At 37.9% G+C, this 144,179-nt stretch overlaps 7 protein-coding genes, 2 long non-coding RNA genes and 1 pseudogene across 9 annotated transcripts; 1 reads left to right on the forward strand and 9 right to left on the reverse strand.

Annotated features, from left to right (window-relative positions):
* Nucleotides 1-22,730: 22,730 nt before the first annotated feature.
* On the reverse strand, nt 22,731-46,001 carry LOC113663136 (butyrophilin subfamily 2 member A2-like). Its single transcript, XM_047812436.1, has 13 exons — nt 45,210-46,001; nt 42,245-42,595; nt 41,769-42,047; nt 41,415-41,516; nt 40,017-40,049; nt 35,558-35,584; nt 32,544-32,570; nt 32,084-32,110; nt 26,410-26,436; nt 25,957-25,983; nt 25,328-25,390; nt 24,519-24,545; nt 22,731-23,518 (listed from the first exon to the last, which is right to left on the reverse strand). Exons 1-13 carry the CDS (start codon nt 45,259-45,261, stop codon nt 22,977-22,979), a joined length of 1,584 nt encoding a protein of 527 aa, XP_047668392.1. The 5' UTR covers nt 45,262-46,001; the 3' UTR covers nt 22,731-22,976.
* A 3,877-nt stretch (nt 46,002-49,878) lies between these two features.
* On the reverse strand, nt 49,879-51,304 carry LOC125145218. The gene is made up of 3 exons (XR_007143551.1): nt 50,940-51,304; nt 50,783-50,854; nt 49,879-49,932 (listed from the first exon to the last, which is right to left on the reverse strand). It is a non-coding gene; the product is annotated as an uncharacterized LOC125145218 (long non-coding RNA).
* A 2,188-nt stretch (nt 51,305-53,492) lies between these two features.
* Nucleotides 53,493-55,068, forward strand: LOC113663135. The gene is made up of 5 exons (XR_007143546.1): nt 53,493-54,084; nt 54,189-54,296; nt 54,447-54,575; nt 54,671-54,798; nt 54,888-55,068. It is a non-coding gene; the product is annotated as an uncharacterized LOC113663135 (long non-coding RNA).
* Nucleotides 55,069-55,187: 119 nt separating this feature from the next.
* On the reverse strand, nt 55,188-61,079 carry LOC113640614 (E3 ubiquitin-protein ligase TRIM39-like). Its single transcript, XM_047816019.1, has 7 exons — nt 60,960-61,079; nt 58,985-59,541; nt 58,653-58,748; nt 58,315-58,482; nt 58,068-58,218; nt 57,579-57,671; nt 55,188-57,445 (listed from the first exon to the last, which is right to left on the reverse strand). The coding sequence occupies exons 2-7, from the start codon at nt 59,537-59,539 to the stop codon at nt 56,775-56,777; spliced, it is 1,734 nt and encodes a 577-aa protein (XP_047671975.1). The 5' UTR covers nt 59,540-59,541; nt 60,960-61,079; the 3' UTR covers nt 55,188-56,774.
* A 2,125-nt stretch (nt 61,080-63,204) lies between these two features.
* On the reverse strand, nt 63,205-67,764 carry LOC113663183 (E3 ubiquitin-protein ligase TRIM39-like). The gene is made up of 6 exons (XM_027178383.2): nt 67,715-67,764; nt 67,576-67,602; nt 67,217-67,243; nt 66,913-66,939; nt 64,906-64,932; nt 63,205-64,666 (listed from the first exon to the last, which is right to left on the reverse strand). Exons 5-6 carry the CDS (start codon nt 64,916-64,918, stop codon nt 64,188-64,190), a joined length of 492 nt encoding a protein of 163 aa, XP_027034184.2. The 5' UTR covers nt 64,919-64,932; nt 66,913-66,939; nt 67,217-67,243; nt 67,576-67,602; nt 67,715-67,764; the 3' UTR covers nt 63,205-64,187.
* A 35-nt stretch (nt 67,765-67,799) lies between these two features.
* Nucleotides 67,800-102,166, reverse strand: LOC113663133 (butyrophilin subfamily 1 member A1-like). Its single transcript, XM_047812475.1, has 11 exons — nt 101,928-102,166; nt 76,204-76,554; nt 74,382-74,660; nt 73,990-74,091; nt 72,697-72,720; nt 72,512-72,538; nt 71,703-72,231; nt 70,073-70,146; nt 69,446-69,796; nt 68,184-68,462; nt 67,800-68,067 (listed from the first exon to the last, which is right to left on the reverse strand). The coding sequence occupies exons 1-11, from the start codon at nt 102,001-102,003 to the stop codon at nt 67,949-67,951; spliced, it is 2,211 nt and encodes a 736-aa protein (XP_047668431.1). The 5' UTR covers nt 102,004-102,166; the 3' UTR covers nt 67,800-67,948.
* Nucleotides 80,093-89,218, reverse strand: LOC125145724 (butyrophilin subfamily 1 member A1-like). The gene is made up of 7 exons (XM_047819844.1): nt 89,054-89,218; nt 84,242-84,592; nt 83,411-83,683; nt 83,116-83,217; nt 82,395-82,427; nt 82,048-82,074; nt 80,093-81,814 (listed from the first exon to the last, which is right to left on the reverse strand). Exons 1-7 carry the CDS (start codon nt 89,127-89,129, stop codon nt 81,273-81,275), a joined length of 1,404 nt encoding a protein of 467 aa, XP_047675800.1. The 5' UTR covers nt 89,130-89,218; the 3' UTR covers nt 80,093-81,272.
* Nucleotides 102,167-104,125: 1,959 nt separating the features above from the next.
* On the reverse strand, nt 104,126-114,953 carry LOC113663129 (butyrophilin subfamily 1 member A1-like). Its single transcript, XM_047819914.1, has 7 exons — nt 114,417-114,953; nt 112,639-112,989; nt 111,940-112,218; nt 111,607-111,708; nt 110,872-110,904; nt 109,915-109,941; nt 104,126-105,904 (listed from the first exon to the last, which is right to left on the reverse strand). Exons 1-7 carry the CDS (start codon nt 114,466-114,468, stop codon nt 105,351-105,353), a joined length of 1,398 nt encoding a protein of 465 aa, XP_047675870.1. The 5' UTR covers nt 114,469-114,953; the 3' UTR covers nt 104,126-105,350.
* A 9,761-nt stretch (nt 114,954-124,714) lies between these two features.
* LOC113663132 (butyrophilin subfamily 2 member A2-like) lies at nt 124,715-133,188 on the reverse strand. Its single transcript, XM_047819859.1, has 6 exons — nt 132,830-133,188; nt 132,565-132,649; nt 126,541-126,891; nt 126,043-126,321; nt 125,728-125,829; nt 124,715-125,147 (listed from the first exon to the last, which is right to left on the reverse strand). Exons 2-6 carry the CDS (start codon nt 132,614-132,616, stop codon nt 125,080-125,082), a joined length of 852 nt encoding a protein of 283 aa, XP_047675815.1. The 5' UTR covers nt 132,617-132,649; nt 132,830-133,188; the 3' UTR covers nt 124,715-125,079.
* A 786-nt stretch (nt 133,189-133,974) lies between these two features.
* Nucleotides 133,975-135,160, reverse strand: LOC125145741 (annotated as a pseudogene).
* Nucleotides 135,161-144,179: the final 9,019 nt, after the last annotated feature.

Below are 144,179 nucleotides of genomic sequence, written 5' to 3' on the forward strand. Positions count from 1 at the left end.
AAGAGATTAGCCAAGAAGAAGTGGGACATGGACAGGACTGAAGAGAATAGACAGGAATACAAGGAGTTACAGCACAGAGTGTAGAGGGCGGTGTCTAAGGCCAAGCAGAAGGCATATGACGAGTTGTACACTAGGTTAGACACTAGAGAAGGAGAGAAGGACTTGTACAGGTTAGCTAGGCAGAGGGATCGAGATGGGAAGGATGTGCAGCAAGAATTATTAAGGATAGAGATTTAAGGGTGCTCACAAATGAGGAGAGTTTACAGAGGAGATGGAAGGAATACTTTGAGGAGCTGATGAATGAGGAAAATGAGAAGGAAAAAAGAGTAGAAGGGGTGAACTCTGTGGAACAGAAAGTAGATAAGATTAGAAAGGATGAAGTCAGAAAGGCTTTGAAGAGGATGAAAAGTGGAAAGGCAGTTGGTCCTGATGACATCCCGGTAGAGGTCTGGAAGTGTCTAGGAGAGGCAGCAGTGGAATTTTTAACTAGTTTGTTCAACAGGGTTTTAGAGAGTGAGAGAATGCCTGAGGAATGGAGAAGGAGTGTGTTAGTGCCGATCTTTAAGAATAAGGGCGACGTGCAGAGTTGCAGCAACTATAGAGGGATAAAGTTGATGAGCCATACAATGAAGCTGTGGGAAAGAGTAGTGGAAGCTAGGTTAAGGAAGGTGGTGGAAATTTGTGAGCAGCAGTATGGCTTCATGCCCAGAAAGAGCACAACGGATGCAATTTTTGCTCTGAGAATGTTGATGGAGAAGTATAGGGATGGTCAGAGGGTGTTGCACTGTGTGTTTGTAGACTTGGAGAAATTGCATGACAGGGTGCTAAGAGAAGAGCTGTGGTACTGTACAGTATGAGGAAGTCAGGAGTAGCAGAGAAGTATGTCAGAGTGGTGCAGGACATGTATGGGAGGAGCAGGACAGTGGTGAGGTGTGCTCAAAGTGGAGGTGGGACTGCATCAGGGATCGGCTCTGAGCCCCTTCCTGTTTGCCATAGTGATAGGAAAATATCAGCGAGAATCAAGGGGAAGGTGTACAGGACAGTTGTGAGACCGGCCATGCTATATGGTTTAGAGACATTGTGGCTGAAGAAGAGACAGGAGTCAGAGCTAGAGATAGTCGAGCTGAAGATGTTGAGGTTCTCTATGGGAGTGACAAGATTGGACAGGATTAGGAACGAGTACATCAGAGGGACAGCTCATGTTGGACGTTTGGGGGACAAAGTTAGGGAGGCCAGATTAAGGCCAGATTAAGATGGTTTGGACATGTTCAGAGGAGGGAAAGTGAGTATATTAGTAGGAGAATGTTGGACATGGAGCTGTTGGACATGCCAGTCAGGAGGCAAAGAGGAAGGACAAAGAAGAGGTATATGGATGTAATTAATGAGGATTTTAAGCTAGTGGGTGCAAGTGTTGAGGATGCAGAAGATAGGGATAGGTGGAGAGAGATGATTCGCTGTGGCGACCCCTGAAGGGAAAAGCCGAAAGAAGAAGAAGAAGAACTCGTGAAATGGACATTGTAAGTGTTCTTGAATGATTGACATGGATGATGTATTATTATTATTATAGGCCAGCTGCTGGGAGCAAATCAAACACTGGACCTAAAAACAGACTAAGGATAGACATTGTCTCAATAGTATAAAGTGCAAAACATTTAAAAAAGAAAGATCATGGTATTAAGCGGTGCACAAAAGGCTCTTTTCTTGCATTCCTATATTTTTCAACGTATTACTATTATCCTATATGACAAAATATACGACATGAAATGTTACATTGAATCATATAATTGCCAAATGATGCGTGAGATTTAAGATATAAATATAGGCTTCACAACAAAACCATATGTATCCACCTTATTGGGCGAAATCAAATGAAAGTGTTCCTACATGACAGAACGCGATCTTTTTGTAACAGGCTCCATTGACAACTCGCAACAATAAGCTCTCCTAAACTCGCTACACAGTAATAGATTCCATGTAATACTCCAAAACAACACACGAGGGTGCGCCGCGTGTCACGCATGATTTTAAACCTTTGAATCAGATAATGAAGCAGTCACGTGGGTGTGTGTGAAACGAAGCTTCGGACCTCATTGGTCACGTGATTTTGCCAGAACGAATCAAGCTTCGATACAAAGCTTCAATGAACATCTGTTCATTTTTTTGACACACGCCTCGGAGCTTCGGTGTCACTGGTAACATCACTACTGAATCTTGTGCACGAAGATCATTTAGGAATCAAAAAATGTAAGAGAAAGGCACGAGAAGTACTATACTGGAAAGGCATGCACAGAGACATAATGACACTAGTGCAGAATTGTGAAGGATGCCAGCTGCAGTATTTGGTTTTGCATTGTCCTGCACAAGTCCTACACAAGGCCTTCCCTGAAATTGACGTCATCTGGAGGGGGGCATATGTTGCTTTATATACCTTTCAGCATATATACTGTATATATATATACCCTATATATACTGTCTGACCATCTTTGAAAGAGTCCATTTTAAACGAGTCTTGGCCCACAGGACACGATGGCGCTTCTGGACCATGTTCACATATGACTTCCTTTTGCGTGATAGAGCTTTAGTTACCAAGGTGGATTGTGTTTACTGACAGTGGTTTCTGGAAGTATTCCTGGGTCCATTTAGTAATGTCATTGAAACAATCATGCCGATGAGTGATGTCGTCTGAGGGCCCGAAGCCCACAATGAAGGCCTTTGGCCTGGTCCCTTAGCACAGAAATTTCTCCAGTTTCTCTGAATCTTTTGATGTTAATCACTGTAGATGATGAGATTTGCAAAGCCTTAGCAATCTGACGATGGGGGAACATTGTTTTTAAAGTATTTCACACTCTTTCACAGGTTAGAGAATCTCTAACTATTTTTAATTCTGAGAGACTCTGCCTCTCTAAGACATCCCTTTTATAGCTAATCATGTTGCAGGCCTAATATCAATTAACTATAAAATGTATAAAATTTCTTGCTTTTCAGCCATTAAAGCCTTCATCCTCCACACTAAAAAATGGTTGAAAGTCATGTACAATCATCTTGACCACAGCCTCATATAGTTTGCTTTGTCTTAGAAGATCCAATGGTCTTGTCACAAAACTGCTTATAGAAATGGTGCTGGGTGCTGCTGGCATACTGGATCCTGTAAATGTGGTTAGCCTGCTGGTCGAAGCGGTTGAAGCTATAGAAGCAGAAGAGCCACCATCTTCACCCTCTGTTTTAACTTGTTCTAACAGCATGGTTGGATGTGAGGATTTAAGGTGTCTTCTTATATTTGAAGTGATTCTTCCTTTCGTAGAAAAGTTTTTCACTTCAGTGTTTAAAAATGCAACAAAATGAGTCAAAACATCACTCGTTTTTCTGGTGCTCATACGCCTGATGTGTTAAAATCCTTCTGAAGTCTCTTCTCTGCTCCTCAAATAGTGAAAAACAATGGGAGTTGGGTGTGGAAGGGTCACTGTTCCCTTAGTGACAGCATTGAGTGACAGTTGCACTTCAACTGAACCACTGGCTAAGCCCTTGATGACCCGAGCACATTACATTATTTGAATATTGACCATTTTAACTCCAGGTTAAACTCAACCTTTTTACCTGTTTCATTTAAAATTGGGTAACAATTTATATGCCAAATCTGACCTACTGTAAGCATAACCTTAAAATTTTAAACTAATATTAATCATTCACATTCAGTGTTATTTGCTTTTCTGTTATGTCATTTTGTCATTCATGACCAATCAGTTATTATACCAGTAAATGCACAATTGTTGGCAAAATAAACAATAGGTACTTTGTGTTTGCAGGTTTAATGTATTTTAATATTGATATTGATTTCCTAGTGAATTATCAGAAAAGCTAAAATATAGACAGATAAACAAAGTTGTATTTTTTGTCTCTGTCTCTGTGCTCATTCAATTCTCCCTCCTGCAGATGTGCAGCTACAATGAAATGATTCCTCCTCTTTATGTCCCACTTCCTCATTAAACTGACTAATCCACGTTTGATGCTCTGAATTACAACATGCAGAAAAAATAGATTTCATGATGAACAAAGAAGAGAGACTTTGTTGTACAGCAGTTGTAAATATTGTAATAATTTAACCAGCAGTGAGGCTGAACCCTTTGACAGTTAACAACAAATTTAATTCTGTTGAACATCCGGATTATTTCACTCTATATCATACATACTCTATATTCTTCTGCTAGTAGAAATGCAGTGTATGAATGAGATGCATTCCTACTCAATAATGACACAAACAAAATAAAATTAACTTGCATTAAGAAATAAAGCTCATTGAGCTACGTTCATTCAAATGTGTATCAGTTCCGGTCAGAAAACAGAGGGGTACAAAATCCAGTCCAAAATGCAGAAATAAACTGACAAAATGGATTCATTAACAAAAATAACAAAACTACAGCCACATGGAAACATTAAGCAACTGAAATCCAAAACAACAATCACAAAACAGAAAACACGCACCAGAAACAAACAAACAAACAAAAAAAAGCCATGAAGACAAGAACAAGAACACACAAGAAAACAGGCCTGTGTCTAGTCTGTGTCCCGGTTTCATGGTGTTTAAGTTATTAAACCCTGTTTTATTTTTATGCTATCCTGCATTTGGGTCTGTTTTATCCCTGCGCCGCTGACAGAAGGATTCCGCCACTTTAAGACCCAGCAGGACAGCGCCAGCCTGGACCGGCTATGTGGGAGCATTTTTTCTTTTTTCCCTGAACTGTTTTTCTGGACTTTTGTTATTTTATTGACATCGGTCCGCATTGGATTTGTTAATTTGTTTTCGGATTTGTTAATGTGTTTTGCACTTCTTGGCCACCATAAAAACCAGATCAGACAATCATATTAAATTCTGCACTACACACACAAAATCTCTCTCACCTTTGGACTTCTTCTGTATCTCTGTGGATAAAAAAAAAATTGATGAAACAAATTTGGTGTGAAATATTTTGTGGAAATTATATATAAATGAATTGAAATGATTACGCAATGCAACACTGACAACATAAAATATTGCCTTATTATACAAATGATTGACAGATTAGTGGCTGTGATGTGGTTAAGCTATAAAATGTATGGAGAGTGACACACAGTAAATTATTAAATGTTAGTAAAATTATCAAGATATTAATGATAGTTATCATTAAAGTTGTTAAACATTAATTTAAAAATATTAATTTAATGTTCTTAATTCAAAGTTTATTTCCTGAAATATTGTTCTGCTATTCCAGATGTCATACATTCATGTTTGTTTGTTTGTTTATTTATTTATTTATTTATTTATTTATTTATTTATTTATTTATTTAATAAATAAGAATTTGTGATCTGTTTCTCTGCTCAGGTTAGACGTGATAGATTTTTAGCAGCATTTGCTTTAACATTTTTGGAGGAAAATTCTGTTCTTAGTGATGAGAAAAAAAACCCAGCTGATCTTGATTTCAAATGAATCAGAATAATTTAATTGATGACAACTTTATGATAATTACTTTTAAAATGAGATTGAAGTTGATTGGTTTATTATGAAAACTGGTTCTTGAATTTTTTTGTATTTATGTATTTTCCATAAAATATTTTTTTTGGTTTAATTTTTAAACTTTTACAATTTTACAATGAGGATGGAAGTCTTTTTATATCCATTGTATATTTATGTACAGTGTAAAAAGTTCTATTGTAAATGGTGTTCATGAAGCTCATGTGTCATTATTAATTACCTTAATCTGTAATGATTACAGTAGAATGTAACAATCAAACATAAGTAAATTTAGTTTTAAAAAAAGTTTTATAGTTTTAAAAAAGTTTTATATTCAAAGACGCTTACTACTGACGATAATTTCTGTCTACATCATGTGATGTTGTTGCTGAAGTTTGCAGTAAAACCTGTTAGAGTCTCTATACAGTAATCATAAACAGTGATGCGACTTTTCACACTGAAGCCCTCAGTGTCTAGTGTATCTGTGTATCTTCAGCTGTCAGAGTGACTCCTTCTCTGTCCAGCCACAGAACCTCAGGTTCAGGTTTCCAGCCTCTGGACTCGCACACTAGATTAATCCCTCCTGAGTTATCATAACTCTCCATCATTCTCACTGGATGGCTTCCCTGAGCTACAGTCAATAAACAACAACAAAAAGCTTTTAATGATAAAAACAGTAATAAACATCAATAATAATAATAAAACATCAGTAATGTAACCCTGAACCATTACAGGTGCATCAACAGCAAATATTAAAAACAAGAAAAGGCAAATTTATTTTTTGTGAAATTTCAGTTTGTCAAAAGAAGCATCTGAACTGGTGGTTTGTCCTAGGGTCTATTGCTGTACACAGTTATGTTTCTACACCTTTTTTATATTGATCAACTTCCTTTAGCATTATGTTAAAAATATTATAGTAGTACAGTAAAAATAATAGTTTTATATTATATTATGAATCTATTTTTGCTATAATGGTCAACTGTAGCATTTACTTTAGGCAAGTAATTTTTAGGTAAACAAATAACTGCTTTACAAACAATTATTAACATTTATTGACAGTTTCTAGATTCTTCTTTGTGAAAAATCATTATGCATAAACATGCTCTTGAAATATCTCCAGGAACTGTGTGATTAAAAGTCTCAAGGGAATGTTTTCAACATCATGTGATACAAAGAAATGAGACGGTTTTGAGAGCAACATGACAGCTTTAGCTAGTATTTGTATGATGATAAAGTCCTCAGGGACTGTATGTCTGAGTGACTCCTGTGTTGTGGATCATTTAGTCAGAAAATGGACTCCTGCTCTAACGTCTGGATGCTACAGGTTTAAACAGGTTTATGTATGCACAAACACATTAATAATGTTAAGAGATATAAAGACATTTTCATGTAATATAAAAATTGATCATAAATTGATCGCCTGAGATAGGCACATGCTCCCTGTGACCCGAGAAGTTCGGATAAGTGGTAGAAAATGAATGAATGAATGAAAATCCATTTACTCCTCTTCCTCTGTAGGCTAAGAAAGTTAACTTCAAAATTTTAAATGAGATTTATCTCAGAAAAAAATTTTTTAAGACTAAAATTCACTCTTGAGGTGAATAATTGTGTATTTTGTGAAACTAATATTAAATGTTTAGACCTTTCTTTCTTTCTGTGTGCATTGGTACAACAATTTTGGAGAGATGTACAGAACTAGTTACAATCCAGAGAGATTATACTTCCACCCCTTAAAGTGCAGCTAATCAAGTTTTTATTGGAGAACAAACATTTAGATTTTGTTATTAACTTTTAATAACACTTATTAAGTTTTTCCTTCATAAATGTAGGTGATTTAAATCAAATCCCAGCTTCAGTCAGTGGTTAAAAAGAATAAAACAGATGTATAAAACATTAAAATGGGTTAATGATACAAAAGCCCTTAGTCTGATTTCACTTTTTGATGAAGTTAATTTAAATAAGTCTCTCTTTGTTACTTTTTTTTTATGTCGATTTGTCTTTCTGATTGTTAATTACTGGTATAATTCATGTGTTCTGTCCTGTTCACTGACCAAAAGGAGCTTGACTGTGGATGACATCACTTCCATATACAAACACACCCCATAGTAAAATACCACCCCAACAATGATTGACAGGTTTACATTGGAGTACATTTAAGTTTTGTCAGGCTCTGTACATGATACCAGATGAAGTGAAATAACAAATGGTGAATTTTTATTGACATTAAAATATGTCAGGGTCGCAACTCGAATGGCAGTAAATTCAGTTGCAGATAAACTTTGTTTTTCTAATTAAAATTGAACATAAATTGTGACTTCAAGTAAACGGAAATGCAAATGTTTTGATTTGCGTTTGAATGATGTCACAATTTTTACAACAAGTAAGAAACACAATTTCAAATAGAATTTGCCTTTTTAATATTGTCCACAAAATTGCTCCACACACCCACACACACCCACACCCACCCACTCACACATACACACACAGTTTTCATACTTGATTGAGATGTGATAAAGCTGACAAGAATAAGAGTCACATACCAAACAGAAACATAAACAGCAGGTGTATATAAGAGGGAAGGAATTAAGGGTAGGGCGGGGCAACACACACACACACACACACACACACACACACACACACACACACACACACACACGCACAGCTGGATCGGCCCGTATTGTTCCTGATAACATGCGTTTGCTCTGAATTAGTGACAAGTGAACGTGACGTGACATACAGCTAAATACAGTATGGTGACCCATACTCAGAATTCATTCTCTGGATTTAACCCATCCAAAGTGCACATACAAAGCAGTGAACACACCCAACATGAACACACACCCGGAGCAGTAGGCAGCCATTTATGCTGCAGCACCCGGGGAGCAGCCATTTATGCTGCAGCACCTCAGAAAGCCGGCCACCTCAAATGGGGGCATCCAGCAGCCTCTCCAGGACCACAGAGAGGTCCCAGGTAGAAAGGTGTGGTCTGCAGGAAGGCCTCAGTCGCATGACACCATGCAGAAAGCGAGAGACCAGAGGGTGCCTACCCAAGGAGGCCCAGAGGACAGGTTTGTGGTTTGCAGTGATGGCGGCCACGTACACCTTTAGAGTAGATGGGGACAGGTCCCAAGAAAAGCAAGATTACAGGAACCTTAGCACTGTACTGACCAGGCAGTGAAATGGATCCTGACAGTGTTCATCGCCCTTAGGCAAAAAAGCCTCCACTTCAGAGCATATAGCTTCCTAGTCGAGGAAGCCCTAGCATTCAGTAGAGTCTCGGTCACCTTAGATGAGAGGCCTGCCTCTAGGAACTGGTCCCCCTCCGGGGCCAGAACCGAAGCTTCCACATCTTGGGGCGGGGCGCAAGATTGTCCCCTGCACGTGAGAGAGGAGATCCTCCCTGACGGGAACCTCCCTGGAGTGTCGTTTAGGAGGGAGACTAGGACTGTGAATCAACTCAAGAGGGCCAATGAGGGGCAACTAGGTGTAGGTTGACCCGGTCGTGGTGCACTCTGGTTATGGCTTGCGGGAGCATGCAACCTGGGGGAAGGCGCACAGGCGTAGCCTCGGCCACGTCCATACCAAATCCGCTCCCCCATAATAAAGATAAATATATCTTTATTATTTACATGAAAATGCAGATTGAATTTAATATATATTATATAATAAATGTAGGAAAAGGAAATCGCTAAAGTTGAATAGTGAGGTGAAAGGTTACCCCCTGCAAAAAAGTTAGCGCACTAGTAGGAGAACGAGAGTGAACTTGAACGAGAGAAGACATAAGTGCGAGTGAGAAACGAAATAAGATTCATTTGAGTAATCAAAAATAGATGATTAACAAGTTTGAAATATAAATCCTTGATATATAATTTCTAGAAGCTTACAGTTTGAAAATAGCAGTTTGAACTGAAGTTAGAACGCGATGTGACTAGGCGGACGCAAGAGATTAAATCAGCGTTTTTTCTGGGGAGATAAAACATTATTTTTTCCTCTCTTGGATTACATTTTCCACTTTAAGGAACATTGCTTTATATTTTTGAACTTGAAATAAAGACACTGAGCTTAAACTGAAACTCCACTGGACGTTAAAACTGAGTTTGAATGGAAAAACTGAAGCCTATTGTGAAACTGATTTAAACTTTTAAAATATGAATGTCTTTGAGTAACTACTGTAAATTCAAAACCGAGACATTGATTTTGAAATGTAGTGTAGGGAAATTATTATTAATTTCTGTACTCTGAATCTGAACTTTTATTTGGGTTTTTGATTTTTCATACCCTTTTGTTAATTTAAAGTCTTTATTGTTCAATTTACTCATTGTTATTGTTGTGTTTTGGTTCTGTTATTTCATTGCCAAATTAAAAGTGACTGAAGTTAAAGAATAACCAATCAGAACATTACACCATATTCTTTTCACTATTGGCTGTTGGATTTTAGTTTATTTATTCTGCAATTTATTGATTAATCACTGTTTCTAGATTATGCTATTATGCTTATTACTTACCTTTGCTCCAGTGAGATGATCTTCATCTTCTGATTCTGGTCCAAAAGCATCCCCAGTGATTTCACAAGTGTTTTATACAGTGACAATTTATAGAGTTTTACACATTAGTAGGACCCTGTTAAATTTACATGCCCTGGGATGAAAATCTCTCTCAGCGAAAGGAACCTGGTCTCTGCCCAGAGCAGAATCTGCTGTGCCAACCTGAAATGGGGGCGCAAATGCAAACTGCTCTGATGATTGATATAGGGAACCACCGCAGGCAGTTTATACCCCATAGACCCTTTTCAGGACGGCCATCCTAGGCTGCTCCGCAGCCCGAAAGCGAGGCGTCCGTCAAAGGAGTCCTGTGATGGTGACATGCCCCTAGAGTGGGACCCAAGCCCAGAAACCGGGGTCTTACCACATAAGAAGGGTATGAAGCCCACAGCATGTAACCCTTATAACTCTGAGGGGATGTCTGTGAGTATGAAAGCCCACACCCCTGAGCCAGAGCTGGAATGGCCTCATGTGAAGCAGACCCAAAGGGATAACATTGGCTGCTTCCGACATGAGGCCGAGCACCCTCTGTGCCTCGGTGACAGAGAGGCCTCAGCCTAGCCGAATAGCTTTCACCGCTGACAAGATGAGAGCCACCCGAGCGGGAGACAGATGTGCCCGTATCATGGGGGAGTCCCAAACTAGCCCCAGAAAGGTAGTTCTCTGAAAAGGAGAAAGCACACACTTATCTCGGTCCAACCTGAGGCATAGAGACCTCATATATATCCAAGCACAGCATCTCAATGACTGGCCACCATAGCCATCGACTGGGCCAGAATGAGTCAGTCGTCCAGGTAATTCAGTACACGGATGCCTCAGAGACACAATGGTCCCAGGCAGCGTCCATGTACCTTGTTAACATGTGTGGTGAAAAGGGCTAGGCCAAAAGTAAGAACACAATACTGGTTCACTTTGCCCCCAAAAGTGAACCTGAGGAACTTCCGGTGTTCTGGCAGAATGCCTATGTAAAAATAAGTGTCCTCAAGGTCAATCGTCACAAATCAGTCTTTGGCCCTTATCTGGGACACGATAACCTTGATCGTGAGCATATTGAACTTGTAAGTCTTCAGAGTACAGTTCAGAATCCGCAGGTCCAAAATTGGACTCAGCCCCCGTCCTTCTTGTGGACAACAAAATATCTGCTGTAAAAGCCGATGTCCTGCTCCGGGAGGGGAACATGCTCCTTGCTGATGGCCCCTTTCCTCAGGAGTGAGAGAACTTCCTCTTGGAGGAACACTGCCTAGTGTCTGCTAACAATTGTAGGCAGCACACACTGCAAGCGCAGAGGACGGGAGGAGAACCGGATCCTGTAGGCTTTTACTATGCTATCCAGGACCCACTGAGACACACCTGACAGATGTATCCACACTGCCTGGCTGTCTGATAGTGGTGTCAACCTCGCACAGACCTCCCAGGTGCCCTGAAACTGGCAGGTGCCAAACTCCATGCAAAGAAGAGGAGCAGGCACAGACCCTACTGCTCCCCGAAATGCTGGAGGTGGCAGGGCAGGCAGTAGAGATAGCCTTCCTGAATAGCTCATAGGAACCCCATCCCTCAATCATCAGGGCTCCTTTGTAGCCTGCCTGGCCGAGATGAAGGACCTAAGGTCCCCTCTCACCTGGCCCGGGTCTGGCCTGGGTATGCCGACCGGCCTCCCTAGCACTAGATTTACTGACTTTTTTATTTTCTGGTGCGGGTCCCGAGGTGTGAGATTTTGTGTCCCCCCTGTTGAGATTTTCACAGTTTTCAGCCCTGCTTTTGTTGTGCAAACACCCCCATCACATGTGAGGCCTGGCTCATTTGCATTTGTTCACTCAGAGTAGCTCAGATCCAAGGCAGGCCAAACCTCTGTGTGTGACATGGAAACCTTCACGCATGGGCAGAGCCAGGGGGTGGCCAATGGTGGCCGTGGCCACCATGCACGTATTCACGGCCACCCCATTGGAAAGCAAGAACAACTGCATTTTTAATAGAAGAAAATGATCTCGCAGAACAGAACCTCGATCACATGTCTACAATCATTGGACCGCGAAACTCTCGCAACACTTACAGGCATCTTTTTACACTTTGCTGTTATTCCATACTTTTACACGCGTGTGTTGTCTTTCAAAAGTGCGTCTTCAGCTGTCTGCTTTATTTGAACGGAAAAGCACAGGTACGCGCAGCGTGCACGCGCAGTCAGAGCTGGAGGCGTTTATCTATAACGTTAATCGGCGGAAAGACGCAAAGACGGCAACCAAAAGCAGTGAAATGTCAATATTCTTATTACCAGAGTTGTCATATAATATATAATATAGAACTCTTCTTGTTTTAAATTCTCACTCCGCCCCTGGTGTCAACCCAAAAAACACGAAGTGCTTAATTTAATTAACATTTAACAATTAACAAGGACAGAGCTGGAATCTCCCTACAGTTTGGTATATGGCCTTGGTGATACACTTCATATACATTATATTTCCAAAAGTATTGGGTCACCTGACCTTTCCTGCTATATGTGGTTGTTTTCTGATCTCATCCCTACTGAACACCTTTGGGACGAATGTGAACGCTGACTCCACCCTACCTCACTGATAGATAGATAGATAGATATATTTATAAAAAAAATAGATATATATATATATTTGACATCCAGTTACCAGCATGACACTAAACAGGTAGTAGTAATGTCAGAGCCCATACTTCTTTACATTAACTTGAGTAAAAGAGTGTCACTACTTCTAATTTTACTGGAGTCTTTTAAAAAAATGAGTATCTGTACTTCTACTTGAGTAAAGGATGTGTGTACTTTTGCCACCTCTGGTGAGCACAACACATCCTATCAGGTGGGTTATAAAATCAAAAAGATGGTTATTTGATTTGTTTAATGATTTGAGGAGATATGAATTCTGGTTTCAAAATTAATTTCATAAGTTTTATTTGTTCAAATAGTTTTAAAAAACATGTGGTTGAATTATGACTATATATTTAATGTGAATTTAAATAATTTTTATTTAAATTAATTTAATTAAAATTAAAGTATTGCACGTCATACATCATTGTAATTTTGGCACCTATACTTTTAAAAAAGTATTTTAAGGTTAGATGAGTGTTGTTTGTTTGCATAATGATATTTTCTGTGCCACCCCAGAGTAAGTGCTGGCCCCTGCCTGGCCACCCCTATGAAATATCCCATCTATACAAAATAGTCTGTTTCATTTATATAAAAAAATTGTGTGCTAAGGTTTGTCATTGCCATAGTACATATCATATTTATATAACCCTTCTACAGACCTGGGGTCTATTTGACTCTTCTGGAAAGTTTAATGTGTCATAACTGAAATTTACCTGGATTGTTCCAAATTATGAACTTTGCAAGTAAAATTAATTTTGTCTATTTTCGTTGAACTATGTGTTCGTAAAATAAATATTTTCTTCTCAAGTCCTCCCGAGTCAATTTGACCCAGCCACATTTAGTGTGGCAATAGGTCACACTTTTGCCCTTTTCAGAGCAATGAACATACATACAGACACAAAAATGCACACATAAAATGTCCACTAACACACGCACCCAAAACACACACACACACACACACACACACACACACACACACACACACACACACACACACACACACACACAAATTGGGCATTGCATTTCATTAGGCCTCCAGAAAAAAAGGCCACACATTTGTAAATATTTCACACTTTTGATATGCCTTTGCCTAGTAAATGAGTGTGTATGAGACATGAGGAGTGTGTATGGTACAGTAAGAGTGTTTATGAGACATGAGGAGTGTGTATGAGACATGAAGAGTGTGTATGAGACATGAGGAGTGTGTATGGAATAGTAAGAGTGTGTATGAGACTTGAGGAGTGTGTTTTTAACAGTGAAAGTGTGTATGAGACATGAGGAGTGTGTATGACATATGAGGAGTGTGTATGAGACATGAGTAGTGTGTATGGAAAAGTAAGAGAGTGTATGAGACATGAAGAGGAGTGTGTATGAGACATCCCTTACTTGGGAAAGAATGAAAAGTTGCTAATACATGAATAAAATAAAAACTTTCTAACACTTCAGTCTCCAGTGTATGTTTGTAGACAAATGTCATAAGCTGAGAAGTTATGGTCCATGGATTTTGACATGTTCGTACACATACAGAATAAAAGTATGTCATTTCATTTTCATTGTCCATCAATGAATTATAACACCAAAAGTGAATTTTGAGACGGAACAAGAACCCAACATGCCTCCACAAAAGATGCACTGTGGTACTGGGAAGCCCTGTCTGAGCCAGACGGCAAAAGACGGCACTGTGTGGGTAGAGGAGGACATTGGAATGCCCAGTGCAGTAGCAAATCGCTCGTGCTTCACTGCGCAAGCTGGACCCCGGGTGACTGGGGTACTTTCCCAAGTAAGGAGATGCATTGCAGACATATTTGGTCTGCAAATCCGTGGCCATCCAGAACTTGATCACAAATTTGTCTGGCTTGGTTGCGATATACTGTGTGAATGGACAAAAAACCATGGTAGGGAACAGCTGTTCATCTATGGTCATGTGTTCTCCTGGAGTGAAACTCTCAGTGCAGTTCTTGTTGAAGCGTGTCCAGATGTCAGAGACCGCAGCAAATTTGTCTGTTAGAAGGTCTTGCATAATTGAAATGAATCTATCTCTTGGCATTGTCTCTGGGAAAGCCAGGAGATTGTTTTTAAACCATTTTGACCATTTTTAATGTCAGTAAATAATAAAACCTGTTTTTTTCCAGGTCAAATTGACTTGAATGCTTATAAATCAAAAATTCTACAATGATCACCATTCTGTGTGATCAGCTTACATTTGTGAACATTTTACACTTGTTATGTCTATTTTGCCTACCAGATGCCATCTGATCACCCAAAAACAGGCTACACACACCACTCAAACACATGGCATAATTTATTGTGAATAAAACTTCCTTTACACCTCTTATGCTTTTTTATTATATTTAATTGATATACAATAAACTTCATGAAATTATCCATGTTTTTAAGTAAAATAAGCAGAAATTATTAAATATTATTTTGGATAACCACTGGCTGGTGTATGTCAAACATCCCCATGTCAAAGCTGACTGAAGCAACTAAATTCATAAATAAAAGAGAGAAAACAAATATGATTTGAATATGAAAACACAACATCTGTGTGTCTGCTAGTACATTTCAGTTAATGCAAGTCTGTTGTATCATGATATGCTAAATAAATAAATAGATTTCTAGATAGTACTTTATTTTGAGAAATTTTGTAGAAAACAGATCAAAAGATATCATTTTTTCCTTTCATCATGTAAAAAGCAATCTAATGTTTTTTATTACTCTGCAGATTCAACTTCAAAGCAAGGCTAATCAAGATGATCTGGAATTGTAAGTATTGCATATTTGCTTGTGACAAAAGGGGATACTTATTAAAACATTACAGACTTAAACATGGGAGCTATGTGTAACCCTTCTTCTAATTCCTACAGACACAATGGGTCTGAACTATGGACCATCTCTTTCAGAAGATTTGATTCGACTACTGAGCCCAGGAGCTTCCAACAACAATGAATCACACACACTTAAGTTCAACTGAAAATAGATAAATGTATTGAATTGCCAAATAACATGACCTGAAAAGGAAATTAAGAAAATAAACAAAAATAATTGTTCTGTTGCTATATTGTAAACAGTATCAAAATTTCCCTTCTATAAATATATAATTTACACTGTGAAAGTAAATCACCTGAATCACAGTAATACAGGAAAAAATAAGATAAAGCACTGGTAAGTCAATTCACATTAACACTTCTCAATGTGCATATAACGCTTATTTCAAAAGGTTAGACTTGAACCTTAGAATTGAACATATAACCCAAAACAAAAACAACAAATTCACTGTAAGCTCTCACATGCACATTTAAAATGTACATCACATTCATCAAATCAGTAAACCAGTCTTTTACTAAACAGTTAATCAGTCTTTTACAAAACAGTATTGTATCTCAGTCTTTCCTTTAAGGTGAATTTCCTCCACAAGAAAAATAGGAAAAATGTAACTGTGTGTGTTTCACTTGCCTACAGTCCGTTTGGCAATGAAAGGGTTAAATCTCACGCATTTATGACTCGATGAAAACTCCTCGTGGCTCGTCAGTCCCAACTCCATCCATTAAAGGGAGAATTGAGACGATTCCAGAAAGCGCTATCGTTACCGTAGCACGTTAGCCTTGTGTACAAATCAGCACCCCAACACGCAGCATTCACAGCGCAGGAGCAATGGAGACGAAGGATCATGCAATTTCAAAACAATCGCAACAACAACAAGAAAAACAAACAACAAACAAACAAACAAAAAAACCTGACCTTGAATACACAAGGCCATAAAAGCATCATTAGTTTTCAAAGTCTTTTACATATAAAGCAGATAAGCTTCACATTTCACTCTCAAACCGTAAAAAAAATTAAATAAACTTCTTCACATTGCACATTTAACTTATATACATTTAAACACATTAAATGTAATGAATTTACAAACTTTCAGTCACCAAAACCGATGATAAATTCCATTTTAACTCGTTCAACGGTTACTCTGAAGAAGTTTTAATCTCTACTTCGATCAAAATTGAGTAAAAGCTAAATATTAAAGTAATTTATACCCCAAATTTCTCCGGAGTTCTCTAATTACGTCTGCTCTCTATCTGTCGCACGTGCACACTATTCGATGCTCTCTCACATGGGCAAAAGAAACCAGAAAGTAAGCAATGCACTAACCAGCATTCAGACACATCATTGGTCGAATGCGACACTAAACTTAAACTTAAACTTTTTACAGAACACTTACAGATGTGAACATTTACAGATGTGACTTCTGCCAAGACTTCCTTCTACAAGGAAAAGCTTGAAGCTTCCTCACATGACCCTCGGAAATTCCACAACATCATCTCTTCTCTGCTCAACCCCCCGGCTCCACCTTCATCATCCTCCCTGACTGCAGAAGACTTTGCTTCTTTCTACCAGGAGAAGATTGAGGAAATCTGCCGGACGTTCACTTCAGCCCCGACTGCACTTACATCTCAGAGTATGCATTCCCCTACACCTCCGTTGTCACATTTCTCAACTGTGGCAGCAGAAGAGATTTTACAACTCATCCAGTCCTGCAATCCTACCACCTGCCCATTGGATCCTCTCCCTACCACTATGCTCCAGAACATCTCACAAGACCTCTTGCCCTTCATTTCCACTATCGTCAATAGATCCATAGCATCTGGTCAACTACCAACTACTTTCAAGAGAGCAAGGGTTATTCCCATCCTAAAGAAACCTGCTCTGGATCCATCATACAGACCGGTATCACTTCTCTCATTTCTTTCAAAAATTCTTGAACGCATTGTCTATAATCAACTGTCTGTCTATCTCTCACAGAACAACCTCCAAGATCCCAACCAGTCTGGCTTTAAAGCAGCTCACTCTACAGAGACAGCACTTTAGGATGTCTCTGAGAAGCTACATACTGCTAGATCAGCCAAACTGTCATCCATCCTTATCCTCCTTGACCTTTCAGCAGCGTTTGATATGGTCAACCACAAGACTCTCTTATCCACCCTCAAGAGTCTTGGGATTTGCGGATCAGCTTGGGAATGGTTTGCCTCCTACCTGGAAGGACGCTCATATCAGGTAACATGGAGGGGAGTGACATCTGCTCCATGCAGACTCTCCACTGGCGTCCCACAGGGCTCAGTACTTGGTCCTCTTCTTTTCTCCCTGTATACTCACTCTCTTGGGGAAGTTATTTCATCACATGGGTTCTCTTCCCACTGCTATGCTGATGATACACAACTTATCTTCTCTTTCCCTTATTCCCACAACTTATCTTCTCACCCTCAGATGCCACAGCTTCTGACCGGATCTCAGCATGTCTGGCAGAAATTTCATCATGGATGACTGTTCATCAGTTAAAGCCCAATCCTAGCAAAACTGAACTGCTGTTCATCCCAGGTGATTCATCCCCAGGTCATGATCTTGCTATATCCTTGCACAACGATCTGATCTCCCCTTCAGCCACAGCTCGCAACCTTGGGGTAACCATGGACAATCAACTGTCCTTTTCCTCTCATGTTGCTAATGTGACTTGCTCATGTTGGTTTCTTCTCTACAACATTTGAAGGATTTGGCCATTTTTGTCCACACAGACTGCTCAGGTACTTGTTCAGTCTCTTGTCATTTCCAGACTGGATTACTGCAATGCACTGCTGGCAGGTCTACCTATGAATGCAATCCGTCCGCTGCAAATGATCCAAAATGCAGCTGCCCGGCTTGTTTTCAACCTGCCAAAGTTCTCGCATACCACCCCGCTGCTGTGATCCCTCCACTGGCTTCCTGTAGCTGCACGCATCCTATTCAAAACACTGATGCTGGCCTACAAAGCCAAAAATGGACCAGCTCCCTCTTACCTCAAAGCCCTCATCATTCCTCGCACTGCACCCCGCAACCTCCAATCTACCAGCACTGCTCGACTGGTTCCACCATCTCTCAGGGTAAGAGGCAAGTATACTACAAGACTCTTCTCTGTTCTGGCACCAAGGTGGTGGAATGAACTTCCCCTAGAGGTCCGGACAGCTGAGTCACTGGCTATTTTCAAGCGGTGGTTGAAGACCTACTTATTCAGGAAACACTTCAACTAGCACTTCTTTCCTTATCTTTTGCATTAAAAAAAACAAAAACAAAAAAAACAAACCTTTGACACTTTTTCGTTGTAACTTTGAACAAATGTTTTAAACTCATGGTATCTTAAGTATGTAACCTAGTGAGCCAGCATTAATGTATTCAATGTTAGAGATTTAAGCACTTATGTATGTCGCTCTGGATAAGGGCGTCTGCCAAATGCTGTAAATGTAAATGTAAATGTAAATGTAAACGTAAACTGATAAACAACATTCGGAGAGAAAATTTGAAGCTAGGTTTCGCTGTCAACTTTGTGATTTTCTTGAACCCTGTCAGATTACTGAATATTTTGCCCACCTTTGGTGTAGACATCTCAAAAAAAAAAGTTCAGGCTGTAGCTTTGAAAATAGTGCATATTCAACGTTCAGTGCACACAAATGCATCACCAAGATCAAAATGAGAGAATGTTTAAACCAGAGTTAATAGTAAGAATAGAGTAATGAGAATGAAACTGATGATAGTGTAATTGACACTCAGGATTATGCTGTGCAGGAGATACTTCCAGGTGAATTTGGCCAAGATGATTTCAATGCAGAAACACAATCTCAAGATTTAGGAGAACAATTGGAACATAATTTAGCAGCTCTTTTTTTTAAAAAAAAAAAAAAATGCAAACCATCCTTCACATGCCAGATAACTCTGTTCAGGAAGTAATTCAACAGCTTTGCCAAATAGTTCAGTTGTCCCTGCCACTTTTGCACAAGAATGTGAAGGCTGTTCTTCAGAAACACTTTGGAGATGTAGATGAGTCAGTTTTGAAAGAGTACCTAGTAAACTAGTACCAACTAGTAAAAGGAGAGCATCATATGTAATGCACAACCTTCCTCTGGTAATACCTATAGAGTTTGTTGTTGAGAAAGGAAGATAAACTGTTAAACAAGAAAGACATTTTGGATAAAGCTATGTGAAAACAAGAACATAAAACACATGAAAATAGGACATGTAGTGATGGCTCAAACTTTAGAGAGAATGCACTTCTTAGTTGTGATGAATTCACAATCGCTCTGGGTCTGTACATTGATGATTTCGAAGTGGCTAACCCTTTAGGAACATCTAAAAGAAAACATAAGATGTGTGCACTTTATTGGGTTGTTGCATACTTGGATGGAAAATACAGATCCACACTAAACTCAATTCAGTTAGCTCTTCTGTGCAACACTGAAACAGTTAAAGAGTGTGGTTACCCACACATGAAAGAGTTCTGTACCCACTTCTTTGTGATTTAGCCACTCTCGAACAGCATGGGGTCTACATTGAACATCTTGGTAGAAGTGTTAAAGGGACAGTACTCTTTGTGTCAGCAGATAACCTCAGTGCCCATTCTCTTGCAGGATTTTATAAAGCTTCATTGTGGACAAGTTTTGCAGATTTTGCATGGCATCCAGGATTGACACACAACACCAAGAGGTAAGATCTGGCGCATTTCAACTCAGACAGAGAGATAAACACAACAGGCATGTGCAAGAAACATTGCAGGATCCAAATTCAGGTCGAAACACAGGTGTGAGAAGACAATTCCCACTCACAGCAAATTTGGAGCATTTTCATGTCATTAATGGTTATCCCCCTGACATACTACATGATGTCTTTGAGGGAATAGTCCCAATGGAGTTGTCTCTTTGCCTCAAAGACCTGATGGCAAAGAAATACATCACCTTAGATGTGTTGAATGATGCTATCAGATCATTTCCTTATACATTTGCTGACAAATCCGATCAGCTTCAGCTGATTTCAAAGGCCTTCTCAACCAAGGGCACAATTGGGGGAAATGGCCATGAGAATTGGTGTCTAATAAGGCTTCTTCCTCTGCTTATTGGCCATAACATTCCTGAGGGTGACAACACATGGGAAATACTCATGCTCCTCTCATGCTACAGGAAGCATCGCCACCCTCGCAAGTCACTCAGGTTTGCAGACTGTGGGGTGGTGGGACGCTTTACATCCCAGGAAGCCTCATGTCTGTCACGCCTTCTGGCTCTAGCCTTTAAGTTATGCTGTCATAGCTAGTCTTACCAGAGTCCCTGTTTGCACTTTGCACATGATTTACATTGTCCTTAACCTGATCGCAGTCATACCTAACAATTATTCTCTCTCTCTGTCGAGCTATATCAGGTACACCATTCCAGAGCTTCGAGTGTTCCGAGTTCCTAGCCCGATCGTCTCTTCTTACAGAGCTACTTCTTCAATCCTGATGGATTCTTGCCATCTTGTCAGGGATTGATCTGCATGGTCAGTCAGTGTCTCATGGGATTGTTGTGAATGAACCTGCCCGGAGACTCTCATGACTTCCTTTGAACCAATGTTGTGTCAGTCAGCTGTATGGTCTGGACTTAATCAATAATCAGGTATGCACTGAACTCAGAGTTTACGATGACCCATTAGTTCCTCAGGAGCTCTCGGTTGCAATTTATAAACTGTTGGAGAAATGACATTATTTAAATTTACACTATTTACTGTAGAGTGTCACCCAAATGAGGATGGGTTACCTTCTGAGCCTGGTTCCTCTAAAGGTTTCTTCCTCTTATCATCTCAGGGAGTTTTTCCTCCGGCTTGCTCATTAGGGATAGAGATAGATATATAGTATTTTAAATTTTAAGTTATTTTTTTTTTATTCATTTTAATTGTATATATTCATTTATTTATTTTTATTCTTATTTTTTCTTCTTCTTCTTATATATTTATTTAACAAATACATTTAATTGAGTTGACACCAAAATGTTTTATTACATAAAGAATCACAAGCTGCAATTATTATTGGATATTTACATTTGAAGTATAAAATGTCCTCATGCTATTATTCATCAAAATATTTGCAAGATGAATAGAAAATATACTCAAGAAACTGACAAAACTATAAATAATCATTTCTATTGAAAATTAAAAGTTTCTTCTTTTTATACTTTGCAATCATCCCTCAGTTATAGTAATTACAATCTTATAGACCTTCAGTATTTATCTACAGAAATTCACCCCATGCTTCCTGAAGCACCTCACAAAAGTTGCATTATGATTTTTTTAATCATCCTCCAGTTAAACTGTTACCACAACGACTCAGTAGAGTCAAGACCTGGTGACTGTGCTCATGTGAGTTATAATAAATATTGTCAATATTATAATAATTACACAATATATTCTGTTTGATAAAGCATGTCTAATGTACTGCTGCAGTTTTATTAGTTTAATTTGACACCTGTTCTCTGGCCTCTCACCTGACAATCACCTGTAATGTCACTTACTCTATCTGCTTATGTGTCTTTTAACCACACATTAATCTAACTATTTTACAGATGACAACAGGATGCATTATGGGAAAAACACAAGCTAGCAGAGGTGGTGTAATGCTCTGGACAATGTTCTGTTGTGAAAGATTGTGTCTTGTCATTCACGTGGATGTTACTTTGACACACACCATCTTCATAAACATTGTTGTAGACCAAATTCACAACTTCATGTCAACAGTATTCCCTAAAGTGCAGTGGGCTCCTTCAGCAAGATAATGCTCCCTCACACTGCAAACATTGCTAAGGAATGATGTTGCACACAATAAAATAAATCATAATGACTAAAAAGTAGAACTCACACATGTAAAAACATATACATGTGCTTTAATAATGTCTCACTGAGCTCAATATCACTTAGCATTGCTATCTGTCTTTACAAACAGAAAAATAAAATAAATGTATAAACTGTATATTTCATGTTGGGTAATCCTGTTTCTTGCTCAGGTCAGTTTGATCTCGTCAAGATGATTTTTCACAGCAGTCATAAAACGTTCACATGCATCAACATGAAACGTCAGAACATTTCACTGACCAATCAGGTAGCACTTACACTATAAATATTAGTGAAGCTCCCTCTGCTGTCCATCCTTTTAGACATTTGCTTATTAGTGCTGATAAAGAGATTTTAACCTGAGATTTTTATTTCTAAATAAAATATAAATCTGTTTGTGTTTGTGTGTATTTTATCTACACAGACATCAGCAGCTGAACTTTATACATTTTATTGATCAAATTAAATTCTGCAGTAAAAATCAGAGTAAACTGTAAATGATCTTTATTTATATGTGATTTGTAATGACAAAGTTCCACAATCATAATGTCAAATAATTAACAGGTATTAAAATAGTCTGTACAGCATTTTAAAAGGAAAATGAGTTTCTAAAATTTAACTAAAAATATAAAATGTTTCTTTTTATTTTCAACATTTAATAGATGATTAAATTTGTGAGGAGAAAATTCATTCAGTCTTAAATACAGGAGAGATGATCAGTGGTGCTGAATTTTCACCTTCTTTATTTAAACCTGCATTGAAGTATGGATAGAGTTTCTCAGTGAAAGACTGACCAGTGAAAGAGTAGATATGAGAGCTAAACTTTACATCATAAAAGGAGACCAGACCCTCCTCATAATCCACAAACACCCCCACAACCTCCAGCTTCTCTCTCTGTGATAGGGGGACATCAGGACCAGCACAAGCCTTATACTGATTCTCATTCCTCAGCCACACAGTCCAAAATCCATTCTGAGGACTTGGTGTAATCTTCACCTCCCTGTTAATGTTCTCTCTCACGACTCCTAATGTCCACTCGGTTTTCCCTCTGACCTGCACCTCATAATAAAATCTCCCTGAGGAGAAACTCTGCTTTCCCAGAACACAGGGCCATGTATAAAATGTCTGTAATATATAAAGGAGATCCAGGTCTCCACGTCTCACTTGTTTTCCATCATCAGACAGGATGAGTTTAGGATGAGCTGTATCAGGATCCAGAGTCACATCCACTGAGAGAAACGCACAGTGTGTGATATGAGTAAACAGGTAAAAATATTAAATCATCATCCAGTGAATTCAGTGAAGCTGAGTTCAATCCAATCATAAAGCTAAACAGTGAAGAGGAAAGAACAGTGATTTACTCCAACCTTTGTGTGTTAATGTCAGGACACAAAACTGTACAACAAGCTCCAGGCTCGATTGTCTTTGCCTAACACTGAGTAACACGGACGATAAACTTGACTTTTCTATGTTGAAACACTGGAATATATAATGTGAATTAGTGAACACTGTAAAAATAGATGTGAATATTGACTTGATGTAAGCGGATTTTTCCGGAGTTCCAGTTTGCGGCGGTCATTGGTGACGTCACTTACCGGTCAGCAGCCTCTGAATCCCGGCAGCGCTATTTAAGTGTTTCTGCGTGATTTTCACCAGATGATCTCTCTACAGTTACGTCGTGATCTGTGAGTTTTCTCACCGTCCTCCTGTTCTAGTTATTTCTCAGGGACTCGTTGCTGTTTGCCCGAGTGGACTTTTGCCAGGTTGGAGTTACTTTTAATTTTTGTTTCACCTGTTTTTGCGGACTTCAGTCGTGCTCTTTTTGCTGCTACACTTTGTTTTGGTTTTCGGTTCTGGCGCTTTTTTTTTGTGCTATTTTTGCTCTCCCATTTTCCCCGTGGATTATTTCCCGTGTGTGGATTATTTCCTGTATATGGATAGTGACCATGGTGGATTAAAGACCAGCGCTGGTGGACTATTATTGTACTTTGGCTACCTGTTGCTACCTGCTTGTGTTATGAGGTTTGTGCTGTGACTTTGACCTGCTTATGTCTCTGTCTCTATGTTTGTTTTGCATCCCGTGTGAATTCGCACCTGAAAGCAGAGGAGCATGTGGAAGCAATGTGGGGCAACAAAAGCCCTAAACGTGGGTAGTTCTGTGCTGTATTAATACGGTTACAGTAGGATGGTTTTAATCTGGGGCCTTTAACTGTAAATAATTATTCTTACCTGCATACTTCTTCTTCTTTAATAACTCTGTGAAAACATGTAGTTTAATGACATTATACTCCAAATAAAGTAACATTAAACAAACACAACATCATAATATATACACTAATGTACAAAAATTACTGAAATTTTCATTTTTTATTAATTCTTTTGTGATGCTTTCAATACTTTATTTACTATTTCAGCTTCTTTCAGTTATTGTTAGTTTTGGGTGTGAAATGGAGGTGAAATGTTGCTCAGTTTGATTAAGGTTTGGTTTTTGACTTGGCCAATATAAAACCTTCCACTTTTCCCCCTGATTAAGTCCAGTATTTTGCTGGCAGTGTGTTTTTGGTTTATTTTGGAGGTTGTTTTGATGTTACTGAATGCTTTTTTGGGTTTTTCTTCACAGCTCTCACGAATGTTTGTCATCAACTACCGTCGTCACATTTCTTTCTTTTTTCAGATCCTCCCAAATTGTTAAACTGGCTAAAGCAATGCTTCAGAGGAGAAACACAAAGCTCAGTACAAGAGAAAACATTCAGTACTGTGTGATTAATAGGTCACTTTTGGGCAACAAGGAACACATATCAGTCACATTTCTATCACTTGAAGAGACACAGGTTCAGACAAAAGGTGCAATTTTCTGAGTTATTTAACATATCTAAATGTCAGGTGGCTGAAAATCTGATCTATTGTTGCATGTTCACAGGTTGATCTCAAACCAGTGTTTAATTACAATTGACTTTACAACCCAACACATTTGGAGGGAACTGTAAATATTACATTCACAGAAAATCCTAAATTTTTACAAAATCAGGTGTAATTACCGTATTCCACACTCAGTCTCTGCAGTTCTGAAAAGAGAAAAATATTTTGTTTCTTCAGATCAGCTCTGAATTATTAGCAATTTAAATCAAAATCAGAGTCAGAAAGATCTTTATTGCCAAATATGTTTTCACATACGAAAATAGTTCCATGACCTTGTAAGAGGTAGATATCAATAATAAACCTCACAGGACACATTTTTTGCCCTATACTGTGGTATACAGTATATATATTATAGGGCATTCTTACTGATTTTATGAAGCCCATATTCCTGCCAGACAAATCATATTAATGATCTAGAACTAAGGTGTTAATCAAATTTATATTCATTACATTCTATATTCTTCAAGTGTCAGCGTTTTTCAGTGTGTAAATACTCATATCTCAGATCAGTCAACTTATAATAATTTCAGTTTTAAATCCAACATCACTACATCAGCCTAAACAACCTAACAAATTTCCCAGATACCTTTGTGATTACATTTATTCCGTGTGAACACATAACTGAAGTATTTAACAAATTTTAATTGTCTGTCTGTTGGAGGTTGGGGTCTGTTGATTGCTTCATAGATGTTCTATCTATAATTTGTCCAATCCATATGTTCTTAAAAGCACAAAAAATCTTTCTCACCTGCGTACTCCTTCTCCTTATTTATATCTGAAGATAAAACAGATTTGATTAAACACAGTAATTAAACGAATTTGTTTGAAATAATTTAAACCACATAAACAAATGTATAACATGCTAGCTCACATAGTTCATCATTTTAATCAAAGTAATTAAAAATAGCAAATGTAAGGTATAAGCTAAAATTATACTAGTAAACTATAGTCAATGTTTACACTCAACAAAACCTATTTTAAGGAGGAAAAATATTGCTGCTGCCTATGATGTACATGTAGCTCAGCAGTAAAGGTGTAGCTCATTCACTATCAGATTTCTTATAACCACAGTCACTCCTGGTGAAGTCTCAGCATTACAACCAGCAGTATAACATACAGTGCTGATGACAGAAACTCATGATCTCAACACACAGTGCTTCAGACACTGTATAATATAGTTAAGAAGTTCAGGTATAATTACCAGCTTCCAGCATCTGTCTCTGCCTCTCTGAAAACAGACAATATTAAAATGTTAATATTACACTTATTAGTCAGCTATAGTTAAAAATGTGGTGTCTAAGACATTGTGCTCATCTACATGCAATATTATTCTACAAAATTTACATTTACAGCATTTGGCAGACGCCCTTATCCAGAGCGACGTACATAAGTTCTTAAATCTCTAACATTGAATACATTAATGCTGGTTCACTAGGTTACATACTTAAGATACCATGAGTTTAAAACATATGTTCAAAGTTACAATGAAAAAGTGTCAAAGGTTTTTTTTTTTTTTTTTTTTTAATGCAAAAGATAAGGAAAGAAGTGCTAGTTGAAGTGTTTCCTGAATAAGTAGGTCTTTAACCACCGCTTGAAAATAGCCAGTGACTCAGCTGTTCAGACCTCTAGGGGAAGTTCATTCCACCACCTTGGTGCCAGAACAGAGAAGAGTCTTGTAGTATACTTGCCTCTTACCCTGAGAGATGGTGGAACCAATCGAGCAGTGCTGGTAGATCGGAGGTTGCGTGGAATGATGAGGGCTTTGAGGTAAGAGGGAGCTGGTCCATTTTTGGCTTTGTAGGCCAGCATCAGTGTTTTGAATCCGATGCGTGCAGCTATTCCAGGTGGCGACACACATCTCTGCAAAAGGCTGACATCATTGAGCGAAACGGCGTGGTGACCCTGCAGACTCTCCAGTGCCACCTGTTCGGACATCTGCCACGGTGCAAACGGTGCACGAGGAATCCGTTGGGGACAGAAAGACAACCTCTACTGGAATCAGGAAACATAGCCAGTGACCAGTATGGCTATACTACTTCTACTACTGCTCGTCGCGCTTGGGACAGGGATTCCCGTCCAAGCTCATCCGCATGATAATAGGGAACTTCAGGAACCCCATTGTGCACGCTTACCCCCAAACAATAAGAAATAGTGTTTGCATTTGTAATTATACTTCATTATTATTCAGTATAAAAGAAGGGATTGCTGAAATGAATGTTCTTTACTTTAATTAATTTTTGTGCTTAATTCATTTTCTTTCCACATCTCTCTTTGTCGAAAGGAATGTTCTCCCCTCTCTGGTCATGCTGACCTGTGATAAGTGGGTTCTTGTTTTCTTGTTTTTGTACTCTGTGTTTCTGCAAACATAAGCATAATATCGGGAACATAGGATGGTAAGGCTTGCTGATAACGTAACCTTAATCTTAAGGCAATAGAAACGAGGAAACCTATGTCATGTAAAATGTATTTCTGTGTTATGTCATTTTACCCTCTTCTGATTTAATGTTCATGGTTTGAGTCTATCCTGTTCTTTTAGCGCTCTATCTTGACAGTATGAAGAAGACAAGATAGGCTGACCTGAGATTACTTGCAGGACATTCAGTTTCTCTTTGCTCATGTACAGGCTTATTGACCTTCAATGCCTGGATAAGAGTTGTGAGGAAGCAGCATTCTTGCATACCCCTATCTATGTTGAAAAAACTTCTCCCCCCGCCTTATTTCATACACCATGGCTTACTGTATTTCATTGCATATATATTCTGTTCTGTAGCTCAGTTCTTTGAGCAGCTGTTTGGAATAAACCAGCGCTCCTATTGTTTTGCAGAGATAAAGGGATGCGGACGAGTGCGAGGAGGAATCTTTCTTACAGGAAGCCAGTGGAGGGATCACAACAGTGGGGTGGTATGCGAGAACTTTGGCAGGTTGAAAACAAGCCGGGCAGCTGCATTTTGGATCATTTGCAGAGGACAGATTGCGTTCATAGGTGGACCTGCCAGCAGTGCATTGCAGTAATCCAGTCTAGAAATGACAAGAGACTGAACAAGTACAGTACCTGAGCAGTCTGTGTGGACAAAAATGTCCGAATCCTTCTAATGTTGTAGAGAAGAAACCGACATGAGCGAGTCACATTAGCAACATGAGAGAAAAAGGACAGTTGATTATCCATGGTTACGCCAAGGTTGCGAACTGTGGCTGAAGGGGAGATCAGATCGTTGTGCAAGGATATAGCAAGATCATGACCTGGGGATGAATCACCTAGGATGAACAGCGGTTCAGTTTTGCTAGGATTGAGCTTTAACTGATGAACAGTCATCCATGATGAAATTTCTGCCAGACATGCTGTGATCCGGTCAGAAGCTGTGGAATCTGAGGGTGGGAAAGAGAAGATAAGTTGTGTATCATCAGCATAGCAGTGGTAAGAGAACCCATGTGATGAAATAACTTCACCAAGAGAGTGAGTATACAGGGAGAAAAGAAGAGGACCAAGTACTGAGCCCTGTGGGATGCCAGTGGAGAGTCTGCATGGAGCAAATGTCACTCCCCTCCATGTTACCTGATATGAGCGTCCTTCCAGGTAGGAGGCAAACCATTCCCAAGCTGATCCGCAAATCCCAAGACTCTTGAGGGTGGATAAGAGAGTCTTGTGGTTGACCATATCAAACGCTGCTGAAAGGTCAAGGAGGATAAGGATGGATGACAGTTTGGCTGATCTAGCAGTATGTAGCTTCTCAGAGACATCCTAAAGTGCTGTCTCTGTAGAGTGAGCTGCTTTAAAGCCAGACTGGTTGGGATCTTGGAGGTTGTTCTGTGAGAGATAGACAGACAGTTGATTATAGACAATGCGTTCAAGAATTTTTGAAAGAAATGAGAGAAGTGATACCGGTCTGTAGTTACTGATGTCTGATGGATCCAGAGCAGGTTTCTTTAGGATGGGAATAACCCTTGCTCTCTTGAAAGTAGTTGGTAGTTGACCAGATGCTATGGATCTATTGACGATAGTGGAAATGAAGGGCAAGAGGTCTTGTGAGATGTTCTGGAGCATAGTGGTAGGGAGAGGATCCAATGGGCAGGTGGTAGGATTGCAGGACTGGATGAGTTGTAAAATCTCTTCTGCTGCCACAGTTGAGAAATGTGACAACGGAGGTGTAGGGGAATGCATACTCTGAGATGTAAGTGCAGTCGGGGCTGAAGTGAACGTCCGGCAGATTTCCTCAATCTTCTCCTGGTAGAAAGAAGCAAAGTCTTCTGCAGTCAGGGAGGATGATGAAGGTGGAGCCGGGGGGTTGAGCAGAGAAGAGATGATGTTGTGGAATTTCCGAGGGTCATGTGAGGAAGCTTCAAGCTTTTCCTTGTAGAAGGAAGTCTTGGCAGAAGTCACATCTGAGGAGAACTTGACAAGAAGTGTTCGGTAAAAATCAAGATCTGCATCAAGTTGTGATTTCTTCCACTTTCTCTCTGATGATCTTAGCTCTCTTCAATTGTTGCGGAGCACATCTGAAAGCCAAGGAGCAGAACAAGAAGTTTTCTTGGGTTTAGTGAACATAGGGCAGAGGAAGTCCATAGTTTAGGAAAGAGATGAGAGGAAAGTATCTGTGGCTGAGTCCAAGGGTAGTGAGGAAAAAGACTCAGTATCAGGAAGGGAAGAAAGAGTGCCAGAAGCTACAGATGAAGGGGAGATAGAGTGAAGGTTGCGGCGGGTAAGAGCGAGGGGGTGAGAGGTAGTTTTAGGTAGGATAGGTAGAGTGATGGAGTGATGATACCAGGTGATGATCAGAGACATGTAGTGGGGTAGCAGTCACGTCTGTAGCTGGAGAAGGACGGGTGAAAACCAGGTCCAGGACATTGCCTCCTTTGTGTGTGGGGATGTAGCTGTTGAGTGTGAGGGTGAATGAGTCGAGAAGAGACAGGAGGGAAGAAGAATGTAGTTTGTCAGAGGCCAGGTTGAAGTCACCAAGCACTGTCAGGGGGGAGCTATCGGAAGGGAAAGCACTAAGCAGTGAGTCCATTTCTTCCAGGAAGTCTCCTAGGGGACCAGGAGGGCGGTAGACAACAATGATAACAAGGTTGATTGGAGAGGTAACTGAAATGGCATGGAATTCAAAAGAAGAGATGGTTAAATAAGAGAAGAGGAGAGGTGTAAAGCACCATTACAAAATAATGTAATCTACTAACTTGCATAAAAGGGAAGTATTTGCCCCATTACTGAGTCCTCTGTTTTTGAATGTCACATATACTGTAACAGTTTCATATCTTCAAACAAAATTTAATTTGACATTGAAAATAATAAATAAGTAAATAAATTAACATTTGAAAAGATAATTTCATTCACTGTCAGAAAAAGTTATCCAACACCAGCTGGTCCTATAGGTACAATCTCATAAAAGTGAATATATGTATTATTCTCACTTAATGACATTAAAATCATTCATTAGTCTGGCATGTGTGCTTCATAGATAAAAATCTGTATTAGACTAGAGCTCCATTAAAATGTGTACAAATGTTTTGACCATTCAGTTTTGACCATTCAGTAAGAAGCAGATATCATTCATAAACCTCACAGAAGGCAGGTGAACACATTTTTGCCCTATACTATGGTATATATCTATTATAAGGCATTCTTATTAATCTTATGAATCCCATATGACAGCCAGACAAATCATGTTAGTGATCTAAAACAGGGGTGTCAAACTCATTCACAGTGGGCCAAAATATAAAACAGATACAGTCACGGGCCAAACTGAATATTTATTGTAAAATTAACTGCAACTGATATGTAATGTTCAACCTTTTTCATATGGAAACAAACTTTAATTTTGCTTAAATACATGATTTGGAACAAACAGAGCTTGATATTACAAACACAGTAAATTTGTGTAAATTTGAAATAAAAGACACATCAGTGGTGTTCATTTTGCAAACTTTGACCATACACTTTTTGACAAACTCTCCCTCATTATGGTTCCAGGCAGATTTTGCAATCTCTGCTGCCACAATAATGCTAGACTTTACAGCAGCTGCACTTTTTGATTTTGCTTTCATGAACATAGTCTGCCGGGAAACTAGACTGTTTTTCATCTCCTCCGCCTTCTGGAGCTTCTGCTTTATGTCCAGGTCCTTATACTTCTCATAATGTTTTGTTTCATAGTGTCTTCTTATGTTCTATTCTTTTGTTACAGACACGTTAGCACACAAGACAAAAGGTCTGTTCTTTATATTCGTGAACAGATAATCTGCCTCCCACCTGTCTTGAAAGCTCCTATTGTACATCGTTCATTTGGCCATTTTTGTGGAGGGTGGAATTAACTTGCCCGATGTGACTGTAGCATGTTTGTTAATGACTGTCAACAGAGAATGAGGGGCGCTTGCTGTTTGTGACTACGCGTCAATACAGTGGCAAGGCATTCTGGGATTTTTAGTATTAGCGGATCATGCGGCTAGCCAGCTGTAATGCACATTTGATATGATCTCGCGGGCCAAATATAATTACACCATGGGCCAAAGAGTTTGACACCCCTGATCTAAAACGAAAGTGTTTATAAAATGTATATTCATTACATTCTATATTCTTCAAGTGTCAAAATTTTGTAAAAACTTTCATCTCAGATCAGTCAACTTATTATAATAATTTCAGTAAACAGTTTTCATTGTCTTAAACACGTTTTGTGTGAAATCTACATCACTACATCAGCCTAAACAATCTAACAAACTTCCCAGATACCTTTGTGATTACATTTATTCAGTGTGAACACATAACTGAAGACAACCTCTCACTAACACATTTTAATTGTCTGTCTGTTGGAGGTTGGAGTCTGTTGATTGCTTCATAGAAGTTCTATCTATAATATATGTTCTTAAAAGCACAAAAAATCTCTCACCTGCGTTCTCCTTCTCCTTCTTTATATCTGAAAATAAGACAGATTTGATTAAACACAGTAATTTAAACAAATTTGTTTTAAATAATTTAAACCACATAAACAAATGTATAAAATGCTAGCTCACATAGTTCATCATTTTAATCAAAGTAATTAAAAATAGCAAATGTAAGGTATAAACTAAAATTATACTAGTAAACTGTAGTCAATGTTTACACTCAACAAAACCTATTTTAAGGAGGAAAAATATTGCTGCTGCCTATGATGTACATGTAGCTCAGCAGTAAAGGTAAAGGTGTAGCTCATTCACTATCAGATTTCTTATAATTACGGTCACTCCTGGTGAAGTCTCAGCATTACAACCAGCAGTATAATATGCAGTGCTGATGACAGAAACTCATGATCTCAACACACAGTGCTTCAGACACTGTATAATATAGTTAAGAAGTTCAGGTATAATTACCAGCTTCCAGCATCTGTCTCTGCCTCTCTGAAAACAGACAATATTAAAATGTTAATATTACTGTAATGAGTCTGCCTGTGTTTTGCCCTTTTTCTGTCTGCTGTCTTGCCCTGCTGTTAATTGTTTGCTATGCCCACTCATTTGTTACCATGGACACTAATAGAACTCTATCTTTCCCCCAGGTGTGTAGTCTTAGTATTTGATTGTCTCTGTGTTGTGATTGGATCCTGTTTGGTATATCTACTCTGTTTGTTCACTTCCCTGGTATTAGTCGTTGTTATAGGTTTATGTCTATGTTCCTGCTTCCTGTTTTGCTCAGTGTTCTGCCCTGTCTTGCCTGCCTGTCTGTTTGCTTGTTTCTTGTTTTGGATCAATAAAAGTTTGAACTGCATTTGGATCCTCAATCGCCTTTGCCGCATCGCGACAGAACGACTAACCGTCTATGGATCCAGCAGAAATCTTGTTTTGCCTACGTCAGGAGGATTCCCCAATCGAGGAATATGCTGAGGTGTTTGTGGACCTGTCTAACCAGGTGGACTTCGGGGAAAAGGCTCTTAAGGACCTGTTTAGGCATGGAATAGAGAACAAGGTACGCTATTTGATGCCTTTGGGCCGAGAGATGGGGTCTTTCACAGACTTCGTCAATTTAGCGTTGCTCCTGGGCGGGTCCTCTCTAACCGTGAGCAGGAGAGAGACGGATGCCGGCCTTAAATATTTTTTGGGGGGGCAGTAGGCATCGGGGTCCGTGTACTACGGAGCCAAACCATCCACGGACGCCCGAATGCTCTACAGTAACTCTGTCCAGCCCAGTCCTGTGTACGCCTGTGACTGAGCCTGTTCACATGGCTGCTATACCGGCAAACTCCGTTGAGGCCTGTGTGAACCGGCTGATCTCCAACCTGGCGGATACCCCGATGATGTCGATTTGGGCAGCCGGCATCCCTAAGCCATCTGCTTCACCAGCCGGGCCGACCGGGTCGATGGAACCAGCCGGGCCAACCGGGTCGACAGAACCAGCCGGGCCGATGGCGTCGACCGGGTCTTTGGAGCTCTGAATTCCGAACAAGCTCGCCGAACCTGAACCTTCTGAATCTGTTGTCCTGAATCTTGAGCCTGTCTTGGAACTTCCGGAATGTTCTGGGTCGTGTAGCCCAGCTAATATGGTTACGCCTAAGCTCAATAGACCCTCTGCCCAGTCCAAGAGGGATAGCCATGAACTCTCTGCCTGGCCACCAACTCCGCCATGGTCCCTGGCTCGACCTGTGGCACCACCCTGGCTTCCAGCTCTGCTCGGGTCTCTGTCTCCGCCTCCAGTACCACCCTGTCCGCCAACTCTGCCATGGTCCCTGGCTCGACCTGTGGCACCACTCTGGCTCCCAGCTCTGCTCTTGTCTCTATCTCCACCTGCAGCACCACCCTGGCCACTAACTCTGCTATGGTCCCTGGTCTCACCTACAGCATCTCCCTGGCCTCCTGCTCTGCTGGCGCCGCCCTGACCTCCTGCTCTGCTGGCGCCGCCCTGGTCTCCTGCTCTGCCGGCATTGCCCTGGCCACCCGCTCGGCCAGTTCCGCCACAACACAAGCTCGACCCGCCCTCCCACTCTTGTTGTGCCTTCGCTCCACCCTCCTGGACTGGTTTCTGCGGCCTTGGGAGCGTTTGGAAGCTGCTGGGTGTGTGTGTGTGTGTGTGTGTGTGTGTGTGTGTGTGTGTTCTGTAATGGGTCTGTCTGTGTTTTGCCCTTTTTCTGTTTGCTGTCTTGCCTTGCTGTTAATTGTTTGCTCTGCCCACTCATTTGTTACCATGGACACTAATTGAACTCGATCTTTCCCCCAAGTGTGTTTTCTTAGTCTCTGATTGTCTCTGCATTGTGATTGGTTCCTGTTTGGTATATCTACTGTTTTTTCACTTCCCTGGTGTTAGTCGTTGTTGTAGGTTTATGTCTATGTTCCTGTTTCCTGTTTTGCTCAGTGTTCTGCCCTGTTTTGCCTGCCTGTCTGTTTGCTTGTTTCTTGTTTTGGATCAATAATAATTTGAACTGCATTTGGATCCTCACTCGCCTTTTCCGCATCGCGACAATTACACTTATTAGTCATCTATAGTTGAAAATGTGGTGTCTAAGACATTGTGCTCACCTACATGCAATATTATTCTACAAATAATGTAATCCACTAACTTGCATACAGGGGAAGTATTTGCCCCATTACTGAGTCCTCTGTTTTTGCATGTCACATATAACAGTTTCATATCTTCAAACAAAATTTAATTTGACATAAATGAAAATAGTAAATAAGTAAGTAAATTAACATTTTTCGTTCACTGTCAGAAAAAGTTATCCAACACCACTTGGTCCCGTAGGAACAACCTCATAAAAGTGAATATATGTATTATTCTCACTTAATGACATTAAAATCATTCATTAGTATGGCATGTGTGCTTCATAGATAAAAATCTGTATTAGACTAGAGCTCAATTAAAATGTGTACAAATGTTTTGACCATTCAGTTCCATTATCTTGTAAGAAGTAGATATCATTAATAAACCTCACAGAAGGCAGGTGAACACATTTTTGCCCTATACTATCGTATATATATCTATTATAGGGCATTCTTATTGATGTTATGTATCCCATATGACAGCCAGACAAATCATGTTAATGATCTAAAACTAAAGTGTTACATTCTATATTGTCCAAGTGTCAAAATTTTTTAGTTTGTAAAAACTCTCATCTCAGATCAGTTAACTTATTATAATAATTTCAGTAAACAGTTTTCATTGTCTTAAACCTGTTTTAAACACATTTTGTGTGAAATCACTACAGCGGCCTAACAAACTTCCCAGATATCTTTGTGATTACATTTATTCAGTGTGAACACATAACTGAAGACACCTCTTACTATTTAACTATTTAATTCTCTGTCTGTTGGAGGTTGGAGTCTGTTGATTGCTTCATAGATGTTCTATCTATAATTAGTCCAATCCATATGTTCGTAAAAGCACAAATAATCTTTCTCACCTGCGTTATCCTTTTCCTTCTTTATATCTGAAGATAAAACAGATTTGATTAAACACAGTAATTTAAACATTTTTTTTTAAATAATTTAAACCACATAAAAAATGTATACAATGCTAGCTCACATAGTTCATCATTTTAATCAAAGTAATTAAAAATAGCAAATGTAAGGTATAAACTAAAATTATACTAGTAAACTGTAGTCAATGTTTACACTCATCAAAACCTATTTTTAAGGAGGAAAAATATTGCTGCTGCCTATTATGTACACATACAATAGCTCAGCAGTAAAGGTAAAGGTGTTGTAATGAGGTGTCGTGAGACGGATGATCCATTTGCACGCATTATTATGATACTCGTGGTACAACAGGCTTAGGTCAGAGTCTGCAAACACAACAACGTAGATGAGGCAGAGATCAGAATCAGAAACACAGGCAGAAGGTCAGGGCAGGCGGCATACAAACGTAATTCAGAGCAAAACAGTACAAAGTCAGTAACCAGGAAGACAGAGGGAATAAACGCTCAGACCGATAGCAGAGGCAAATCGAGACTTCGCACTGGCGTCAAGTTCAAGTTCATGTTTTATAGGAAACGGGTAATTGGCAGCAGGTGGCGGTGTAATTAGCCCCGGTGCGGAGATGCAGTCCGGAATCACCTAGTACTCAGGTGAAGGATCCCTCTGGATGCGCTTGGTGGAACTCAGCGGTGAGCGAGGGGTCCAGGATGTCCCTTGCCTTCACCCACGAGCGTTCCTCCGGGCTGTACCCCTAACAGTCGACCAGATACTCGAGTTGGCCACCCCGTCGTCTGGAATCCAATAGGCTGTGGACCTGATACGCTTCTTCTTCGCCTATCAACAGAGGCGGTGGCACCGGTGGATCGGCAGTCTCCTCTTGCCCTCCTCCTGTCCTGAAAGGTCAGAGAGATACAGTAAGTGTTTGGTAGCGTCAGGCGGTATGACACAGGGTTTATTTGCTTGATGATCTTGAATGGACCCACGAACCTAGGGCTGAGCTTTTTGCAGGGGATGGGGAGCCGAATGTCACGGGTGGAGATCCACACCCACTGTCCACGTCGATAATCTGGGTGCGTTCTGCGGTGTCTATTGGCTTGAATTTTCTGTTGTTTTAGTCTCCTCACTCCTTCGGAACCAGTCATCCACGGCAGGCAGATCGGAGGGTTCACCGGCACAAGGGAATAAGAGCGGATGATATCCGAGGATACACTGGAAGGGCGTGAGGCTGGTCGCTGGTTTGGTTAGTGAATTTTGTACATACTCCACCCACATGAGGTACCTGCTGACCAGGGTCGCTGTGGAATGGGTAGTGGTTGTAGCAATACGACTGAGAATTGATGTGTAGCTTTATATTTACATTTACATTTACAGCATTTGGCAGACACCCTTATCCAGAGCGACATACATAAGTGCTTAAATCTCTAACATTGAATACATTAATGCTGGTTCACTAGGTTACATACTTAAGATACCATTTAAAACATTTAAACAGTTTAAAACATTTGTTCAAAGTTACAATGAATAAGTGTCAAAGTTTTTTTTTTTTTTTTAAATGCAAAAGATAAGGAAAGAAGTGCTAGTTGAAGTGTTTCCTGAATAAGTAGGTCTTCAACCGCCGCTTGAAAATAGCCAGTGACTCAGCTTGCCTCTTAGTATACTTGCCTGAGAGATGGTGGAACCAGTCGAGCAGTGCTGGTAGATCGGAGGTTGCGGGGTGCAGTGCGAGGAATGATGAGGGCTTTGAGGTAAGAGGGAGCTGGTCCATTTTTGGCTTTGTAGGCCAGCATCAGTGTTTTGAATCGGATGCGTGCAGCTACCGGAAGCCAGTGGAGGGATCAAAGCAGCGGGGTGGTATGCGAGAACTTTAGCAGGCTGAAAACAAGCCAGGCAGCTGCATTTTGGATCATTTGCAGAGGTCGGATTGCGTTCATAGGTAGACCTGCCAGCAGTGCATTGCAGTAATCCAGTCTAGAAATGACAAGAGACTGAACAAGTACCTGAGCAGTCTGTGTGGACAAAAATGGCCGAATCCTTCTAATGTTGTAGAGAAGAAACCGACATGAGCAAGTCACATTAGCAACATGAGAGGAAAAAGACAGTTGATTGTCCATGGTTACCCCAAGGTTGCGAGCTGTGGCTGAAGGAGAGATCAGATCGTTGTGCAAGGATATAGCAAGATCATGACCTGGGGATGAATCACCTGGGATGAACAGCAGTTCAGTTTTGCTAGGATTGAGCTTTAACTGATGAGCAGTCATCCATGATGAAATTTCTGCCAGACATGCTGAGATCCTGTCAGAAGCTGTGGCATCTGAGGGTGGGAAAGAGAAGATAAGTTGTGTATCATCAGCATAGCAGTGGGAAGAGAACCCATGTGATGAACTTCACCAAGAGAGTGAGTATACAGGGAGAAAAGAAGAGGACCAAGTACTGAGCCCTATGGGATGCCAGTGGAGAGTCTGCATGGAGCAAATGTCACTCCCCTCCATGTTACCTGATATGAGCGTCCTTCCAGGTAGGAGGCAAACCATTCCCAGGCTGATCCGCAAATCCCAAGACTCTTGAGGGTGGATAAGAGAGTCTTGTGGTTGATCGTATCAAACGCTGCTGAAATGTCAAGGAGGATAAGGACGGATGACAGTTTGGCTGATCTAGCAGCATGTAGCTTCTCAGAGACATCCAAAAGGGCTGTCTCTATAGAGTGAGCTGCTTTAAAGCCAGACTGGTTGGGGTCTTGGAGGTTGTTTTGTGAGAGATAGACAGACAGTTGATTATAGACAATGCGTTCAAGAATTTTTGAAAGAAATGAGAGAAGTGATACCGGTCTGTAGTTAATGATGTCTGATGGATCCAGAGCAGGTTTCTTTAGGATGGGAATAACCCTTGCTCTCTTGAAAGTAGTTGGTACCTGACCAGATGCTATGGATCTATTGACAATAGTGGAAATGAAGGGCAAAAGATGTGTTGCACATGGTACAACTTCTAATGAAATCACGGGTGTCTCCGCACAGAGAGGGCCATCAGAATTTATTTTGAGCCAGTCGGGTTTTGGCCGAGATGACTGGGTGACCGGAGCTGGGCAAGGCATGTAGTAGTTTCAGAAGGGTCGACCGTAAATTTTCTGGCATGTAGGTTTTTGTGGTGGGACAGTCGTCAGGAGGCGGAGAGAGCACATTAGCCTGAGAAATCTTTGTCATGATGTCCCATTGAATGGGAGCGACAATCTGAGCCTCGGGGATTATGGGCTCTCGGGGAGTTCTTGTCAGGTTCATTGTCAAGGCGGGAGAGTGCATCGGCTTTGATATTCTTCAATCCTGGTCTGTAAGTTACTGTAAAGTGGAAGCGTGTGAAAAACATAGCCCATCGTGCTTGGCGAGGATTCATTTGTTTGGCCGAGCGTAGGTATTCAAGGTTTTTATGATCCGTTAGAACAGTAAACAGATGCTGAGTGCCCTCTAGCCAGTGTCGCCACTTCTCGAAGGCCGCCTTCATGGCCAGCAGCTCACGGGAGATAATTTTTTGGAAAAGTAGGCACAAGGAAACATCTTAATAGCCGGACCTTGTTGCTGAGAAAGGACCGCTCCGATGCCACTACTGGAGGCGTCTACTTCGACCACAAACGGCTTAGCCGGGTCAGGGTGGTGCAGGATGGGAGCGGTGGTAAAGCACTTCTTCAGCAGGTTAAATGGCTCTGACCGCTTCAGGGGACCACGTAAGACGGGACGGTGCCTTCTTCATCATAGAAGTGAGGGGCGCTGCGATCGTGCTGAATCCATGGATGAAGCGGCGGTAGAAATTAGCAAACTCTAGGAAGCGTTGTAGCTCTTTGATGGTTTGGGGTCGGGGCCCCTTCAACACTGCCTCCACTTTAGGGTCATGCACGCACTTTTCAGCTGTCACGTAGAGCTGATGTTGAATCAGGTGCTTCAGCACCGCTCTCACGTGCTGGACGTGTTCTTGCAAGACCCAGGATCAGGGTGTGATGAGGAGAGGTAATGACATGGAATCGAATAGTTTCGTTGTTACAGGAACCTCGTTGTGTGGTCTATGAGGGCAGGAAGACAGCAGGTGTCCGGAGTTACCACAGTATAAGCAGAGTCGATGATGGATGTGACGTGCTCTCTCCTCAGGGGTGAGGTGAGTGTATGGGTCCGGCATTCTCGAATAGCGGGATGCATGTGGATGAACGACAGGCTCTGATCAGGTTATCGATTCGGATAGACAGCTCCATGAATTCCGATAGGTCTCTCCCCTCATCACAGCAAGCGAGTTCGGCTTGAAGCTCGTGGCTCAGACCTTTGTGGTAGAGGAGTTTGAGGGGACACTCCTCCCAGCCCGAGGAGAGTTTTGGAGGTTTTAGTCTGTTGATTTTTTCATAGATGTTCAATAATTTGCTCAGTTACATCATAGGTATGATCTTAAAAGCACAAAAATATTCTCTCTCACCTTTTTGAGAGATAATCGTCTGCTTCTGCATCTCTGTGGATAAAAAAATTATAAAACAGATTTGGTTTGAAATATTTTGTGGAAATTCTATATATAAACAAATCAAAAATGATTAGTTAAGCTATAAAATGTATAGAGAGTGACAATAGATTAGCAAATGTTAGAAAAATTAGCAAAACATTAATAAAATATTTATTAAATGAATTCTTTAATGTGTTTTATTTTTTTTCTATTTATGTATTTTTTACGAGTATATTTGATCTGTTCCTCTGCTCTGTTTAGAAGTGATTGATTTTTAGCAGCATTTACTTGTGCATAAAATATCATCATTTTATGTCCTCTTATATCCTCTACTGGACATCTGGCATTACAATCTACTGACATTGTAATGCCAGATGTCCTCTACTGGACATCTGGCATTACAATGTCTGTAGATTGTGGATTGTAATTTTCTGCTAATATGATGGGAATAGAACGTTTATACACCCCAGTAAAAATGACAGATTTGTGATGTGATGTAAAAAGATAAACTAAAATAAACCATTAAGAGAGTAATCAGTACTTGACATATATTCCTGCAGCTCCTTTAATGTTGCTGCATGTCTCTTAGTGTAATGTGTCTGTCTGTGTTTTCCCCTTGTTTCTGTCTGCCGTCTTTCCCTGATGTTAATTGTTGACCCCGCCCACCTATCTGTTACCATGGACACTAATTACATTCATTCTCTTCCCCAGGTGTTTTGTCTTAGTCCTTGTCTGTCTCTGTTTTGTGATTGGTTCTCGTTCACCATATATACTCTGTCTGCTCACTTCAATGTTGTTGGTCGTTGTTGGTGTGTGCATGTCCATGGTAACAGATAGGTGGGCGGGGTCAACAATTAACATCAGGGAAAGACGGCAGACAGAAACAAGGGGAAAACACAGACAGACACATTACACTTAGCAGCTTCCTTGGTAAGTTTTTTGTCTTGACAATTTACACATTTTTGGAAGGAAATCCTGTTCTTAGTGATGTGAAAAAAATCCAGCTGATCTTTATTTTGAATTAATAAGAATAATTGAATTGATGACAGCTTCATGATAATTACTTTTTAAAATGAGATTTATTTGAAGGTGATTGTTTTATTCTGAAGACAGCCACAACACCAAATATAAAACATTTGCAAATTGGTTATTGTAACTTTATTATGTATTTAAGCTTTTCTATTTGTTTTTACTTAATTTTTAATCTTTTACAATTTCACAATGAGGATGAAAGTCTTTTTATATCCATTGTATGTTTATGTACAGTGTTTAAAAGTTCTCTCTCACTTAATTATGTTAAGTCTAAAATAGCTGTTTTATAATCTGCAGTATACCTTAATGTTGTGGTGTTATTAAATGAAGTTAATTAAATCTTACCTTTCTTGTGATAAACAACTGCAGTTACGATCAATCCAACAGCAATAAGACATGCTGAAACTGAAATCCCGACAATCCACTTCCAAGCATCAAATACTTTACCTAAAATTAACCACGTTTAACACATCACATATTTTAAACCATTCAATTAATTTATAGGTAACAAGGTGTATTATTACACACAACAGTGTTGCAGTATTGTTAATAGATAAAATAAAAATAACTTGTAAGTTTAGATGCATAAATGATGTTCATCAATCTCGTGTCATTATTAATTACCTTAATCTGTAATGATTACAGTAGAATGTAACAATCTAACTTAAGTATAAAAGTTTTATATTCACAAACACTTACTATTGATGATAATCTCTGTCTCCATCATGTGATGTTGTTGCTGAAGTCTGCAGTAAAACCTGTTAGAGTCGCTATAATCATAAACAGTGATGCGGCTTTTCACACTAAAGCCCTCAGTGTCTCTGTGTATCTGTGTATCTTCAGCAGTCAGAGTGACTCCTTCTCTGTCCAGCCACAGAACATCGGGTTCAGGTTTCCAGCCTCTGGACTCACACACTAGATTAATCCCTCCTGAGTTATCTAAACTCTCCATCATTATCACTGGTATGCTTCCCTGAGCTACAGTCAATAAAGAAAAAAAATAATAAAATTAACATTTAATGATACAAACAGACAATAATATACATCAATTAGAAAAGAAAACATCAATAATAATTAACCATCAGTAATTAAATCTCCCCAACAGAAACCAAGTCAAAGCTAAATTTAGTTTTTCTGAAATTTTGTGAAACCTTCATCACAGAAATTGATCTTACCCTCTACAATGACCTTCACAGTGATGTCATCGTACCATGATTTGTCCTCAACAAGACACTTATATTCTCCTTCATCAGAGACTCTGAGATCTGACAATTTGAGTGAAGCGTTGCCTTTCTGTAGCTCCTCTTTAAACAGTGAAGTTCTTCCTCTATAGGACTGAGCCTGACCTTCATTTTTGTCTTCATGATTCCTATAGAGATGCACTAATGAGTACTTTACATCGAGTTTGAACCACTGCACTGTCATGTCCACAGCACTGGTGTTGGGTTTGATAAAACAGGGCAGAACCAGATCTTCACCAGCTACAGCAACAAGAGGAGCTTTTGGACCAATAACCTGTAAACTCTCTGTATTGTGGTGAAAAAAAAGAGCAAATACAATACATCACTATATTCTGTGCATGTAACATGACTGACTTTATTTAATTGTATACATTTTTTAAATATAGAAGCAAGTTTTTACATATTTTTACAGAAAAGCACTTGTTTTTGTCAGAGAAATATATATATATATTTATGTATTACAAGAAACATTTAAGGGTGCATTAAAGAAATACAGGTAATTTATGGCAAACATTAAAGTTAAATTCATGTTAGTAGTTTACAACAGGCACTTATCAGAGTCACACTGTTCTGGTGGATGAATGATGTTCTGATATAAAATAGATATAAATCAACAAATGAATTTAGTAAAATACATATTTTGTTTACAAAAGTTAATATAAAAATAGAATTCAAATTAAACATCTGAATGGGTAAAATGAAAGCTGTAATTTGAACTGTTATATGGTTGATGGTGCCAAATGGGATTTAAAAAAAGAACATAGGAAGAGGAAATAGAGGTTGTAGGGGAACCTGTATTTATATTACTTTAACATTATGAATTTGCATTAAGAACAACTTACATAAATGCAGTAAGACTAAGACTGATAATATTAAAACAGGCGGTTAGAACTGAAGTAAAATAAATTAAATGCTCTGCCAAGTAGTTATGCTGTTTTCATGTGCTATAGTAATTATTGTAAATAATAATTTCCCCACTAGAAGGTGTATTGTATTGTCTGTTTGCACTGTTTCATTTCGTGCACTGTTTTTGTCTTGCACTGTTTAAACAAGGTTGCACACATGAAATTTATGTGAACATGTTAATCTTACTTAAACTATTTTATTGTTAGTGCTTGATATTTTAGTCATATTTAGCAAGATACCTAAATAATTTGTGCTTTGTTGTTAATATAAATGAGAGTGTGTGTGCCCTGCGATGGGTTGGCACTCCGTCCAGGGAGCATACAGTACTATGGGGTCAGAATTGTTTCGTTATTCTGAATAAATACACTATGATCCACAAATAAATATAAAGAGTTTCACAAATGTTTTTACAAATTTCACAAAAAGAAATGAAATTCACAAATAAATAAAATGGGATTTGCAAATAAAAAAAATATTTATAAATTGTTTTTATATATTTATAAATATTTATAGTTTTAAATATTTATAAATCATAAATCCACAATCCACAAATGCGTGCGTGATTCATAAATGCACAGAACGCGATTCACAAATGAGCAGGAAGCAATTCGCAAATAAATACAATTTATAAATATTTTTTTTATTTGCAAATCCCATTTTATTTATTTGTGAATTTCATTTCTTTTTGTGAAATTTGTAAAAACATTTGTGAAACTCTTTATTTATTTGTGGATCATAGTGTATTTATTCAGAATAACGAAACAATTCTGATCTCATAGTTTAATGCCTAAGTTTTAGCATGTTGCCAAGTGGTGGCCTTTTTAATTTTTCACAAGAAGAATTTCTATTTAAAGATTTTTAGGTTGCCATGTGTCACTCCAGAAATCAGTTTTCTCAAAAACAAATGTTCTAACTAAATGTACGTATGACTCAGAGTTTGGTAGTTGAGCCTGGAGTCATATCAATGTATCTACTGGACTTCTTTCTAACTACCTGCCAACTTCCCTCAGCCTAAAGGAGTTACTCAGATGAGCAGTGAAACGTTGTGTTCTAATTAGAAAGAAGTCCACTTGACATGACTCCACTTCCCACATGGATGACTGAGAATCTTCACATATGACTCAATAAAAATATAAGCACATAAATCATCTTTAATACAACAAGCTTAAAATTTTAATTAAACAGCCACACACATGCAGCGATTTTGTGGACAATATTAAAACGGAAAGGCAAATAATATTTGCAATTGTCTGTTGTAAAAACAGCCACGTTTGCTTTTCTGTTTACGTGAAGGTACAATGTACAATTTCGAGTTACAACCCTGCTATATTTCAATCTCAATTACAATTCCCCATTTGCTATTTCACTTCCGCCTGCCAAAACTTAAATATAATCACAATTCCCTTTACATTTGCGTTTCCATTATCTGCACGTAAACTTGTCAATCATCATTGGGGGTGTGAGATTATATTATGGGGCGTTTTTGTATCTGCAGTGACGTCATTCAGTCAACCTTTGTCCCGAACAGAATGTGTGCAGTTTTTATTTACTCTTTATTAATTTCATAAAGAAGTTATATTATGATATCAATAGCTCTGTAGGTCTGTGTCATTGAATCTGTCCAAGATTTCTAATTACAAGAGGAATTTGTAAAGGTTGCGGTAACTCATCACTTTTATTTATAATGGTTGCAGAACTGCTATCCATAGTGATAAAAAAATGGTATTAAAGGGCAAAACGTGTTAGACAGATAAATAATAATGCAGTTTGCAGATCCCCCCCCCCCCGTGAATTTCTTTTGTGGGTTGTAACTTGAAAGACAGGAAATTCATTTGCAGATGAACTTTACTTTTCCATTTGAAATGTGACATACATTGTGCCTTCAATTAAACAGTATCAGTTTTAATATTGTCACTCCATACACACACATACACACAGACACGCAGACACACACACACACACACACACACACACACACACAGAGTTTTCATACCTGATCGAGATTTGATAAAAGTGACAAGAATAAGAGTCACACACCAAAGCATTTTCCCTGATAGAAAGTGTATCGTAAGACGATGCTAGAAGCTTCTTCGTCTAAGTCAACACTTTTATTTTCATTTTGTATCACATGATACCCTTTGTGTCCCACTTCCCCATTAAACTGACTAATCCAAGTTTGATGCTCTGAATTACAGCATGCAGAAAAAAAGATTTCATGATGAACAAAGACACAGACACACACATTAAAGTTATTACATTAAAGTCATTAATTGTCACATAGTTGTTTGACTCCTTTTTAAAACCTAATGATAACTGAAGTGACCTTAACAACCCTGGTCAAAAGTTTACATATCCTTGAATGTTTTGCCACATTAAAAACACACTGGTTGACACACATAGGTTTAAATGGCTATTAAAGTTAAGTTTCCAAATCTGTGACTCATTTTTATTATTTATAATTGTTATTAGTGTCTGTGTATAAATAGTTAGTGAGTCAGCTCTCAGCTACAGTATAAGCCCATTACTGTCTCCACCACTTTAGGGAGATCTCAATTGTGTAGTTTGTGCAAGGCAGCCCACAAAAAAATTACAGGAACTGGAGACATTTTGCCAAGAAGAATGGGCAGCTATACCAACTGAGAGAATTGAAGACTTAATGCACAATTATTCCAAAAGACTGCATTCCATCATTGATGCTGAAGGGGGCAAAACACCATATTTAGTACTAAAGGTATGCAAGCTGTTGAACAGCTATTATTTACTTATTTTCTTTTTTTTTGTTATGTTTTGTTTGATGATTGTGCCATTCTGTCATGCCTTACATATTATGAGTCCTATAAGCAATAAAATAAATTTGTCAAAAATGGAGATTTGAACTGATTACAACATGAGCAATTTCTACAATAGATATATAAATGTGAAATATTTTTGTTTGCCCTTTTAAAATTTGGATATAAATTTATTTCACTCACACTGAATGGCAGAAAATTTTTCATTCATTCATTCATTCATTCATTCATTCATTCATTCATTCATACATTCATTCATTTTCTACCGCTTATCCGAAATTCTCGGGTCACGGGGAGCCTGTGCCTGTCTCAGGTGTCATCGGGCATCAAGGCAGGATAGACCTCATAATAATATCTCCCTGAGGAGAAACTCTGGGACTTGTTTTCCATCAGCAGACAGGATGAGATATGGATAAGCTGTATCAAGATCCAGAGTCACATCCACTGAGAGAAACACACAGTGTGTGATCTGAGTAAACAGATAAAAATATTAACTTATACCACAGCTCTTCTCTTGGCACCCTGTCATATGCTTTCTCCAAGTCTACAAACACACAGTGCAACACCCTCTGACCATCCCTATACTCCATCAAAATTCTCAGAGCAAAAATTGCATCCGTTGTGCTCTTTCTGGGCATGAAGCCATACTGCTGCTCACAAATTTCCACTACCTTCCTTAACCTAACCTCCACTAATCTTTCCCACAGCTTCATTGTATGGCTCATGAACTTTATCCCCCATAGTTGCTGCAACTCTGCACGTCGCCCTTATTCTTAAAGATCGGCACTAACACACTTCTCCATTCCTCAGGCATCCTCTCACTCTCTAAAACCCTGTTGAACAAACTACTTAAAAATTCCACTGCTGCCTCTCCTAGACATTTCCAGACCTCTACCGGGATGTCATCAGGACCAACTGCCTTTCCACTTTTCATCCTCTTCAAAGCCTTTCTGACTTCATCCTTTCTAATCTTATCTACTTTCTGTTCCACAGAGTTCACCCCTTCTACTCTTTTTTCCTTCTCATTTTCCTCATTCATCAGCTCCTCAAAGTATTCCTTCCATCTCCTCTGTACACTCTCCTCACCTGTGAGCACCCTTAAATCTCTATCCTTAATAATTCTTGCTGCACATCCTTCCCATCTCGATCCCTCTGCCTAGCTAACCTGTACAAGTCCTTCTCTCCTTCTCTAGTGTCTAACCTAGTGTACAACTCGTCATATGCCTTCTGCTTGGCCTTAGACACCTCCCTCTACACTCTGCGCTGTAACTCCTTGTATTCCTGTCTATTCTCTTCAGTCCTGTCCATATCCCACTTCTTCTTGGCTAATCTCTTCCTCTGGATACTATCCTGGACTTCCTCATTTCACCACCAAGTCTCCTTATCTTCTTTCCTCCTTCCAGATAACACACCCAGCACCTTTCTCCCTGTCTCCCTGATCACTTCTGCTGTAGTTTCCCAGTCATCTGGCAGCACTGCCTGACCACCCAGAGCCTACCTCAACGTCTGTCTAAATTCCTCAAAACATTCCTCCTTTTTCAGCTTCCACCACTTGGTTTTCTTACAGACCTTCAGAGTCATCCTACAGACCACTATCCTATGCTGTTTGGCTACACTCTCTCCCACTAAGAAAGTTAACTTAAATGAGATTTATCCCAGAAGTTTTTTAAGTTTTTTAAGTTTTTAAGACTAAAATTCAATCTTGAGGTGAATAATTCTTTATTAATATATTATAAATTGTGTAAAATTGTGAAACTAATATTGAAAGTTTAGACCTTTCTTTCTGCGTGCATTTCTACAACCCTTTTGAAGAAATGTAGAGAACTGGTTACAATCCAGAAAGGTTATACTTCCACCCCTTACAGTGCAGCTAATCAAGTTTTTTTAGAGAACAAACATTTAGATTTTGTTGTTAACTTTTTTGTTATTGTCCAGTTCACTGACCACGAGGCGCTTGAACGTGAATGACGCCACATAATATAAACACACACACACCCCCACCCCCCGTGCAGATGTTGGAAACTCAAATGCAAAGGGAATTGCGATCACATTTAAGTTTTGTCAGGCTCTGAATGTGATGCCCAAGGAAGTTAAATAGCAAATAGTAAATTTCTACTGAGATTAAAATATGTCAGGGTTGTAACTTGAAAGACAGGAAATTCAACTGCAAATTGACTGTTTTTTCACTTGAAATGTGACATACATTGTGCCTTCAAGCAAACAGTATCATTTTTAATATTGTCACTCCATACACACACACACACACACACACACGCACACACACAGAATTTTCGTACCTGATCGAGATTTGATAAAGCTGACAATAAGAGTCACACACCAAAGCATTTTCCCTGATAGACAGAGTATCGAAAGATGACGTTGGAAGCTTCTATGTCTAAGTCAACACTTTAATTTTCATTTTGTATGAAATTTTGTTTAATAACAAAAAGACACAAAACATAACATGGACTAGAGACAGGACAACGGGACAAAACAACAGTAGATTCCGTGCTGCACAAGGCAACGTGGCACAGTTAAATAGTGCCACGAGGAGCAGACAAAGGCGGGGCAGACAGGTGACAAAGGAACACAAACAAAACGCACCTGGCCAAAGTCTACAATGCTACAATGAAATGATTAATCCCCTTTATGTCCCACTTCCTCATTAAACTGACTAATCCAAGTTTGATACTCTGAATTACAGCATGCAGAAAAAAGAAATTTCATGATGAACAAAGAAGAGAGACTTTGTTGTACAGCAGTTGTAAATGTAATAATTTAACCAGCAGTGAGGCTGAACCTTATGACAGTTAACAACAAATTTAGTCCTATTGAACATCTGGCTTATGTCATGCTACATCATACATACTCTATATTCTTCTGCTAGTAGAAATACAGTGTATGAATTACTATATACTATCAGATATGTATGAATATGTATATGTATGAATCAGAATCAGAAATCAGAAAGAGCTTTATTGCCAGGCATGTTTTCACATGCGAGGAATTTGTTTTAGTGACAGAAGCTCCACAGTGTAACAGAATGACGTATACTATATAGGCAAAATTGTATGTACACATTTACAGGTTTGAAATGTGCAATTAAAATATACATATACAAATATAGGCAATTTGTATGTACAAATGTGCAATTGTGAAATGTGCAACTGAAGTAAACGGTATAGACAAATTGAATGTACAGATGTGCAATGTGCAATTGAAGTATACATAGTCCAAATTTGCAAGTTGTGCCAATGATTCGCTCAGCAGTCTGGACTACCCCCTGTAGTCTCCTGAGGTCACATTTGGTAGCTGAGCTGAACAAACAGTAATTGAGGTGCAGTGGATGGATTCAATGATTGCAGTTTAGAACTGTTTTAGCGGATCCTGTGGCAGGTTGAACTTTCTCAGCTGGCAAAGGAAGTACAGCCTCTGCTGGTGACAATGCGATGGTAAGTGGGGGGAGAGCAGGGGGGTTTCTCCTGAAGTCCACTATCATCTCCACTGTTTCGACCTCCAGTCTGTAGGCAGACTCGTCACCGTCCTGGATGAGGCAGATCAGTGTAGTGTTATCTGCAAACTTCAGGAGCTTGACAGAGGGGTCATTTGAGGTGCAGTCATTTGTGTACAGGGAGAAGAGCAGTGGGGAGAGAACACAGCCCTGGGGGGGACCAGTGCTCATAATAAGGGTGCTGGATTTGAGTTTCCCCAGTCACACTAGCTGCTGCCTGTCTGTCAGAAAGCTGGTGATCACTGACAGACAGAGGAGGCACGGAGAGCTGGGTTAATTTGGGCTGGAGGAGTGATGGGATGATGGTGTTGAAAGCAGAGCTGAAGTCCACAAACAGGATCCTCACATAAGTCCCTGGTCTGTCCAGATGCTGCAGAACATAATGCAGTCCCATATTGACTGCATCATTCACAGACCTGTGTAAATAATGTATGTGTGAAATTAAACCAAACATTTTGAGACGCTTTACCACTCAATAATGACACAAGCAAAATAATATTAACTTGCACTGAAATAAAAAAGCTCATTAAATTCACTCAAATGTCTATCAGTCCCTGTCAGAAAACAGAGGGGTACAAAATCCAGACCCAATGAAGAAATAAAATGACAAAAGGGTGACTTTGAAAGTAATTGGATTCAACTGAGTTTATTTTAACAGAGAGATATTCAGAATGGCCCCCTGCTTCATCAAATCCTAAAGCCTAAAGTGTATCTAAGATCAGTGACATTATTGACACCGAATTGACACTGCATCAATGACAATGCTGATCTCATGGGACCGTTCGAGACTGCTGTGCATGACACATAGTCATGATACATGGTCGTTATGCCATTACACTACTTTACTTCTACAGTAAATGGCCATGAGGTGGCTTTCACCTCATCTGTCATCAGTGATACGTTACTGACATTTATAACCACAGTGTTTGCTAATCAAGGCAACACTGAATACATTGTCATTGACAACAGCAGGCAATTTTGCTCTTCAATGTTCCCATATTTCTTGAAGGACAATGAGATGTCGAACCTTCCAACAGATTCCTCAAGAACTGCATACATATATTTGTGCAGCTGCACAAGACATAGAAATAGGAATTTACTGCATTTCTACATATATACAGAACAATACATGTTACTATTAACAAAAACTCCTTTTGAAATGATGAGATGGAAACAAGTGCACACAAAACACCTTCCTGCACAGATCTCACAAGATTCTGCATTAGGGAGTAGGTTAAAGCCAAGCAAGAGAGAATTAAGGCATACCAGGCTGCCCAAAAGAGTGCAAAAATTCCCTCTTTTCGACCAGGAGATGAAGTGAGAGTGGGAAAACCATTTCTATAAAAAAAAAAAGAAAAAGAAAAGACTCAGAATTCTCACAAATTCTCACAGTGTGCACAAACAATTTGGAAAAAGTACTTACTGTATCTTCTCAGTGATGGGAGACGATGGAATACAGTACAGTCAGTTTATCAGAGTGTCCTGAGAAGATGAAGGGGGATTCATTTGAGAAATCTCTTACACATCAAAATGAATGCCCAAAGAGGAAAAAGGTGGTGACTTCAGACAGCTGAGTCACTAGCTATTTTCAAACGGCAGTTGAAGACCTACTTATTCAGGAAACACTTCATCTAATTATTTTAGTGTGGGCTGGTACAAATAATACATCACATAAACCTACTGTAACTACACCATGGATGCTCTTGACATAAAAGCATAGATTTATTGTTTTATTTTTCAAGCTGTATTTTAGCCACCAGCATACAGTTGAAGGTTTCCCTTGTTGTTTCTGCACATAACTGTAGCTGAATGCATGCTTCTGTAACTTCCCCCTTTCACGTCCACTTTCCAGTTGTTAAAACCACACGGATACAACATCCTTCTCGTCACTAGTGGCATATGACCAACATGTGAAACAGAAGCATGCATTCTTCAGAACAGAGCACTGCAGAATTGGTTGTGTGTGTTACTTGGAATGATTAAATGAGCTGATGAGAATTGAGAATATATTACCTGCAGCACACTTTGGGTAATTAGCTAATATTAGTTGGAATGGGTCATAATTCAAATTACTAAGAAAGAACTTTATTAGCCTTTGACTGAAATAAAAAAAAAAAGAAATTTCATTAGGTACGCAAGACCCATATTTAGGTGTTCTAAGCCCACTCCTCCCCACTGCTGCTGCCAGCCCGGGGTTTGTGACCAGTCTAATCTTTCTTTGTGTAATGTTGAAGGTGTATTTTAATAGAATAAAAGTGTCGATATAATGTGCTTAGGGATGTACTCTATCCCTTAGCACCCTGTAAAAGATGATCTATTGTTAATCCTAATGACTACTGGTGGTTTAACAGCTGGTCATTTTGGTCCTAAAATCTGTATTGTTTATAATGAGAATATTAGGAGCTCAGGTCAGTGGGCTGAAAGTAGGGGTGAGCACAGGTATAGACAAGAACCCTGTGTCTTGAAGTGTATTTATCTCTGGGGGATCAGGATTTTTTTCTTTTACTTTAGATGTTTTTCCCGAGGCAACCTTCCCATTTTATCCAGGATTGGGTTAACCCCTGCAGTGAGACTGTGGGATCCTGCCACTGTGCCACTGGACCGCCAGGGAATTAGGGATAACAAATGATAAAAAACTACAAAATATGGTACTCTATGTCAAATTTTGTAAACTGTGAGTTGTGATTACATCAACATGTTATATGTCTTTAGTCTAGCCTGCTGGCCTATTCAGCAAATTGTCAGAGCGACTCAGTGGGGCGACCGGTGGCTGGTGTTTTGGTCATCTGCAGGGAGCCACTCAGCATGGAGCGATTCAGTCATGAACACATGGTGCAGGTAGCTGTGTATGTGAATCTGTGTGATATAAATGACACAGAAAAAATGAGGAATATGTGTAATGTTTGGCTTATCATTGTTTAACAGACCGTGATCCATGAGTTGTTCCATGTGCTGGGTTTCAGTAAAGAACTCTTCAGCAAGTGGAAAGGCCGCTCCCTCTCATCCCAGAGCAAGTGTTAAAATATTGATTATTAAGCCAGTGAATATTATTTAGTAAATGTATTTTAGTAGTTACTGTTACTACTGTGCAGTAGTGAATGCTGTGGTGTAACAGTATTAGTGTTTTGGTGTTGTGTAGTGGGCATGGACTCCTCTCATGGTCAGGTGATTTACACTGATGAGTCAGGACAGATGAGGCTCTACACTCCTAATGTGAATAAAGCTCTACAAACACACCTCAACAGCACACACACCGAACTAGGAGCTCCATTAGAAAATCAGGTAGACATACTAACATATCATTTAAGCTAAAATATTGACTAAGACAGTATATTGAAAAAGGCAACTTAAAACTTCTCATTGTTGTGAAATCTCTCTCTCTCTCTCTCTCTCTCTCTCTCTCTCTCTCTCTCTCTCTCTCTCTCTCTCTTTCTCTCTCAGGATGCTGATTCTCATGGTTTTTCCTCACACTGGGAGGCTCGGGTTCTACAGGGCTCCATTATGACAGCCATGTTAGCAGAACCGACTTTGGTCTGGATCGATGTGATCACTCTCTCTGTTTTCCAGGACACGGGCTGGTACTCGGTCAATCTTAGCCAAGCCCAGACCTTGCTTTGGTGGAGAGAGTAAGACTGGCTGAGTATTTCCTATGGGCATTAAACAGAATAAATGATAAGGCATTAAATCTATAAGCACCTGGACATTAGCAGAATTTTATATTTTATTTTTAGATATTTTATTTTATACTTTTGTCACTGGGCTCATTCACTATGAGGACAATGTGATTCTGTCAGATTTATTTTGTGGGTATTTACATTTGGGAGTTATACAGCAACCACAAGCCAAATATGAGGTCTTTTTATGTCCAATGTTTAATATATGGGTAAGAATAAAGAACATGCTTTTGAGTTTAGTAATAGTTGCCCATCTGGCATATCACAGAAGACTGTGTCTGTCTCTGACTGAACAATACTTTCCAGTGATGAATATCTTTAGTCATTGTTCTATTTTGTACACCATGTGCTGGAATAGTGTTTACAGTGTCTCCCATAACTACATTTAACTTCCCTGTGATGTTTTATGAGCAGCAGATAGGGTGGCTTTATGTGTATTAAAAGAAACATATGTAACCCTCTCTCAAGCCTCTCCTAGATCTAGCAATTAGCTAACATTGTGAACATTTAATAGCACTTTATATATGTAAGTAAAAAAGATGACTTCAAAATCTTGCTTGGTTTGTAGATGAAGGAACTTTCTTTGGGTCTGTTTCCACCTGTAAGCGTTCCTCATCCTTCTTCTGTACTGGCAGGTACTTTTACTATTCTAACTTACTGTATCTGTTTATATAGAAATTCCTGCTGGGACTTTCCTATAGCTGGGCTGAGTTTAAGTTATTTAATCACACTGTAATCGCATATACATATACATGTATATAATTGATGGATATGTAACAACTTTCTTGTGCTGCCAGTGGATTTGGTTGTCATTATCTTCACCTCCACAAGGGGGTGTGCCAGAGTGATGATTATCTGGAAGGCTGTAGAATTTATAAGCCTTTAGCCAATGGTGTAAGTCTTCTAACCCTCTTTGTCCTTGATACCATTTTCAAAGCACTATTTTATTTTACTCTTGACTCTTGCCCTGTTTTCCTTTTTGTCATTTAATCCTCTAGAGTGAATGCTGGAAAGAAGAGAATGAGACAGGAAGTGGACCAGAGGTGTGGACTGGAGAGATTTTTCACTCAGACAGCCGTTGTTTTCTCTCAAACATTATCAGAGAGGTAGAAAGGCATAGGTTCCTTTGTGCAAATTTATCGGTGTTATTTTAGGAAGCAAAGCAGACATGGTTGTTTTTTCGTCTTTTTAAAGTGACTTCAACATTTAAGACTAGTATCTTACATTAAATTGAATTTATTTAATTCATTTTATAGGATAATTTCTCCTTCAACGCCTCTTTATCAGGCCGTTGTTACAGGCACAGGTGCACTGAAAGGAACAGGTACTAGATTCAGGTGATGGGTTCTGATTGGCTGGACTGTCCACCTGGGAAGAGCATCCAGGTATATTCATGGAATCTTTATCAGAAGTGGAAGCCTCTTTTTTTCAAGCTCAATGTTTCCTTTCATTCTTATGCTCTTGTATGTTTTGTCTTAAGGTGTTTGGATATCGGGGTGAAGTTTTCTGCCCTGACAAACGATTATGTCATTACTATGATATAGTTCCTCCCACTTTACTACACAAGCCCTTGCCCTCACTTCTGCTAGTCACTGCAGCCCCAACCAGGTCAGTAGTGTTCACACGAAAACAGGCCTAAATTTATTTTCTCTACATACCTATAGTTCTATCTATATAAATGATCATTTTATCTGCAGGGATCAGTCTCTCACTGGCCTGAGGTTTGACACCGCTTTTCCCTTTTCAGAGATGAGAGTAAAGACAGTGGTGGGTGTCAGTGCTGTGCTCTTTTTCATGGGCTTGCTCAAGACAGTCTATAGGAAATGTGGCCCATCCAGGCTCCGAGTGCATGCCCTCGTACATTCACCACTGCAGGTGTAGCTCAATGCTTCTCAGAGATCTGCTCCTTACACAGCTGTAAATTTTCTATTTTATTCTGAAAATATCCAAGATATTTAAGTCCAAGATTTAGTTAATTAAGTGATATACAGTAGACATTTTTGGACAATCTCTTTATGCATTGCCTTTTATTGATATGATTTAAATACATTCAAGCTAATAACTCAAACTAATTTACAGAAAAAATAAAGTTGACATGAGCAGGACAGTACACATCATTTCCAAACTTTGCACAGATGCAAAAGATCTGTTTACTGACTGCAAATGTATATTAAAATGTGATTTAAAAATTGAGTAAATGATTTCTTCCCCCAAATTAACAGAACTAACTACAACTACAACTACCGAAAAAGTAAATAAATAGAAATCACAAAAATAGTAATTTAATAAAGAATGGAAATAAAGAAAAGAAGTAAGTAAAAGGATGAAAAGAAGTAAATCAACAATTTTTTGTCTTACAGGAATGCTGACTACTCTATGACCTTAAACATGTAATTTATGTAACCAGGACACCTTTAAAGCATTACCAGTTTATATCAGTAGTCTCCTATATACTTCTGCAATTGTGGAATTAGAGAGGAAAATGCTCTTGTGTCCTCTTTTTTTTTGCTACTAGTCAGACTTACAGGACACCATCAGAGTTTGAGGTGTGAAACAGACCTTTGGAGTAAAGGAGTTTTAGCTTTTAGTAGTAATATATATGCACACACATATTTATCTGTGGTGCCCCTAGAAACTTTTAATAGGGGAGGCCAGAGGAGGCCACAGCAAATATTCAGTTGGCACCAAAAAAAAAAAAAAAAAAAAAAAATCACTGTAGTGTGTGTTATACGTCTTTAGTTTTGTTTCTGGTTGATGTAACAATATGACATTTTGGTGGCTGCAGTGTGTGCTTCATTTTATTTATTTATTTGTTTTTCGCTTCATGAACTATTGTGAACTATTTTCATTATGCATTCAAATTCAAATTCATACTTGGGGTGGCCCCTTGGGGGCGCCCCTGAGATCCATCACTACAGGTATGAAAACATCTTATCAAGGGTTGGGCCTGAATACACAAAATGCAGCAAGTCAGTCCAGTTTAAAGTTTATGTAGTTGGCAGGTAAATGGAATAAGCAGGTAGAATATATTATCAGTTACAGAGGATTGTGATGTATTTTATAATTGGGATAATTGGGCCTGAAACATGAGTTGATGGTATAAAGTAACTGCAACATTCTGTGTTTGATTATCCTGCTCTGAGCTCTTGTTTCTTTCAAAACATTAGTTTGTAGTTTTATTAAACTACACATTTTTGAAAATATCTGGCTATTGACATGAAGGACTGACAGAAACTGTTCTTTTTCACATATGTATAATAAACTCTCTCTCTCTCATGGTTATGAATTCATAAATGGACTAACATTATTGTGATCCTGCTGCATATCAAAGACACATATATCTGTTTACTAACTGGTACAAAACTAATTGGCTGCTTTCTGTAAAAATAAAAGGCCCAAATAATAAGTAAATTCTTTCCAAAAGCACTATACTGCTAGTTATCTGTAGAAAATCCTTTAACACACTGTTTGTAAAAATGAGTTTTTCCCCCAAATACACTTCTCTGGTACTAGCAGATTCCAGCACAGGCACTGCAATCAATTTTTCAATGCAGCGAGAGAGAGAAACTGTTAACCTTTGTTATCTACAGCTTCCACATGCTTCTGAACAGGCGGAAAAAAAGAGTTATTAACACAAATCCAAACAAACACGTGCTTTGAAGCCATTGCCATTTTGTTGCATTGGAGAAAATTTGTCTCAGTAAAATCAAGTACTCATTTACTTCAGAGATGATCATTGGTGCTGAGTTTTCATAGTGGAAATTTAAACCTGGACTGAAGAATGGATAGAGTTTCTCAGTGAAAGACTGACCAGTTATAGAGTAGATAAGAGACCTGGCCTTAGCATCATAAAAGGAGACCAAACCCTCCTCATAATCCACAAACACACCCACCACCTCCACTTCCTCTTCCCGAGGCAGGCCGACACATGAGCCAGCACAAGCCTGGTAATCCTTGCCATTCCTTTTAATCATAGCCCAGGTCCTATCATTGTGCTTCGGAAAAAACTCCCAGTGCCTGCTAATAGACATTCTGGCTACTCCTAAATCCCACTCAGTTTTCCCCCTGACCTGCACCTCATAATAAAATCTCCCAGAGTTAAAACCCTGTTTTGCTAAAACATGTGGATCGTAAATAAATCTTTTTTGGCTGTATGGGACAATTTTCCATGAGTGTTGTCCGATCCTCACTTGTTTTCCGTCTTCAGACAAGATGAGATACGGATATGCTGTATCAGGATCCAGTGTTACATCCACTGTAAATTATAAACACAGATACTGATACAAATATGTTACAGACTTATATAAGGCATGAAAATGATCCACAGTGTACTTCTAATAGTTTAGCTAATACAGTATGTACATAAATCTCTCCATGTAATTAAATACCTGCATAAACCCGAATCCAGAATGCTTTAGTCGCTGATATGAGGAAAGGCACTAGTAGCAGTAGGCAAAGAAACAGCAGTATCCTGTGTAAATCTGCAATTATCACAAAAGTCTCAGTTAACATCTGAACATTTCTGGATCTAATCAGCCAATTATGTGACAGCAGTGCAATCCATCATGTAAATACAGATCATGAGTGTAGGTTAATGTTTAAATTAAACATCAGAATAAAGAGAAAAGGTAAACTCTGTGACTTTGTGAGTTAGCTGTTTGGTACCAGATGCTGCTGATCTCCTGAGATATTCACTCACCACAGTTCTTGTTTACCCAGAATGTTTACCCAAAAAACAAAATAGACAGAATGAGTTACAGTTCTGTTGGTGGAAATGATCTGATGAAAAGAGAGATTAGAGGAAAAGGGCCAGATTGGCTCAAATTGACAGGAATTATTATTACTTTAAAAAACTTACATCAACAGTATTAACTTACTTAATTTTTGCTTTTCTTTATCCATTTCATTGTTGAGCTCTTTGCGAAGATCAGTCAGAGATTTTCTCAGAGTCTTCCTACTCAGATAAGTTTTAATACTGATCCCAGTCCAGTTCTTGGTGTGTGGAGGGCTGCACATGGAGGAGTAAACCTACAGTAGAGCAGGAGAGAGGAGAAATCCCTCAGCATGGTGAGTGTTGTTCTGTGATGTTCTGCATTGTCAGTGAGCAGAGAGAGGAACACTGACCTGTTGGAGGTGGAGATGCTCCTCAGTGTGTGAGAGCTGCTCCAGCTCAGTGGCTCTCCTCTTTAGCACACTGATTTCCTGCTTCAGCTCTTTAATGAGTCCTTCAGCCTGCCTATCTGCTGCTTTCTGCTTCTCCTCCATCATCTCCAGCATCTCAGCCTGACTTCTCTAAATGGAGTGAATCAGAGCAGTGAAGACTTCAGTACCTTGTGAAATCTCTTCCTTTGTGCTTTTCTACTGAAAGAGATCATGTTGAATAACTATTTTCTCTAGCAGCAGATTTCTCAATATAATAAGTTAGGCATAAACACAAACAAAAAAAGGTTTTGAAGACCCACTTTGCTGAGCATCAGCGAACGCTCAATCTCTTCAGTCTTCTCTAACCTATTCTGGATCATTTGTTGTACTTCTGTTTGTGTTTTCATCAAGCAAGCCTGTAAATAGAAATAATTGTATAGACATTTTAGTGTTCAGCCCAAATGAATAGTCCTATATTTTTCTTGTTTATCAGGGACTAAATAACAAGTGTGTAGTCCTTTCCAAACAAAAACCCTCAGGTGACAACAAAGAAACATATCAGGTTCCATTATATAGCCAGGAAAGAAGGGTGTCCCCCCCCCATGACAATATCTTAAATAGTAATACAGTAACTGAGCATTAAAAATATCACCTTCAATTCATCATTTGCCTCCTCTATAGGAACAGTGTTGTGATTCTTGTGGTCTCCTTCAGTACAGAACTGACACACACACGTCTGATCATCTCTACAGAACAGCTCCAGAGCTCTCTCATGTTTCTGGCATATGTAGTCCTCCAGGTTCTCCACAGGGTTTATTAGTTTGTGATTCTTATGTTTGGGCATATTATTATGAAACTCTAAATGAGTTTTACACAGACTAGCACAACAATCCAGACAGGATTTCAGGGCCTTCAGATTCTCTCCACTGCAGGCATCACAAAGAACCTCAGGTTTGTCAGAACCACTTTTCTTCTTGAAGTGATCTGCAACATCTCTCAGTGTTGTATTAATCTTCAGTTCAGGTCTCTTGGTGAATTTCTCTTTACATACTGCACAGTGACAATTTTGACTCTTGTCCCAGTACTGTGTAAGGCAGCTGTTACAGAAGTTGTGTCCACATGGAGTGGTGACTGGATCAGTGAACACATCCAGACAGATCGAACACAGCAGCTGATCTTCAGACAGGAGACTGCTGTAGGAAGCCATGACTGGAAAGATAGAAAAACAGAAAGAACATTAGACAGTATATTTGTGTAATCCTTATCATGTGTTATGAGCGCCAAGAGGGCTCCCTCTGCTGGCCTGCAGAGGATTTGCTGCACTTTATCATCAGGACTCTATTTCCCACAATTCATTGCACAACCGAGTCAGCACACCTGTTTCCTGTTTGTAATCACCTGGTCTATTTAAGCTCACTCGGAACTCTCTGATGGGGCGAAGTATTGTTAGCACTGTCTGCATTCTGAGCCTATTATTCTGTTCTGTCTATTGCCTAATAAACCAGCATTTGGATCTAACCTGTTTCACGTGCATGACATCATGTATGAAGCTTTGCCAATTAGTTTTTCTTTACTTCTACCTCAATTATTGTTATTATTATTATTATTATTATTATTATTATTATTATTATTATTATTATTATATAATATATATTATTACTATTTATTTTTATTATCAAAAGGACTGCATTTGTTAAAAAAGCCAATTTAGTACCAAATTAGTGCCACATTTAGTACCAATCTCACTTAACATGTTCTATTAGAGTAGCTTAAATTTCATAAAATAAAATGTCAAGAGCTGCAATAAATATCCAAAGTATTAAATCACAGGTAAAACATTTGAATAGTTGCAATACACATTTTTGGAGGGGTTCGTGAACTTTATTTAACATTTAAAGAGTACTTTGGCTATGAAAAAAGCCTGCTCAAAAGAAAAACAATTCTTCTGTTCCTTCACCATTAACCTGACAAATGATACACAATCAAACATACTGTAACCGAGACTAAACACGTAATTATAGGAAAATAAGAAATTGATAGTTTTATTGTGTCAAACATCATCAGCCACAACACTCAAGTACACAATGTGCACTCAAACAATTATGGCAAGCACTGAAGGGAAAAATGCATTCATACAGTACACCTGCATACAGGAAGGAGGCCCAGTATACCTAGAGTTACCATAACTTATACAAATTATTGAAATATGTAGAATTACTCCACATGACTAAATTTCTCTATGTAATTATTATGCAGTTAACTGTCTCCAAATTTTCCAGAATAAACCTGACCTTGAATCCGGGCAGGTGACAACAGAGGGCAATTTAAGTCTTGCTGTCCCACACAAAGTTAGAATTTTTTTATTTTAGCAAAATATAACAGAAAATACCTGTATGATTGCTATCTTTAGTGGGTGGGCAGCTTACAGCCAATGTACAATGATCAGTTCACACAAACAGCCCTGTCACACAAACAGCCCTTTTAATGAAATTTTACCTACTTTTCTCAATTTGTGATTTATGTCCTTATAACCTAGCTTACTTGACATATGTGTTGAAATATTTCATCCATCAAACAGTACAAAAGAGTAGCATACTTTTGTAATTCTCCCCTTTTCCATCACTTACCTCAGTGTATTTGTTTGCTTGCGATCCTAAAATTTCTGCACTGAAACAAACGTTTAGGTGAAGAAACCAAACAGAGTTGTTTACAAATCAGACCAGTTTCACATTTGTTTCTTTAAAAACAGAACAACATATCTTTATGTTTCCCTATTCTGGGAATAGGGAACCATATTTGTAATCAATAAAGCTACACATACAGTATATGTATCTAAATGCTGATAAACTCTTGAAACGGATTGTTCAGAGGCTGTTAATCAATTTTCTGTGAAGGCAGTCCTGAATATAGTTCAGGCTGCAAATCAGATCACAGGATGAAATGAACAAAATACTATAAACATTATCATATTAATGATTTAGTAGGGACTTGTACAGTGGAATGGCCATATGTTTGAAGAATAATATTTAACAAAGAAAATTAATAATCTTTTAAAAGTTTTGTGTAATTTGATTTTTCTTTAGGTTTAATCTTTAGGAAAGTACTCTTACTATATATTTTTATTTTCTTTCTTTCTTTCTTTCTTTCTTTCTTTCTTTCTTTTTTTTTAGCAATTTTTATGCCACATGAAATATCTATCTATCTATCTATCTATCTATCTATCTATCTATCTATCTATCTATCTATCTATCTATCTATCTATCTATCTATCTGTCTGTCTTTCTGTCTGTCTGTCTGTCTAATAGAATTTCTCAGGTTAGAATCAGGAAGAAAAGTACTGGAGAAATAATCAATCAAACACAAAGTGCAGAAAAATGTTTCTTGACTTTAATCCTAGATCTGCATAAGCGCATATGCTGGCTAAAGGGTGCTGTGAAACAAAAGGCAGAGGCAAGCCAGGATAAAATAAGAAAATGTTTCTAATCGTGTACACAGCTAGAGAAAAGCTATACATGTGTTTGATACGTGATGGAAATTCATTGATCAAGTTTTCCTACAAATCAACTAAATTAGCTAGAAGACTTTGCACCAACCACATCCTCAGACTAGGGTTACCACCCGTCCCGTGAAATACGGAATCGTCCCGTATTTACAGGCAAAATGACGCGTCCCGTATCAAATCAATACGGGACGCGATTTGTCACGTATTTTACGTAGGTCTACATTATACAGCATCCCATGCAAATCACCCCACTCGCATTGTGTGGAGACGCGTCCTATTCTGCCCCTGATACTCGTTTGCCATCGTTGGTTTGATTGGTTTGTTTTACTGTTACGGGCCGAGAATCACGGCCAATCAGAGTCAGAGGAGGGCGGGACGCCGCCTCGCCGGTTCTTTTGACAGAGTCAGAGTGACAGAAAATCCATATGAAACGATGGCATCTCCAGATACCTGACATGCTCCAATACTGCACACTACTACTTCTGGTCCGCTGATATTCACTGATACACTGATATACATCCACTGATGTTATTATGATCATGATGTTCATGGAAGATATTTTGCAAGTTTGCAAGTTATGGATCTGTTAATTTAATAATAAGTTAATAAAATATAGTTCACATCTCACAAGTTCCTCCAAAAGCTTATTTTTGTGTTCTCAGTCACACTTTTTTGGCGTATATTTTTATTATTGTCATAGCTGTGTATTCAATATGACCACTTAAGTTGTGATAGTGAGAGACTGAGTGCATCTGTTCACAATGATTTCAATAGCAGATATCTTATTATAATGTCCATTGGTATCAATCTTAATATTTTTATGAATACATGTCTTAAGTTATGATATACCACCACTGGCACGCCATCGGGACTGTGGTCATCGTGGCCCCGAGGGGTGTGGCCCCCGCTGGCGTCCCTTATTTTTCTGTATTGAAGGTGGCAACCCTAACTCAGACACTATCAATATTTATTTCAATAACAGGACATAATACAATTTTACATTGTCATAACTTCTTTTCAGGTTCTTATTTTTATTTAGTCGAGTTTACACCCTTAAAACGTCATGTAAAATTTAAGTCTTTGTTCTGGGGTCCTCACAGTGTTATGAATGAAGCACCTGCCTCGTCTCCCAACCGCCACCAGAGGGAACCTTCGCCCGAGTTCTAGCAGCTTCCGCACTACATCTCCCACAAACCACCGCTCCTGTCATGATTATCACCACCACCTGCTTTCAATCACCTGCTTCCTATAAAGGATGAACTTGAGCTCCCTTTCTCTGCGAAGTCTCGATTGGCCTCTGTCTGTCTGTCTGTCTGTCTGTCTGTCTGTCTGTCTGTCTGTCTGTCTGTCTGTCTGTCTGTCTGTCTGTCTGTCTGTCTGTCTGTCTGTCTGTCTGTCTGTCTGTCTGTCTGTCGCTCCGTTCTATGATTGTCTGCCTCCTGCCTGTATTACCGTTTCTGATTTTTGCCTCACCTTCGATACTGTATTTGCTGATTCTGACCTAAGCCTGTTGCACCTCGAGCTTGAATTAAAAAGCGTGCAAATGGATTCTCCGTCTCACGACCTGTCATTACACACAGCTTCATTGTGATTGGTTGGATTGCTGTTCAATCAACCAATTTTGACCAATGCACTGACCAATTGTTGTTCATCTAAAAATGTACCCCCACTCCTTCCATATGACAAGTTCCCAGGAAAAATCATTATAGTGTTCATTACAACAAATTAAGTTTATTTAATAAAACCATGAGCAGTATAACTGTCACATACAGCTGATGTAATAAAATAATTAAAATGTAAAGCATCAAGCTACATATTCTATACATTTCCTTAATGCTATTACATATTACACAGTATTTAAAACATTAATGTGAATCCAGTTGTATGTTTTCTTATTTTGATTTTTCAGAAATGTTCGCTGTTGGTCAACACCTGTTGCTAGTGTTCTGAACAATGAATTCTCCACCCCATTGGTCATAGGTTTTGTTCATTAAGTTAATAAAAATATTAAAAAGACTGGAAATACAGTCAAGTGGTAGTGAAAATCACACACATAGATCACACACAGAGAAGTATTCACAGATTAATAAAAACAAAAAGATGAATTTAATAAAGATTAAAACAAAGACAACAAAATCTAAACTTCTGTTCTTTTTCCTGTGTCAAAGAGAGCGATCAGGGCAAAAAAAAAAAAAACCTCACTGGATATAGGCTACTTTAAAATCTCTGCAGCACCAAGCTAGCACAATTTGCCTCATGAGCAACTCCCTTTACGCCTAAATTGCTCAGTTCAAGTGCAGGTCACATGATAATCAGTGGAGATGAATTTAGGCCTTTTTTGTTATTACATGGGCTAAAAAAATGGATAAAGTTTCTCAGTGAAAGTCTGACCAGTGAAAGAGTAGATATGAGAGCTGGACTTCACATCGTAAAAGGAAACCAGACCCTCCTCATAATCCACAAACACCCCCACAACCTCCACCTTCTCTCTCAGTGTGAGGGGAACAGCAGGACCAGCACAAGCCTGATACTGATTCTCATTCCTCAGTACTACAGCCCAGAATCCATTCTGAGGATTCAATGTAATCTTCCCCTTCCTGTTAATGGACTGTGTGGCTACTCCAAGATCCCACCTAGTTTTTCCGCTGACCTGCACCTTATAATAAAATCTCCCTGAGGAGAAACTCTGATGGCCCAGAACACAGGGGCTGTAATCAAATCTCTCTGGTGTATCATTAAGATCCTGACACTTGTCTTCATGTGTCACTTGTTTTCCATCTTCAGACAGGATAAGTTTGGGATGAGCTGTGTCAGGATCCAGGGTCACATCCACTGAAAGATAGGGAATGTGATGTAGATCATATAAATCAACATGCTTTTCTATGCTAAAATATATGACTAGTGACAATTGTTCTTTAAAAAATGGTGGGGGGTATTAATTTGTTCATATATTTTATACATTACAGCACTATTTTTGGGTCACTCTATATATGCACACAAATAGTTTTATTTCTTTCCTTACTTCTCCTTGATTTCCTGGTCCCTTTGATATAAAGTTCAAAAAGGCTTACCTGTATACTTCATTTTCTTTTCAAACTCTTAAAACAGAAACAGAAGTTTTAGTCAAGTTTAATACTTTAGTGGTAAAAGTTTCAAGTGAAATTAGACTAAGATGACTAACTTAACATATCTAAATGTATTAAATGTAACCTTACCATATTGCAGAGAATAAGCATTCCAACTTCCTTTTCAACCAATCAATAGAATATACACGTTTACAGATGCACACAAACACGCACACGCACACGTACACACACATACACATACACATGCATGCATGCACACACATGCACACACCAAAGTACCTGAACTTCACCAAACATTGTCCCACTTTCTCCAATTTTTTTTATTGTCCAGATAACAATAAATACTTTCTAGTTCTATTCTTAAAATTCAGCATCATGTGTTTTGGACAAATCACACTATAAATATTTGGTAACAAATTGGATTTGTATATAAAAAAACAATTGCCTAATACGATCCTGTGATGGTATTGTGGCTGGTGATTTAGGGCTTTTTTGAGGACTGATGGGATCAAGAATCCCAAGAAAACCTCATTCTAAACCTGGCTGGGTTTCATACTTTCTCCATAGATAAAGATTTTAAAAAGACGATGAGCCAAACCTATCTCCAAATGAACTAATGAGTTATTTAAAATATGTGTTTTGCATTGGACAACTCAACACTGTGGCCTTAATAGAAGACATAAGTCAAACCTCTGCAAACCTAAACAGAAATTCTGCAAAACATGTGCAAACCTAATAATATGAGGAAGCTTAAAATGTTCAACATGGTGGAGTAGATCAAGTGTCTCCAGAAAGTGGTGAGAGAAAATGAAACATTTTTAGAACTGCATTACACACAAAAAAAGAACATTGCAGAACTATATGTTGCTGCATATGACCCTGTATACAGTGACATAGATTCAAATAATCTGTTATTGCATTTGTCAATCTCAATGTAGGTGAACAGTCCATAACTGGCACTATACAGTGCTGTGCCATACTGACATAAAGCAATTAAAAGCTTAAAACACAAACATAACACAGGACTCAGAACAGAACACATCTCAAACAAATGACATTTAAGATTTATTATAGTATTTTTATATATGGCTCTACACAAAGATATTATTATAAGCAAATATCAGTTATCACACTTTCAGTTTTACTTGTATTAATATGCATGATATTGAGAGGTTTTATTTTTGCCCAAACATGCACAGCTTGTTGAATCAATATTGCTAGTTATGATTAACAGTCATGGGAAATTCTCCTAAATGTGAGGCAAGAAATTGAGTTATGGAAATCTAAGCATGCATACAGAAGCCTGGACTCTGTACTCTGGCCCAGTAACTGTGACTGTACTTGATTGACAATCTAACTGAAAATGATAAAAAGAAATTTAGGCCAAATATAAAGAATTACAAATATCAAGAATCCTTTTATTAAAGGATGATTAAATCGTTGATTTTTTTTTCACTTTTTTTTTTATAGAATTTTTACTTTTTAACATGAAATTGTTTCAGGTTTGCAATATTTAAATGGTTATTAAAAACATTTCACAAACTTTCAAGCTATCTCAAGCTATCTGCATTATCCAGCCACTATCATGACCAAATTAATTAGCTCATTTCTAATAACCAGTGGATCCTAGTCAGGGCTGTTGCTGGATCTGAATCCTACCCTCCGAACATCAGGTGTGATGCTTGAATACAAACAGAACAGAACATACACAAATGTCCACATTCACAGAGTCATGCACACCTGGGGCAATTTACTGTAGCCAATATTCCTAGCAGCATGCTCTTGAAAGTTTGGAGAAAACTGGAGAAGCCAAATGAAACTTACACATACAGAGAAAAACTATAAGCTGAGCTCAGGCTCCAACTAGGAACCCTGTAGCTGTGAGGTGGTAACGTTACATACTGGGCCATCACTCTATTATACCTGAAAATGTATACAATTATAGAATTCTACAAATTTATAAGCACAAACTTTGTGCTTAGAAAAACTCACCATATGCTAGCAGTTTCGTCTGAATCTCTGAAGAAAGAAACAATACAATATGAGAATCAGATATTAAACAAATCAAAATATAGATATTTTTATTAAAATGTTTAAATTTTTTTCAAAAAGTAAAAAATCAAAAGGTTTTGATTTTTGTTTTCAGTGCATTAGAGTAATGCCTGATGATAATAATATGTGGTTTCTGCAAATTAATTTAACCATATTCTTTATTAAAACTATTAATCTATAAATATTATTAGTTAGAAGTTTTATGTCCTGAATAATGTAAAAAAAAAAAAAAAGCCACCCTCACCTGAACATTGTTTTAGTATTTCCAAATCTGGAAACAGAAATGATAATAAAATATTTCATCATTTTAAAATCAGAAGAAAATTTGTAAATAATTGATATAAATTTGAGAATCACATACAGTATGTGTTCTGACTGTAGAAGGCACAATGCTGTGAAAGCTAATTGCTCATAATTAATTGTGAATAATACATTTATCAGTAATTTACCATTTTCTTTCTCAAAACTGAAAATGAAATTTATGATTATTTAATATTTCTAGACATGATTTATATTTATGGAGAGTTCATTTTATATTTAGACTCTCACTTTTATAATGATTTGGAATGTCAGTTCAAAAAATTAGGCAGATTCCATAGTTACCAGTCTCTATTTTTTTCCTTTGTATTTCTGAAACAAATAAAACAAAACTGTTAATATAAAAACACAATATTATCCTTTCAGAGTGTTAAACAATGTACCTGGGGTCTTTTTGTGTTTTGTTAGGTTCATGAAATTTTACCTTGCTTTTCCAGTGTTCTCTGAATTGCTAAAAACAGAAAAATAATAATTATTTTTTTAAAATCTGTATGATCTCATACAAAATGCAAAATATCTAAAAAACAACTTTCACCACATTTCACTGCTTTATGATGAAACATAGAATTTAAATCTAAAATAATATATTTTCCCAAATCTCAGTCAGATGGTTTAAAATTAATGGAAGTTTAAAAACATTTTTGGCATGTGACTGATTTCAGACATTACCTTTCTTTTGATAGGCACATGCAACTGTTAAAACGAATCCAGCTGTAGTTAACAACACTAAAAGGAAAATACTTATCACAGATATTTTCCAAGCTCCAAATATGTCACCTGAAATACAGTTTAAAAGATATGAAGTCTTAAATCATCATGATGTTAATAGAAATGTTTATGGTTAAGGATTATTAATAATGACTTAAAAGCAAAGTTTAAAAATGGACACTGACTATTGATGATAATTTCTGTCTCCATCATGTGATGTTGTTGCTGAAGTCTACAGTAAAACCTGTTAGAGTCGCTATAATCATAAACAGTGATGCGGCTTTTCACACTGAAGCCATCAGTGTCTCTGTGTATCTGTGTATCTTCAGCAGTCAGAGTGACTCCTTCTCTGTCCAGCCACAGAACATCAGGTTCAGGTTTCCAGCCTCTGGACTCACACACTAGATTAATCCCTCCTGAGTTATCATAACTCTCCATCATTATTACTGGGTGGCTTCCTAGAACTGTAGTCATTAAACAAAAAGGTATTGGTAAGTAAAATGTTAACATCAAAATACAAAGTAAGTGTGACATTCCCAGTGGAAGTGACATTTTTTGCATTTTGATTATTTTGAATATAACCGTTTTGCATATATTAATATTTTTACTTCATTATCATTAACACTGGGTGGCTTCCTAGAACTGTAGTAAACATCTTGTAGAAAATTAATAAACACATTTTCAATTCTTTTTTTAATTAAAGAACACCTATTAAATAAAAACATATATTTTGTAGCTATAAACATTTATTCCTTCATTAGTCTCTCTTTTTTGCATTCTTTCTCGAAGCAAAATCGCAACCTACAGTACACAGACAAATTCTAAAGTCATCTATCCTGAAATCTGACAGTTACACAGCACATGTATGACTAACTCTTTCCATAAATGTTAAGTATAGCTAAAATGTTAAGTATCTAGCTTGCCTATAATAATGCACTCATTAGATTCCCAGTAGAAATTGAGAGTGGATAGAGTCTTTGAATAAAAAGGATTGAATCTAATTGAGAATAGACATTTTAATTATTAACCTTATTTCATTACAAACAGTGAAAAATCTGAGAAACACAAAATAACTCCACATGCTCAAAAACCTTTGGCTGGCAATGAATCAATACACCGTGTATCCTCAGACCCAACTGTGTCTGAGGTCATTATGTATACTTTGATTCAATGTCACCTAAACTCTGTATATCAGTATGTCTGTTCTTGTTAATTTAAAATCAGTAAAGGCAGCAGAATGTACAGGGCAGGATACGTGAGGATCAGGGATGGGAACCTGTGGTCTAGTGCTGTATGACACTTCATCCACAAATGGTTAGTTATAATGAAAAGCTTAGATTATGCATTTTCATGCATTTAAACTTTTATATGAAGAAAAGCACACTTGCTTCCAGATTTCTCCCTGAGTTCTCAAGGAGTAAACTTTAAATAGAGAAATAGTTCTTACTTTTGACAGTGACGTTCACAATGATGTCATCGTACCAGGATTTATCCTCAACAAAACACTTATATTCGCCTTCATCAGAGAGTCGGACAGCTGAAAGTTTGAGTGAAGTGTTGCCGTTCTGTAGCTCCTCTTTAAATAGTGATGCTCTTCCTTTGTAGGACTGAGCCTGCTTCTCATTGTAGTCTTTCTGATCTTTATAGAGATGCACTAATGAGTGCTCTGCATCAAGTCTGAACCACTCCACTCTCATGTCCACTGCACTGGCACTGGGTTTGATAAAACAGGGCAGAACCAGATCTTCACCAGCTACAGCAACAACAGGATCCTTTGGACCAGCCACCTTTAATCGCTCTGCATTGTGGAACAAGATCACGGATATCTCGCACAATAATTATACATGTATCTGTAGTATGTAAAAAAAAATGTGGCTAAGAATGTGTTATGCTTTATTTATACAAGAGGAACATGTCTCAGTCCTGTGGAGTAGCTTAAATACATAAAAAACTAATAAAGCTGAATATTAATACACACACACACACACACACACTCACACTCACACTCACACACACACACACACACACACACACACACACACACACACACACACACAGTTGATTTATACTGTACCTGCTTGAGTGGCCATAAAGATGACGACAAACAGCAGAGACATACATTGGAACATCATCCCTGTGTTGTAATTGCTACAGTCCGTTTCACAAACTAAATTTCATTCTTTAATTTGTCTCATTAAATTAAATTTAATTAATTTTACTTGTATATACTTAATTTTACTTGTATATCATACAACGTGAAGCAATATATCTTAAATAATGACACTCGAGTTTTAAATCTCACCAGTCCTTTCATTTTGTCCAGAGGTAGGGAAACCAGCCAAACTGGTTGATCTCACTCACTCACTCTCTCTCTCTCTCTCTCTCTCTCTCTCTCTCTCTCTCTCTCTCTCTCTCTCACACACTCTTGCTCTCTCTCTAACACACATGCACACACACACATACACACACACACACACACACACACACACACACACACACACACACACACACACACACACACACTGCACGTATAATAAAATAAGCACAATTATGTACAGAATTCCATAAGATGGTAAACAATGTGCTAGTATAGAGGACAAACTATGACTGTAGGCCTATGTGTGTCACACTTCCCTTGGTCAGAACGTGGAGATGAACTCAAAGAACTCTTTATTTTTCTATTATTTTATTCTTTGTGTTTTTGAACTTCTCTTTTCAGCGATTTTACTTAAACTTGTGTAAACGACGCACAGCTACTGTAAGTTCTGCTCAGGTGCCTCGTCTCTTCGGGGCTCTTTTACCTCACTGCAACACTAAAAACACTCAAAACAGACCAGAATTTCAGTTGCTATACTTTCGTTTGTGTAACCTGTGTAACCTGTTAATAACTTTAAAACACAGACAAAACAAAGGAAGTATGCTGAAAATGATGCTTTGTGTCAATGTAGGCAGTAGCCAAGCTAGTGACAACCACTACACTAATGCTGGAAAGCTGTCAGCTTTTGTCAGCTAATGCTAACATGAAGGACTTCACACAATAAAATATTTTTCCTCCCTTTTATCTGTGGAAAGATGGAGGTATAACCTGATCAAATTAACTGGATCTTGTTTTGTATTACTGATTTTTAAGAATACTCCGTGCTGAAATCGTCATTAGGTTCTTCAAATCACAGGTGATGTAAGGACAGACACATGCACTGTTAATATTTTGATAAAATTTAATCATTGAGATTGATTGTTCAGATTAACAATTTATTAACTGAGAATATACCACATTTAAAACATCTAGCACAAGCCAGACAAAATAAGTTATTATTGTTATATTAATCACAAACCTACACAGGCAGTCAGTAATGTATTTTATTCACCTTTATACATCTGTTTTGTGTTGTTTCAGAAATCAGATGAACAGCACACAAACACTGAATAAGTGCTTATTTTATATTAAGTGTAGGTCAGTAACTGGACTAAGAGCCAGGTGTTTTTAAAGAATTTCTAGAAATGAAAAATTAAATCTGAATTTAACTACTCAGATGATGATATTATTAATATTCATTTAAACACTTTAAAATGTATAGGATTTATTTGAGTTGCATAGTCTGAAATCATATTGTACACAATTCTTTAAATGTAATTGATCACTTATCTGTTGAAAAAGTAAATATAGCATTTTCTTAAATATTATAGAATACAAAACTGATATTTATTCATTAACAGCAATGATGATCAGTGGTGCTGAATTTTTGCCTCCATTATTATTACAAGGACTAAAGTATGGATAGAGTTTCTCTGAGCAGAAAGACTGATCAGTGAAAGAATAGATACGAGAGCTGGACTTCACATCATAAAAGGAGACCAGACCCTCCTCATAATCCACAAACACCCCCACAACCTCCACCTTCTTTCTCAGTGTGAGGTGGACAGCAGGACCAGCAAAAGCCCGGTACTTATTCTCATTCCTCATTTCCAAAAGCCATAATCCATCTTTTATCTTCTTCTTCCTGTCAATGTTCCCTCTGATCACCCCTAATGTCCAGGCAGTTTTCCCTGTCACCTGCACCTCATAATAAAATCTCCCTGAAGAGAAACTCTGCTGTCCCACAACACAGGGAAATTTAAACCTCTGTGGTGAATCAGGGAGATCCTGTGGTGTGTCTACATGCCTCACTTGTTTTCCATCTTCAGACAGGTTGAGTTGAGGATGAGCTGAATCAGGATCCAGAGTCACATCCACTGAGAACCACACAGAGACAACAAAACCAATTCACATTTGTGTGTGTGTGCATGTGTGTGTGTGTGTGTGTGTGTGCTTGTGTGTGTGTGTGTGTGTGTGTGTGTGTGTGTGTGTGTGTGTGTGTGTGTGTGTGTGTGTGTGTGTGTGTGTGTGTGTGTGCGTTTGTGAGTTAACTGCTGCTTTTTAGCTGAGATAATTAGAGTTCATGCACAACAAGCGAAAGAGAGAGAGAGAGAGAGAGATTAATTCTACTGAACATAAAGGTGAAAATGTTCTTACCTTCAAACTTCTTCTTCTCTGTAATCTCTGCAAAACATGCAACAATATTTAGCATTATTTTATGCAAATTCAGTTAGATTTAACTAACAAATAAACATTCATATATTTAATTGTGAAATAATATGTACAGTACAGTATAATAAATATAAAATATAGATCCTGATTCAAACGTTTTTTTTACTTACCTGCATAGTTCTTCTTCTTTTGTTCTGAGGATTAAAATTAGTTTGCAGTTATGAAATGTAACTGTCCTCTTATGTTATATATTTGTTAAATGATTACGTTCCCTTCATATAGTGGAACAGGAGGTTACAGGTCAGTTATGTGTCATATGGAAAACAAGTCATTTAATGTACAGCTACTGATGTGTTTGTATCTCTACTCTTCTTACAGAACACTCTATGGAGTGAACTCAGAGTCTGCAGAACCTGAACCTGAATGTGTAATGCTTAGGAAAAAATAAATGTGGTTAATTGAATTTTCACTGTGAATATTTGACAATTTAATCTAAAAGTTCTAAATTATGAAATCCAGGTCTTAAAAATTTAGGTTAGCAAATTCCATGTTAACAAATCAAGCTCTTAAAAAAATCAAGCAGCTGAAACTGAATTTTGAGTTTGCATAGAAACAAGGGGAGTATCAACCCAGTATAGTCTTCTTTTTTTAAGATTAAGCTACTTGTGCTACTTTTTTTAAATGTACATAATCCAGTCTTATTTAATTAGATGTCTAGTTCTTACATTTCTTTATCTGTTTCTGATTTCACAGTCTGGACTCATGACCAGGGGTGACAATAATTTGCTAGCATTCATTTGAGCAATCGTAAGTCGGGGTTAGTGTCATGCCAGTGATGGATTCATATTCAATATGGCCATTTTGGACTGCAACACCCATCATACCATTCAGCCTACTATATTTCACATGACCATTTGTCACATGTACTCATGATACTTTTTAGTAGCTAGTGCTAACATACTGCTGTCACAGAAGCCAAGCAACATACTACCTGACCTGTCATAATCACTCACTAGAGTATTAGCAGACCTACACCTACAATCCACTCAGCCACATCACCACAGAGCAACAATACAATGACTGCTGTGTTGAGAAGCATCAGAGCCTCAAACTGTGGCAAATGAATGGCTATGTGGGAAATTGACAGCAGTGTAGCATGCTGACAGACAGAACAACATGCTCTCCCCTCACAGCTCTTCCTGATCCTGATAAATGCTGAACATATGATCAGCTACAGGTATGCAAGTACGCTAGTATATCAGCTCATGGAAAACATAGTTTATTTTAGTTTAATAATAGTTTAATAAGTAACTGATTAACAGCCCTCCCCTTTCCTCTTTAAGATAGCTTGTTAAAGCAGAAAAACACTATAATGTCCAGCTGGGAATCTGTGGACTAAAGCTATAGTATACACATTAGTATAATGATTTGGATGATACAAAGTAAAATGATATAATAATTACCTTTCTTGTGGCGGATAACAGCAGTTAATATCAATCCAACAACAAGTAGAAATGCTGAAACAGAAATACCGACAATCCACTTCCAAGCATGAAAGACTTTACCTACAAAGAAACCCAAGGTTACATGAAACACCAACAGGATCCAATTTTCATTGTAAGCAGAGCTATTCAAATATTTCATTCTATTCTATTCTAGTTTAGTGATCATCAGTCAATTTATGTGTTACAGATATGTGTATGAAACGGCAATAATTCTTGGTAACTGCAAAACGCACTCACAAAATAGCATGTTCATTATGTTCATGTTTCATTAAGGACTTTATCTGTAATGATTACAGAAGAATGTTACACTATAAATATCTGGAAAACTTTTATTTAAATAAAACACTTACTATCAATGATAATGTCTGTCTCCATCATATGATGTTTTTGTTGAAGTCTGCAGTAAAACCTGTCAATGTCGCTATAATCATAAACAGTGATGCGGCTTTTCACATTGAAGAGCTCAGTGTCTCTGTGTATCTGTGTATCTTCAGCAGTCAGAGTGACTCCTTCTCTGTCCAGCCACAGAACCTCAGGTTCAGGGTTCCAGCCTCTGGACTCACACACTAGATTAATCCCTCCTGAGTTATCAAAACTCTCCATCGTGATCACCGGGTGGCTTCCCTGAACTAAAATTAATAACCAAAAAATATTGCCTTAATATAATATATAGGCTTGGTTTAACATCAAAATAAAAAGCGTAAGCAAAGTAGAGAGAAAAAAAAGTAAAAAAATAATGATACTATTGAGTGTGTGTATATTGTAAGGACTGCAGTGTGCTAAACACGAGTCTTTATTGTAGGGTGAGTTGAAAAGAGGCGAGATGCAGAAGAGGAGTGCTGTCTTTGTTGATGTGTGCATCAAACATTCTAGGCCCAAATTGTAAGGGCATCTTCTGTGCACTGCTTTTTCAGCTACTCCATCAGACTCTGGCTAAGTCTTTCAAAAAAAAAAGTCTTCTTCTAAGACCTACACCCTGGTAAAAAAAACTGTAGCAAAGTTAGAAGAAAAAATATGCTCAAGCATAAAGATTTCAAAAGTAAATTTACGGCATTTGGCAGACACCCTTATCCAGAGCGACTTACATTTGTACTGCTGAGCAACTGAGGGTTAAGGGCCTTGCTCAAGAGCAAAAGAAGTGGCAGCTTGATGGTCCTGGGATTCAAACTCACAACTACAGTAACTATTTACAATATCTATCTATCTAGCACATAGATAGCAACTGAGGGTGGGCCTGAAAAAGCAGCTCTGTTTCCCAGAACATATTAAAAAGAACACCCTGAGACCAGACATAGTGCTTCTTTCAAAAACATCAAAGCATCATGTTGAAATGCTACAGTAGCATGATAGGAGAGAATGGAGGAGGCCAATGAAGAAAATGAGCCAAGTAGCTAGATTTGCTAGAAGAGTGCTACAGACAGGCATGGAGTCAGTCCCATAGATGTTGGTTGCAGACGCTTTGCATTTCAGTTTTATTTGCTAGTCCTACCAGCTCATGGGCATCGAAGACATACAGGAAGGTCCTTAGAACCAACAAAGAGGCAGCAGAGAAGGCCTTTATGGTTATTGGCCCTCTGATTATTTTAGGTAGACATATTACTATACATGCTAAACCAAGCATCATTGAGCATGCATTAATGGTGCCACTGTGGCTTGTCACAGAATTAATCACAAAGTAGGCCATTATGGCCCTAGTTACGTTTGGTGTCTGAGGGGTTTAGATATAATGTGACACATTTACTGTATATGCAACAGTGGCACTGAGCATGCATTAACAGGGCCAGTGAGACTGGGGAAGTCTGTAAGGATATAGATGCCTTAAAATTGTTTTCATGGCTGAATTATAAGTGTGTAATTTATAGTATAAATCCTACTTAGACACATGCCAGGGCCTGATCACACTAGCCTGGGACAACTGGCAGATGGTGTCTGATACTGAAAGAGCCAAACACCTACTGATCCTAGGTTACATCAGAGATAATAAAGTGCATATAATATAAATATATAGAAATATATGAATAATCTTATAAAACCAAAGATCCCATATTGCCTTTTGGAGTTGGATATGCTAGAAAAAAAAATCTGTGATTAATCAGTGTTTATCCCTAAATAAATAATAAACAAATAAACAAACAAATACAGTAGTTCACTGTATAGAGAAATAGACCTTACCCTCAACAGTTACATGAACAGTGACATCATCGAACCAGGATTTGTCCTCAAAAAGACACTTATATTCTCCTTCATCAGAGACTCTGAGAGCTGAGAGTTTGAGTGAAGCGTTGCCTTTCTGTAGCTCCTCTTTAAACAGTGATGTTCTTCCTCTATAGGACTGAGCCTGACCTTCATTTTTGTCTTCATGATCCTTATAACTATGCACTAATAAAACCCCTCTCTCCACTCTCAACCACTCCACTGTCATGTCCACAGCACTGGTGTTGGGTTTGATAAAACAGGGCAGAACCAGATCTTCACCAACTACAGCAACAAGAGGATATTTTGGACCCACCACTTGTAATTGCTCTGTGTTTTCAGAAAAGAAACAACTTTTATTATAACTTTTATTCAGTACATTTGTATCAGTAAAATGTGATTATGTTTTTTATGTTTTATCAATATTTTATGTAATTATATTATGTAATATATTTTATGTAGTATCTCTTTGGAAGAAAATGTAAATGTTTTAACCTTGAAAACATTTAATGGTTCTCTTGTCACTTTGTAAAAATCCATCACTCAGCCCATCTAATCTGTCAGCTTATAAGAATTACAAAATCTAAATATGTAGATTTTTGAAAAATTCATGATACAGTGGAGAAAATCTGTACAGCTCTGGGGGTCTTGCTTAGTCTACCAGTTCCTTTATGGCTATGTTTTTGTTAAATTAATAATGCTTTTACCCTGCAAATGTTACTGTCTCTCCTGCCTGACAGCTCTGTTTTCCTGTGCACAATATTTAGTTGATATATTAGTTGATATATTTTGGAGGATACAAGATTTTAGGGACACAAATAAACTTTTTTTGATGATTGTTTGAAGTGAAGATTACCCAGATATATGAATCTGAGACTGAGCTACCTTTTCTCATGTGCAAATTAGGTTTTAAATATAGTTGTTTAAACTGGTATATACAGGTTGTCCATCATCTTTATATTTCCTTAGAGAAAAGTCTGTTTTACACAGTTGGTTGATCAGAAACATTTAGTTCAGAGCGTAAGCACTGCTACAATGTAAAGGATCAATTTCAGTATCCAGGTTTGTAGCTAGGTACAGTAATTAGCACAGAGCTGCTCAGGTCATGCATTTTTTCAGTTATACCACATAACAGCTAATGAGCTAATGAATCACATAATTTTTATGGTGGCCGGGGATTTTTTTTTATTGCCTTTATGTCAGTACAAATCAGTGAATTCTTCACTTCATATACTGTACAGAGAATGATTTCTGCCTCTCAGTCTCCCTAATTATTACAACATTTTCCCCATGTGTTAATCCAATAATGTTACTCAGCTCTGAAAGAGGAGATCTTCTACACATCTTAATTTACAATCAGATCAGAGATTGTTTCTCTCTAGAGCAACTATATTCGATTAAACTTACAGAATTGTCTGGGCACAAAAACATCTCAACTTTAGAATTCAGTATACACACACACACACATAAAGAGTAGAGGGTTTTCATACCTGATTTAGATTCTGTGAAGCTGTACAGAATCAGGAAAGTCACAGAGAAAAACATAGTTCCTGAAAAAGAGATGATAATAATAATAATAATAATAATAATAATAATAATAATAATAATAATAATAATAATAATAATAATAATAATAATTTTTAGTCAAATATTTAAACACACTCACAACTTTGTAAGAGTATTTTCTTGATAAGCGGACGCAGAAAAAAATAAAGATTGGCTAAAAGTCCACAATCTCTGATCTACTTTCTTTTTGTAACCCGTGTAACCTGTTTACCCAAGGAATAAACACACTCACAACTTTGTAGGAGTATTTTCTTGATAAGAGGACACAGAAAAAATAAAGATTGGCTAAAAGTCCACAATCTCTGATCTACTTTCTTTTTGTAACCTGTGTAACCTGTTTACCCAAGCGACCAAACCCCCCTTTTTTATTTCTTAGGACAGCATGCATAGAATGTAGGTAGTGTCTATGTAGATAGTAGCCATGCAAGCCACAACATTACAGTGCTGCAGGAAAGCTGTTAAGTTTGTCACTATATTTTTGTGAATGCCAGATCAATACTACAGAATGAGCAATAGTGATGTATTAGTTGTTTTTCCCAAACACAGTGTTGAGTCACTATAATGAAGGTGACTGTATATGGTGAGTCAGTTTCTTCAGCTTAGTAGCTCCCACATTGGTCAAGGTGGAGTGAACTTCTCACAATACATTCTTTACAGTGACATCCACTGGGCCTTTATAGAGCACCTCTACTATTTACACATTGTTGTGAGCCAGCGGCATGCAAGAGATGTTATCAGACACTGGCATGTACGGGATGGAGTTACAGGCCTCTACATACCTGATACTGGTTTTCTTAATACTGGTTCTCAGCTACGCTACGACCAATTATTTACTTATCCGTCAATAGACAGACGGACATAGATAATACAAAGAGATTCAGAAATAGGGAAAGAAATGCTAAACGCAAGGGGAATAAACTTTAGATTGATGTTTACATAAACTAAAGATTGATGTAAAAATCCAAAAGGTTGAAGAATTGGTTGAAGAGTTGAAATATTTGAATATGAGTGTTTAAAAGAAGACACCGTGGGATCAGACGCTGTACCTAGACAGCTAGAAGAAGGTTCCAAAAGAAAAAGAAGGCTATAATGCATTATGTGTTATGTTTTATTTTCAGAATGTTCAAGAAAAATTCTGAAATGCTTTTCTTTTACTTATAATCATGTATCCTCATGTAATAGAGATATTAGATTAATATTGTTTATTTTACTGTAAACTTTCTAGTAGTAAACACTTATAAAGCCTACTGTGTATTACTGAGCGTATCTGCACACGTGTTTCAAGGCCTGCTGTTAAAAGTTAAGCCTTCTGTGTATTCGCGGGGAGTAATCTGCACGCACAGTGTTTTATAGCTCGCTGTCAAATTCCACGACGAGAGAAAGCTTCAGTTCTATATACAGTAATCACAGCCTGAGAAGTTGCAGGAAGTATGACCATATATAGAAGTGTTAACCGTGAGGTTAGAAAAAAAAAATTAGCAGCGGACAGAGTCGGCTGGCGAGATATGTTTGGGAAACCGAGAAGTATTTATGAAATAAGATGGTAGCCATCTAAAAGGCACAAAGCCAACCAAACCTGACAGCCAAATCTAACTGGCCACAGTAAAAAAAGTATAAAAGCCTCCCTTGAATCACATTGAGTGTGCATTCTATTGTAGACAGCCATAGTGCATGTTATACTTTAGGTGCATCATAGAACAAACGCAAGTTGGAGAGTGTTTCTTGGTTTGTTATAATCTTTGCATCTTAATACCTTTTCCTTTACTGTTTGATTATTTGTAGGAAGATTTTATTTGTAATTTTTTCTTTTTATTTTACATATATTACACACACCTATTTGTATTACACTACTTTTAATAAAAACAAGGCCTCCCATTGTGAGGATCCTGAAAAGACAAAAAGGTCTAAGTCTGCCTCCTTCATTTAAAGATTCAAACAACAGATTAAGTAGAAGACCTTGGAGAGGAGCCTTTGTTAGAAGACCGAGGGGACTTCGAAGAACACCTGCGTTCAAGGTAAGACCAACTATTAATAGTTGATCTTGTGTTTCCAACACGACCCCGTGCCAATTAAGACACACTCCTTAGCGGGGGCGCGGAAGGTTTCCTGCGCAATCCGAAAACATGTGTCGCTAAGGAGCAAGTACGTCAGTATAATTACTTCAGAATGTGAATCATTTCATCCCTTTATTCATCTTCAGTAAGTATATTTTTCCTGTCAGGTTCATGACAATAAATGACACTCTTTGCTGAAGTCCCCATATTATTGTCTATATTCATATTTACAAATGGTACAACAAAAAGAAAGAGAATAAACCTTTAATTTAAAAAATAAACAAACAAAAAAAGAAACATGTATATTCTTCATACAAAACATTCAGCAATATAACAAATCTTTAAATGACACATTAGTCCCAGTTACTGACTAGTGAATCCTCCAAATCCTCCAGGTTAAAACTGCAGGTCTGTGAGGAGCAGTGTTGGGCAGTAACGCCGTTAATTTTGACAGTAACTAATACTGTAACGCGTTACTTTTTTTTAAATAAAGTAACTCCGTTACTATATGGTGCATTTGTTAAATTAATTATTTTTTTTAATTAATTCATTTTGACTGAAGTGTAGCCTACAGCCTAACCTGTTTACTACAGCGACGCATTGTAGGATTGGTGGATGCCAACCATTGTAAACACGAAGACGACGCACTGTGGGCATGTTTCCTTTTATTCAAGTATGTGCGGCAGTAATGGGAGTTATTCCGAAACACATGGGGTATAGCCCGTCAGACTGACAATTGATTGGTTGACTTAGCAAAACAGGCCAATCAGGATTGGCCCCCTCTCTCTCTGCCACTACAAGGTTTGGTCTCTGTCGTGCATGCGCGCTCATGCTCGCTCGCTCGCTTGCTTGCTATAGATTTCTAATTTGCGGGCATCAGGGAGCCACTATCAACATCCGGAACATCCGGGACACTTGGGATGTCTGGTTTTGTGTTTTTATAGACCATAACACATAAAAGGGCATTAATGGGAACATTAAAGAACTAAAAAGTTACTTTTAACAGTAACTTGTTACTTTTTGGTGTAAGTAATCAATAAAGTAATTGAATTACTTTTTGAATGAAGTAACTAGTAACGGTTGCTAGTTCTTAGTAACTAGCACAACACTGGTGAGGAGATGCAGCTCGAATTCAAATACATCCACACAAAAAAACAAAAACAAAAAACAACTTTACATCAAACAAACTGACAATGTTTCTAAAAGGAATCAAACTAGCATATCAACTCTAAATAAACCACTAACATCCTTGTGTCTTCATAGAATTTCTAGAAATCTAATAATGGCTTTAATCTTGCTGAAATCACAAGTATATTAGTGTTCATAGAAACAGAATTCCTAATAAACGTTTAAAATTAAAATAAATAAATGGATGATTATATCGAGATGAAATTTTTTTTTTAAAGTTATAGAATTTAAAGCAGATATTTATTCAGTAACATCAGAGATGATCAGTGGTGCTGAATTTCTACCATCTTCTTTGTATCGAGGACAGAAGTATGGATAGAGTTTCTCTGAGCAGAAAGACTGATCAGTGAAAGAGTAGATATGAGATCTGGACTTCACATCATAAAAGGAGACCAGACCCTCCTCATAATCCACAAACACCCCCACAACCTCCACCTTCTCTCTCAGTGTGAGGGGAACAGAGGGACTATCATAAGTACTGTACTGATTCTCATTGAACAGTCCCACAATCCAGAAGCCATTCTGAGGACACCATACAATCTCTCCCTTCCTGTTAATGTTCTCTTTCACAACTCCTAATGTCCAGTCAGTTTTCCCTCTGACCTGCACCTCATAGTAAAATCTTCCTGAGCAGAAACTCTGATTTCCCAGAACAGAGGGATAATTAAACCTTTGTGGTGAATCAGGGAGATCCTGTGGTGTGTCTACATGAGTCACTTGTTTTCCATCATCAGACAGGATGAGTTGAGGATGAGCTGAATCAGGATCCAGAGTCACATCCACTGAGAGAAACACACCATTTTCACACAACAAAACTAATTATTCATTCAGAGAAACAACATGCCTGTAATTCTGCTGATATGTGAAAAGCTGTTAGAGTGAAAGATTATATTACTGTATATGTGTGGGGGTGTGTGTTGATAGGGAAGCATTGGGGGTAAGTAAATAATGCTTTTTGATCACACACACAGGAAAGACTCTGATTTTACAACATTGAAGTTAAAATAGTTCTTACCTCTAAACATCTTCTTCTTTAGAAGTTCTTATGAACACAAAAATAAAATAATGAATATTTAAAATGTCTACTGCAGACCAAAAATACAAACCAATAAAGTAGAACTAGTTTCTTCAGTAGAGATTTTCTATATAATTTATTTTCAGAAACTGTTTGCTTTAACTAAAATATACATGAGAATGTTTCAGCCTTCTGCTCCAAACTGCATTTTCCTGTGAACCTTCACCATGTTAAACTGCGTCTCTGTTAAAAAGGCCCATACAGTGTAACAGTCTCCCAGTTACCTTTATGATTTAATCCAATTATGTAATCATTACATAATTTAAAAGCACAGAGTTCATTCTTACCTGCATGTTGCTTCACCCGTTGAAGTTCTGAGGCTAAAACAGATAAAAAAAAGTTTAATATTTTGTGTACATTTTACACAAATAAAACTAAAAAATAGATTCAGCAGTGTAATGTAGTAAAAAGGTGAATAGACAACACAATCAGATTGCAGTTATAAAATTTAACTGTCCTCTGATGTTATATTTATTAAATAATTACGTTCACCTCACAAAGATGAATGTCACATGTCAGTTATAAGTCAATATAGAAAACAAGTCGTATAAATGTACAGTGACTGTGTTTGTATCTTTACTCTTCTAACAGAACTCTCCTGGAGTGAACTCAGAGTCAACAGAACCTGAAACTGAAACTGAACCTGTAATGTGCAAAAAGTAATGTGTAAATGTACGTATTGAAAGTAATAATGTTAAATCATGTTATAAAAGTCTTGGTAATTCTGGTTTAAAAAAAATCAGGTAGTTTTGTTTACTTATTTTATTATTTATTTGAGTTATTTAGTATACTATTAGGTTTTGGTGACTCTGATTACACTCCATAAGCTTCCTTAGTGTTTACTTCCTGTAGGACAAATCTGGACAGATGACCTGAGCTGCTTAGAAATTGTCAGCATTCGGTGTGAAAATGTAAAGTCACTGATGTGTTTCAATCTCTAATCTTGTAAGGTATTTCATTTCTGTTCTAATAGAGTCTGTGGACTTAGAAAAAAGATATAAATATTACCTTTCTTGTAGCCAAAACACAGAGTTAGTATCAATCCAACAAGAAAAAGACATGCTACAACTGAAATGCTGAAGGCCCACTTCCAAACAACAAAGACTCTACCTGAAATGACAATAATGTCTCTAAGTTATGTTTAAGAAACTGTACAATAGTTATTTAATAACTTGAAAACACACTAACAGAAAGAACTGCAGCCAAATCACCAACAGATGTCATAAAAAGCAAAAAAACTGCAGTAAAGATTACAGTAGAATGTTACAATCTAAATATTTTTTTTTAATTTGTGGACACTTACTATTGATGATAATCTCTGCCTCTTTCATGTGATGTTGTTGCTGAAGTCTGCAGTAAAACTGGTTAGAGTCACTATAAACAGTGATGTGGCTTTTCACACTGAAGCCCTCAGTGTCTCTGTGTATCTGTGTATCTTCAGCAGTCAGAGAGACTCCTTCTCTGTCCAGCCACAGAACATCAGGTTCAGGTTTCCAGCCTCTGGACTCACACACTAGATTAATCCCTCCGAAGTTATCAAAACTCTCCATCATCATCAATGGATGGCTTCCTAGAACTGCAGGCAATAAACAAAAATAATTGTTTTAAGTAGAGTGTAAACAAACTGTTAAATAGAAAATACCATAAATAAAATTTTAATTAATATAAATTTATACAAATGTATTAAATAACCATACCCCAGACTGTGCTACCATGTGGTATTAGTACAGAATATTTTATTCTCCAAATATGATTTTTAATGACAATAATGCTATATGAAAAAGCATTTGGAAATCTGCATGAAAAACAATGTGTTTTCTGTCCAAAGTGAAAAAAAATAAATGCTGATCCTAATACTGTATCTTGCTATCAGATAATAAAAAAGAAAGAATAAAGAAGTTGAGAAAGTTAGCTGCATTTCTAAAGATTATTTCTATCCTGATCTTTCCTGCATGTTTCCTCTTATCGAGACACATCTAAATCAGCTAACCTTTTATTTAGATGGTCAGTGAGGTAACTATTATATAACCCTCTCAAATACACATTGTGAAATTGGTTTATGAATGCACAAATCATTAATATTGTTAAGTACATCATTCACTCTTTAAAGCTTATTTGCAGAAATGGACCTTACCTTCGATAATAACATGAACAGTTATGTCATTATACCATGTTTTATCTTCAACATGACACTTATATTTTCCTTCATCAGAAACTCTGAGATCTGAGAGTTTGAGTGAAGCGTTGCCTTTCTGTAGCTCCTCTTTGAACAGTGATGTTCTTCCTCTGTAGGACTGCACCTGATCTTTATTTTTGTCTCCACGATCCTTATAGCTATGCACTAATAAAAACCCTGTATCTACTCTCAACCACTCCACTGTCATGTCCATAGCATTGGTGTTGGGTTTGATAAAACAGGGTAGAACCAGATCTTCACCAGCTACAGCAACAAGAGGTTCTTCTGGACCAATAACCTGTAAACGCTCTGTGGCGTTAGAAATAAAAATGTATATAAATAATATATCCAACTGTATTTTCTCAGTGCAACTTATACCTTTAAAGTGAAAGATATAATAGCAACAAGTGAACAAACATACATACAGTACATACAGTACATAAATAACAGAATCACTGCGTTGGATAAAGGGTCACCCTACCTCCTAAAAATGACTGGTAAATTCAATCAGGTGTTGCTAATCATTGTTAGCAGCCATTTGGCTTCCACCTGTGAGCAATTGTTGTCATTTTGATTAGCTCAGCAAAAAAGCTATTCCTGGAGCATGTCAGTCCACGGTAGTGCAAATGAAGCAAACACTCAGCCTCAGCTTCAGGAATTTATGACAAAGAGTGGTCATTGTGTGCATATGTATATATATATATATATATGTGTGTGTGTGTGTGTGTATATATATATATATATATATTCCTCCACATCACTGTAACACTCCCAAGCAGTTATTAGGTTTAGAGGGGAAACACTTCTTCACACAGGGTCATGTAGGTTTGGATTTTGTTTTCCCTTAATAATAAAAACCTTCATTTAAAAATTGCTTGTTGTGTTTACGTGTGATCTTTGACTTGTGTTTAAATTTGTTTGATGGTCTAAAACATTAGTGTGACAAATGTGCAAAAAAATTAATCAGGAAGGGGGCAAACACTTTTACACACCACTGTGTATATATGTGAATGTGAGAGTGTCTATAAATTTTATTCATTCCATGTACTACTTCTGTTCAATACATTTGTGTCCATCATATTGTGTGTGGAGTTGTTTTTTTTTGTTGTTTGTTTGTTTAATGGGCCTCTTGTAATTTTACTAACCCGATAATACTCCTTCATTCAGTCCAATCTTAGTCTGTTTGCCAAAAAGACAAGAACTAAAAAGGATACAGCTGAGAAAATGTGTAGAGCACAATAGTTGAAGCCTTTATATTATCGCCACATATACATTACAACACAGTGGAATCTTTTCCTTGCATATCCCAACTGATGAGGTTGGGGAGCGCAGCAAGTTTTGTATTTTATTTGGACACCAAGGTCCTAGAGTCTGGAGGAAGGGTAGAGAAGCTCATAGCCCAAGTTGCTTGAAGTCCAGTGTTAATTTTCTACAGTCTGTGATGATTTGGGGTGCAATGTCATCTGCTGATTTTGGTCCACTGTGTTTTTTGAAAACCAGTCACTGCACCTGTTTACCAAGAAATTTTAGAGCACTTCAAGCTTCCTTCTGCTGACCAGCTCTTTAAAGATGCTGATTTCATTTCCCAGCAGGATCCGGTACCTACCCACACTGCCAAAAGCACCAAAAGTTGGTTAAATGACCATGGTGTGCTTGACTGGCCAGCAAACTAATCAGACCTGAACCCCACAGAGAATCTATGGTTTATTGTCCAGAGGAAAATGATAAACAAGAGACCAAAAAATGCAGATGAGCAGAAGGCCACTGTCAAAGAAACCTGGGCTTCCATACCACCTCAGCAGTGCCACAGACTGATCACCTCCATGCCACGCCGAACTGAGCCAGTAATTAAAGCCAAAGGAGCCCCTACTAAGTATTAACTATGTATAGCATAAATCAACATACTTTCCAGAAGGCCAACAATTCAATAAAAATGTTTTTTTAATTGGTCTTATGAAGAATTTTAATTTTTTGAGATAGTAAATTGGTGGGTGTTTATTAAATGTTGGTCAAAATAATCACAATTAAAAGAACCAAAGATATATACTGTATATAATAAATGCTGTATAAAATATATGCAGATTCACATTCCTTGGTTCCCGACTTTACAGATGTGTTTTAAAACAGAGGGCCAGACAGTATTCATTGACAAATCCATTGACAATCTCCTGAACCCAAAGAATGTTTCTGATTTGTTAGACATGTACTGTATATATGGATTTTTCTTCATTACAATGATAATTAAATAGCTGTAGATTTATTCCTTGTGTTTCTGGTTCATTTATGGTCGCTAAGCACACCAGTTCCCTTTTTTCTTAATAATGTTCCAAATGGTTCATTATGGTAAGTCTAAAGTTCAACCAGTGTCTCTTACAGTTTTATTCTTGTTACTTATCCGTTTTTTTTTTGTTTTGTTTTTTTTTTGTTTTTTTTTTACAATAAAGCCTTCATCCTGCAATTGGCACTGTCTCCTGCCTGGCAGCTCTGTTTTCTTATGTCTAATATGTCTAATAGTGTGTATATTGTGCACATTTTGAAGGATACAAGATTTTAGGGGTGATGTTTTGAAGTGAAAAGCTTTCTTTTAATTTCCCAGCTATATACATTTGAGACTCTAAGCTGCCTTTAATCATCATAGATATATATACACTAGATGTCGCCTTGTATAGGGCAGTACATTGGAACGAATGCGTCAACTGAGCCGCCATCTTGGTACGGGGGACACCCTCCTCTTAATGCATTAGTGTCAATGTAGGCAAATAAATAAAATCACCATAAATCGTCATGAATGCGATTTCTAGGTTTTTTTGGTTTATTCCAAAGGTCAGACATGTATTTATCATTAAGTCCAGAGAAAATTTAAGGTTTTAAATTTTTGACTTGCATTATAATGCATAGTGCTAGTAGGTGGAAGTTCATTACTTACATTCTTCCACTTGAGTAAACTTCATATGAACAATCACTACTTAATTCATAGCCTACTGCATGCAACACTGCTACAATGGTGTGACTATACATGTTCATTTAAACATTTCAATTGTATTGGTTTATTAAATATGATACACAAAGCAATTTGCAGGTGGAAGCAAATCACAAATTCAAGATGAACATAATGTGAAAGTTAGATAGCTGAGGTGCCAAAGACTGTTGAATCTTTTACTTATTACTTTTCCGCAATACTTTTTCCACATTAAATAAGTATGTAATAAAGTCACATAAACAAAAAACAAAAAAACAACAAACAAACAAACAAACAAAAAAAAGTTTGACTTTGAGTCTGAACTTGTGTGTTACACTGCCAAGCTAACTGGTGACATCCTTCCGGGACTGTCAGCTGAATTAACTATTTAAAAAAGTGTTTAGTGTCCCTGCAACTTGTCCATAACTGACGTCTCTGTTCATCACTTGGGAATCTACAAACAGATTCAGATTCTGATTATTTTATTTAATACCATGTCAGCAATCAAAAGCTATTTTCATGGCAAAATTCAATTACAAAAACACAAATATCATATAAATGCAATAAAAATAAAACAAATATAAACAGCAAGTCATATTATACAATTTTTTTTATTTTAATTAACATACGATAAAAAAAATCCAAACCCTTTTCAAACATAATGTCATTAAATATGTCCTTAAGTGAAGTAACGAGAAAAGAGCATTCTGCTTGTGTCAAGTACCAGGACCAGAAATATAATTTCCTAACATTCAATACCATAAAACACATTCTCACTTGTTTAATGTAATCCCTTGCTGTCTGGTTTTTAGATTTATTTCGTTTGAACAACTAAACGCAGCACAGAAGTCCGGCATCGTCCATGCATTTGAGGTAAAGGAGCACCGAACAAAGATGGCGGCGGTTTTGACGCATTTTTAGGACCCCAAGGCGGCATCTATGTATAGATATCTATGTTGAATCATGAGCAGATTTGGTTTCAAATATAGTTGTTACCAAATACTCCAGGCTGTCTGTCATCTCTATATTTCCTTTATGGGTTCCTGGTTACCTGTCAGTCTGAAGATCATTTACAGTATATTGAACTTTGGAAACTTAGCAATGGCCTCAGTGGTAATCCTAGTTACAAAGTTTAATTAAATAAATGGAGGTTATGTACTTCAGGATGGATAATTCTGTGTTATTGGAATGTTTTGTCTGACCATGTTTACTTTCTAAATCATGTACAATTGACTGAATTTGCCACATGATTATTCAAGCTACACGCTCTGTTTTCTAGACTGGAAGCCAATATGTGAATCAGGATATAAACTTTCTGGTTGATCAAACTAACTTCCATTCTAATTATATACTCTCTCACTTGCACAGTTATTCTGTGTGAGGGCATGATAGTGTGTGAGATTATAGTTGTGTGCATGTGAGGGTATAATTGTGTGTGTGAGAGCACAGTTGTAGGTGTGCAAGGGTATGATAGTGTGTGTGAGAGAGTATAGTGGTAAAGTAGTGTGTGAGGAAGTATGTCTTATGGCCTAAACCCCTCTCATACACTTCCTTAAACATCTAAATCTTTATCTAAAGTTCCCTGTACTACATTTAAACTACAGATTTTTCTGCAACAAAATGTATTTGTGTCTGGACACACACCATGTTTTCATCAGGATTTTTTAATCTAGCCCACACATACACATATACACATACACACACACACACGTGCGCGCCACACACACACACACACACACACACACACACACACACACACACACACACACACACACACACACACACACACACACACACAGTAGGTCTGTTACCGGATTGAGATTCCATAAAGTTGTAGACAGTCAGGAGAGTCACATAAATACACGTCGCTGAATGAATGTTGATCATTATTCCTTGAGAATACGACGAGAAAGCTGACAGGTCTGTACGTTGCTGTCGCTTTCGTTTTCTTGCGCCTTTTTGCCCTACACGTGTTTTCCTGTTTCGACCAGACGCTGTAATATTTAAAGTAAACCGCTCACTCAGTTTTTACCGCTATAATCCACCCTGAAGGATTTATAGAACACTTAATATTACATAAAGTGTATAGAATCATGTCGATCATTTATTTGGTTTAATTTTATTTGGTTTACCCACAATGCTATTCAATGTGAGTGAGATTTAGATTTTATTTGATCTTTTCCTAAAGAGAGAGAGAGAGAGAGAGAGAGAGAGAGAGAGAGAGAGAGAGAGAGAGAGAGAGCGCAAGAGAGAGAGAGAGAGAGCGCAGAGTTAGTCCATCGGTCTGTCCAGCTCTCTGACACCCTACACAAGACAATCTGCAACACTGTGCTCAATGCACTCTTATTTTAATTCTCTCGAACTTTATTTAATCTTGTATTTTTTTTTCTATATTAATATTACATATTTTTATTTTATCTTTATAGAACAACAACCAATAAAGGAAGTGATTTTAAATAAACTTTTCATTGTGAGATCATAGTTCTGACCTGACAACCCTTCAGCCAATCAGGGACTAGCAATGGATTTAGCATTCAGAAGATTTTAAATCTCTTATATGCACTGTTGATACAGACCTGTCAACTTTCACTAATTAAAAGCCTAGATAAGCCAAAGTGTATTTAAAAGGCAGAGCCAGAAGGTAACACAGACTTTAGGGTTTCCTGGGAATTTAAGTGGCCAACAAACGTAACAGTGAATGTGTCTAACATCTAAACACCCCAGTTCACCAAAACACTCTTATTCCCATTAACACCTTAGATCTGTTCCTTTACCTAGAAAAAAATTCAGAAGAGCTTCACTAAACAAATGTGTTATAATGAATTAAAAGTGTGTCTGGGAGCTGGTAGATAAGATTCTATAGATAAGATTCTGGACTAACTGAAGCTTTCTTCTTTTAAAAAATTATTTAGACATTATATTTATTAATCCAGTGCAATAAGAGTAGACAAATGAGTGCTTCATGACCTGATGCATGTGGTGGAGAGTCTGCCCCAGGTGGAAGAGGTTAAGTATCTCTGGGTGAGATTGACCATTGGCTGGGTTCAGCATCTGCAGTGATTTGGACACTGTACCAGACTGTGGTAGTGGTAAAAGGTCATAAGTCATAAGACAAAGATATTAATTGATCAGTCAGTCTATGTTCCCACCCTGACCTAGTGTCATGAAATTTGGGTAATCAACAAATTTTGGGAAAGAACAAGATTGAAAACACAAGGCACATGGTGTCAAGTGCAATAATAGAAAATAGCACACACAATTCAGTTAAACAATAAAATAATCAAACACACACACACACACACACACACCTATTTTACGTTTGCATCAATGTGACAATACTATTTGCTGACTTTTAGGCCATGAATGATCTTCATGCTATTTTTATTTCTTCAGTACTCAGCATCAGTCCTGAGATACATAGAGATTTGGGTGTATAAAGTCTTTTACTTAACAAACACAAACTGAATTATCAGCTGTATTTATTTATACTGTGTTAAATGGACACAACATGGAACAAAATCAAGGGCTAGAATTACAGTGTTCAGGTGTGTAGCTAGGTAATTAGCACAGAACAGCTCTGGTCATAGAAAAACTTAGATATTCATTTACTCAGTGCTGCAGGAAAGCTTTTGTCACTATGTGTAATTTTTGTTAGTCTATTACTTAAAAAATGATCAATAGCGATTTCTTAGTCGTTGTTCCCAAACACAGTGTTAAGTCACTCTAATGAAGGTTGTACAGTGACTCAGATGCAAGTGCAGTGAACTACAGCAAGTATGCCAGTAACAGTGACCTCCACTGGCCTGTTATAGGTCATGATCTAGAGACAATCCTCCATATGATTGTTTATGTTCACTGGTGCAACAAAAAATAAAGAGAATAAACCTTTAATTAAAAAAAAACAAAAACAAAAAAACAATAAAAAAAAAAACTCCTGTATCCTCTTCATACAAAACATTCAGCAATATAACAAATCTTTAAATGACACATTAGTCACAGTTACTGACTACAGGTATGTTAGTGAATCCTCCAACTCCTCCAGGTTAAAACTGCAGGTCTGTGGAGAGATGCAGCTCTAATTCAAATACATCCACACATCCAATAACAAAACAAACTTTACTAAACATTTATCAAATGCTAAGAACATTCACTAAAAACTGACATCATCTTCAGGAGAAAATAAACACTGAACAGTATCTTAACCTGATGGAAGCTTCACTCACGTGTCTGATTCAGCTTCAAGATGTATCTAAATCCTTTCATTATTTCTGAGTTTCTAAAAGGAATCAGACTAACAACATATAAACTCTACACTGTAAAAAAAATTGCTTTTAAAAAACAGGCAATTTCCAACAGTAAAATACTGTTATTTCAGTAGACAGTTTAATCCTGTAAATTAACAGCCAAAGGCACATAGATTAATCATTTTCTGTAAATTTACAGCCTTTGACTGTATACTGTACCAGTTGGTGCCTGAAAAAAACAGTCTCGTTCTGTGAAAAGCAGCATGAGATTTGGTCACACTGAACTTAATGAAACTCTGAATAGAATTTGAAAGGGGAAAATGTTAACATTGTAATCAGGTGGAAAATTTGGAACACGTTATAATAAAGTGCCCTAAATATGTTAATGAGAGAAAAAGTTTGATGTGTAGCCTTATCGAAGAGAAAGAAAAAAATGTACATGATAAGCATTTTGTGGACGGGTTTAAATGTCTTAATTTATTGTTGCAGTATTTTAAGGATACAGCATTATATAAAATAATATAGATAGGTTCTGACCCACCATCCTAATGAGTAAATAGCAGTAATGCACCTAAAAGTTGTTTGCCAACCGCCATTAAAACTCAAGAAGAAGGAAAGCAACAGGTGGAGGCTCATAGATATATATACACTAGATGTCGCCTTGTATAGGGCATTACATTGGAACGAATGCGTCAATTGAGCCGCCATCTTGGTACGGGGGACCCCCTCCTCTTAATGCATTAGCGTCAATGTAGGCAGAGAAATAAAATCACCATAAATCCTCATGAATGCGATTTCTAGTTTTTTTTTTTTTGGTTCATTCCAACGGTCAGACATGTATTTATCATTAAGTCCAGAGAAAATTTAAGGTTTCATATGAAGATAATCTACTTTTTCACAATATAATGCATAGTGCTAGTAGGTCTAAGTTTATTACTTACATTCTTCCACGTGAGTAAACTTCATATGAACAATCACAACTTACCTTATAGCCTACTGCATGCAACACTGCTACAATGATCTGACTATACATGTTCATTTAATCATTTAAATTGTATTGGTTTATTAAATATGATACACAAAGCAATTTGCAGGTGGAAACAAATCACAAATTTGAGAGGAACATAATGTGAAAGTTAGATAGTTGAGGTGCCAAAGACTGTTCAATCTTTTATTTATTTTTTTTCTGCAATACATTTGCCACATTAAATAAGTATGTAATAAAGTTACATAAACCAAAAAACAAACAAACAAAATAAAAAACCAACAACAAAGTTTGACATTGAGGCTGAACTTGTGTGTTACACTGCCAAGCTAACTGGAGACATCCTTCCAGGACAGTCAAATTAAATTAACCATTTAAAAAAAAAAGTGTTTAGTGTCCCTGCAACTTGTCCATGACTGACGTCTCTGTTTATCACTTGGGAATACCATGTAAGCAGTGAAAAGCAGGATCTGTTTTTGATGGCAAAATTCAATTACAAAAATACAAATATCATATGAATGCAATAAAAACAAAACAAATATAAACAGCAAGTCATATTATACATTAAATTTTAATTAACATACGATAAAAAAAAATCCAAAACCTCTTCAGACATAATGTCATTAAATATGTCCTTAAGTGAAGTAAGTCCAGGACAATCTAATAAAATGTTTCACAGATAAGGGAATCTTACAGAGCATACATAAGTTGGGTCTTTTCACCTTTAAGCAAAAAAGCATGGGTGAATTTTAACTTATTAAGAGCTTCGGAATCTACAAACATTGTCGGTTTTCCTAAAAACTAATGGGTAACTAAAACAAGACTCAAACAAACCAACGGAACAAGAAATATAATTTCCTAACATTCAATATCATAAAACACATTCTCACTTGTTTAATGTAATCCCTTGCTGTCTTGTTCTTAGATTTCTTTCGTTTTAACAACCAAACGCAGCACAGAAGTCCGACATCGTCCATGCATATGAGGTAAAGGAGCACCGTACAAAGATGGCGGCGGTTTTGACGCATTTTAGGACCCCAAGCGACATCTAGTGTTTTGATATCTATGGTGGAGACTGGGGATTTTTTTTTTAACTCATCCCGTTTTTTTTTAAAAACAGCGCGGTAAAAAATATCACCTCACAGCTCGTCTCTTGCCTCACCTCCGTTGTTAGGACGCGATTGAATGGAAGTTTGTATTTTTTCTGTTATTTCATGTTGCTTTCCCCAACTTGTAAAATCACGTCTTTCAATAACTTAAGTTATTTGTGACTCTGCTAAGTGCTAACTTACTTGACGCGAATCGCGTTTTAAAGGCAGTTCTTAAGATTCGTTAGTCTGTTTTTTCCGACCTTTGATAAGTACAGCTTGGTTAAAAAGGTTCGATATAAAGTTCATTTTTTAGTAGTAGCGTTAACCCTTTAATGTACATCTTTTTCTGATTTTTAATATCCGATGCACATGTAAATGTGCAATATAGTATAGGCGGATTTGTAGAAAATCTCTCAAAGAGTTTGAAATTTTGCAGATACTGCAACATTGATAGAGAAACATTTCGAGAAGATCCTCTATCTGACAAAATTAAAAGTGCGATATGTCTAGGAACTATACTCTCATTCTGGTGTAATAATCAAGGACTTTGCTGCCGTAACATGGTTGCAGGAGGCGCAGTGATATTACGCACTGCCCGAAAATAGTACCCAGCTATTGAAAGTTACCAAGGGGACTACTTTAATATCATTGTGCCTCCTGCAGCCATGGTACGGCAGCAAAGTCCTTGATTATTACGCCAGAATGAGAGTATAGTACTTTCAGTTCGGACTAGAAAATCACAGCTGTTATTTTTTCCGTCGGTCTTAGTACACGATGTAACTACAGAAGAGTCAAATTTTAAAGAGGAAAAATATCGTTATTTTTGACCGCGAAGCTAATGGTTTAATCAGATTCAATGGATTGTGCTAAGCTATGCTAAAAGTGGTACCGCCAGACCGGGAGATTCATAAACGGTAAAAATCAAATGTTTAACTCTATGGGAGCTGGAAAATGAGCATATTTTCAAAAAAGGTGGAGTGTCCCTTTAAACAAACAAACAAAAAAGGTAGCGTGTGTAAGTTTGGTACATTTAAAAAGAGAGTTCACCCCAAAATTACAATTTTATCAGAAATCACTTAACCGCTGTGTTGTTCTAAACCACAAAGTTCTTCATTTTCAGATATTTTTTATGATAACTGGGAGGCTTGTGACTGTCCCATAGACTGCAGTTTGATTTTCACAATTCTTTCCCCAGAAAAGAATAAAAGACATCGCCAAAAAGGTCAATGTTCCATCAGTAGTTCAATAATATTATTATCAAGCAACGAGAACACTTTTGTGCACAAACAATTTCATTAATTATTAAACAATAGTTGTTCTTCGTCGTTCAGTGTGCGTTTACTAGCAGACTACGGTGCATGCTGCTGACGTGACCTGCTGATGTAGTGTCAAGTAATTTGTGCATTTATCTGGGCTGTTTAAGTATTTTTTACAATGTTTGCATAATGGTTAAAATATAAAAAGGAAAAACCAAAACCATAAAATAACGAACAAATTGTTGAATAAAATCGATTGTTTTGTCCGCACAAGTGTTCTCGTCACTTCATAATATTGAACTACTGATGGCACATACCGAGCCCCTAAGGGGACATGGAGCAAAAAAATCTAAAGTTTAGTTTCATGTGCTCACGCAGAATAAAAAAAAAAGTTTAGTTTAATGTGCTCACGCAAAAGTTTCACTTGAGCACATGAAACTAAACTAGATTTTTTTGCTCCAGGTCCCCTTAGGGCCTCGGTACACATGGACCTTTTGCCGATGATTTTTAAGTGTTTTTCCGGGAAAAGAATTGTGAAAATCAAACTTCAGTCTATGGGACAGCGACACAAGCCTCCCGTTTTTGTTTTTTTTTAATCAAAAATATCTAAAAATGTGTTCTGAAGACAGTCGAAGGACTTGGTGGTTTAGAACGACACAGTAGTAATTGATCAAATTGTCATTTTGCGGTGAACTAACTTTTTGAGTATTGTTTTAATTATGTATATTTTATATGTAAATATATGTCAGGATAAACCCTGAAAAAGGCTCAAAGACCAGCAAAGGCAAGGTTGTTTCGAAGAAGAGTGGAAAGATTGTCAACAAGAAGTCAAATACTGTCAACGCAAAAGTTGCTTCCCTCCTAAAAAATCTCATCGATTTTGAATGGGATTTTGTCAAGGTAAGTAAACTCAATTGCCTCCTACCAATTACATGTTGTAGCTTGCTGAGAGAGTTACCACCTCTAATCTACATTTAAATTCAGTGGTGAGAGTGTATGTTAGCTCTTAATTATTCACATAATTATTCACTCCTTTCTGGCTAACTAGAAAACCCAATCACTTTTACACACCGCTGAACTGTCTGGTCTTGACTTCTGTTAAGATTGTGTTTTGTCTGACGTATTAAAGTGTTTGAGCACTAGCTTTTACCTTGTGCTATATTTTGTCACTAACATTTTTAAAATAGTTTCTCTCTTCAGACCTGGATGTCCTCTCAGGCCAGAGAAATCAGAAGCTGTAGTAAGACTTTTTTACCTATTAATAGGTTTTTTCTAATAATTAGTTTGGTTAATGTGTTCCTCATCTCATGCCAGATTTTTTTAAAAATTTTGTGCCATGTTGGCAGCTTTTTCTTGTAAGGGTTTTTTTTTTTAAAAAACTCTGTGGTTCCTTGAATTGCACATTTTTCTGTGAGTTTTTTAATATACTGTTAAACATACAGTTTCTGTTACTATTTAGCTCTTTGAATTGCACTTTTTTTCAGTGAGACAGTCTTTACTCTGTGTTTATTTAATTGCTTTAATTTATTTTTCTTTGTGACAGTGCAATTATTGTTAAAAAATAATTATACATGTTTACAGTGCTAAAAGAATGTTAAGAGCAAATTTAACAATGCTTTAGTTGTTTAAATAAATTGCAAATGAATTGCACTATGTCAGTCTATTTCTCTTTTATTTTTTATTTTAACTTGTATGTTTCACATTTATAGCTTTAGCCATTTCTGTGAAATTACAGCACAATCTTAATGTAAAACCGTAATGAAAGTGTAGAAGTATGAGAAATTGCTGGAACCATTGCTGCTAGTACTTTACTGTAAAATTACAGCAAATCTGTAAAATGGATAACGGGAAAACTGTAAAATAACAGTATATGGCTGGAACCATTGCTGCCAGTACTTTACTGTAAAATTACAGCAAAAATGGAAAACGGTGGAAAACTGTAAATTTACAGTATATGGCTGGAACCACTGCTGCCAGTACTTTACTGTACATTTACGAGAATTTCTTACAGTGTAAATAAGCCACTAACATCCTTGTGTCTTCATAGAATTTCTATAAATCTAATAATGGCTTTAATCTGATTTTAATTGCTGAAATCACACAAGTATATTATTAGTGTTCCTAAATTCCTAGAAAAAAATCAATATGTTTAAGCTGTTTACAGATGATTATATGAAAAAAGTTTCAAATGTTATAGAATATAAAGCAGATATTTATTCAGTAACATCAGAAATTATCAGTGGTGCTGAATTTCTACCATCTTCTTTGTATCGAGGACTGAAGTAGGTATAAAGTTTCTCAGTGAATGTCTGACCAGTGAAAGAGTAGATATGAGATCTGGACTTCACATTATAAAAGGAGACCAGACCCTCCTTATAATCCACAAACACCCCCACAACCTCCATCTTCTCTTTCAGTGTGAAGGGAACAGGGGGAATATCATAAGCACTGCACTGATACTCATTCCTCAGTCCCACAGTCCAGAATCCATTCTGAGGACTCCATGTAATCCACCTCTCCCTGTTAATGTTCTCTTTCACGATTCCTAATGTCCACTCAGTTTTCCCTCTGACCTGCACCTCATAATAAAATCTCCCGGAGGAGAAACTCTGCTTTCCCAGAACACCAAGAAATTTAAGCCTCTGTGGTGAATCAGGGAGATTCTGTCGTGTGTCCCCACGTGTCACTTTTTTTCGATCATCAGACAGGATGAGTTGAGGATGAGCTGAATCAGGATCCAGAGTCACATCCACTGAGAGGTACACACACGATTTTCACACAAGAAAACTAATTATTAATTAAGAGAAACAACATGCCTGTAATTCTGCTGATATGTGTAAAGCTGTTAAAGAGAGAGATTATATTATGTGTGTGTGGCTGTGTTGGTAGGGGAGTGTTGGGGGTAAGTAAATAATGCTTTTTGATCACATTTATGATAAATCACACACAGGAAAGATTTGATGACATTGAAGATAAAATAGTTCTTACCTCTAAACATCTTCTTCTTTAGAAGTTCTTATGAACACAACAATAAAATAATTAATATTTAAATGTGTCTACTGCAGACCAAAAATACAAACCAATAAAATAGAACTATATTTAAATGACCGCAAACATGTTCCTTCAGTAGATATTTTCTACAGAATTATTCTCAGAAAATATTTACTTTAATTAAAATATAAATGAGAATGTTTCTGCCTTCTGCCCTAAACTTCATCTTCCTGTGAACCTTCACCATTTTAAACTGTGTCTCTGTCAAAGAGGTCCATACAGTGTAACAGCCTCCCAGTTACCTTTATGATTTACATTTACAGCATTTGGCAGATGCCCTTATCCAGAGCGACATACATAATTTAATTCAATTATATAATCATTACATAATTTAAAAGCACAGAGTCCATTCTTACCCGCATATTGCTTCTCCTGTTGAAGTTCTGAGGCTAAAACAGATAAAAACGTTGAATATTTTGTGTAAATTTTACACAAATAAAACAGTTATAAAATGTAACTGTCCTCTGATGTTATTCATTTATTAAATAATTACATTCACCTCACAAAGATGAATATGATGTCACAGGTCTGTTATAAGTCATATGGAAAACAAGTTATATAATGTACAGTAACTCTGTTTGTATCTTTACTCTTCTTACAGAACTCTCTATGGAGTGAACTCAGAGTCAGCAGAACCTGAACCTGAATGTGCAAAAAGTAATGTGTAAATGTGTGTATCGAAAGTAAAATGTAACATGTTAAATCATGTTGGGAATTCTGGTTTTAAAAAAATCAGGTAGTTTTGTTTACTTAATTTATTATTTATTTGAGTTATTTAGTATACTATTAGGTTTTGGTGACTCTGATTTCACTCCATAAGCTTCCTTAGTGTTTACTTCCTGTAGGACAAATCTGGACACATGACCTGAGCTGCTTAGAAATTGTCAGCATTCAGTGTGAAAATGTAAACTCACTGATGGGTTTCAATCTCTAATCTTGTAAGGTGCAATGACAATGAATGCATTTGTTTTCTGTTCTAATAGAATCTGTGGACTTAGGAAAATAATAGAAATATTACCTGTCTTGTGGCCAAAAACCCCAGTTAGTATCAATCCAACAAGAAAGAGAAATGTTACAACTGAAATGCTGACAGCCCACTTCCAAACACCAAAGACTCCACCTGAAATGACAATAATGTCTCTAAGTTATGTTTAAGAAACTGTGCAATTGTTATTTAATAACTAAAACACTCTTACTAAAAGAACTGCAGCCAAATCACCAACAGATGTCATAAAAAGCAAAAAAAAATAATAATAATAATAAAAAAAAAGAGAAAATCTAATTTTTTTTTTATTTGTGGACACTTACTATTGATGACAATGTCTGTCTCCATCATGTGATGTTTTTGCTGAAGTCTGCAGTAAAACCTGTTAGAGTCGCTATAATCATAAACAGTGATGCGGCTTTTCACATTGAAGAGCTCAGTGTCTCTGTGTATCTGTGTATCTTCAGCAGTCAGAGTGACTCCTTCTCTGTCCAGCCACAGAACATCAGGTTCAGGTTTCCAGCCTCTGGACTCACACACTAGATTAATCCCTCCTGAGTTATCATAACTCTCCATCATTATCACTGGGTGGCTTCCTAGAACTGCAGGCAATAATTAAAAATAATTGTTTTTAGTAGAGTCTAAACATGTTAAACTGTTAATTAGAAGATACAATAAATAAAATGTTAATTAATATAAGTTTATACAAATGTATTATATAACCATACCCCAGACTGTGATACCATGTGGTATTAGTACAGAATATTTTATTCTGCAAATATGTATAAATTATTTTTAATGACAATACTGCTATGTGAAAAAGCATTTGGAAATCTGCTTTAAATTAGAAAATGGACATGTTTTCTGTCCAAAGTGAAATAAATGAATGCTGATCCTAATACTATAGTCAGATAATGAAATGGAAAGACTGAATAAATTGAGAAAGATGCAGATGATTTCTATCCTGATCTTTCCTGCATGTTTCCTCTAATCCTAACACATCTAATCAGCTAATTAACAGCCCTTCCTGTAAGGCAGGGGGTCTCTAGGATCAGGGTTTTAAACCTTTGATTTAAACAGTCAGTGAGTGAAATATTATAAACCCCTCTCAAATACATAACAGATTTTACTACAGATTTTAAAACTGTTTTATGAATGCACAAACCATTAATTATGTTAATAATAACATTCACTATTTGAAGCTTCACTGCATTAGTGGATCTTACCCTCAACAATAACTTGAAGAGTGATGTCATTATACCAGGATTTTTCCTCAATGAGGCACTTATATTTTCCTTCATCAGCGAGTCGGAGAGCTGAGAGTTTGAGTGAAGTGTTGCCTTTCTGTAGCTCCTCTTTAAACAGTGATGTTCTTCCTCTGTAGGACTGCACCTGACCTTCATTTCTGTCTTCATGATTCTTATAGAGATGCACTAATGAAGCCACTTCCTCTATTCTCATCCACTCCACTGTCATGTCCACAGCACTGGTGCTGGGTTTGATAAAACAGGGTAGAACCAAATCTTCACCAGCTACAGCAACAAGAGGCTCTTCTGGACCAACCACCTGTAATTGTTCTGTGTTTTCAGAAAAGAAACAGGAACTTAATGTCAATCAATCAATCAATCAATCAATCAATCAATCAATCTATCTATCTATCTATCTATCTATCTATCTATCTATCTATCTATCTATCTATCTATCTATCTATCTATCTAATTTATTTGCATTAACTAATGGTAGGTACAATTTGAATAAACTGTCAACAAATTTATATTCATAAGTAATTTTATTTAATATTTTAATGGCCCATGTACTGCTAAAACTAAACTAAAAACACGTTTCACACACAAATACAAAAAAAACCACAAATCATGGCTAAAATATTTTTTAAAATAAAAAAATTAAGAAAGAGGTAAAGTAAAAAAAAAAAAAGTCAAAAAAATGACTGTTGTGTAAATAAATCATCTAAAGCAAATCTAACACAAACATTTATAATGAACTTTACAACATTACAATTTATACACTTTTAAATATTATGATATCTTGTAATATTGTAGCGTGCAGTTTTATTTTATATTACTCTTATGGTGGGTATCTGAACATTCTGAAGTGATGTTAATTTTCACCTCCAGTGTGAACATTTGCAGTTTGCCCCTCTGAAAAAATGGTCTTTTTACTCAGTTTTCAATTGACAAGTACTGTGTTTTACCTTTAGAAGAAATTTGTTTTGGTGACCTGGTGCATAGCAATATCAAGCTTTATATAAATATGAAGAACCTACAAAAACAATGAGAAGAAAAATCTAAAAAAAAATTTTTTTTAATAAATCTAACTGTATAATAGTACAGGGTGTTCAAAAGTGGAAGAGTGCAACGGCTAAACTGCAAATGCTACATGCAGTGCTGATGAAACATTAACTGTACTTTAGTGTAGGATGTGCAAAAAGTGGACTAATGCAATGTTCACAAAGTGCAGGTGCAATGGGTTTTGTGTGTTAAAGTAATACAAAAAAAAGCAAAGTGGGGTAATTCATTCATGCCCAAGGAGGCAGTTAAGTGACCATAGTGGTACTGTATTATTGCTGATGAAGCCTGTGATCTTCTCCACGAGCGGAACGCCTCAAAAAGACAGTTTCTACAGCTTCAGGAACACTTTGCTTACATTGCCATCAAAGGACCTTTAGTCTGGAAAGTTACATGGTTATTCTTCTTTAACACGTAACGTGAGGTCTTTGGTTGTGTTGTGCATACGGACATACTGCAGTATTAATCATGCATTTCCTTAAACATCTAAATCTGTATGTAAAGTTCCCTGTACTACATTTAACTCACAGCTTTTTTTTCAGCAACAAAATGTATTCGGGTCTGGGCACAAAACATTCTCTTTAACAAGTTTTTTTTAAACCGAGTCTCACTCATTTGTTTTCAACAGGATTTTTTAATCTTTAAACACACACGCACACGCGCGCGCGCGCGCGCACACACACACACACACACACACACACACACACACACACACACACACACACACACACACACACACACACACACACACACAGTGGGTCTGTTACCGGATTGAGATTCCATAAAGTTGTAGACAGTCAGGAGAGTCACACAAATACACGTCGCTGAATGAATGTTGATCATTATTCCTTCGGTCTGTTTCACAAGCTACATAATATTATACCAATTACACATTTATCTCATCTCAAAACTTGAAAATAATGAATGATTATTTGTTATTTACTTGATAAAATGCTAAATTACGCAGAGAAAGCCGACAGGTGTCCGACAGGTCTGTACAGTTGCTGTCGCTTTCGTTTTCTTGCGCCACACCTTTGTGCCCAAAACGTGTTTTCCTGTTTTGAGTGAGGCAATTTGGTTTAATTTTATTTGGTTTATCCACAATGCTATTCAATGTGAGTGAGATTTAGATCTTATTTTATCTTTTCCTAGAGAGAAAGAGAGAGAGAGAGAGCAGAGTTTTAGTCCATCAGTCTGTCCTGACCTGCTCATCAGACAGATCTCTATTAATACTATTTTACACCAGACAATCTGCAACACTGTGCTCAATGCACTCTTATTTTAATTCTCTCGAACTTTATTTAACCTTGTGTTTTCTATATAATATTACATATTTTTATTTTATCTTTATAGAACAACAACCAATAAAGGAAGTGATTTTAAATAAACTTTTCATTGTGAGATCATAGTTCTGACCTGACAACCCTTCAGCCAATCAGGGACTAGCAATGGATTTAGCATTCAGAAGATTTTAAATCTCTTATATGCACTGTTGATACAGACCTGTCAACTTTCACTAATTAAAAGCCGAGATAAGCCAAAGTGTATTTAAAAGGCAGAGCCAGAAGGTAACACAGACTTTAGGGTTTCCTGGGAATTTAAGTGGCCAACAAACCTAACAGTGAATGTGTCTAACATCTAAACACCCCAGTTCACCAAAACACTCTTATACCCATTAACACCTTAGATCTGTTCCTTTACCTAGAAAAAAATTCAGAAAAGCTTTACTAAACAAATGTGCTTTCAGCCTAAACTTAAATAAAGAGACTGTGTCTGGAGGTCTAGCACAAGGTCATTTAGTACTTTATAGGTCAATAGTAGTGTGTTATAATGAATTAAAAGTGTGTCTAGATAAGATTCTGTAGATATAATTCTGGACTAACTGTAGCTTTCTTCTGCACCTACTGGGACACCCAGACAGTTCAGAATTATAATTATCTTTATATTATTTAAAAAAAAAATATTTCCACATTATAGTTATTAATCCAGTGCAATAAGAGTAGACAAATGACTGCTTCATGACCGGATGAATGTGGTGGAGAGTCTGCCCCAGGTGGAGGAGAATGACCATTGGCTGGGTTCAGCATCTGCAGTGATTTGGACACTGTACCAGACTGTGGTAGTGGTAAAAGGTCATAAGCCATTAATTGATCAGTCAGTCTATGTTCCCACCCTGACCTAGGGTCATGAAATTTGGGTAATCAACAAAATTTGGGAAAGAACAAGATTGAAAACACAAGGCACATGGTGTCAAGTGCAATAATAGAAAATAGCACACAAAACCCAGTTAAACAACAAAATAATCAAACACTCTCTCTCTCTCTCTCTCTCTCTCTCTCTCTCTCTCTCTCTCTCTCTCTCTCTCTCTCTCTCTCACACACACACACACACACACACACACACACACACACACACACACATATACACCTATTTTACGTTTGCGTCAATGTGATGATACTATTTGCTGACTTTTAGGCCATGAATGATCTTCACGCTATTTTTATTTCTTCAGTACTAGGCATCAGTCCTGAGATACATAGAGATTTGGGACTATAAAGTTTTTTACACAACAGCGCCACCTGATGGACAAATACAAACTGAATTATCGGCTGTATTTATATACTGTGTTAAATGGACACAAAATGGAAAGAACACTACATGGAACAAAATCAAGGGCTAGAATTACAGTGTTCAGGTGTAATTAGCACAGAACAGCTCTGGTCATAGAGTTTATTTTTCTATTAGGACAAAGTGAAATATACTATACACTTGAAGATTGCAACATAGCTGTGCACCCAGTAAAGCAGGTTAGTATGAGTCATGCATTTTTCACATTAGATAATGTGATAGTGTGAGATAATGAATCACATACTTTCATGGTGACAGGGAATTATTTTGTTGCCTTTATCTCAGTACTGATCAACTGTTGTAGCCCTTTGCAGTTGAATAGAATGAAAAGAATGATTTCTGTCTCCTTTGCTGAGCATAACAACATTTTCCCCAAGTGGTAAATCAATAATGTTACTCAGCTCTAAGAGAGGAGATGTTCTACACACTGGGGTTCAGTTAAGAAAAGAGAGTCACACACCATCATTTACAATAAGATTATAGATTGTTAGTCTCTAAAAAAAACTTAGACACTCAATTACTCAGTGCTGCAGGAAAGCTGTGAGGTTTGTCACTATGTGTAATTTTTGTCAGTTTATTACTATAAAATGTTCAATAGCGATTTCTTAGTCGTTGTTCCCAAACACAGTGTTTAGTTTTTAAGTCACTCTAATGAAGGTTGTACAGTGACCCATTACCTTCAGCTTAGCAGCTTCCACACAGATGCAAGTGGAGTGAACTACAGCCAGTATGTCAGTCACAGTGACCTCCACTGGCCTGTTATAGGTCATGATGTATCTACAGACAATCCTCCATATTATTGTTTATGTCCATTGGTGCAACAAAAAGAAAGAGAATAAGCCTTTAATTTAAAAAAAAAAAAAAACAACACAAAATAAACACCTGTATTTTCTTCATACAAAACATTCAGCAATATAACAAATCTTTAAATGACACATTAGTCACAGTTACTGACTACAGGTATGTTAGTGAATCCTCCAAATTCTCCAGGTTAAAACTGCAGGTCTGTGGAGAGATGCAGCTCTAATTCAAATACATCCACACATCCAATCACAAAAAACTTTACTATACATTTTTCAAATATTAAGAACATTCACTAAGAACTGACATCATGTTCAGGAGAAAATAATACTGAACAGTATCTTAACCTGAAAACTAACCTGAATCTTAACCTGAACACACCACTTGTTAATGGTGGAAAAAATGTTAGTTAACCTCAACTCAAGTAAAAGAGCTAGAAAGTAAACAAATAGCATTTTCCGAGATGGCAGCTTCACTGACAAGTCTGATACAGCTTTAAGATGTATCTAAATCCTTTCATTATTTCTGAGTTTCTAAAAGGAGTCAGACTAACAGCATATGAACTCTAAATAAACCACTAACATCCTTGTGTCTTCATAGGATTTCTAGAAATCTAATAATGGCTTTAATCTGATTTTATTTGCTGAAATCACACAAGTATATTATTAGTGTTCATTTAAACACAATTCTTAAAAAAATCAATATGTTTAAACTCTTTACAGATGATTATATTTTAATGTTATAGAATTTAAAGCAGATATTTATTCAGTAACATCAGAGATGATCAGTGGTGCTAAATTACTACCATCTACTTTGTATCGAGGACAGAAGTATGGATGGAGTTTCTCTGAGCAGAAAGACTGACCAGTGAAAGAGTAGATATGAGATCTGGGCTTCACATCATAAAAGGAGACCAGACCCTCCTCATAATCCACAAACACCCCCACAACCTCCACCTTCTCTCTCAGTGTGAGGGGGACAGAGGGATCATCAAGAGCCTTATACTGATTCTCATTCCTTAGTCCTATAGTCCAGAATCCATTCTGAGGACACCGTGCAATCCAGGAAATCCCCTTTCTGTCAATGTTCTCTTTCACGACTCCTAACGTCCACTCAGTTTTCCCACTGACCTGCACCTCATAATAAAATCTCCCTGAGGAGAAACTCTGCTGTCCTAGAACAGAGGGATAATTAAACCTTTTTGGTGAATCTTGGGGATCCAGATCCTGTGGTGTGTCTACACGTGTCACTTGTTTTCCATCAGCATCCACTTTAAGTTGATGATGAGCTGTATTAGGATCCAGAGTCACATCCACTGAGAGAAACACAGACATTTTTCACAAAACAAAAATAATTATTAATTCACAGAAACAGTATGTCTCTCAATCCCCTGACATGTAAAAAAATGTTAGAGACAAAGATTTTTTTAGTTGCTTAGTCTCTAAGCTTAGTTGCTTAGTGATCTTTACACCAATTCAAGACTTCTTTGACTGTACATTTGTAATCACACCCCCAGTGCCACCCATATGAGGTTGGGTTCCCCTTTGAGTCCGGTTCCTCTCAAGGTTTCTTCCTTACCAATTTGAGGGAGTTTTTCATTGCCACTGCTGCCTGAGTCACCTCAGACTTGCTCATTGGGGATAAATACATACATACATACATACATACATACATACATACATACACACTGTGAACTATATATATCTTAATTTTTTACTATATTAATTCTTTGTATTTCTCCTTATGTTTAACTTTTGTTCTATGTTTATGTTCTGTAAAGCTGCTTTGAGACAAAGCCCATGGTAAAAAGCGCTATACAAATAAACTTGAATTGAATTGTCTATTTAACCGTATTTAATCCTTGTCTTCTGTTGTCGTCTTATCTTTTCGTGTGTCCTAGTCTGTGTCTCTGTTTCATGTTTTTAAGTTATTAAATCTGTTTATTTTTGCGCAATCCTGCATTTGGGTCTATTTTACCCCTGCGACCCTCTCTCTCTCTCTCACACTCTCTCTCTCTCTCACTCTCTCTCTCTCTCTCTCTCTCTCTCTCTCTCTCTCTCTCTCTCTCTCTCTCTCTCTAGTTAGCGTATCATAGATAATCTGTAAATTCCATCCATCCATCCATCCATCCATCCATCCATCCATCCATCCATCCATCCATCCATCCATCCATCCGTCCATCCATCCATCCATCTTCTACCGCTTATCTGGGGCCGGGTCGTGGGGGCAGCATTCTAAGCAGGGATGCCCAGACTTCCCTCTCCGCAGATACTTCCTCCAGCTCTTCCGGCGGAATACCGAGGCGTTCCCAGGCCAGCCGAGAGACATAGTCCCTCCAGCGTGTCCTAGGTCTTCCCCGGGGCCTCCTCCCGGCTGGACATGCCCGGAACACCTCCCCAGGTGGGCGTCCAGGAGGCATCCGAAAACAGATGCCCGAGCCACCTCAGCTGACTCCTCTCGATGTGGAGGAGCAGCGGCTCTACTCTGAGCTCCTCCCGAGTGACCGAGCTCCTCATCCTATCTCTAAGGGAGCGCCCAGCCACCCAGCGGAGGAAACTCATTTCGGCCGCCTGTATACGGGATCTTGTCCTTTCGGTCATGACCCAAAGCTCATGACCATAGGTGAGGGTAGGAACGTAGATCGACCGGTAAATAGAGAGCTTCGCCTTGTGGCTCAGCTCTTTCTTCACCACAACAGATCGGTATATCGACCGCATTACTGCCGAAGATACACCAATCCGCCTGTCGATCTCGCGCTCCATCCTTCCCTCACTCGTAAACGAGACCCCAAGATACTTAAACTCCTCCACTTGAGGCAGGAGCTCTCCACCAACCTGAAGGGGGCAAGCCACCCTTTTCCGACTGAGAACCATGGCTTCGGACTTGGAGGTGCTGATTCTCATCCCCGCCGCTTCACACTCAGCTGCAAACCGTCCCAGTGCACGCTGAAGGTCCTGGTTTGAGGAAGCCAGCAGGACAACATCATCTGCAAAAAGCAGAGATGAAATCCTGTGGTCCCCAACCCGGACTCCCACGAGGGACACAGTCGAAAGCCTTCTCCAGATCCACAAAACACATGTGAACTGGTTGGGCAAACTCCCATGAACCCTCCAGCAACCTGGCGAGGGTATAGAGATGGTCCAGTGTTCCACGACCGGGACGAAACCCGCATTGTTCCTCCTGAATCCGAGGTTCGACTATCGGCCGAATTCTCCTCTCCAGTACCTTGGCATAGACTTTTCCGGGGAGGCTGAGGAGTGTGATCCCCCTATAGTTGGAACACACCCTCCGGTCCCCCTTCTTAAACAGAGGGACCACCACCCCAGTCTGCCAGTCCAGAGGCACTGTCCCCAACCTCCACGCGATGTTGCAGAGGCGTGTCAACCAAGACAGCCCCACAACATCCAGAGACTTGAGGTACTCAGGGCGGATCTCATCCACCCCCGGTGCCTTGCCACTTAGGAGCTTCTCAACTACCTCAGTGACCTCAGCTTGGGGAATCGACGAGTCCACAACTGAGCCCCCGCCCTCTGCTTCCTCAGTGGAAGACATGTCGGTGGGGTTGAGGAGAACCTCGAAGTATTCCTTCCACCGTCCGAGGATGTCCCCAGTCGAAGTCAGCAGATTCCCACTCCCACTGTAAACAGTGTGCGCAGGGCACTGCTCCCCCCTCCTGAGGAGCCGGACGGTTTGCCAGAATTTCTTCGAGGCCAACCGATAGTCCTTCTCCATGGCCTCACCGAACTCCTCCCAGACCCGTTTTTGCCTCCATAACCACCCGGGCTGAAGCTCGCTTGGCCCTTCGGTACCTATCAGCTGCCTCCGGAGTCCCCCGAGCCAACCAGGCTCGATAGGACTCCTTCTTCAGCTTGACGGCATCCCTTACTTCTGGGGTCTACCACCGGGTTCGGGGATTGCCACCACGACAGGCACCGGAGACCTTACGGCCACAGCTCCGAGCGGCCGCGTTGACAATGGAGGTGGAGAACATGGTCCACTCGGACTCAATGTCTCCAACCTCCCTCAGGATCTGGTTGAAGCTCTGCCGGAGGTGGGAGTTGAAGATCTCTCTGACCGGAGACTCTGTCAAACGTTCTCAGCAGACCCTCACAGTACGTTTGGGTCTGCCAAGTCTGTCCAACTTCCTCCTCCACCATCGGATCCAACTCACCACCAGGTGGTGATCAGTTGACAGCTCCACCCCTCTCTTTACCCGAGTGTCCAAGACATACGGCCGGAGGTCAGATGAAACAACCACAAAGTCGATCATCGACTTCCGACCTAGGGTGTCCTGGTGCCATGTGTACTGATGGACACCCTTATGCTTGAACATGGTGTACGTTATGGACAAACTGTGACTAGCACAGAAGTCCAAAAACAGAACACCACTCGGGTTCAGGTCGGGGGGCCGTTCCTCCCAATCACGCCCCTCCAGGTGTTACTGTCATTGCCCACGTGAGCGTTGAAGTCCCCCAGTAGAACGACGGAGTCCCCGGTCGGAGCACTTTCCAGCACCCCTTCCAGACACGCCAAGAAGGTCGGGTACTCTACACTGCCATTTGGCCCATAAGCACAAATAACCATGAGAGATCTATCCCCGACCTGTAGGCGCAGGGAAACGACCCTCTCGTTCACCGGGGTGAACTCCAACACATGGTTGCTGAGCTGGGGGGCTATGAGCAAGCCCACACCAGCCCTCTGCCTCTCACCATGGGCAACTCCAGAGTAGTAGAGAGTTCAGCCTCTCTCAAGGAGTTGGATTCCAGAGCCCAAGCTGTGTGTGGAGGTGAGCCCAACTATATCTAGTCGGTATCTCTCAACCTCCCGCACCAGCTCAGGCTCCTTCCCCCCCAGCGAGGTGACATTCCATGTCCCTAGTGCCAGATTCCGTGTCTGGGGATTGGGTCGCCGAGGCCCCCGCCTTCGACTGCCACCCAATACACATTGCACCTCTTGAAAACCCTTATGAGTAAAGTTAAACCAAGGTCCGTGACATCGTAAGACGCAACCAGGGCCCCGCCCTGGAACCAGGCCCGGGGTTGGGGCTCATATGCAAGCGCCTGGTGGCCGGGTCTTGCCCCACGGGGCCCGGCCTGGCTCAGCCCAAAAGAGCAACGTGGGGCCGATCTCCTGTGGGCCCACCACCTGCAGGAGAAACCTTAAGGGGCCGGTGCAATGTGGTGCAATGTGGTGCAATCTGTAAATTATCTCAAAATAAAATGTTTGTTGAATAAGCATAAATAACGCATATTCAACACATTTCTGATAGATTAATACACACACACAGGAAAGATTTTACCACATTGAAGTTAAAATATTTCTTACCTCTAAACATCTTCTTCTTTAGAAGTTCTTATGAACACAATAATAAAATAATTAATATTTAAACATGTCTACTGCAGACCAAAAATACAAACCAATAAAATAGAACTATATTTAAATGACCAAAAACACATTCCTTAATTAGTTCTCAGTAGATTTTTTTCTACCTAATTTATTTTCAGAATTTGTCTGCTTTAACTAAAATATACATGAGAATGTTTCTGCCTTCTGCTCCAAACTGCATCTTCCTGTGAACCTTCACCATGTTAAACTGTGTCTCTGTCAAAGAGGCCCACACAGTGTAACAGCCTCCCAGTTACCTTTATGAATGAATTAGTTTGGCTTTGTAGAAGCCAACATTCTGTTTTCCTATTTATTATTATTATTATTATTATTATTATTATTATTATTATTATTATTATTATTATTATTATTATTATTATTATTATTAGCCAACATTTTATTCAATTATATAATCATTAATATATAAACATTATATAACATTATATTATCACTATATATATATATATATATATATATATATATATATATATATATATATATATATATATATATATATATATATATATATACATATACCATATAATCATTATAACATTATATAACATTATATAATCATTAATATATAAACATGTCTACTGCAGACCAAAATATAAACCAATAAAATAAAACTATATTTAAATGACCAAAAACACATTCCTTAATTAGTTTTCAGTAGATTTTTTTTCTACATAATTATTCTCAGAATTTGTTTGCATTAACTAAAATATACAGGAATCTGCCTTCTGCCCAAACTGCATCTTCCTGTTAACCTTCACCATGTTAAACTGTGTCTCTGTCAAAGAGGCCCATACAGTGTAACAGCCTCCCAGTTACCTTTATGATTTAATTCAATTATATAATCAATACATAATTTAAAAGCACAAAGTTCATTCTTACCTACATGTTGCTTCTCTTGTTGAAGTGCTGAGGCTAAAATAGATAAAAGAGATGAGTATTTTGTGTAAATTCTACACAAATAAAACTAAAAATAGGTTCAGCAGTGTAATGTAGTAAAAAGGTGAATTGACAACACAATCAGATTGCAGTTATAAAATGTAACTGTCCTCTGATGTTATATATTTATTAGATAATTATGTTCACCTCAGAAAGATGAATATAATGTCACATGTCAGTTATAAGTCATATAGAAAACAAGTCGTATAATGTACAGTGACTGTGTTTGTATCTTTACTCTTCTAACAGAACTCTCTATGGAGTGAACTCAGAGTCAGCAGAACCTGAAACTGAACCTGAACTTGTAATGTGCAAAAAGTAATGTGTAAATGTGTGTATTGAATGTAATAATGTTAAATCACATTATAAATCATGTCATAAACATCTTGGGAATTCTGGTTTAAAGTTTTGTTTACTTATTTTATTATTTATTTGAATTATTTAGTATACTATTAGGTTTTGGTGATTTCACCCCATAAGCTTCCTTAGTGTTTACTTCCTGTAGGACAAATCTGGACAGATGACCTGAGCTGCTTAGAAATCATCAGCATTCGGTGTGAAAATGTAATGTCACTGATAGGTTTCAATCTCTAATCTTGTAAGGTGCAATGACAATGAATGCATTTGTTTTCTGTTCTAATAGAATCTGTGGACTTAGGAAAATGATAGAAATATTACCTTTCTTGTAGCCAAAAAGCAGAGTTAGTATCAATCCAACAAGAAAAAGACATGCTACAACTGAAATGCTGACAGCCCACTTCCAAACACCAAAGACTCCACCTGAAATGAAAATAATGTCTCTAAGTTATGTTTAAGAAACTATACAATTGTTAGTTAATATCTTAAAAACACTCTCTTACTGAAAGAACTGCAGCCAAATCACCAACAGATGTCATAAAAAACAAACAAACAAACAAACAAACAAACAAACAAAAAAACGGCAGTAATGATTACAGTAGAATGTTACTGTACGATCAAAACCAGATTTTTTTTCAATTTGTAGTTACTTACTATTGATGATAATCTCTGTCTCCATCATGTGATGTTGTTGCTGAAGTCTGCAGTAAAACCTGTTAGAGTCGCTATAATCATAAACAGAGATGTAGCTTTTCACACTGAAGCCCTCAGTGTCTCTGTGTATCTGTGTATCTTCAGCAGTCAGATTGTCTCCTTCTCTGTCCAGCCACAGAACACGAGGATCAGGGTTCCAGCCTCTGGACTCACACACTAGATTAATCCCTCCTGAGTTACCAAAACTCTCCATCATTATCACTGGGTGGCTTCCATGAGCTACAATCAACAAACAAAAATAATTGTGTGTTAACATTTTAAACTGGTAATTAGAAGATAAAATAAAAAAGTAATGAATATTATGCTAATTTGAAGAATATTTAATTCTCCAAATATGTATAAATATTTTTTATGACAAAAACACTTGGAAATCTGCCTGTCATTGAAAATTCACATGCTTTCTGTCCAAAGTGAAATAAATAAATGCTGATCCTACAACTACAGTCAGATAATAAAATGGAAAGAATAGAGAAATTGACAAAGGTAACTGCAGAAGATGACTTCCATCCTGATCTTTCCTGCATGTTTCCTCTTTTCCCAATACAACTAATCAGCTATTTAACAGCCCTTTAACAGCTCATTAATTATGTTAATTATAACATTCACCATTTAAAGCTTCATTGCAGAAGTGGATCTTACCCTCAACAATAACATGAAGAGTGATGTCATCATACCAGGATTTTTCCTCAATGAGGCACTTATATTCTCCTTCATCAGTGAGTCGGAGAGCTGAGAGTTTGAGTGAAGCGTTGCCTTTCTGTAGCTCCTCTTTAAACAGTGTTGTTCTTTGTCTGTAGGACTGAGCCTGATCTTCATTTCTGTCTTCATGATCCCTATAGAGATGCACTAATGAAGCCACTTCCTCTATTCTCATCCACTCCACTGTCATGTCCACAGCACTGGTTTTGGGTTTGATAAAACACGGTAGAACCAGATCTTCACCAGCTACAGCAACAAGAGGCTCTTCTGGACCAACCACCTGTAATTGTTCTGTGTTTTCAGAAAAAAAAAACAAATACTTAATATTAATATATATCTATATATCTAACAGGACAGAGCTTACTTTGACCTATGTGAGGTAGTTTTTCCTGTTTTAATTTCATTTAATTTGTTGCATTAAGTAGCTACAATTTGAAAGAAAGTGTCAACAAATTTATATTTATGTTATTATTTATTATTATTTTTAAACCTTTAAGGTACCATGTACTTCTTATTCATTTAATTTATGTCCATCAAAACATGTTTCCTAAATCATTTGGCAAAAATAGATTTTTATGTTAATAAACTTATGAACATTAAAATTTGATGTATATCGAAATCAATATATGCAGGATAAACATCCTCAGATCCACTTCACTTCCAGTCTTTTTACTTAGTTTTCACCTTATTTTCCACCATTTACAGTTGAGCAGAGAAGAGCTGAATTTATGTTACACTTGTAAGATATTCACTTGCCTACGGAAGGCCATGAATTAGAATATTTACGGCTTAATTTTCTTGTGATCTCTGCATGTACCTTACTGTTAATATGTAATGGATTATTAAAACGTTAATCATTTATTCACATAAATAATGTCAATTAGTCGTACACTTATGTGGAATTTGTCAATCACATGAGTCCCTGATCAAAGTGAAAGCGCATGAGATCATCCCTGGTGCTGCCTTATTGCGCTTTTGGAGCCTCTAGAGCATGTCCTTATTTAGAGATTATAAGAAAATGAAATCGTTATCACACCAAAATAAGAAAGAAAAACTGTAATAATGCATGGATGCGTACTCTTGGCATGACATTATTAGGACTGATGGTAGTGCTCATATTTTCTTCTCTGGACAAGCTTGTTTCCAGATGCCCCAAACAGTACAGTATGTGCGGATAAAAACTGAGGCAGAAGATTTACATGTATATTATACTTATATTATAATTAAGACATTCTCAAAGCGTTTGTTCACAGCTATACAGTACAGCAACATCTTTCACCCCACTTCCTTCTAGCGCAGTTCAACTAAAGTTTATGCTTCTACATGTTAACCACACACACACACGCACGCACCAACACACAAACACACACACACACGCACCCACCCACACAAACACACACACACACACACACACACACACACACACACACACACACACACACACACACACACACACACACACACACACACATGCACATACACAGACGCACACACATATACACACGCGCGCGCACACACGCACACACACACACACTCACACACACACTCACACACACACACACACGCGCGCGCGCGCGCGCACACACACACGCACAGATACAGTACACACACACGCACGCATGCAAACACACACGCACATACACACACAAACGCGCGCGCACGCACACAGACGCACACACACACACACACACGCACGCACACACGCGCGCGTTATTTACCTGATTGAGATTCCATAAAGTAGAGCGTCAAAAGAGTCACACAAATAAACATCTCTGAATGATTCACTATTCCTCCAGTTTCACAAGCTAAATAAAATCAATCTCAAAAACGCAAACTACTTTACAATTGTGTTATTTTCTTAATAAATAAAAGTAAAATACGCTTAGAGGCTTTCTTTGTCTGACAGGTGTGTAACTTATTGTCGCTTTCGTTTTGTTGCGCCACACCTTTGTGTTGGACCTTTTTCCTCATTGAATTGTGCATTTTGAGGAAACTCGTTTTCCTACATGTTGCAATATTTGTAGTATTAAAGTAAACCGTTCACTCCACCCTGAAGGATTTATATAGTACTTCAAATTCCACATAGTTCATAGCATTTTCTAAATTCATTTTGTAATGACATTTTTTTTAATTGAAACATTTTAATGTAATGTTGATAATTTACTTGGTTTACCTACAATGCCATTCACTGTGAGTGAGATTTTCCTATTGACAGACAGCTCTCCTTTTTAATCAAACTTTGTGTCATCATATTCAGTGGTATTGTATGTTTCATTCGGATTCAATTACATTTTAATTCTATACCACTTTTAACAATGGACCTTTACAGGATTTTTTTACTCATTACAATTTATATTCATCCTTGATGAACAAGTAAAAGGAAAGGAACAGGAAAGGAAAAACTATCTGAGATGATCTGAAGAAGAAGAATTGAGAGGTACCAGACTCAAAAGGAAAGCCATCCTCTAGAAACTGGAGCACTGGGAAGTGCAATTGTATATATAATTGTATAACTGTACATTATATTGTCTCGTGTCTTTATATATATATATATATATATATATATATATATATATATATATATATATATATATATATATATATATATATATATATATATATTAGATCTTTTTATTTGATCTTTACAGAACCACAATTAATATAGTAAGTGATTCCTTATTGTCTTGACAAGGACTAGTAGTGGATTTAGCATTCAGTAGATTTTATATGCACTGTTGATACAGACCTGTCAACTTTCATCCTAGATAAGACAAAGTGTAATTAAAAGGCAGAGGTAGAAGGTAACACAGACTTTAGGGTTTCCTGGGAATTTAAGTGGCCAACAAACCTAACAGTGAATGTGTCTAACATCTAAACACCCCAGTTCACCAAAACACTCTTATACCCATTAACACCTTAGATCTGTTCTTTTACCTAGAAAAAAAAAATCCTTCACTAAACAAAAGTGTTTTCAGCCTACACTTAAATAAAGAGGCTGTGTCTGAATCCTGAACTCTAATTGGAAGGATTTCCAGAACTGCAGGGTTTTGGAAGAGAAGCTCTGCTCCCTCATGTAGCCTTCAGTATTGTGGCGGATCATAAAATAACAACATCATTAAAGAAACAGAGGTCTCTCAAAAGGTTATTTTGTATTTATAGGTCAATAGTAGTGTGTTATAATGAATTAAAAAAAAAAGTTTGGGAGCTGTTGCAGTGTAGATAAGATTCTGGACTAACATGTCCACAACACTGGTGTTGGGTTTGATAAAACAGGGTAGAACCAGATCTTTACCAGCTACAGCAACAAGAGGAGCTTCTGGACCAACCACCTGTAAACTATTGTGGTGAGAAAAAAGGAGCAAATACAATATATCACTATATTCTGTACATGTAACATGACTGAATTTTTACAGAAAAACACTTGTTTTTGTCACAAAAAAACATCTATAGTATTTATGTATTACAAAAAACATTTAAGGTCACATTAAAGAAATAAGGGTCATTTATGGCAAACATTAAAGTTAAATACATGTTAGTAGTTTCCAAGAAGCACTTATCATAGTCACACTGTTCTGGTGGATGAATGATGTTCTGATGTAAAATAGATATAAATAAACAAATTAATTTAGTAAAATACATATTTTGTTTACAAAAAATAATTATAATTCAAATTTAACATCTGAAAATGTGACTCTGTAACTTGAACTGTTACATGTTTGATGGTGCCACATGGGATAAAAAAGAACATAGGAAGAGGAAATAGAGGTTGTAGGGGAACCTGTATTTATATTACTTTAACATTATGAATTCACATTAAAAACAACTTACATAAACGCAGTAAGATTAAGACTGATAATAGTAAACAGATGGTTAGAACTGAAGTAAAATAAATAAAATGCTCTGCCAAGTACAGTAGTTATGCTGTCTTCATGTGCTATAGGAATTATTGTAAATAAGGATGGAAGTGTATTATATTGTCTGTTTGCTCTGTCTCATGTCTTGCACTGTTTTTGTCTTGCACTGTTTGAACAAGGTTGCGCACATGCACTTTATGTGAACAGGTTAATCTTACTCAAACTATTTTATTGTTAGTGCTTGATGTTTTAGTTATATTTATTTATGTATATAAGCAAGAAAATTCCTTTATCATTAGCAAGGTACCTAAATTATTTGTGCTTTGTTGTTAATATAAAAGTTAAAAAAGAGAAGAAAATATCTATGAATAAACCTGGCTTTGTGCAGGTTTCATGTTCTTTATGACAACAAAGCATTTACACATGATGCTTGTATTATCACTTCAGAAATGTGATGTAGAATAATTATATACTACAGTACTTGAAGGCAACTTGATATCACATGTCCTTTTAAAACATTTCCATTTCCTTATAAACAATGTATGCTGTGTTTTCAGTTTATTGCAATGGTTTCTCAGATTGCAGCATGTTTCTACATGCAGTCGGTGTGGCTTCAAGTTTGTTAATGCGTGCAGTACGTGGAAGAACTTGCAGATACTGTTTCTGAGCCATACTGAGCATAATGCCAATTTAATGCATCCGTTTTATACATTTCTATGTGCTTTGTGCATCTGCAGAATGTTGCCAAGATGTGGCCTTTATCATTTTTCACAGTGAAGAATTTCTGTTTAAAGATTTTTCACTCCAGAAATCAGCTTTCTCAAAAACAACTGTTCTAACTAAATGTACATATGACTCAGAGTTTGGTAGGCTGGAGTCATACAGTATCAATATATCAACTGGACTTCTTTCTAACCTCCTCTCAACTTCCCTCAGGCTAAAGAAGTTACTCAGATGAGCAGTGAAACGTTGTGTTCTAATTGGAAAGAAGTCCACTTTACATCAACTTCCAGATAACCTTACATGGATGACTGAGAATCTTCACACACGATTCAATAAAAATATAGGCACAAAATATCAGTAAAAAAAACAAGCTTAAAATTCTAACAAACAGCCAGACACAAATATGCAGTGATTTTGTGGACAATATTAAAAAGGAATGGCAAATAATATTTGCAATTGCGTTTCCTATTTGTCGTTGTAAATACAGCAACAAAATTCAAACTGTTTGCATTTCTGTTTACGTGAAGGTACAATGTACAAATATTTTAATCTCAATAGCAATTCCTCATTTGTTATTTCACTTCCGCCTGCCAAAACTTAAATCACAATGCCCTTTACATTTACGTTTCCAATATCTGCACGTAAACCTGTCAATCATTGTTGGGGGTGTGGGATTATATTATGGGGCGTTTTTGTATCTGCAGTGACGTCATTCTTTATAGGGATCATGAAGACAGAAATGAAGGTCAGGCTCAGTCCTATAGAGGAAGAACATCACTGTTTAATAAGGAGGAGCTACAGAAAGGCAACGCTTCACTCAAACTTTCAGAAAAGTTATATAATGAGTGAATCGTTGCCTTTCTGTAGCTCCCCCTTAAACAGTGATACTGGGTGAGTTACGCAACAGGAGTGTTGGGTCCTGTTGCGCAACAGTACAAATAAATTGTGAACCTTTTTACTCTTTCCCGTGCCTACCAGTGTGCTATTTTCTTAAAACAGTATATTATCTGTCGGTAACTAATGGTTAAAGATAGAGTACTCCAAAGTTTTCCCACTACTTAGAAAGCTCTCCATAGAAGGTATTGATTTTTGTGATAGAAACTGTACAAATAGTTGTAAGAAATCTTTTACAAGCATTTTCCAAAACCCTATTAAAAAAGGATATGTGTTGAAAGATTTTGATACGTTAGAAATCTCCTCTTCCTCCAAAAGACTACGAAAATTAACTTTAAATTTTTAAGACTAAAATTCATTCTTGAGGTGAATAAGGTCAGGAATCATCCCAGAATTTTTGGCCATGTGCCCGGCCTTCGTTCACTCCTTCCTGTCTCCACACACCTGTTCCTTATCATTAATTGTTATATGTATTTAACTGAGCCGCATTGCAGATGGCAGCGCGGAATCAGTGAATGTGTAAATATGTGTCGTCTGTGTTACCTCATTATTTACTTGTCATTTGTATTGTTTCGTTATCGTCTTTTTTGCTGCTTTGTCTTTATTAGTTATTAAACCCTATTCATTTGAAGTTATCCTGCATACGGGCCTGTGTCCCTCCTCCCTGTTTGTGACAGAATGATTTCGCCCCAACTCGGACCCAGCAGGATAACTTCCAGCTCAGACCAACTTATTTTTTTCTTCTCCCCGGACTGTTCCGTCAGTCTTCCTGGACCTTTTTCTTTTGTCAGTGACATCGCTTCGCATTTTTATTCGGTGAGGGACGCCTCTCCATTTCCGGTTCCGTCCGATGAGGACGTCGACTCCCATCATCCGCAGGGGGTGTTGCAGGCCCGTGGCGGAAGATCTTGCCCTCCCTCCTACTCTGGTTGTCAAGATGTGGGAGATTTCCCTTTCTCCACAAACCTGTTCCTTATCATTAATTGTTATGTGTATTTTACTGAGCTGCATTGCCGGTGGCAGCATGAAATCATTAGATAAGCGTCATCTGTGTTACCTTATTTCCTCGTCATTTGTATTGTTTAGTTTTCATCTTTTTCACTGTTTTGTCTTTATTAGTTATTAAACCCCATTCATTTGAAGCTATCCTGCATCTGGGTCGGTCTCCTTCCTCCCTGGTTGTAACAAATAATTGTGTATTTCGTGAAACTAATATTAAAAGTTTAGAGCCTTCTTTCTTTCTGTGTGCATTGGTACAACCTTTTTGGAGAGATGTACAGAACTGGTTACAATCCAGAGAGACGTCCACCTTTTACAGTGCAGCTAATCAAGTTATTTTGGAGAACAAACATTTAGATTTTGTTGTTAACCTTTTGAAGTTTTTCATTCATAAAAGTAGGTGATTTAAATCAAATCCCAACTTCAGTCAATGGTTAAACAGAATAAAACAGATGTATAAAACATTAAAATGGGTTCAAAATACAAAAGCCTTTACTCTGATTTCACTTTTTGATGAAGTTAATTTAAATAAGTCTCTCTTTGTTACTTTTTTCTCTCGATTTGTCTTTCTGATGGTTAATTATTAGTATGTCCATCAAATATGTTAATGTGTTTATATTTTGAAATAAGATTGTGTATATTTTGTTTGTACAAAATAAGTCTTTAACAGTATAATGACAAAGTCAATATCCCAGCTGCTGTAGCTCTGGAACAGACACAAACTCACTTAACCTGTCTAAAATTATGTCTTTACAGTAAGAGGTTATCAGTAGAGAAATAATTCACATGTGTTCTGTCCTGTTCACTGACCACGAGGCACTTGACTGTATATGACGTCACTTCCAGATATAAAAACGCCCCATAATATAATCCCCCCCCCCCCAACAATGATTGACAAGTTTACATGCAGACATTGGAAACCAACTGCAAAGGAAATTGCGATTACATTTGAGTTGTCAGGCTCTGTACGTGACATCAATTATGTCACGGTTTTTACAACGACAAATATAATTTGCCATTCCGTTTTAATATTGTCCACAAAATCACTTCATATACACACACCCACACAGACATGCACACACACACACAAAAGATTTGACCACATTGAAAATAGTTCTTACCTCTAAATCTTCTTTAGAAGTTCTTATGAACACAATATAATAATTAATATATAAATATGTCTACTGGGGACCAAAAGTACAAACCAATAAAGTAGAACTATATTTAAATGACCAAAAACACGTTCCTTAATTAGTTTTCAGTAGTTTTTTTTTTTTTTTTGCATTAACTAAAATATACAGGATTCTGCCTTCTGCCACAAACTACATCTTCCTGTGAACCTTCACCATGCTAAACTGTGTCTCTGTCAAAGAGACCCATACAGTGAAACAGCCTCCCGGTTACCTTTATGACTATTTATTCAGGGTGATATTGTCTGTTAAATTTAATCCAATTATATAATTATTAATGATTTTAAAGCACAGAGTCCATTCTTACCTGCATTTTGCTTCTCCTATTGAAGTTCTGAGGCTAAAATAGTTTTTTTAGTATTTTGTGTAAATTTTACACAAATAAAACTAAAAAATATATTTTTTTACTTACAGCAGTAGTGATAAGGTGATTTGACACGATCATATGATAAAATATCATTATCAAATAATAAAATGTTAGAGATATTACCTGTCTTGTAGCCAAAAAACTGTATCAATCCAACAAGAAAAAGACATGCTACAACTGAAATGCTGACAGCCCACTTCCAAACACCAAAGACTTCACCTGGAATTAAATTAATATCTAAATTATGTTTAAGAAACTATACAATTGTTATTTAACATCTTAAAAACACAATCGTACAGAAATAGCTGCAGCCAAATCAGTGTTCATGGATCTTTTTGTCAGATTACAAGCATTTCATAAGCGTAAAAAGCCTCAAAAAATTTTACTGTCTCATGGCAGCCCATTTTTGCATAACCAATGTTTGGAATTTGTCAGTTTTTGTTCTCTAGAGGCTTGAGCTCAAGTTCCCAATCGAATTAAGGTCTGGGGAGTTTCCTGGCCACGGACTGGCCATGTTTTTTTTCCCCCCATGCCACTTAGTTATCACTTTTGCCTTATGGCAAGGTGCCCTATCATGCTGGAAAAAGAAATGTTCCTCACCAAACAGTTTTTGTATGTTTGGGAGACGCTGCTCTTGGAACTATGTTTTTGTACCATTCTTAATTCATGGCTGTGTTTTTAGGCAACATTGTGAGAATCAACCCCACAAATGAAAGGTCTCAGCATGCATACTCTTGGCATGACACAGGACTGATGGTAGTGCTCATATTTTCTTCTCTGGACAAGCTGTTTCCATATGCCCCAAACAGTACAGTATATGCAGATAAAAACTGAGGCAGAAGACTTATATTATACTTATGTTATAATTGAGACATTCTCAAAGCATTTGTTCATGGCTATACAGTACAGCAACGTTTTTCACCCCACTGCTAGCGCAGTTCAACTAAAGTTTATGGTTCTACATGTAAACTACAGCTTCAACTTGTTACAGATGTATTCCTGTCTGGAAACAAAACATTCGGAGTTTCCTTGCACCAGGTTTTGTTTAAACCGAGTCTCGGTCCACCGTTTTTAACAGGATTTACACGCAAAACAGCGGTAGTGGCACACACGCACGCACACACACACACACACACACAATTATTTTACGTTTGCATCAATTTGACAATCGTTTTTGCTGATTTTTAGGCCATGAAATTTCTTTCTATTTCAGTCACCTGTATCCGGGATCTTGTCCTTTCGGTCATGACCCAAAGCTCATGACCATAGGTGAGGATAGGAATGTAGATTGACTGGTAAATAGAGAGCTTCGCCTTGCGGCTCAGCTTTCAATTCTCCACGACAGAGCGGTATATCGACCGCATCACTGCAGAAGATACACCGATCCGCCTGTCGATCTGCCGCTCCATCCTTCCCTCACTCGTGAACAAGACCCCAAGATACTTTAAACTCCTCCACTTGAGGCAGGAGCTCTCCACCAACCTGAAGGGGACAAGCCACCCTTTTCCGGCTGAGAACCATGGCCTCGAATTTGGAGGTGCTGATTCTCATCCCCTGTCTGTCCAACTTCCTCCCCTGCCATCGGATCCAACTTACCACCAGGTGGTGATCAGTTGACAGCTCCGCCTCTCTCTTTACCCGAGTGTCCAAGACATACGGCCGGAGGTCAGATGAAACAACCACAAAGTTGATCATCGACCTCCGACCTAGGGTATCCTGGTGCCACGTGCACTGATGGACACCTTTATGCTTGAACATGGTGTTCTTTATGGACAAACTGTGACTAGCACAGAAGTCCAATAACAGAACACCACTCGGGTTCAGGTCGGGGGGGCCGTTCCTCCCAATCACGCCCCTCCAGGTGTCACTGTCGCTGCCCACATGAGCGCTGAAGTCCCCCAGTAGAACGACGGAGTCCCCGGTCCGAGCACTTTCCAGCACCCCTCCCAGATGGCCCATAAGCACAAATAACAGTGAGAGACCTATCCCCGACCCGAAGGCACAGGGAAACAACCCTCTCACCGGGGTGAACTCCAATACATGGCGGCTGAGCTGGGGGGCTATGAGCAATATAGTAACATTCAGCAATATAACAAATCTTTAAATGACACATTAGTCACAGTTACTGACTACAGGTATGTTAGTGAATCCTCCAGGTTAAAACTGCAAGTCTGTGGAGAGATGCAGCTCTAATTCAAATACATCCACACATCCAATCACAAAAAAACTTTACTAAACATTTAAAACTAAAAACTGACATCATGTTCAGGAGAAAATAATCACTGAACAGTATCTTAACCTGAAAACTAACCAGAATCTTAACCTGAACACACCACTTGTTAATGGTGGAAAAAATGTTAGTTAACCTCAACTCAAGTAAAAGAGCTAGAAAGTAAACAAATAGCATTTTCCGAGATGGCAGCTTCACTGACAAGTCTGATACAGCTTCAAGATGTATCTAAATCCTTTCATTATTTCTGAGTTTCTAAAAGGAATCAGACTAACAGCACATAAACTCTAAATAAACCACTAACATCCTTGTGTCTTCATAGGATTTCTAGAAATCTAATAATGGCTTTAATCTGATTTTATTTGCTGAAATCACACAAGTATATTATTAGTGTTCATTTAAACACAATTCCTAATAAACTATGTTTGATTTTACATTTATTTAAAATTTAAATAAATGGATGATTATATCAAGATGAAAAAAATGTTATAGAATTTAAAGATAGATAGATAGATAGATAGATAGATAGATAGATAGATAGATAGATAGATAGATAGATAGATAGATAGATAGATAGATAGAACTTTATTGTCATTGCATTGTACAGTTACACGGCAACGAAATGCAGTTTGCTATCTACCAGAAGTGCAAAATGTAACAGTCGTGCAAAAGTGCAGATAAATATCTAGCATATTTACAGCAAGTGGTTTATATGAAAGCATATACAGTGAATAAATATAAAGGCTATAACAATGCAGAGATGTGTGGACATACAGGAGTACAGTGAATGATTATAAAGGTGTACAGTGAATAAATATAAAGGCTATAACAATGCAGAGATGTGTGGACATCATTACAGAATTACAGAAATGTTTCTAAGGCTATGGCATTGAAGAGGAATGTGCAGAGTGAAAGGTTACAAGATTACAAGATTAGGGCAAGATACTCAGTGGTGCTGAATTTTTACCTCCTTCATTTAAACCTGGATAGAAGTATGGATAGCGTTTCTCAGTGAAAGACTGACCAGTGAAAGAGTAGATACGAGATATGGACTTCACATCATAAAAGGAGACCAGACCCTCATCATAATCCACAAACATGCCCATAACCTCCACCTTCTCTCTCAGTGTGATGGGGACAGGGGGAATCAAACTTCTGTGGTGTATCAGAGAGATTCTGTTCTTCATCTCCATGTGTCATTTGTTTTCCATCAACAGACAGTATGAGATCAGTATGAGCTGTATCAGGATCCAGAGTCACATCCACCTAGAGCAGGGGTACTCAATTAAAATTCAAAGAGGTCCATTTACTAAAATTTTCTCCCAGCAAAGCTCCAAATCTTATATTGTCACGTAAAATAGTGTACCCTCATGTTAATAAAATCATAAAATAACACACATACATTTCTATATAATTTATTGTTAAATTTCAAGTGTTTTCAAAGTCTGAACTTGTATGGCACTTGAATGGAAAACAGTAGTTTTCTTTACTACGTCAATTAACAGACAACAGGCACTGAATTTCTTCTGAATAAAATAAATAAAAAGTGCGCAAACAGCTTTGAGCAGCCTGAACTTAGGGCCTATATTTCAAGTAATGTAAAACATTCAGAATATTCTGAATAAAATAAAAGTGCTTTTAATCTTTAAGAAAAAAAATTGAACAAAATACTTTTGAGCTGCCCCTTTTTTAAACATTAACTACATTAATAACACAGGAACCTTAGGCAAAATAACATTTCAAGTAAAATAGAAAAGGGCAGAATTTACTGAATAAAAGACAAGTGCAGAGCTTTGAGCAGCTCCCTCTCTCCTTTCCACCTCTCCTTACTCCCTTTCCATCTTCCGTTCCTAGTGAGAGAAATGGGCATGTAACTGTCATGCCTGCAGTTTGGATATTAATTGTCCTGCCAACATAATTAGGCGCATTACTGCCACCTTCTGCTCTGGAGTATGGAACAGAAACAATCTGTTTTTGGCTTGGCTTTTGATTGCAGGCTCCTGTCGTAATAACTATTAACTGCGTATGAACGAAACATTTATCTTTTTATTAATATCAAAGAGCTTATAATCTTATAATATTGGATTATAATAAGGAGATGCTTAATAAGATAATATTAGAATTTTAACGGGTCTGGGCAGACCCGTCACTCTGTCCGGATACGGAGAGCTGTCCGCCATTTGATTTCTGACCTAGAGAAACAGGTAAAAACAGGTAAAAATATTATGAGTAAATATAAATATATATAAAAATATATGAGTAAACAGGTAAAAATATTAAATCATCATCTGAATTTAATCCAATCATAAAGCTGTACAATGAAAGGGAAAGAACAGTGATTTACTCCAAGTCTGTAATTTGGACTAAAACCTTTGTGTGTTTATTTAATGTCAGGACACAAAACTGTACAACAAGCTCCAGGCTCGATTGTCTTTACCTAACACTGAGTAACACGGACTATAAACTTGACTTTTCTATGTTGAAACACTGACATATTGAATGTGAATTAGTGAACACTGTAAAAATAGATGTGAATATTGACTTGATGTCAGCGGATTCCTCCGGAGTTCCAGTTTGCGGCGGTCATTGGTGACGTCACTTACCGGTCAGCAGCCTCTGAATCCCGGCAGCGCTATTTAAGTGTTTCTGCGTGATTTTCACCAGATGATCTCTCTACAGCTAGGTCGTGATCTGTGAGTTATCTCACCGTCCTACTAAAATTACACTAGTAAACTGCAGTCAAAACCTACTTTTAAGTTAATTAAATTTTACCTTTCTTGTAACAAACAACTGCAGTTATGATCAATCCAACAGCAATAACACATGCTGAAACTGAAATCCCAACAATCCACTTCCAAGCATCAAAGATTTTACCTAAAATAAAACCACATTTAACACATCATATATTTTAAACCATTCAATTAATTTATAGGTACAAGGTGTATTATTACACACAACAGTGTTGCAGTTATTGTTAATAGCTAAAATAAAAATAACATGTAAGTTCAGATGCATAAATGATGTTCATCAAGCTCATGTGTCATTATTAATTACCATAATCTGTAATGATTATTCACAGACATTTACTATCGATGATAATGTCTGTCTCCAGCGTGTGATGTTTTTGCTGAAGTCTGCAGTAAAACCTGTTAGAGCCGCTATAACCATAAACAGTGATGCGGCTTTTCACACTGAAGGTCTCAGTGTCTCTGTGTATCTGTATATCTTCAGCAGTCAGATTGTCTCCGTTTGTGTCCAGCCACAGAACACGAGGTTCAGGTTTCCAGCCTCTGGACTCACACACTAGAGTAATCCCTCCTGAGTTACCAAAACTCTCCATCCTTATCACTGGGTGGCTCCCCTGAACTACAGTATAGTCAATAAAGTAAAATAATAATATTAGCATTTAATGATACAAACAGACAGTAATAAACATCAATTACAAAAGAAAACATCAATAATAATAAAACATCAGTAATGAAATCTTCCCAACAATTGTTCAACACTAAATACTAAAGCCAAGACAAAGCCAAATTCAGTTTTTCTGAAATTTTGTGAAACCTTCATCACAGAGATTGATCTTACCCTCTACAATGACCTTCACAATGATGTCATCGGACCCGGATTTGTCCTCAACAAGACACTTATATTCTCCTTCATCAGAGACTCTGAGATCTGAGAGTTTGAGTGAAGTGTTGCCTTTCTGTAGCTCCTCTTTAAACAGTGATGTTCTTCCTCTATAGGACTGAGCCTGACCTTCATTTTTATCTTCATGATCCCTATAGAGATGCACTAATGAGTACTTTACATGGAGTTTGAACCACTCCACTGTCATGTCCACAGCACTGGTGTTGGGTTTGATAAAACAGGGCAGAACCAGATCTTCACCAGCTACAGCAACAAGAGGAGCTTCTGGACCAATAACCTGTAAACTCTCTGTATTGTGGTGAAAAAAAAGAGCAAATAAAATATATCACTATATTCTGTCCATGTAACATGACTGACTTTACATATTTTTACAGAAAAACACTTGTTTTTGTCACAAAAATAATCTATAATATTTATGTATTACAAAAAACATTTAAGGTCTCATTAAAGAAATAAGGGTCATTTATGGCAAACATTAAAGTTAAATACATGTTAGTAGTTTCCAACAGGCACTTATCAGAGTCACACTGTTCTGGTGGATGAATGATGTTCTGATGTAAAATAGATCTAAATAATCAAATGAATTAAACAGGTTTTAATGACTAAAACAAAACACAGAACAGGAAAACAGACTCAAGACAAGAGAATAAGTAGAATGTAGAATAATTCTAAACTACTTGAAGGCAACTTGATAACATGTTCTTTTAAAACATTTCCATTTCCTTATAAACAATGTATGCTGTGTTTTCAGTTTATTGCAGTGGTTCTCAGATTGCAGCGTGTCTCTACATGCAGTCGGTGTGGCTTCAAGTTTGTTAATGCGTGCAGTATGCGGAAGAACTTGCAGATGCTGTTTCTGAGCCTCTCTGAGCATACTGCCAGTTTAATGCATCAGTTTTATACATTTATATGTGCTTTGTGCAACTGCAGCATGTGGCATGTAATTTTTCCCAAAGAAGAATTTCTATTTAAAGATCTTTAAGTGCCATGTGTCACTCACACAGCTTTCTCAAAAACAAAAGTTCTAATTAAATGTACATATGACTCAGAGTTTGGTAATTGAACCTGGAGTCATATCAATACATCAACTGGACTTCTTTCTAACTTCCCTCAGGCTAAAGAAGTTACTCATATGAGTAGTGAAATGTTGTGTTCTAATTAGAAAGAAGTCCACTTGACATGATTCAACTTCCAGATAACCTCACATGGATGACTGAGAATCTTCACATACGACTCAATAAAAATATACAGTAAGCACAAAATATCAGATTTGATAAAAAGAGCTTAAAATTCTAATTAAAACAGCCACACTCTCATGACGCGGGGTAAGGGAGCGGACCCAAACGCAGGATAGCAAAACAAAACAGGGTTTAATAACAAAAGAAACACTAAACAGAACACGGACTGAAAACAAGACAGGACAACAGTAGATTCCGCGCTGCACAAGGCAACGCGGCACAGTTAAATACACAAGACAATCAGGTACAATTATGAGCAGGCATGGAAACAGGGCAGGGCAGACAAGGGCAGGGCAGAAATGTGACGAGGAACATAAACAAACAAATGCACGTGGCCAAAGTCCGGGCTGAGTCATAACAGTACCCCCCTCTGAGGCGCGGCTCCCAAAGCGCCTAATCCTGATGAAGTCTGGGAGAGGGGAGCAAGGCACACGGCGAGGCAGGTGGGGGGAGCAAGGCACACGGCGAGGCAGGTGGGGGGAGCAAGGCACACGGCAAGGCAGGTGGGGGGGAGCAAGGCACACGGTGAGGCAGGTGGGGGGAGCAAGGCACACGGCGGCGCAGCCAGAGAGGAACGAGCGATGTCCACAGCCGAGCTGGGGGAACGAGCGACGTCCACAGCAGAGCCGACAGGCCAAGCGCCACCCCCGACGCACCGCGGCCAGTCCAACCTCTCAGGAACAGGGAGGGAGGGCGGGGGAGAAAAATAAATAAATAAATAAATTCTCCACAGAACAGAAAATCCATAGGGGTAAAATATACGGGCCTGCAACACCCCCCACCGGACAAATGCGGGGCGATGTCACAGGACACCAAAAAAACAAAACAAAACTCGGGCTGGCAACATGGCCCGCAACCCGGAAGTGAGGCGGCACCCCCCGCAGAGAAACCGGATGCGGAGCGGCATCCCTCACCGAAAAAATGCGGACCAATGTCACCAAACCCGCAAAGTCCAAAAAACAAAAAAACAAAACAAAACAAAAAAAATACTCCCACGATAAGCCGGTCCAAGCTACTATCCTGCTGGGTCCTGGTGCGGCAGAATCTTCTGTTATGACGCGGGGTAAGGGAGCGGACCCGAACGCAGGATAGCAAAACAAAACAGGGTTTAATAACAAAAGAAACACTAAACAGAACACGGACTGAAGACAAGACAGGACAACAGTAGATTCCGCGCTGCACAAGGCAACGCGGCACACTTAATAAGTTGTAAATACACAAGACAAGCAGGTACAATTAGGAGCAAGCGTGGAAACAGGGCAGGGCAGACAAGGGCAGGGCAGACATGACGAGGAACATAAAGAAACAAATGCACGTGGCCAAAGTCCGGGCTGAGTCATAACACACACATAAGCAGTGATTTTGCGAACAATATTAAAAAGGAATGGCAAATAACATTTGCAATCATGTTTCCTACTTGTCGTTGTAAAAAGAGGCACATAATTCCAACCTGTTACGGTTCAGCCTGGACTTGTGGCCATGTGCATTTGTGTATGTTCCGTGTCACATGTCTGCCCTGCTCTTGTTTACTCCTCCCCATCTTTACACACCTGTTCCCTAAGTGTTAATTGTTATGCCTGTTTAACTGTGCCACGTTGCCGACGGCAGCACGGAATAATCATCAGAGTATCATCAGAGTACCCTCATCCTTTGTCCTGTATAGTTTCATCTATGGTCCTGTTCTATGTACTTACATTATTAAACACTATATATTTGAAGCTATCCTGTATCCGGGTCTGTCTCCCTCCTCCCTGTGTGACAAAACCTTTACGTGAAGGTATAGTGTATATAAAATTTCAAATGGAAAAGCAAAGTCCATCTGTAATTGAATTTTCTGTATTTTGAAATACAAGCCTGCTATATTTTAATCCCAATAGCAATTCCCCATTTGCTATTTCACTTCCGCCTGCCAAAACTTAAATGTGATCACAATTCCCTTTATATTATGGGTTTGTATCTGCAGTGACGTCATTCACAGTCAACCTTTGGCCGAACAGAATATGTGCAGTTTTTATTTACTCTTTAACTCAGTGTGTTTTATTAATTTCATAAAGAAATATGTAGAAGACTCATTAGTGTATCTCTATAGAGATCATGAAGACAGAAATATTGGTCAGGCTGAGTCCTATAGAGGATGAACGTCACTGTTTAAAGAGGAGCTACAGAAAGGCAACACTTCACGCAAACTCTCAGAAGAGTTATATAATGATATCAATAGCTCTGTAGCTCTGGGTCATTGAACCTGTCTAAGATTTCTAATTAAAAGTGGAATTTGTAAAGATTGCGGTAGCTCATCACTATTATTTATAATGGTTGCAGAATGTGTTATATAGTCAAATAATTATGCAGTTTGCAGATGACAACTTTTTTTTCTAAAAAATGAACATCAAATACCATTAGCTCTGCATTCTGTTAAACAATTTTCTAAAGATTCAGGTTTAATGTTGAATCTAGTCATATGTGAGATGTGAAACTCTACATAACTGCCCACTAAAGTCTTTATACAACATTTAAATTAAGAAGGAAGTAAAGTATTTGGGAATCATTATTTATAAAGATAAAGAAATAACGAATACTAATATATGGATAATAAAAATAAATATAAATTAATTTTAGACAGATGGCTTAAGACATCTTACAATTTTTGGCAGGATGCTTCTGTCTAAGATGGATAGTTTACCCAGCATTCTCCTTACCAATCAATATGTATTATAAAATTAAATAAATGGGGTAAATTAATATGGAAGAATAAGTGTCAAAACATTACAAAAGGGGATTGATTTCAACATTATAAATGGTGTTTAAAATTAAAATGTTTAATGTCCTTCATCCAAAATTGTCATTCTTTTTAGTATTGTGATGGACATTTTTACCAAGAAGCTGTTTGTGAAGTTCTGACCTTCTGTGTGCAGGACCAAAAGTTGGTTGTGACTAGAAATTGTTATTACCAGACATTGTTTGTGTAAAATTTTAGAGGGTCAGAATGAGCTGGAGACGAGTTGGCTCATAAACAACTCTATGCAGACCTCGGTAAGGGTAAGATTCTCCTGATCAGGAGACGAACAGTCGTTGTGAATCTAGCCAATGATTGAGGATGTTTTCCTTCCTTTAGTCTCTGTGTTTGAATCATGTCTATAAAATCACAATATAATGAATGATCAAGGACTTTCCTCGCTCATGCTACACGATGAGCGTTGGGTCTTGTTGCGCAACATAAATGCTATTTTTTCAAAGCGGTATATTGTCTATTAGTAACTAATGGTTAAAGATAGCGTTCTACAAGGCCTCCTCAGTACTTAGAAAGCTCTCCATAGAAGGTATTGATTTTTGTGATAGAAAATGTACAAATAGATTTGTAAGAAATCTTTCACAAGCATTTTCCAAAACCCTATTAAAAGAGGATATGTGTTGAAATATTCTGATACGTTAGAAATTTAAAAAAAAGGAAAATGTATGTATTTACTCCTCTTCCTCCAAAAGAAAGTTAACTTAAAATTTCTTAAAATTCACTCTTGAGGTGAATAATTGTGTATTTTGTGAAACTAATATTGAAAGTCCCCCCCCCCCCCCACACACACACACACTTTCAGGTGGAGTGAGTGTGTTTTTTATCTGTGTATGTGGTACCACTCCTAATTTACTACTTATTAAGAGATAGTAAGGTAGTTATTAAGTTTGTATTGTAACTATTGGGTACAATTAAGAATGTAGAATAAGGTAATGCAGAATAAGGCATTAATATGTGCTTAATAAGTACTAATAAATAGACAATATTCTATTAATATTCATGCTAATAAGCAACTAGTTAAATGACCCTAAAATAAAGTGTTACTGTGCATGTTATGGAAGAATGCCATCTAAAATTATATGTCTTTACAGTAAGAGGTAATCAGTTGAGAAATAATTCACATGTTCTGTCCTGTTCACTGACCACAAGGCACATGACCGTGAATGACGTCACTTCCAGATATAAACACGCCCCATAATATAATCCCGGCCCCCAACAATGATTGACGGGTTTATGTGGAGACATTGGAAACCATCTGCAAAGTAAATTACGATTACATTTGAGTTGTCAGGCTCTGTATGTGACATCAATTATGTCACGGTTTTTACAACGACAAATATAATTTGCCATTCCTTTTTAATATTGTCCGCAGAATCAATTCTTACACACACACACACAATCACACACACACACACACACACACACACAGACCAACACAGACACAAACACACACACAAACACACACACAAGCGCAGACACACAAATACACAGACACATACACACACAGACACACACACAGAGACACACACAGACACAGACACACCCAGACACACACACAGAGACACAGACAAACACAGAAACACACACAGACACAGACACACCCATACACACACACGCACACATATACAGACACACAGACAGACACACACACACACGCACACATATACAGACACACACAGACACACAGACACACACACAGACCAACACAGACACAAACACACACACAAGCGCAGACACACAAATACACACACACACACACACACACACAGAGACACACCCAGACACAGACACACCCAGACACACACAGACAAACACAGAAACAGGCACAGACACACCCAGACACACATATACAGACACACAGACAGACACAGACACACACACACGCACACATATACAGACACACACACACAGACAGAGATGCAGTGGGTGTGTTACCTGACTCAGATGCCATAAAGTAAACAGTGAGCAGCATCAAACGAATAAACATCTCTGAATGACAGTTGATTATTATTCCTTCAGTCTGTTTTGACAAAATAAATAATATTATATTAATTACACATTTATCTCATCTGAACACTTAAAATAATCAAATAATTTTATAGTAAATAAAAATTTAGAAAATAATAATTTATTTTCTCATTAAAACGCTTAAATACGCTAAAAGAGCGCCTCTCTGTCTGACAGGTCAGCTCGTACAAACCGGGACGTTTCTCGAAGTTTATATCCAGGAGATTTTCAGGAGATTTTCAGGAGATTTTCAGGAGATTTTCAGCAGAATGAAAGTGCAAATTCACTCCCTGATATTAGACGGTGCAATGAATAACAGAAATACTCTGAGACACAAGGTGGCGCTTGTGTACATTTAGGCTTCTGACACACAGAAGAAGAAGAAATATATGATCGCCATTTTTGTAGTCGCTGTCGCGTTTGTAATAAAGCTCTTTGTTTTCATAAACCAATGACACCTGGGGCCTGTTTCAGAAAGGAGGTTAAGTGAAAACTCTGAGTATGTTAACCCTGAAATGTCTGGGGTCAGAATTGTTTCGTTATTCTGAATAAATACACTATGATCCACAAATAAATATAAAGAGTTTCACAAATATTTTTACAAATTTCACAAAAAGAAATGAAATTCACAAATAAATAAAATGGGATTTGCAAAAAAAAATATTTATAAATTGTATTTATTTGCGAATTGCTTCCTGCTCATTTGTGAATCGCGTTCTGTGCATTTGAAACATTTCTAACGTCAAGACCTGCACAAGAATCCACAACTAGGTGGACTCCGCCCACCGTCTACTCCAGCCAATCGGACAACGGTCTCGTGGCGCTGACCAATCGTGGCACGATCTACCTCAAACCAATCACGTTCCGATTTACTCGCACTATCACAGTGTAATATGTACTGCAAAATACGATTAAAAAAAACAAATAAAAAACATTTGTCGCAGATTCGAGCCCAATCTGGTAACCCTGTATGGATTGTAGCCAGCACTAAGGGTTAGTTCAATTCTGCTTTCTTTGGAAATGATTTCAGCATCATCAATGGGTCCAGGGGTAGTGTGAAGAGCGAGTAAATCAGAACGTGATTGGTCACCTATTTGTGGATTCTTGTGCAGGTCTTGACGTTAGAAATGTTTCAAATGCACAGAACGCGATTCACAAATGAGCAGGAAGCAATTCGCAAATAAATACAATTTATAAATATTTTTTTTTGCAAATCCCATTTTATTTGTGAATTTCATTTCTTTTTGTGAAATTTGTAAAAATATTTGTGAAACTCTTTATATTTATTTGTGAATCATAGTGTATTTATTCAGAATAACGAAACAATTCTGACCCCATAGAAATGAGTTAAACCCGAGAAAGCAGGTCAAGTTAAGCCCGTTTCTGAAAGAGAGGTAACTTATACTGAGTCAGTTACCATAGTAACATAGAGTTTCTTCCGGTCTCCTCCCCTTTTTAAAGAGGAAGCGATGTTTAAACACCTCATTCATTGCACACATTTCAGTTACACAGAGAGCAGCAAAGGGAAGAAAATGTCCTTTTACAGACGATCCTGTAGATGTAGAATCTGTATCGGGAGAGGATTTTGAGGCCCAGAGTGGATTTTGGTCACACCCCTATGCATTTTTAATTGAGCGGTACCGTTTTTCTTTACAGTCAATAAGATCCATAATCTCATCCATCCTTACATCAGAAACATCAGCCATCGCGGCCGTGCTCTTACATCCGAGCAGATGCTTTGCGTTGCCTTACGTTTCTTTGCCCCGGTGCGTTGCACAGCACGGTGCACACGATCATGACAAACAGACAAGATGCGTACAAGTTCTTGTAGATGCGATGCACGCGCTTCGAAGACAACATGTCAACAAAACACCACGTACCGCGACAGTACTGTAGCCAGGTACCACAGCCAGGTAACCACAACGTGCGCTCTCGTAAAAGTAAGGCACGGCGATGGAGAGGCAGCGCTCGAGCGCCATGGACAGTAACAGCGCGAGAGCCACGAGGCTGAAGAAAGTCATGGCGAAGTACCGGCACGAGACCACGCTTCCACCGAGCGCGCGCAGAGACTCGTTCCGCGCGTAGCAGCAATCACCAGCGGGCTGACGGAGCACGTGACCAGCAGCGCGGTGAGCAGTATCTGAAACAGACTTCATTTAGAGGAGTGACCTCGCGCGCTCTGCTTCCTCCTCCTGCGCCGGACCTCCAGCAGCACGAGCGCAGCCACGTTCCCAAGAACTCCGGCGGAGAACATGAGCACGGAGGTGGTGGGATAACCTTCCCGAACCCACTTCTCACTATCACAATGCTCAGTAAAGTTCATCTCCTGTGCGCGCTCTGTGTGTGTGTCTTTAACAGACTTTGTAGTGTGTGTGTTCTCCGTGTTGTTACGCGCAGCCACGCCCCACGGCCCCAAAGGCGCATCGTGACTTTCAGGCACGCAGAAATTCAAAATAAGCCACATTTGGGTTGAAATTTTCTGAAATAAATGAAGTGTGGACGTGAGGCTCGTGACTGCTCACTAAAAATGACTGAACAGTCAAGTACATGTTTCCATGATTCAAAATTCAAAAGAATCCAATCAGAGAATTCAACCATTTCCTAGTTCGGGAACAGCACCATGCAGGACAGGCGAGTCCTCCAGAGGGTGGTGTGGTCAGCTGAACGTAGCATCCGTGTCGCACAAACTTACAGTTAACATTGAACAGGTATAGAATGTTTTTGCAAAAAGAGAGGTAAAATATTACCAAGATAATATGTACTGTACCATGCTGATATACTCTTACCCAAAAAGACTGAGTGGTGTAATGACACCAAAAGGGGCTTCAATAAAGTAAAAAATTTAGGCATGTGCACATTTATATAACCAGGTTAATGTGTTGTGTTAATTTCTCCTATTATCTTTGTTTTATCCACTGGGTGCATCTGATGCTACTGGAAATCTTTAATTACTTAAATTTCTTTATTTTTTCATTTTTCATTCACATTTTATTTACTCAGTTTATATACAGCTTATCTTGATTGAGCACAAGGCCTTAGATGACTTCTTGTGACTATGATTTATTTAAATAGTATAAACTCAGAGTCAGGGGGGCACAGTGGCTTAGTGGTTAGCACGTTTGCCTCACACCTGAGAGGCTCCCCGAGACCTGAGGTAGTTCAGATAAGCGGTAGAAAATGAATGAAAGAATGAAACTCAGGTGTGATCTTGTGGTTTTATTCACTTGAGTGAATTAAGCACTATGTTCACCTTCGACTGTTCTTTTCACACACAGTCCATCTTAATTGTTTAGAAGCAAGACAGACCCCTAAACACAAACCCTGCAGTGAAGTGACTTCTTTCGATGGACTCTCCTAATGAGACTGGACCTGTAAAGAGCTGAGGATATTGTTGACGTCTGCACGGGTTATACTATTTTATCCAGTGAGCTCTGTAACTCCTTCAGTGTTGTAGCTGGACTCGAACATTTCTCTGACAACTGTTGAGCACTCAAGAGTGGTCTAATGTTTCTAGTTTCTGGCTAGAATGTGGAAAAATATACAAGAATACACAAGACACACAGTGTTCCTTTGTTAGTAGAATTTATGCCCATGCTGGAATTTGTTTCTGTGATTTTATAAATCTCTGTATGTATCTTTGTTGGTTTTTATGTTTTATTTATTGTTTTGTATTCATATCTGACACACTGATCTTGTTGTGAATGTAAAATTTGTATTGCTTGTTAGATTAAAAAAAATAATTCTACACACAGAATAGTATTTTATATTGCTTATATTGTGTGTCTGCTAAATATCAAGGTTTTGTTTTATTTCTTTTAGCTCTTTGAGAAGGAGAGAGAAAAGCAGGTGGATGTTTCACTTTCACTCATCCCTTTCTCCCTTTTCTCCTTTCAGCTCGTGTAAGAACGCCTGTATATATTGTAAACAGCCTGTGAAGTCCTTAATGTAGACAGATTCTGATAATTTTTTGTGATTGTCTGATCTCTGTCTTATACATAAACAAATTCCTGATCAATCATAACCTGAACAAATCCTTAAACTAATAAATGAATAACTACTTGGTCAAATCTTTTATTTATATATAATCCTACGTTCTCAGCATTTATGGTTTCTAGCCCTGTACTAAAAGTGTATGAGATAAAGCTAAAAATTCTGCTTATTTCCACCGTCTCATCTAAAGTTGCTCTCAGAACGAAAATTCATCCAGTATTTTTCACTGAAAGGAAAATGACTTTGACCTGTTCATTAGAATATATATATATATATATATATATATATATATATATATATATATATATATATATATATATATATATATATATATATAACTGACAAGGATAGAGGCTAGTGCAGGCAAAGTTCTACCAGGCTGGTGTGCCCATTAAAACACGGAAGCTCCAAATAATCCAGTTCCTTAACATTTTTTTATCAGGCAATCATGAGACCAGAGCTGTATGGTATCTAAATCAAACAAAACAACATTTTAGAATTTTAAACACATAAATCAATCAAACACAAAATTGCAAATAAGCAAACAATAATACTAAGCATTACATAACTTAAATATATTTAAAGAAATACAGAAATTAATATAATATAAACTTACAATTTCAAGCACTCATCAACTCTGAATCTCCCCATGAGCTGTTGGATGCCTGAACAAAGAGCCACTAATTAACGATTTAACGTAGCTGTGGAGACAAAGCTCCTCCCACCCTACTACAAGGAATTCTCAACACACACACACACACACACACACACACACACACACACACACACACCCCAAATGCAAGTGGATGTTAATTTGAACCTTTTGGTAAGAATGTACTGTGAATTATTGTTGTGAATCACTGCAACGTGCTCTGTAACAAAACCTGTCTCTAAAAGGCAGAAAAGTATAAACAGGAAGAACTGACAACATCATTAGTGACAATTAGATGGTTAAGCATCATAAATTATTATCAGTAACTGGCTATTATTGTAGGAGTTCAGGTGTTTTTAGTGTACGGTTGACGACACACACAAACACACACATGCTACTGGAATGTGATATTATGTAAGTGGACCGATTATTAATGGTATAGTTGTTTGTACAGTATTCATAAAAAGTCCACTGATTTAAGCAAAGTGATAAAGTGAAGCTAAAAGTTGATGATATTTCCTTTTGAACAATAATGGGGTTTTATTATTATTATTGTTTTATTATTGTTTTATTAGGATCCCCATTAGCGGCCCATTTAATGGCAGCTAATCTTCCTGGGGTCCTCTTTTAAAATTATTCACAACATAAAAATCACACAAAACAATAAGCAACACAAATTACAATCAAAAAAATTCAAACATTGCACTTACATTCAGAGAACATAACATTTAAAAGAACATGACAATTTACAGCTGGCACTAGATCATTTGCAGCAATTCCTGGGTTACTGTCCTCTTAAATTTGTATTCGTTCTGAATTCTGCGTGATGAGATAGAAAGCCTATTCCAAATAGATATTGCTCTGTAAAGTGATGTGCGTTTCAAAAAATCTGTCCTGGGAGGCGGAAGTTTTATATCACCACCTAGTGCCTGCCTGGTGGCGTATAGGTGTCCACTTCCTACAAAAGCAAACTGCTCAGAGAGAAACTGTGGCTGTCTCATAAATACTGCATTCCACAACATTAAAATTAATCCTAATTTAATTTTGTCGTCAACTGTGAGCCAAGAAAGACGTTTATGTATCAGGGCCACGTTAGTCTTTAAAGAGCACTGAAGGACAGTCCTTGCCGCCCTATTTTGTGCCACATTTCAGGCTTCAAACATAATGATATGAAACTGTAATATTTTGTATGAATAATCAACAACAAGTGGGACACAATCATGAAGTGGAATGAAATTTATTGGATATTTCAAACTTTAACAAATCAAAAACTAAAAAATTGGGCGTGCAAAATTATTTGGCCCCTTTACTTTCAGTGCAGCAAACTCTCTCCAGAAGTTCAGTGAGGATCTCTGAATGATCCAATGTTGACCTAAATGACTAATGATGATAATATAGAATCCACCTGTGTGTAATCAAGTCTCCGTATAAATGCACCGGCACTGTGATAGTCTCAGAGGTCCGTTTAAAGTGCAGAGAGCATCATGAAGAACAAGGAACACACCAGGCAGGTCCGAGATACTGTTGTGGAGAAGTTTAAAGCCGGATTTGGATACAAAAAGATTTCCCAAGCTTTAAACATCCCAAGGAGCACTGTGCAAGCGATAACTTTGAAATGGAAGGAGTATCAGACCACTCCAAATCTACCAAGGCCTGGCCGTCCCTCTAAACTTTCAGCTCATACAAGGAGAAGACTGATCAGAGATGCAGCCAAGAGGCCCATGATCACTCTGGATGAACTGCAGAGATCTACAGCTGAGGTAGGAGACTCTGTCCATAGGACAATAATCAGTCATATACTGCACAAATCTGGCCTTTATGGAAAAGTGGCAAGAAGAAAGCCATTTCATTTAAAGTTTGCCACAAGCCACCTGGGAGACACACCAAACATGTGGAAGAAGGTGCTCTGGTCAGATGAAACCAAACTTGACCTTTTTGGCAACAATGCAAAGCGTTATGTTTGGCGTAAAAGCAACACAGCTCATCAACCTGAACACACAATCCCCACTGTCAAACATGGTGGTGGCAGCATCATGGTTTGGGCCTGTTTTTCTTCAGCAGGGACAGGGAAGATGGTTAAAATTGATGGGAAGATGGATGGAGCCAAATACAGGACCATTCTGGAAGAAAACCTGATGGAGTCTGCAAAAGACCTGAGACTGGGATGGAGATTTGTCTTCCAACAAGACAATGATCCAAAACAAAGCAAAATCTACAATGGAATGGTTCAAAAATAAACATATCCAGGTGTTAGAATGGCCAAGTCAAAGTCCAGACCTAAATCCAATCGAGAATATGTGGAAAGAACTGAAAACTGCTGTTCACAAACGCTCTCCATGCAACCTCACTGAGCTCAAGCTGTTCTGCAAGGAGGAATGGGCAAAAATTTCAGTCTCTCGATGTGCAAAACTGATAGAGACAAACCCCAAGTGACTTACAGCTGTAATCGCAGCAAAAGGTGGCGCTACAAAGTATTAACTTAAGGGGGCCAAATAATTTTGCACGCCCAATTTTTCAGTTTTTGATTTGTTAAAAAAGTTTGAAATATCCAATAAATTTCGTTCCACTTCATGATTGTGTCCCACTTGTTGTTGATTCTTCACAAAAAAATTACAGTTTCATATCATTATGTTTGAAGCCTGAAATGTGGGAAAAGTTCTCAAAGTTCAAGGGGGCCGAATACTTTCACAAGGCACTGTAATTGGACAGTTTTCTAAATGGCACAAAACAAGAGACTGGACCACCTGTCTAGCAATGGACATAGGAATATATGACATACATTTTCTGGACATTGCAATACCCTTCCCCATTTTAGCTATCATTCCATCAATATGAACTGAAAAAGACAAGTAAGAATCCAAGGTGACGCCCAGTAACCTGGCTTGCGTCACTTGTCTTAGCTGCAGCCCATTGACTGACAAGTTCAGAGACGGCTGGGTAGTTAATTTTAATCTTTTCCAGAAAAGCATAGATGTTGATTTGTCTACATTTAAAACTAATTTGTTTTCTTTTACCCACTTGCTTATATTCAGCAAATCATGATTTAATAGATTTGAAACATCATGAGGATTTTTTGCAGAACAGTACAGTGTGGAATCATCCACATACATAACAACAGTTGAATGTTTCACAATAAAAGGTAAATAATTTGTAAAGATCAAATATAGCAAAGGCCCAAGGCAGCTACCCTGGGGCACACCGCAATGTATTGTCTTAGTAGATAAATATTGACCATTAAAGAACACCCGCTGCTTCCTATTGAATAGGTAACTCGCCATCCATGACAGAGACGAAGGTGTAAAACCATAACATTCTAATTTTTGAAGCAGTATTTTGTGATCTATCAGGTCAAACGCTGCACTAAAGTCCAACATCACTGCTCCTACTAATCTGTTTGCATCAATTTCTTCTAACCAGTTGTCGGTCATATGAGTTAAAGCAGTACATGTGGAGTGACCCTCCCGATATGCATGCTGGTACTTAGTGATCAAACTATTAGAAAAAAAATATTTATAAACTTGTTCAAAAGCAATCTTTTCCATGACTTTGCTGAGTAAAGGTAATAGACTGATAGGTCGGCTATTCTGTCCTGTAAATGTGGCTCTTTTATTTTTAGGCAGTGGTATAATTTTAGCCTAATTCCATTTCTCAGGAAATATGCCCTGCAACAAACTTAAATTGACCAAATGAGCAATGGGAAAGGACAGAGCTTCAGCTGCCACCCTGATAAGCCTGGAGTCCAAATGGTCCGTGCCTGATGACTTTCCATCAGGAAGAGCTGCAAGAATTTTTCCAACAGAACCTCTGTCAACTTGACTGAATGAGAAAGTGACAGAATGGTTCTTCTCACTCATCTTACTTAATATTGCATCATAAGATGCTGATGTATTTGGACTCATACCAGACCTAAATTTCTCTACTTTAATAAGAAAATAATTGTTAATTAGCAATTCCCTCTGGATCTGTGATGAACACTCCATCATTTTCAACATATGAAGCAGCTGAGTACTTACTCCTGCCCATTATTTGATTTAGAGTGTTCCATAGTTTTTTACCATCATTTTTTGCTTCATTAATCTTTTCTTGAAAGTACTCTTTTTTTCTTCATTCTATTCATTTTAACTAATTTATTTCTAAAGAGTTCTATATTGTTTTTGATCAGCTAGTTCGCAAGAAATGTTAGCTTTTATTTTAGCGTTATCTCTAGACAGCATTAATTTTTTAAGATTTTTGTCCAACCAAGGGGCACTTTTATTTCTCACAGCTCGTTTTCTGAGAGGAGCATGCTTGTCAACTATTTTCATTAGTATGTCCATAAACTTATTAAGGGCTGAGTCAGGGTCACGATCTTCACACACTTCTGACCAGTCCACACCTTGAATTTCACCCACATACTGCTCTTGGTTGAAATATCTGCAAGTTCTTTTATGAATTATTTTACAGCCTCCTTTAGGCAATTTAGTTTTCCTTGTGACTCTTATGATATTATGGTCACTACAACCAGTGGGCACAGAGACTGCATTGGAGCATTGTTCAAAAGCATTTGTAAATATATAATCTATACATGTTGCAGATGAAACCAATGTACTTGTAGCAACCCTAGTGGGTTGAGTTATGATTTGTTTTAGGCCACATATTGCAGCTGTGGATTTAAGTTTCTTATACATGGGACAGTTTAGTGTCAGCCAGTCAATGTTAAAATCAACTAAAATAAATATCTCTCTGTTTTGATCACAAACAGCATCAAACATTTCACATATGTTATCCAAATATTGAGTATTGGCACTGGGAGGTCTGTATACACACCCAACTAAAATAGGCTTTATGTGTGGTATATGAACTTGTACCCATAATGCTTCAATATTCTGCCATATGAAGTCATTTCGAACCTTAACTGGGATGTTATCCTTAACATAGTATGCAACACCACCACCATGTCTATTTCTGTCCCTCCTAAATAATCTATAACCATCTATCTTCACATCAGCATCCGTGAAGCTAAAATCTAAATTTGTTTCAGACAAAGCTAGGATTTCAATAATATTGGACTGCAAAATCTGATATATATCATTAGTTTTGTATCTCAAACTGCAGATATTCAAGTGTGCTATTGTAATACCCTTAATTGGAAAAGCTAAATGACACAAGTCAATAGCCATGATCTAAATTACAAATAAAAACACACAAATATACAAGTAAGCAAAACAAAATGAATGAATGTTTACATACTTCTAACTAGGCTCCTCCACTCTTGGATTTTATGACCAGTTTATCATATTTCAGAGTGGCTATTTCTCCTCTTTCCCGGGCAGCTCGCAACTTGGGTAGCAGTTCTTTTCTTTTCTTCATTACAGCCTCAGAGAAGTCCTCATTTATATAAATACGTGTGCCTTTCTTTGCAGAGGATAAAATGGTCTGCTTGTCCTTGAATCACAGGAGTTTGACAATTATCTGTCTGGGTCTTCCACCCTCCTGATACAGGCCAATCCTGTGGGCCCGTTCAATTTCAATATTGTTGTTATTTAGACCCATTTTGCTGACCAACATATCCTTGATTTTCTTCTCGGATACATCCCAGCTCTCTCCTCTTTCCTCAGGGATGCCATCCACTATAAAATTGTTTCTTCGTGACTGGTTCTCAATAAAATCCAGCTTTGTAACCATCTTGTCCAACTCCTCCTTTGATTTAAGTATTTCCGTTTCAAGCTTCTTCAACTTATTCATTTCCTCTTGTGCTTTAGCCATTTTGTCAACTTTGTCTTGAGTAAATTCCAGGCTGATTTTAATTCCTTGAACATCCTTAAATACATCATCTAAGCGTTTGTTGGTGCCATCAATTATGAGCTGCACAAAAGATTTAAAGTTGTCCTGTTGTTGTTGTAACGTCTTTATAAAAATCTTTTTGCTGCTCAAGCGTCCGAGTGAAGAGGCTCATGGTCACCAGTGACACATCCTCTGGTGGTATAGCCTTTGATTGTTTGGGAGGCATGTTGTTTCTTACCCTGTATGTCCACCTGGGCCCTGGGTGTGAAACCAAGAAAGTCCTGGGTAGCTCAAGAGCTTCGGCCTACTCCAAAGTTTCGGCCTACTCCAGACCTCACTTCAAACAAACAAGACTTTAAGGATATTCCAGCAATATCCGCACTCAATATTATAGAACAGATTGAGTTAGAGGCTCCCCGACACAGATACCAAAAGCAATATGAAGAAAAAAGAGGATTAAGGTGATATTTGGTAGATTCAAGTGAACTGTGGTCATTAGCACTAGAGTCAAACACAGCACAAAGAAAGTGAGATGAAAAATGAACGAATGCATCCAAGAGTCACGTGAAAGGTCAAGAAACTTGTAAACTACAGTGCATTCAATCTTAAAATGCGCTAAATTTAAATCAAAACACTGGCGCGTGCTACGTCTTACAGAGTGACGTCACACGATTAGATTAAAGTTGTTATTGTTCGAATCACCTTCACGACACATTTTAAAAACATACTGTCTGGCTATTTGCATTCCGTCTTGAAAAACCTTTCGTCTTTTTACAAAAACTATTATTTGAAAGTCCTTTTCTCTGATACCAACGAAGAGAATGACATCTGATGCCCAGCGCGTGGAGACGCCAAATGTTCTGGAGATGGACAGCGCGAGCGCACAGTGTAAGTCAGAGTACAGAACAACTTACAGTAGAAGACAGTCAAATTGGAGCCGAGCAGGGGCGGAGCCAGGGGCGTGGCCACCATGCACGTATTCACGGCCACCCCACTGGCCACCCCGCTCGCAACTGCATTTTTAATAGAAGAAAATGATCTCGCAGAACAGAGCCTCGATCACATGTTACAATCATTGGACCGCGAAACTCTCGCGACACTTACAGGCATCTTTTTACACTTTTTACTTTGCTTTTAT

Source organism: Tachysurus fulvidraco, chromosome 1 (assembly GCF_022655615.1).
Source record: "Tachysurus fulvidraco isolate hzauxx_2018 chromosome 1, HZAU_PFXX_2.0, whole genome shotgun sequence".
NCBI lineage: Eukaryota > Metazoa > Chordata > Actinopteri > Siluriformes > Bagridae > Tachysurus > Tachysurus fulvidraco.

What these genes read in the sequence shown, in the direction of transcription:
- LOC113663136 (XM_047812436.1), bottom strand. Translation starts at nt 45,261, where the DNA reads ATGCTTTGGTGTGTGACTCTTATTCTTGTCACTTTTATCAAATCTCGA. An exon ending in GACGATTATCTCTCAAAAAG is followed by an intron (nt 35,585 to 40,016) that starts GTGAGAGAGAAT and finishes TTTTATCTTCAG; the next exon opens with ATATAAAGAAGGAAAAGGAT. An exon ending in AAAGAAGAAGAAGTATGCAG is followed by an intron (nt 23,519 to 24,518) that starts GTAAGAATAATT and finishes CGTTTCTCTCAG; the next exon opens with TGGATGTGACTCTGGATCCT.
- LOC113640614 (XM_047816019.1), bottom strand. Translation starts at nt 59,539, where the DNA reads ATGGCTTCCTACAGCAGTCTCCTGTCTGAAGATCAGCTGCTGTGTTCG. An exon ending in AGGCAAATGATGAATTGAAG is followed by an intron (nt 58,749 to 58,984) that starts GTGATATTTTTA and finishes TTCTATTTACAG; the next exon opens with GCTTGCTTGATGAAAACACA. An exon ending in CTGGATTCGGGTTTATGCAG is followed by an intron (nt 57,446 to 57,578) that starts GTATTTAATTAC and finishes TATAATTTACAG; the next exon opens with TGGATGTAACACTGGATCCT.
- LOC125145724 (XM_047819844.1), bottom strand. Translation starts at nt 89,129, where the DNA reads ATGATCAACATTCATTCAGCGACGTGTATTTATGTGACTCTCCTGACT. An exon ending in TGTTCATGTTATTATCGAAG is followed by an intron (nt 83,684 to 84,241) that starts GTAAGGTCCATT and finishes TATTGCCTGCAG; the next exon opens with TTCTAGGAAGCCATCCATTG. An exon ending in GTGTTTTGGCTACAAGAAAG is followed by an intron (nt 82,428 to 83,115) that starts GTAATATTTATA and finishes TATCTGTTTTAG; the next exon opens with CCTCAGAACTTCAACGGGTG.
- LOC113663133 (XM_047812475.1), bottom strand. Translation starts at nt 102,003, where the DNA reads ATGATCAACATTCATTCAGCGACGTGTATTTGTGTGACTCTCCTGACT. An exon ending in ATCATTGCTGTTAATGAATA is followed by an intron (nt 70,147 to 71,702) that starts AATATCAGTTTT and finishes AACGGACTGTAG; the next exon opens with CAATTACAACACAGGGATGA. An exon ending in CTTTATGGCCACTCAAGCAG is followed by an intron (nt 69,797 to 70,072) that starts GTACAGTATAAA and finishes TCCACAATGCAG; the next exon opens with AGCGATTAAAGGTGGCTGGT.
- LOC113663129 (XM_047819914.1), bottom strand. Translation starts at nt 114,468, where the DNA reads ATGTTTATTTGTGTGACTCTTTTGACGCTCTACTTTATGGAATCTCAA. An exon ending in TCTTCATGTTATTGTTGAGG is followed by an intron (nt 112,219 to 112,638) that starts GTAAGATCCACT and finishes TGTTGATTGTAG; the next exon opens with CTCATGGAAGCCACCCAGTG. An exon ending in GCTTTTTGGCTACAAGAAAG is followed by an intron (nt 110,905 to 111,606) that starts GTAATATTTCTA and finishes TATCTATTTTAG; the next exon opens with CCTCAGCACTTCAACAAGAG.
- LOC113663132 (XM_047819859.1), bottom strand. Translation starts at nt 132,616, where the DNA reads ATGTTTATTCGTTTGATGCTGCTCACTGTTTACTTTATGGCATCTGAG. An exon ending in CTTTATGGCATCTGAGTCAG is followed by an intron (nt 126,892 to 132,564) that starts GTAACACACCCA and finishes ACCACAATACAG; the next exon opens with AGAGTTTACAGGTTATTGGT. An exon ending in TGTGAAGGTCATTGTAGAGG is followed by an intron (nt 126,322 to 126,540) that starts GTAAGATCAATC and finishes ACTATACTGTAG; the next exon opens with TTCAGGGGAGCCACCCAGTG.